Below are 128,135 nucleotides of genomic sequence, written 5' to 3'. Positions count from 1 at the left end.
TGCGCGCACACGCTCGCGCCCGGCCTTAAAGGGCCAATGCGCGCATATGGTTAACATCACTAATTAGCCCATGATCGCCCTGGAATTAAGTAGGGCTCCGCCCTTTTGTTGATTGCCTGAGCGTTGTTCGTATTCCTCTGTTAGTCTTGCAAATGGTCACTTTGGCCAGCTGCCATGCCGCTACGGCGGTGCGGCCCAGTGGGTTCACACACCCACAGATCGTGACAACGTGGCAGACTCCACAAACACATGGAAGAAGGTTCTCTGGTCAGATGAGACGAAAATTAACATTTTTTTGGTCATCACGGGAAAACCAACCCTTCCCATTACCCCAAGAACGCCATTCCCACAGTGAAGCGTGGGGGCAGCATCATGATGTGGGGGCAATGATGGACGGCAGTAAATACAGGGCAATTCTTGAAGTAAACCTGCTTCAGTCTGCCAGAGATTTGAGACTAGGACGGAGGTTCACCTTCCGGCAGGACAATGACCCTAAACATACTGATAAAGCTATGCTGGAGGGGGTTTAAAGGGGTTGTCCCAAAATTAAATGTAATCCCCTAACCATAGGATAGGTGATAACATGCTGATTGGTGGGGCTCCGACCGCTGGGACCCCCACCGGTCAGGAGAACGGGGGTCCCATTCCTCTGAATGAATGGAGCGGGAGCATGCGCACTGCCTCTCTATTCGCTGTCTATGGGACTACCAGAGATAGCCGAATATATTAGAATAAAAAAAGATAAAATTTTTCCTGAACCCACAAGAGTAATTGTTTCCTTTCTCTGGGCCACAATAGTTTTATACATTCTTTTTAGTACAATAAAATTCCCTTCATGCGGCATGCAATATAATTTGCCATTTTGTTATTGGGGTACCATTTGGCATTATTTGGGCACTGCATGACGCTGTTATTTTGACTGTATCGGGTTGTTATTTGGGTTAGGTTCATGTAGGGCATTATATCTCACTGTTATTTTGACAATATATGAGGGGTTATTTTTGGGCACTGTAGGGCCCATTTATTCGGGCAGTGATATAGGGTGGCAGGCAATTCTTTCTAGACCCATCTAGATTCTCATGAAGCAGTATAAAAAATAACATGTATGCCTCAAATAGAAGGGGAAAAATGCAAGTCCCATGTACAACTGCATGCAACTGTTTTACCGCCACAAGTACCGAAAGTCACTGCCTAGTTTCAGCCTCATGAGTTATTGCCGAATTATAACATGCGAGTTTTTTTCTCTGTTTTTGTTTTAGACAACCCCTTTCCACATACTCTATTAGGGCATATGGATGTAATAGAGGTGGGTCCCCTTATTAGGACCGAAGAACAGCTTATACTTTAAAAGTGGTTTTCCTACTACAACTGATGACATGGTCAGCCATTTTGGACTCTGCGGAGAGCTTTTTTAAGTCACCCAGTCACCCACCTGCCTACTCCTCTATGACAGTAAATCTCATATTTGCCAACACATTTGGATAGTCCAGGAGTCTCCATAAAAATGATTATTCACCACTGACTAGGCAGGCAGGTCTCCAATAGGGTCAGCAGTCTAAATAGAACAGTGCCTCAAACTTTCTGCGGGGACATTTCTACACCTTAGGCCTCATGCACACGACCGTAGACATTGTGCACGGCCGTGATTTCCGGGTCGGCCGGCCACGGAGTGACAGCCGCGAGCCGCCCGTAAATCGCGGGCTGTGCTCATGGCCGCGGCCATTATTTTCAATGAGCCCGGACCGCAGAACACGGCCGTAATAAGGGTAGTCCAGCAAAGTGTGATCAGTGAGGTTCTGAAAACTAGGACCACCTCTGATCGGCAGAATGAACTTAACGGGGTTGTCCTACAAAATTCATTTACCACCTACCCATAGGTGCAATCAATCTTGTGTATATTGCACCCATATCTACTCCTCCGTCCACCCCTGAGACGCAGCCCTACAAGAATTTTTTTTTAACAAATATTTTTTTTATAAAATAGTGAATTTCGACTAATTATATAAATAGAATTTTGAAGAAATCAAGTATCGAAATTGTAATGATTTCAGTCGTGGCTGACACTTGTTGATGGTCCTAAATGTCTCAACCCCTTGTTATCCATAAGGCCAAGAACATCGTTTCTTATCATTGTGTTTTTTGGCGCAGACGTGAATTTTTCCTTTTAGAGGAAAATGTAATGAACGTGAAGAAATGTGATGTACGGGACTCGTTCTGTTACCGCAGCAACAGAGAATATGGGGATTTCTGCTCAGACGTCGTGTGAACAAACCGAATGCTGTAAATCCTATCAAGTCAGAGAGACCGTTCTAGACATTTCACAGGGCGATCATCATAACATGGGTCTAGGGTCATCAGTCAGGTTCTGGCAAGGACCTAAAAGGAACTAGAACTGAAATCCCAAAACGACCTGGTCCATTCCTAGCTGCACGACCAGGAGACCAGGACTTGATCTCGCCTTACGACATGCTGCAAAAAAAGAGCAGGCGTTCAAGGGGTTGTCTTATAAAGACAATCCCTGTCCATATGCCCTATTAGGATAAATGGACATCATAGAGAGTGTCCCCCATTCCAGCCCACCCCTCTATAAGCCAGAGCAGAAAGCCACTCACAAAGAGCGTCCCTTACTCTGGTGGCCCCGTATCGCCCATGTGTTACGTGGTCAGCTATGAATGGCCGGCATGTAATGCTACATATTCCCTGCAGCGGCTGCAATGTCTGACCAGGCGTGGTGTAGGGGGCTCCAGAAATGTTAACTTCGGTTAAAAAAAAGGTATTATGTTCATGAGCAAACCCTATTTAATACCTTTTATGACCTAATCCTACTTATACAGCTGAGGGTTTGTTACAATGCATCAATAACAGCATTTCTCTGTAAACTAAAAACATCAGCAACCCACATGTCTCTCCAGAATTACATACAATGATACATTGCAACAAGCCTAGCAGCTGCGTAAGGATCTGTTCACACCTGCGTTGTGCTACTCCGTTGTTCTGCTTCGTCAAGGGAGCAGAGCAAGCAAATAACGGAACCAACGAAACCCATTGACTAATAGGTTTAATGTGATTTTACCGGACACCAAAGCATTGTCTCCAGTAAACCCTGCCGGATCTGCGACGGAGGCCCCTAACAGAGCCTCCGACGCAGATGTGAACATAGCCTGAGGGCCTGTTCACATCACCGTTCATTTCCGTTCCGGGGTTCCGTCTGAGGTTTCCGCCGGGTGAACCCAGCAACGGAAAGTGAAAGCACCGCTTCCGTTTCAGCCACCATTGATCTCAATGGTGACGGAAACATCGCTAATGGTTTCCGTTCGTCTCCATTCTGGCAGGTTTCCGGTTTTCCGACGGAATCAATAGCGGAGTCGACTCCGCTATTGATTCCGTCGGAAAACCGGAAACCTGCCGGAATGGTGACGAACGGAAACCATTAGCGATGTTTCCGTCACCATTGCTATCAATGGTTGAAACGGAAGCTGTGGTTTCAGTTTCACTTTCCGTTGCTGGGTTCACCCGGCGGAAACCTCCGACGGAAACCCCGGAACGGAAATGAACGGTGATGTGAACAGGCCCTAAGCTGTACATGGTCGTTTTTTCAGCCTCTGAATGCTTCTATTCACTGAAAGCAAGCAACGATGTTGCAAATGGTAAGAAATTGAAAAACAAAGTATATCAGAAACTTCCACAACTTTACATTACACAGTGAATACAGCCATTTTATGTAATTACAGGTAAATTGCTGTATAAATGAAAAGTTCTACAACTTTCTAATATACTTTGTGTTTTAATTCTTCACCATTTTCAAGACATTTGTTTGCTGTCAATGAATGAGAACACTTATTCAGAGGCGGAAAACTGTACATACCTAGTCCTGCTCTCTGCTGAGAAGTGAATACTATTGTATCCAGTCTAGGTAATGTTCTGTGAGCTAAATAGTCTGGACTCCGGACTGATACATTGTAGCAAACTATCAGTGAGAATTGTGCAGCTGCTGATGATTTATTTGGCTGCATTCACACATCGTGTATTTGTTGCAGATTTTTGTGCAGATTTTTGAGCAACAAATACGCGGTGTGAATCCAGCCTTTAGCTCACAGAGTATTGTCTAGACTGGAGACCTTTCTTCTCACTTCTCATTGGAGAGCAGGACTGGATATGTACAGGTTTACTCCCTCTGAATGTAAACATGAGAGTTCTCATTCACTGACAGCAAACAAATATCTTGAAAATGGTGAGGAAATAAAATGCAAAGTATATTAGAACGTTGTAGAACTTTTCCTTTACATAGAGATAACACTACATAAAAACGGAAAACTTTTCCTAAGGCATCATGCACACGACCGTTTCCGTTTTGGGGGCCGCAAAACACGGATCCTAGTGGCTGTCTATTTTTTGGCGGACCTGCACACCGGAATGGGCGAGACGGACTCCAAATATGGACAAGAATAGGGCCTGTAGCACCAAGTGGGACCCTGTGGATATGTCATAAATGTCCCACGTGGGAAAACCCCTTTAATAAGGCAATGTCTGATCTGCTCAATGATTATTCTTGAAAGGCCACAGACCCCTTTAAGTCCACAAGCCAGTGGATGCAGCCGCTGAACGGCCGTGAAGTATTTAAGAGCTCCTGCACACGACCGAGTGCCACTTGGGCTGTTTTTCACGGTATTCGAGTGGCACCCGATAATTTTCACAGACCCATTCACTTCAGTGGGTGAATTGGGTCCATGAAAACAGACCTGACTCTCCGATCCGTGGAAAGATCGAACATGTCCTATCTTTCCCCGGATCACAGATGGGACTCGGGTGGCACAGACGGGACTCGGGTGGCACACACAGTCGTGTGCAAGAGCCCTTAGGGGAAGTGGATGCAGCCACATGGTCATTTAGATAAGCAGGATGGCCAATTACTATAGATGGGGCACTTTCTAGTTGGAGTTTGGTTCTCAGTGGGTGCAGTGGTACCAGTTGGCTTGTTTGACTTAGGGCATCTCCTAAATTAAAGGGGTCTGTCCCATTTTTCTAACTCTAGTGGGGTTTTAAACGACATCACTGGCTAAATATTTTTGCCTTGGACCCCCCTACCCACTCCCTAAACCTCATATATGTAAACAACATGGCTGCGGGTGACGTCACATAAGATAGTCACATGACCACGGCTTCTAGTTCATGGAGCGCTACAATAATTGGATGGTGTTAAAATTAGAGCATTTTCTAATACATATGGTTTAAGCTATAAGTGTTTTTTGATCCAAGGCAAAAAAAATTAGGACTATAGGGGAACCTTTATGTTTTTTTGAACAGCAAAGAATATACCTTCTGTAAACCCCAGTGTAAACGTGCAAATTTAAGCAGTGTCAATAAAGACTATTTGCGCCATGTTTCTGCATTGCTGCATGTTGTATATGACCTTGTGCGCACTAAACAATGATTTTAGATGCCAAATGCTGAATTACTATGCCATTAATGGTGTTCTGGAGCCATCTAGTGGTACATGTGTGCTATTACATCACTATCAGCCAGAAAAAGATTGGGCCTAAGCAGCTGTGTGATCCTCACCACGGTCGCATTTCATAACCTACATCACATAACACGATTTTCGCAAGCTTATATTTACATGAATTTCCCCCTTAAGCCACGCTTAAAGGTAAAAAAATAAAAGTTGGCATATCTAATCCGATTACATTCTTATAATAATCGTGGCTGTTGAGCCCTGGCCTAGTCGTGGAGGTGGGACGCTCATGTTACTGCTGTTGTCTCCATTCACTTCTACCATTCATTACTGTTCCGAGTCGTATCAGACTTGCAGTTGACTGTGGCATGACTTGGTGCTGTGCCCGCAGCCACAGTCAATCATCTGTGAACTACGCAACTTGGACTCCAGGATGATAAATTTTACCTGCACCGATACATTGTAGCAAACTATCAGGACAGGGGAGAGACCAGGGCTAGATTGCATAGAAGGTTTGTGCCCCAGGGCCTGCACCACCTTGTATACCTAGATGGCCTACACCACCCACAAAGTGTGGCACTATTATTTGTGACACAAACTGGTTTTCCAGTCATCAGAAATAGATAGCCTATCCTCAGGATAGGCCATCAATACCTGATCGGTGGGGGTCCGACTACCGACACCCCAGCCGATCATCTGTTTTGAAGGAGCCGCCGCGCTCGTTTGAGTGCTGCTTCCCCTTCATTGCTTATCTGCTAGTACTGTGGACACATTTGCAGCGGCAGTTCAAGTTAATGGGAGAAGGCTGTAATACTGTGAACCGCCGCTACAAGTGTTTCGGCAATTCTCAGGACGAGCAGTGACAGTATTTAAGGGGAAGCAGCACTCATACGAGCGTGGCAATTCCTTCAAAACAGCTGATTGGTGGGGTGCCAGTAGTCGGAACCCCACCGATCATATATTGATGGCCTATCCTGAGGATGTATGGGAATATTGAACGACAATAACGACTAACATCATCTGAAATGTGTACAGGGATGTCATCTTAACGAATAATCATCAGACGTACGATTATTCCAACATCGCCCTACTGCTTTTTAATGTATATGGCCAGCTTTAATCACTGGGTAGCAAGGGCATATGTACTATAGAGGCAGTCCAAAAGGCTGCAATAGTGCCCTTCGAGAAAAGGGGCCCAGCTGTAGTTGATCCCATCCCTTTTGCCATATCTCCCAACTCTCAAGTATCACAAAGACGGACAACTGATGCGGCGCGTGCTCACATAGTGTCTCCCACACAGTATAATACCAAATAGCTGCCCCCACACAGTATAATGCCCCCATAGCTACCACCATACAGTATAATTAGCTGCCACCATACAGTATAATGCCCCCATAGCTGTCACCATACAGTATAATGCCCCCATAGCTGCCACCATACAGTATAATTCCCACACAGATGCCCCCATACAGTATAATGCCCACACAGATTCTCCCATGCAGTATAATGTCCATATAGATACCCCATGCAGTACAATACCCAAACAAATTCCCTCATACAGCATAATGCCTCATAGCTGCCCCATACAGTATAATGCCCCCATATAGTATAATGCTCACACAGATGCCCTTATACAGTATGCCTCCATAGGTGCCCAATACAGTATAATTCCCCATAGCTGCCCCCATACAGCCTAATGCCCCCAAAGCTGCCCATACAGCATAATGTCCCCATAGCTGCCTCAATACTGTATAATGCCCCCTATCTGCCCTTATACAGTATAATGCACTCTTAGCTGCCCCTAGTGCCAGTGCCCTTGTAGATAGTGACACAGTGCCCCTGTAGATATCGCTGCTACCCCCTGTAGATAGCTCCATTGGGACTGTCCCCGCTGAATGCAGGACGGTTGGGAGGTATGCCCTTTGCTATTGGATGGCTAGAACCTATACAGGACTCCCTTCTACAGAGGCACTGCATTGGGGGGAGAAATTGGCTCAAGGGTTATAGAAAGAGTGTGGAGAGGGAAACTAACAAGAGGCCCTGCTGTCTTGGGTGTTAAATCCTAGCACCATAATGAGTCATTTATGGCATTCTTAGCACATTCAATTTTCTAGATCTACACTCGTACACCCGTGCCTGGGCTCTCAATCTACTTCATCCATTTCTCGGTACCCATATACAGTATATTCATTACTGATAGTAAAGGTCAGCGATCAGCAGATGAACGAGCAAACACTAAATCATCTGCTGATCGTATCGTTTTAAAAAAGTTAAATATAAACGTTGTTGGCAGCGCATGTGTAAACAGGGAGACGCGCTGCCGACATGATGATAACGTACGGGGTCGAGCAATCGGAGTAACGACCGATCGTCCCCATCCATAGCTCCGTGTTACAGAAGCAAACGAGCGCCGATCAACCATGTCTCGGTGTCGGCCGGTGTAAAATGGCCTTTAGTGGTTCAACTTCCAGGATCTCAGTTATCTCTGATACCAGGCCGTTACAGTGAGGTATCGGCTGTAACATACAGCCGACACCCACTGGGTAAGGAGTGGGCCCCATACTTCTCTTTCTATGATGTACAGTTATGTCAAATGTTGGGAACGGGTTAAAGGGTTTCTCCCCCAATTAAGTTATGTGACGTATCAATTTTATATGCCAAAAAATAATCAGTGGTGGTCCGAGGGGCACTCACGGTGGAGAGCTACCCATAGAAATAAATGTGGGATATGGAAACAACAAATCACAAAGTAATAATCTGCACTAAAGAGGCTCTGTCACCAGATTTTGCAGCCCCTATCTGCTATTGCAGCAGATCGGCGCTGCAATGTAGATTACAGTAACGTTTTTATTTTTAAAAAACGAGCATTTTTGGCCAAGTTATGACCATTTTTGTAGTTATGCAAATGAGGCTTGCAAAAGTCCAAGTGGGTGTGTTTAATGTAAAAGTACAAGTGGGCGTGTTTAAAAGTAAAAGTACAAGTGGGCGTGTATTATGTGTGTACATCGGGGCGTTTTTACTACTTTTACTAGCTGGCCGTTCTGATGAGAAGTATCATCCACTTCTCTTCAGAACGCCCAGCTTCTGGCAGTGCAGACACAGCGTGTTCTCGAGAGATCACACTGTGACGTCACTCACAGGTCCTGCATCGTGTCGGCCACATCGGCACCAGAGGCTACAGATGATTCTGCAGCAGCATCGGCGTTTGCAGGTAAGTAGCTACATCGACTTACCTGCTAACGCCGATGCTGCTGCAGAATCAACTGAAGCCTCTGGTGCCGATGTGTCCGACACGATGCAGGACCTGTGAGTGACGTCACAGATCTGCACTGTCAGAAGCTGGGCGTTCTGAAGAGAAGTGGATGATACTTCTCATCAGAGCGCCCAGCTAGTAAAAGTAGTAAACACGCCCCGATGTACGCACATAATACACGCCCACTTGTACTTTTACTTTTAAACACACCCACTTGGACTTTTGCAAGCCTCATTTGCATAATTACAAAAATGGTCATAACTTGGCCAAAAATGCTCGTTTTTTAAAAATAAAAACGTTACTGTAATCTACATTGCAGCGCCGATCTGCTGCAATAGCAGATAGGGGCTGCAAAATCTGGTGACAGAGCCTCTTAAAGCTGGCTCATTTGGGATCCGGAGGGACAGTCCTTAAAAATTGGCGATTGGCTCATAAATGGGCTCCTAAAAAATACACTTTCATGTCAAATGAGAAAGGAAAAAAGTGATATGTTTGCTTGAAGTTACAGGCCCAAAGCCTGAGGCTGCATTACTACTACTACTCTTCTGTTTTCTGTCAGGGGCCGTGTCGTCATGGAGACCATGTGTGGATCTAAATCACAAAATACAACAATAACTACTTCTTACCTGGCCTCTGGCAGTTATGTGTGTGTATGTGAGGGGCATTGATGTACTTGCTGATTTAAATCCACAAAATCTCCATGACAACACTGTACCTGATAGAAATCAGAAGGGGACATGTTGTCAGCAGCATTTCTCAGTAGTACAGCCTAAGGGTATGTGCACACGTAGTGACCAAAAACGTCTGAAAATCCAGAGCTGTTTTCAAGGGAAAACAGACCCTGCTTTTCAGACGTTTTTTGACCAACTCGCATTTTTCGCGGCGTTTTTTACGTCCGTTTTTGGAGCTGTTTTCATTGGAGTCTATGAGAAAACAGCTCCAAAAACGTCCAAATAAGTGTCCTGCACTTCTTTTGACGAGGCTGTATTTTTACGCGTCGTCGTTTGACAGCTGTCAAACGACGACGCGTAAATAACAGGTCGTCTGCACAGTACGTCGGCAAACCCATTCAAATGAATGGGCAGATGTTTGCCGACGTATTGGAGCCGTATTTTCAGACGTAAAACGAGGCATAATACGCCTCGTATACGTCTGAAATTTGGCCGTGTGAACATACCCTAAGGCTTTGGGCCTGTAACTTAAAGCGATCATATCTCAGCACAGATCTGCAACTGCATCTTAATATTTTTTTTCTAAAATAATTGTGAAAGGTTAATGTAAATTAAAATAAGATCGGTCCGGGTACTACCACTGGGTGAGCACATGGGTGTTCCTATATCTCCCATTGACTTTAATGGAAACTAGCCAGGTTTGTGCTCCCACTTCAGGGACCAGGCACCCCCATGGTTGGGATTGGTGGGGAAGAGTCGTAGCTGGGTCTTCCTTCCCCCGGAGGGGAAAGATTTTGTTTCCTTCCCTTGGCCCTGTATGTAAATACCCTGATAAAGGCAGAGTGACTTATTGGTGCCCACCCTGACACCGGGGCACATGCCACTCCAGCCTTCCTCTAGCTTTGTTGCTGGATGGGGGTCCCAGTAGACATACCTCCCGAATCTAACTTTTATGCCACTCTTCGCAGATAAGCCATAAACGTCTAGTGGGAGCGTCATGAAGTGTGATTAATATACGATGATAGCATACATCTGAAGGGGGAGGTATACTTTTTTTTTGCAGTACTGTATATATTTTTTGCCGCAGCAAGTCTCTGCAATTTTAAAATATTTGGAAATGTTTGTATCACGTTATATACAAATTATCACACTATGAGATATCTCAAGTTCTGTCAAAGTATGGTATAAACTTAAAGAGGCTCTGTCGCCACATTATAAGTGCCCTATCTCCTACATAAGGAGATTGGCGCTATAATGTAGGTGACAGCAGTGTTTTTTATTTAAAAAAAACGATCTATTTGTACCACTTTATTTATGCTAATGGTTGCTTAATGTCCAAGTGGGCGTATTTTTACTTTAGACCAAGTGGGCGTTGTACAGAGGAGTGTATGACGCTGACCAATCAGTGACCAATCAGCATCATGCACTCCTCTCCATTCATTTACACAGCGCATAGGGATCCTGCTAGATCCTTATGTGCTGTCTTATACTAACACATTAACAATACTGAAGTGTTTAGACAGTGAATAGACATTCCACGAGATATATATTCACAATCTCTGCACTTCGTTACTCTGTCTGTGGTAGTTACAGCAGAGGAAGCGTGATCTCGCGAGATCTCGCTGTAGATGACAGGTTACAACGAGATTACGCTTCCTCTGCTGGAACTACCGCAGACAGAGTAACAAAGTGCAGGGATTGTGAATAGACATCCCGTGGAATGTCTATTCACTGTCTAAACACTTCAGTATTGTTAATGTGTTAGTTTAAGACAGCACATAAGGATCTAGCAGGATCCCTATGCGCTGAATAAATGAATGGAGAGGAGTGCATGACACTGATTGGTCACTGATTGGTCAGCGTCATGCACTCCACTGTACAACGCCCACTTGGTCTAAAGTAAAAATACGCCCACTTGGGCATTAAGCAACTCATTAGCATAAATCTAAGATCGCTAATAAAGTGTTAAAAATAGATCGTTTTGTTTTTTTTTTATAAAAAGCACTGCTGTCACCTACATTATAGCAAAGATCTCCTTATGTAGGAGACAGGGCACTTATAATGGGGTGACAGAACCTCTTTAAGAAAGATATTTAGTCTTTATGTAAGACATAGTGTATATTAAATCTTATGACTTTGACCTTTATATAGTCTTATTTGTAGCAGAGATTTACCAGAGCGGGAAGCTGGTGAATATGGGACCATGGGCAGGGACCCACCACATTGTGCCTTTGCACCCAGATGTAGCCCAGAGCAAATGCATCAGCTCCAATGCATCTAAAATAAAAAATGCAGCAACTTTGCAGATAGTGTTGATTAAAAATATAAATGTGTATACAGCTTCTATACAGACCTACGTATCACCATGGTTACAGACTACAAACAAAGCCTGTGTAGTCTGATCCTATAGTGATGTGTAACTTCACTCCCTTTGCCCCCTCTTCCTGCTAGTAGAATAGGGGGAATGGAAAGTCACATGATAATCCAGAATATCTGACAATCTAGTACTGATCAGAAAAACTTGGCAAATAGCACGAGTTTGAGATCTGAAATTTAGCCATACACATGAAAAACTTTGCACACCACAGACCACTCAGCCCAAAGTCCAGACAGTGGAGTATTCAATGCATTTATTTTGGCTTTTGCAGTTTGTTCTGCAGAACAGAATATATCGCGCAGCAGGAACGTTCGGTCACCGCAGAAGTCTGAGCACACGGAGGAAGAGGAGGAGCAAGACCTAGGAGGAGGAGTCACAGGAGACCGGGCATGTCTAATAAATGCCCTTATATCCAGGCACAAAATTCTCCCCAGAGCAACTTCTATTACCCTGTGTACATATAGATATACGTATGGATGAGTATATACATATAGCCATCGTTGAAATTTGCATCGATTCATACCTATGTGTTTATGTGCATGTATGTAGCCAAATGCATATATATATATATATATATATATATATATATATATACACACATAGTCACACACACATATATATATATACATAGTCACACACACACATACAGTGAAGGAAATAAGTATTTGATCCCTTGCTGATTTTGTAAGTTTGCCCACTGTCAAAGACATGAACAGTCTACAATTTTTAGGCTAGGTTAATTTTACCAGTGAGAGATAGATTGTATAAAAAAAAAAAAAAGAAAATCACATTGTCAAAATTATATATATTTATTTGCATTGTGCACAGAGAAATAAGTATTTGATCCCTTTGGCAAACAAGACTTAATACTTGGTGGCAAAACCCTTGTTGGCAAGCACAGCAGTCAGACGTTTTTAGTAGTTGATGATGAGGTTTGCACACATGTTAGATGGAATTTTGGCCCACTCCTCTTTGCAGATCATCTGTAAATCATTAAGATTTCGAGGCTGTCGCTTGGCAACTCGGATCTTCAGCTCCCTCCATAAGTTTTCGATGGGATTAAGGTCTGGAGACTGGCTAGGCCACTCCATGACCTTAATGTGCTTCTTTTTGAGCCACTCCTTTGTTGCCTTGGCTGTATGTTTCGGGTCATTGTCGTGCTGGAAGACCCAGCCACGAGCCATTTTTAATGTCCTGGTGGAGGGAAGGAGGTTGTCACTCAGGATTTGACGGTACATGGCTCCATCCATTCTCCCATTGATGCGGTGAAGTAGTCCTGTGCCCTTAGCAGAGAAACACCCCCAAAACATAATGTTTCCACCTCCATGCTTGACAGTGGGGACGGTGTTCTTTGGGTCATAGGCAGCATTTCTCTTCCTCCAAACACGGCGAGTTGAGTTAATGCCAAAGAGCTCAATTCTAGTCTCATCTGACCACAGCACCTTCTCCCAATCACTCTCAGAATCATCCAGATGTTCATTTGCAAACTTCAGACGGGCCTGTACATGTGTCTTCTTGAGCAGGGGGACCTTGCGGGCACTGCAGGATTTTAATCCATTACGGCGTAATGTGTTACCAATGGTTTTCTTGGTGACTGTGGTCCCAGCTGCCTTGAGATCATTAACGAGGTCCCGCCGTGTAGTTTTCGGCTGAGCTCTCACCTTCCTCAGGATCAAGGATACCCCACGAGGTGAGATTTTGCATGGAGCCCCAGATCGATGTCGATTGACAGTCATTTTGTATGTCTTCCATTTTCTTACTATTGCACCAACAGTTGTCTCCTTCTCACCCAGCGTCTTACTTATGGTTTTGCAGCCCATTCCAGCCTTGTGCAGGTCTATGATCTTGTCCCGGACATCCTTAGAAAGCTCTTTGGTCTTGCCCATGTTGTAGAGGTTAGAGTCAGACTGATTAATTGAGTCTGTGGACAGGAGTCTTTTATACAGGTGACCATGTAAGAGCTGTCTATAATGCGGGCACCAAGTTGATTTGGAGCGTGTAACTGGTCTGGAGGAGGCTGAACTCTTAATGGTTGGTAGGGGATCAAATACTTATTTCTCTGTGCACAATGCAAATAAATATATATAATTTTGACAATGTGATTTTCTTTTTTTTTTTTTATATAATCTATCTCTCACTGGTAAAATTAACCTAGCCTAAAAATTCTAGACTGTTCATGTCTTTGACAGTGGGCAAACTTACAAAATCAGCAAGGGATCAAATACTTATTTCCTTCACTGTATATACACATATATATACATAGTCACACACATATATGCATACATTGCTAAGAGCCAAGTTCATCTTAAGCATTGACCAGCCTAGAGGAACATGGCACAATTATGTGCCAACCATACACTGACCACTTCTTACAATGATTGTTTTTAACCCATAAATATCTGATAACCCCCACAACTTTCTGTTAACAGCTTCATGTGGATAATAAATACAGCCAACCCCCAACCCCCCCCCCCCCCCCCCATAACTGCTTTGTCTAAGTCAGTGGTCTCCAACCTGCACAGGCTGTCATGGCATGCTGGGAGTTGTAATTCCGCCACAAGTTGGAGACCACTGGTCTAACCTATCTAAATGTGGCACTATGAAGTAACATATGCTCTTGTATGTACACAGGTAGCTATTATTTATAGGTTTTTTTGCATTTTATGAGACCCTGTACACATATCGTATGCCCACTTTAACACATTAACACTTGGGAAATATATCTACCCAACCTTTGTCATAATAAGAATACATTTTATGTATACAGTTATATCTGTTTAGTTAATATTTATACTTATTAAAGAGGAAGCATCAGTTTTGGGGTAAAAAAAAATATTCAGAATTCCCTAATAGGTTATATGGAAAAAGGTTAATTTTGTATTCTAGCTTTAGATAACTGTTGTATACTGTTGTATTTATCTTGCAATAGCCATATTAATATAATACATTCAGAACGAAAACAAGAAAACAATACCCCATGAAATCTGGGGTCAGAATTGAGAAATTCGGACAAAGGTCAATGCATCAAAAGTTCAATATTATTCATGAAAATTCTAGAATATTGCACACAGATTATTAAACATGGCTGAGATGTCTGGTGAAAACATGGACGCTGAAAAAAAATGATACTTCCCCTTTAACAGACCAGTCTTGGCATAAAAATGGCCGCCACAGCTTGGTAATCATGAGAAAGGTTTTGAGTGTTTAATACCAGATTTTTGGGGGGATTTTGCAAGAGAGGTACCTTATTACATTGTTCTGCTATGGCAACAAAGATGGTATATAGAATAGAAGACTGGATTTTTTTTCTTAACATACCCTTGAAATTCTGCTTTTACCCTGTAGGAGGCATCACAGCTAATGGGAACTAAGTGTTACTGAAAACACATTACAATCGCATTGTCTTAATAATCAAATGAAATATCTCACTAGTTATTTTCCCCATTGAGAAAAATCCCTCCCAACACCACTTGTTTCCCATGGGTGGGCAGCAGTCCAGAGAGGCGCATGCTTTTGGCAAGTAATAACGAGAATTGCGGCAAGGTGTCACTGTCATCTCATCTGGGTGGGACAAGCCCAGAGAGTGGAAGGCACTTAGTTCAATTCTCAGTATGGCTGACGAAGGTTGGTAGAGGCGGAGGCATGAGATGGGTCTTAAGAGAACTTATATTTCCTAAGTCCAGTGTCTGTGCAACTCGCCAGAGGTAATCTACCTGGAGGAGGTCGGACACCTCCATCAAGAGTAATTATAGACATGATGCTAAAAGAGATAATGCTGCCACCATATAGCGAATTGGTGGATGTGCCCTCAACATTGGATCCTTGACCTTACTAGCCAACCATGTCTACTGAGTACAGTATAAAGTATTACCCCACCACTTAAGAGAAGGGGTGTCTTGTAACCTAACTCTCTCCTATACTAAACCATATTACCCACCATACGGAGACAGTGTAAAATGTACTCAGGACACAGAGGTCCACCAGCTCTAGAAGAATTTAAGAGCCATCTATTTCGATATCCATTGGAAGTCACATCACCATAAGACTGAGTTGTGGAATGATGCAGTGGCTCTTGTTATAGGATGAATAGGTCCATGATCTGGCACAGTGCAGAGCATATGTGCTCTATTGGGCGGCCATCGGTCTCGTTCATCACTGGTGGCCCTACATGCTTTATATGGTCCTTTTCCACTCCATGAGCCTCACCGTGCTCCTCCATCTCGGCCTCTGTCTTCTGTCTTGTCCCGCTTGCGTCCTGTCTCCCCACCTCCTGTTTCCGCCGCCGCCGCTTTGCCTCCTGTCACAAGGCTGCTAATTTCATCTGTAGGCGACCTTCCAATGCTCCCATCAACTTGAACCCGGATGTCAGGAGATATAGACAATTGATGGTGGGGCACTAGGCCGCCATTGTCTGTGCATTTTGGGTAGAGGTACGTTTTCATCTGTCCTTTGCCCTTGACATTGACAGTCCCTCTGTAGTCAAAGTCGTAGCCCATTTTTACTAACACCCTATAGCTTTCCTCACTTGCCTGGATACGGCACTCCACACCTGTTGTGTCCATTCTACTGGCTATATTCACCGTGTCCCCCCAGATGTCATAAAGCAGCTTTGTGGTCCCAATAACACCCGCTGTCAGTGGACCATGGTTAAACCCAATGCGGAGCTTAAAATTAAACCACAGCATGTTGTTGTTAAAGTCATCCACCACACTCATCATTTCCTTGGCAAACTCAAACAGCGTCTGCAGGTGGCGGTGGGGTTGGCTGCTGTCTTGGCACTGAGATGGGTTAAGTCCAGAAGCAGCCATGTATGTAGCGCCAATGGTCTTGATCTTCTCAATGCAGGAGTAATGCGGCTTGCTAAGAAGTTCATCAAAGTCTCCAATCAGTTCATTGAGGACACGGTAGCATTCTTTACCTCCTTCATAGTTCTCTTCATAGAACTCACTGAAGTTGACTATGCTTGCGAATATGACACCAGCATCATCGTGATTTTTGGAGTAGCTCTGGGAGACCTTGAGTTGTTCAGCCACATGATAGGGGATGATGTTACGGAGAAGCCAGTCTGCCTGATCTCTCATACTCTGGATTTTAGTACGGTGAAGGTCTGCCTCGACGTCACCATGGTAGTGCAAGCGGTAGCTGACCTCAAACTCCCGATTCAGGAACCAAACCAAAAGGAGGAGGAGGAAGTAAGCCACAGTAAGCTCCTGCCCAAGCTGTGATGATGGCTTAGTGGTATTGCTGATGCCCAAGTTATCATAGGGTGGAGGGGAAAAGCTGATGACAAAAGAAAACATACATGATTGGTGAAATTATGTATTGTTGTTGCCTTCATTTTATAATATATCATGATAATCTAACATTTAGTTGGCATTACTGGACAGAAGATATCTCACCATATGGGGAACAACATGGCGTGACTACTGCCAAGCTGCTTTTTAACCATTCTCTGTTGTCAGCTAAGTGGCAGTTCAGCTTCGAGCTGAGCAGTAGACTCATTTGGGAAAGCCTGGTTGCCATGGACACACTGCCTAAAAATGACAGTCTTCTTAATGTGGTTGTCAGGCAGTACATCAATAGCAACCAGGCTGTCCCAAATGTTGAAATTGAAATGTAATACACAAATTAAAGGTCCAGTCTGGGCAAAACTGACACATGTTATGCCATTTGCAGGGCGTGAGGGGGCGGAGCATGACACAAGGATTCAAATCGAGAATCCCAGTGCCATGCCCCTCCCCTAAGGGTCTGTTTACAAATATTGCCCAGAGTTTCATTAAGCCGTATAATGCCTCATGCACACGGCCATGTGTGCCGGCCGCATCCCGTCAGTGATCCGTGGAAAGATAGGACATGCCCCGCTAAAGTAAATGGGTCCGTGGAAACTATCGGGTGCCACTCGGATGCCCTGAAAAACGTCCCGAGTGGCCCTCGATCGTCTGTAACGGGCATAATATTCCAATTGCACTTTGTCGCCTTCAACAACTCCTTTCACTATATTGTCCCAGGATCTCAGAAGAGCCCAAAATCACAGGCAAAAAATTTCCACCATTTTAGAAAATGTAAGTGCTGTGAACATAATCTTTCCCATTTCTCACAGAAAAAGAGAAGGTTGGCGTTTACTGAGGAGCCCGAGAACTGGCAAATGCCTCACAAAGTGTCCATGTTGGTAAGACATCTGCCTGTCTTCCACGTTCCAAAGCTACGTTTTGATTTCTGGTGACCTGATCCTAAAATTGCCGACTACCATGTTTTTTGTAGCCATGCCATGCTTAGGTTTTTTTGGATAAAAAAAATATCAACGGTTGTATTTAGTCCCTGGTATTTGTATAAACAGATGGATGGGGCAGGTGGGGGTTTGGGACTATGGAGCTCGGAGACAATGGGACTGTGAAAAGAGTTTGTAAAAATGGCCTGTGGTGCAGGATTTGTTTGGCTCGAAGGCGGACAACTGGAGAAGATGTGGCAGCTGGAAAATGGCCCCTACACCCGGACTCAAATTAATCATTCTCAGGGCAACGAGTACAAAGAAAGTTTAGAGAGTGGGGCAGGAAGTCACCGACCCCAGTTTGTTTAACTCCCCCAAATTATTTCTTAGTATTTAACTGAGGAGATTTTTTTCCTTATATTTTTTCTTATTAATTAAAGTGGAATTTTGCCTTTTCAATTTATGAATTAACGGTGAAGTTCACTTTTAATACTTAGGGCCCTTTAAAATGGGCACCTGGGCAAAACGTAAATGTTTCTTCTATTAGGAACTGTAAATTCGGTGCTGAGAGCAGATCTCGTGGACCATGCCGGCATTATATGTTTACTGTCATGTCCCTGTATGTGGCCCTATACATACAGACCAATGTACACAGCTAGTCTTTGAAACCGACCTACTCAGCCCCAGTTCCTGCACTCGACTCTTGATGACTAAATTCAGAGTTTAATATGAGAAACTTTTAAAACTTCAGGTGGCCAGCGTAATGGGTCTTTAGTATTAAAAATGAATTTCCTCTTTAAAACTGGCCATAGGTATTCGTCTTTGGGGGCCTGACTGCTACTAATGGGGAAACAAGGATTCAACAGGGTGGATTTAACCTGCTTGACCCTTTGTTTCCCAAGAGATAAGTGGCAACATATGTATATGGCAGCCCCTTGTCACTGAGGGAGGAGTCAGGGGTGATAACTGATGGGAGATAGAAGATTGTTTTGTCTTGACAGCTGTCAAATGTCCATGGCCAACTTCATTGTCTTCTTATAAAATAAAAAATCAAACAGTACTCATCTGTTAAATCCCCCACCAATCCAGCGCCGATTCTCTGGTGGTCCTCGTCGGCCTTTGTTTATTTTCTAGCAACGATGATTTGCCGTATATACTAAACTCACCGCTAAGGCCAGTGATTGGCTACAGCGATCACGTGGATGTACCGCTCATCAACGCTGCAGGAAAATAAACATTGGCCGGCGGTGATCATGTGAGGATCGGCGCTGGATTGGCGGTGGGTTTTTACAGGTGAGTGCTGTTTGATTTTTTATTTTGTAACAATTCCTGCTGCCAGATTAATTTATTACACTCTCGGACATCCACTTTATCCTATATTAAACTTCTTACCTGAAATTTGCTTCTGTGTCTAAATCCGGTGTCACTGGGGGCCTGGTAAAAACATAAGATCATATAATAATACAAAATTAATAATAAAGAGAAGAAAATCTGTTGTGTATTCCTTTAACACGTTGGCATTGACTTACTCGTCTGGAAATAGCGGCACATATAGCAGAATCAACAGGGTCGCCCCTGCCAGGGTGGCAAGAGAGGATCGTAGCCAGGAGCTGAGCTGACAGAAGTTGCAGTACTGGACGATGGGGATCAGGAGAGCGGAGCACAGGAACATGGTGTACTGTAGGAAGTGCAGAGACGGTTAATGACCACCAGAGGGCAACACTACAACAACTATTACTTTATTATGCATCGCTGTACCCCTAGGCCTGTTTCCATAGACAATTACTTTTAGCAATAACAGTCAATATGAACAGGGCCGTGGGACACTATGGGGCAAAATTCATCCCAATTGAAGCTGTAATTGTTTTTTAGGGTTAAAAAATCCTAAATGTATCTTGCACATTAAAATGTTTAGCCATGGCATAGCTATACTGAGTGCAGAGGAAGCAGGGCACCCATGTGGCATCTAATAAAAGGGCAGTATAGTGGATAGGCAAGAAGAAGTATGTTATAATATGTCAATAGCTGCTATATAGTGTGAAGTCATTGCATAAGACCAGTGGCGTACATAGATAGCAAAGATAAAAATGAGGCCCCTTTAAGGACTGCCTGACACCACCACACACCTAGTCGCCCAGGACAGGAGGCTCTGGTGCACCCATTCCATTTTTTTCCTAACAACGCAGCAACTGAGGAGTACAAATCCCTATGCAGGTTCTCATCTTCCATTAAAATAGGGGCACAACAAAACTGGAATGCCCCCCGCCCTCTCCACGGACTTGTAGAAGAGTTTAAAGGGGGTTGTCTCATCAAGACAACCACTTTCTGTATGTTCTATTAAGGCATATAGTCATATGAAGGGGGGTCCTCCACTCAGGATCCCCCTCTCAAGGACGGACATACCATTAGTGCCACCTGTGCAGCTGCAGGGACCAGTAGGTAAGTGGGCTCACTGCCAGCTTATAAGCATCTTGCAGCTTCCTACTGACTATAGCTGACAATTACAGGTGGATTTTTAGAGAAACATAAAGGGGTGCTCTATGGTGAGCTATTAGGGAGCAATGGGCCCACATACTGTTCTTGCAAAGGTGCCCTCTGCTGTCTGTGTCCGCCCCTCCCCCATTATTAGCCAGGGCGGAGAGCCGCTGCAAACAGCGATTCTCCCTCTGGCAGACATGGCTTGCCCATGCATTAAATGAATGGCCGGCTTGTAATACTACATTTCCCCTGCAGTGGCTGCTGTATGGGCAACCCAAGCTCCCCTGGACTTACCGAAGCCGAACTGCGGAGATCAGTTCATTGGCAGGTCAACGTCAATATAATAAGGGATGTCATGATGAGATAAACCGTCTAAGCGGGCCAAAAACACTGCAGCTGTTTTGGCCCAATGTGACAATTGGACCAGTGATGGCATTGCCCTACCCATCAGTCACTACTGGCGGCCAGAAGTGCTAGACTTAACATATACGTTAATTTCATGACATATCGGAAATTCTCTTTGAAACGATGCAAAAAACGGGAGAAGGGAAAGGTCGGCTCCGCTGAGGATATGGACTGGGGTTTACCACCATTCTAATCTAATTGCCCTTTGTTCCTGATCTGGTGAATATCTATCATGTATGATCCTGTGACGGAGAACCACAAACTTCTACATTTCTCAGCACTTCATTTCATTATACATTTATTTTTTTTGCTGCATTTAAATGGTTGTGCTCAATGAATATTAATGAAAAAGACTTAGGAAACATGAACTGATGCTAGGAAATTAATCTGATGGAACAGACTGATCTTTTTGTGTAGTTCTGTTGATATAAGAACATTTCCAGAACAATTTCCAATTATTAAATCTGGCATTGACCCTTGAGATTTGGGAAGTTGGCAGCAATGTGTGTCCTCATGGACCTTGTGAGCGTATGATGTCCACAAAGCGCGGAAAATACAAAATATTACTTTTTAGTCGTGAATATATATGAGAGAAATGAGGTATCTATCTATCTATCTATCTATCTATCTATCTATCTATCTATCTATCTATCTATCTATCTATCTATCTATCTATCATCAATCTATCTATCTATCTATCTATCTATCTATCTATCTATCTATCTATCTATCTATCTATCTATCTATCTATCTATCTATCTATCTATCTATCTATCTATCTATCTATCTGTCTATCTATCTCATATCTATCTATCTATCATCAATCTATCTATCTATCTATCTATCTATCTATCTATCTATCTATCTATCTATCTATCTATCTATCTATCTATCTATCTATCTATCTATCTATCTATCTATCTATCTATCTATCTATCTCTAATCTTATTGAATAGCTATCAATTTATCTATCGAATATCTACATATCTCTCCCCCAGTGGCGTAGCTATAGGTGTCCCAACAGTGGCAGTTGCGACCGGGCCCCTAAGCCTGGGGCGCCCAAAAGTCCCCCCTTGCCAAACAGCGCTGACCGCGCTGGTCCTGCTTCCAAGTGTATCTGCGTCCTCAGGACGCAGATACAGGTCAATGCTGGAGCCTTGCTCCAGCATTCACTGTGCCGTGGGCGGCTCGGCGCAGGCAGGTGCGATGTAGTGACGTCATCGCGCCTATCTGCGCCGAGTCACTCACAGCACAGTGCAGAGGAGGAGAAGGCTCTCCTCCACCCGTCGTGGGATAGGTAAGTAATTATGTTATTTTTCTATTAGGCACAAATGGGGGAATTATACTGGGTATGGGAGAAGGGCTGATATGGTAACTGCTGAGGGTGCATTATACTGTATGGGGAAGCTATGGGGGGCATTATACTGTATGGGGTATCTATGGGGGCATTATATTGTGTGGTGGCATTATACTGTGGGGGCAGCTATGGGGGGCATTATACTGTGGAGGCAGCTATGGGGGGCATTATACTGTGTGGGGGCATCTATGGGGGGCATTATACTGTGTGGGGCAGCTATAGGGAACATTATACTGTGGGGGCAGCTATGGGGGACATTATATTGTGTGGGAGCAGCTATGGGGGGCATTATACTGTGTGGAGGTCATAATTTTGCATCTAATTCGTATACTTACAGAGGCCTAATATTCATGTTTACCTTTTTTTCTTGAATTAATATCCACTGAAGTTTTTTTGGTGCCTATTGCAAGTATACTATAGGTGCTGCCATTATGAATACATCATTGGTGGGCAAGCTCTGCAGAAGCAGCACCTGGCCTGCCCAGCTTCTTCTCTAGCGCACTTCTACTCAATGTAGACAGGATAATAATGCAAGATAGTGTAAATCATGTAAATTAATTCGCTTCATAAGCTAAAGCCGAGAGTAGTAGTAGAGTTTTTTTTTTACTTTCAGCAAACTCTTATGCTATATTTTACTCATTGAGGTTACAACTTGTGTAATATCCAAGAGCATAGATAATACAGGCAGCCCATGCTGCTGCTATGGGGCCACTGGAGAGAGAGGGCCCAGTCAAGGTTGGTCCCATCCCCTTTGCTGTTGGGTGTTAAGAACCTGTGAAGGACTCTCTTCAACATTGGCACTGGGAATAGGGAATGGGCACAAGGATCACGGAAAGATGATGGGAAGGAAAAAAATTAACCATGCCCATCTGTCCTGGTTGGCATTATTCAGCATCATAACGAGGAAGGGAAGGTGGGGGGATTTGGTTCCTTGCCATGGGACCAACTTTCTCATATGTAATATCAGTAAGTTCATGTACTATTTTGTGTTCGAGTTTTGGACTTTATAGTTTAAGAGACAATATTCATACATGTGCGTTGGTGTAGAAGTCCTGGGTCAGGTAGGAGAAAACTGCAGCTGCAGGGAGAGACACGAGCACCGTGCCAATGAGATGACGCGGAAGCCAACCAGAGATCACCTCCAAGAGCCGTCTTGTACACAGGAACATGTCCTCTAGATAAAATGCCATCCTACAATGGGTGTACAAAAAGAAAGGGATTGCAAACAACATCAATTTGGCCCTTCACCATGACACATTTCAATGACTTGGAGGAGTAAGTTGTTGACCTCTTGGCTCACCTGATGGAAACAAACAAGGAGAGAAATCCCAGGAGGCCACAGACAGCGAGCACCACAATCGCTGGTGTTGGAGGAGATACAGGAACTGTACCTGGCTTCAGGAAACAGGTGATGGAAAGGAGGATGAACATGAAGAAAGAAAGGAAGACATCAAGCAAGGAGCTGAATGTGGCACTGGCAAAGGTCTTCACCGGAGCCATGCGCATCACCTGGAGGAAAAACAATAAGAACATGATGAAAAAAATGATACAATAAAAAATGCACATATACATTATTGCCAACTGTGCATATTACTTGGATCAGGTGTGTAAATTTTAGCCAAAAACTTTGACTAGTAGTTATTTTATGTCTATGGCCAGCATTGGGCCATCTATGGGTGTGGAGAACAGGGTTATCTGGTGGTGATCTACACATCTGGTTTACCAATCATAGTGGGTGTACGGTGACATAGGCAGACAAATGCCAAAGTCATTATGTGTATTTATAGAGTATTGATGTCTGTTGCAGTAAACAAGAGTAGGAAGAAATTTCAATTGGAGACTCACATGCGATGACATCATAACTATGAAAAATAGCCATTTTTTTTATCTTAAGATTGCACAGACTACTACCTCCTCCTGATAGCTGGCTCGATATGAGGTTTCCAGCTCCTTGTCTTGAAAGTTCAGGCTCAGGCGGTTAATGGGCGGCTTGAAGAAGTAATCCTTCATTAAGCTGGACGAAAGAGATAGGTCAAAGTGAGATGTGTTTGATGTGTCAGGAGAATATCTCTAGTCTTGGCTACTATAACACTCACCACTTTTTTTCAAATATTTTACCTCTTTATTCTTGAGTTATTTTAGGTTGTTTTTATCTCAAACATTATGTACTTATATCCCCCTACTTAAAACGCTAGGATACTTTATTATCTTTTACAGTTAGCCATTCAAAGACATATGCAGCATCCAGCCTCCACAATGATGTATCCCTGGTCTTTAAAGCGTACCTGAAGTAAAACATAAAAACTTCACATTGCTCTTAGATCCTCATGTACAGTCCCTTTGTGGAGACTTTTCCTTCAAAGCTTAGTCGTTTGTGCTGTGAGCTCTGCTTCCTCCTAATACACTAACAGGAAGTTTTTATTACTGTTTGTCATGTTACAGATAGAATGGAGTTGCAGCCCGGTCCTGGTCACTGCTTCTACAAGCCTATTACACTTGCCATTCCTCCCACCTCCCCTAACCCCACTCACACTACCGAGACTGCTTGCATGAATTAGTGCCAAGGCTGCTGTAAGTACAGGACTTTATTAACTGGCAAGTTACCTACACAGACAGATTGGAATTCCATGTGTGTTAAGATATTCAAGGTATTCTAGTTCTATCTATCTATCTATCTATCTATCTATCTATCTATCTATCTATCTATCTATCTATCTATCTATCTATCTATCTATCTATCTATCTATCTATCTATCTATCTATCTATCTATCTATCTATCTATCGTCTCTCTCTATCAGCAGGGGGAAAGTACAGGACTTCAGTAATTCATGTGTTCTCCTCCTCTGCCCCATATTTAAATGAATGGAGTGTGCAGCCGGAAAGTGAATGAAGCTAGATGTGAAAACTGAATTCATGCAGTGAGCTGCATAACTTAAAGTCTATGTACACCTTTGAAATATATATATATATATATATATATATATATATATATATATATATATATATATATATATATATATATTTAATAAAAATGTTCATTAGTGTGTTTGATGCAACTTCCTGAATTATTTTTATTAAAAATTATTTTTACTTTTTGAGACACGGCTGCTTTGTATCCTGTATACAGAGCAGCTGTATCTAGCGCTGAATCCATTAGGTCTGCGGGACTGACGGTTTCAGTGACATGCAGGATCCACCTGTTATCGATCACATCTAAGTTATGAACTTAAATGTGATCAATAACAGCTCGATCCTGCAAGTCAGAGACATGAAAGACCCGCTGATACTGAAACCGTCAGTTCGGCTGACCCGACGGATACAGGATTCAGCGCTAGATACAGCTGCTCTGTATACAGGATACAAAGCAGCTGCATATATAAAAAAGTTAAAACTATTACTAAGTATTTAGAAACTTACACCAAGGACACTGATACACATTTTTATTATAAAAACAAAAAACAAAACCCTTTTTCAAAGGTGTACATAGCTTTTTATTAATTGATCACTAGAGGTAAGATGAGTTTACCTGTCTTCTTTAATAACTTCCACAAAGTGAGCGTCTGTCTTCTCTCTGATATTTTTGAAGCGGAGAGGGAGGAGAGCAGACTGGTCCATACTGACCCCACACCAGCGACCCTTTTCTTGAAGCATCTCGTACAAGGAAGCCTGGCTGTTGTTCAAGGTGTCTTCAGGTGGTGGGCTTAGAAGTCCATTCTGGGTTTTTAAATGACGTCCAATGGCTGTGGGCTGTGACAGAGAAAAGGGGGTATATCATTGTTAGCAGGGTAACAAAATCCAATACAGTGGTACAGATTTACCTTTATCTTCATATGGAGGGTTCACCCATATTCATTCTCATCTTCCTCCTTTCCTTCTAGTTATAACTCCTGTCTATCATTGCATTGTATTGTATTGTTCTGTAACAATTAAAGTCTAATGCCACTCAAAACCCGAAAACTCAGTTAACCCTATATAACAGTGACCCATATCACACGTTCTGAGGAATTCAGGAAGCGGAGCTATAAGGAGCTGTATGGTGGGGTCTTCACATTATAGAGAATCGTCGCAAACCAACCTGTCTGTCATGGCTACTATTAATAGAATTATATAAGAATATTTTGATACATGTCCCTAATACATTAGTGTAGGTTCAGCGGCACTCTCTAAGATCACCCGTACATTGCACTTACCCGACTGCCCCCTCCTTTCCATTCTTCTGGTGTACCATTTACAGCTGACACTGCTTCCTCCACGCCATCTCGCACTCCATTGTCTGCACACGAAGGACAGCTCTGCCAATAAACAGTAAAATACACTAAACATGAAAATATAAATCATAGTCTCCCATAGCACGACTCAGAATGGGCCCCAACTCTACTGAGAGCACCGACAATTTTTGGTCTGTCACCAGATTATAAGTGCCCTGTCTCCTACATAATCTGATCGGCGCAGTAATGTAGATAACAAGAGTGGTTTTTATTTTGAAAAACGATGAAATAATTATTAAGCAAGTTATGAACACTTTAAGATTTATGCTAATTTGTTTCTTAATAGACAACTTGGTGTTTTTTACCTTTTTACCAACTGGGCGTTGTAAAGAGAAGTGTATGACGCTGACCAATCAGTGACCAATCAGCGTCATACACTTCTCTCCATTCATTTTTAGCTGTAATCGCAGCACATTGTGATCTCGCGAGATCACGCTGTGTTGTCACATACTCCAACATTAACTTTACCGAATAGTCTTGAGAGTGAATAGACATTGCTTCCAGCCAGGATGGGATGTCTATTTACACTCCCGACACTTTGGTAAAGTTTCTGTGGGACTTAATCACAGCACAGCGTGATCTTGCGAGATGGGCCCCCTTCATAATAGACCAAGATAAATACAGACGCCCTAAACTAATACAGACCCAAGATCAACTAAACAAATACAGACCCCAGACCTTCTAAATTAATACAGACCACAGATCATACCCCCTAAATTAATACACACCCCAGACCCCTATAGACCCACTAAATAAATACAGACCTCAGACCCCCTAAATAAACACAGACCCCACACCAAACCCCCTAAATACAAACCCTCTATTTAAATACAGACCTCAGACCAAACCCCTAAATACAAACACCAAACTACCTAAATAAATACAGACCCCCAAACCAGAGCCCCAAATAAAGACCCCTGACCCCTTAAAGTAACCGACCTCAGACCAGACATTCACCTCTCCTTATTTTAGCTTTTCTCTTCACACCCAGGTACTGAAGACAAGGTCCTGACGCCAGCATTGGCACCGGGACGTTGCCTGCAGCCCTGGAGCTGAAGATAATTACAACAACGAGAAGATGTAGGTATATTTTAGAGGACGCAAGGCACCCAATAGATGTGCCAGCTTTTCCGGGAGGTCTACCCTTTTTCGGGAAAGTTGGCAAGTACTGTACTGAATAAAGAAACCCCAGCCCCTTCTGTTCTAGAATAGTTTTGTCATGTGAACGTGCACCAGAAAGCAGGTCATGTTTTGCTTTCTGCGGTGGAACCCTATTCTATGTTCATTTCTGGTCAGGTGAGCAGTGTTCTGCACTTAAAAATGGGGAGGGTTTCAGTGAAAAACCCCAAAAAGTCCTACATTTTTGGGTCCACCAAGGGTTCCTCATTTTCTATAAAAACAGGTCTGGTTTAAGGTCCTCGCCCATGTTGTGATGTTTCTGTAGATCGAAGAAAAGCAGTCCGAGGTTGAGGCAGGTATGACTTACTCATGGTGGAAAATGTAGTAAAAAAAATCACCCTCTATTTCTGGCCACTTAGGAGCCTTCGCTGAAGCAGCCACTTGGCTAGATGTTCCAGGAGGTCGCATTTCATCGGATTTGGCTGTCCATGTATAAGACTAAATCCGGCATTTATCCTGTTGCTCAACCCACTTTGTTTTTTTCCATTCGGCGTTCCTGCTACTATTATACCCCATAATAAAAGTGTCAATTAGTGTCATTGTGATAAATGAAGTGGATTGTGCAATTTGTGACACTGCACACTACTCAGTTGTTTGCTTATGTTACGCAGCGCTCTGCAGGAGGCCTGAGGACATTAATAGATTGGGATTCAATGTGAGCCTCATTAAGGCTTCTCTCCCTCCACACACCCATTGGGAGAAGGACCCGGGGGTGCTATAATTAATTGCCGCTAATGAGGACAAAGGGTGGCAGGGGATTGTTCCAGGGGACAATCTCTTAGCATCCCACAGAGATCAAACCATTAACACTTTTCTAGCAGCCACAGAATTTAGATATGACATTTGCGTACTTAACCCTACATGTACAGGGTTCACTTTCTTTTTTTTATAACCATCCCCCACACCTTGCAATATTTCTATGATTCATGCACTGCATAGATAGATGATTACTCACCTTGTGTTTTTCCAGGTGGGAGCAGTGAAGTAGAGAGTCACTGGCACTGCCATGGGGTGTCTGTGAGCCGCTGCCGGGGTCTGATCCCTCCTGTATTGGTAGCAAGGTCTGGGAGCAACTGCAGCTGGGGACACGTGGCCTGCGCCCCGAGATCAGAAAAGTCTTCAGGCCTGTAGAAAACAAGGTGATATTATCTCCATCATCAATAATCGACAAGCCATTCATAGTCATATCAAATATCACAGGGAGGTAACCCATCACTGCCCTAGACCACCAGGGATGCTGTTATTCACGCATTTACTACTCTAATCCACAATTAACCCCTTATTTGCCTTGACCGATCGGGGATGTTATCGTTAACCCCATCACTGCCCTAGATCACCAGGGATAAAATCATAAACCCCCTTCACAACCTTCGATCATAAGGGATAAGCTGTACTCGGCTGTTTCCATCATTCCCATAGACAGTGAATGGAGCGGTGGAGATAGATAGATAGAGATAGATAGATAGATAGATAGATAGATAGATAGATAGATAGATAGATAGATAGATAGATAGATAGATAGATAGATAGATAGATAGATAGATATGGGATAGATAGATAGATAGATAGATAGATAGATATGAGACATTGCGAGCTTTGTAATTCAGAACAGCTGCAGTGAAATACAGTCTTAGCTTTGAGTGTGCGTGAGAATGTAAGGCACAAAAATGCACATACAGTAAACTGTGGTACAGCAGCTGTGCAAGGGGCGATCGCTGGTGTACACTGCACTCTATGGACAGCAGGTGGCAGCACACACACAGGTACTTTTATATTCCTGCTGGGATCCAGGGATGGTGCATTGTCTAGTGCAGTATTTGCTGTCATAGAATCTGTTTTCACGGTTTCCTGATTGTCAGATATTCAGACCCTCTGAAAACTTCCACACTTGACTGCAGTGGCTCGGCCCAATCCCTGTAGTGTGCATACCCCAGCCACATAAGTCCAATGGCCCCATTAGTAGCAAGAAGGAGGGAAGGGGTAACATGTAGTATGCCTTGCAGTACTGGAGTCCTTGGGTCGAACCTGGCCAAGGGCAACATCTGCATGGAATTGATATGTTCTGCCTGTGTTTCCGTTACTTCCCTCCACGTTCTGTGCTGTTATCTTCCCACTTTCCAAAAACAAACAGAGCCTGTAAGAACTGGGTACGATTCAGTACCCGACCATCTGTAGTGAGGGAGGGGCACTGGTGCGGCCGCAGGCAGGTATTATTAGTCTGGGAAAGCCCAAAAACCGTGGGCACTGCCACCTTGGTAACGCTAGCCTGCTGCTACTATGTTGTATCTGGCTGGTTCTGAAAAATTGTTGGGACCCCAGAGACAACACAGCAGCAGCAGGCTAGCATTACCAAGGTGGCAATGATCACTGGTTTTGGGCTTTCCCAGCCTAATAATACCAGCCTGCGGCCGCGCCAATACCCCTCCCTCACTACAGATGGTCGGGTACTGGATAGTACCTGGCTCTTCCCGGTACTCCTGGTGGTGGTGGGTACCGGGACGACATGATGCGGGAAGACATCAAGACCTCTGCGGCGCTCGGGAACAAGGAGGGTAAGTATATTATTATTACTATAGTGACAGGGGATCGTGTTTATTACATAGGCCCCAGTTACTATAGTAATGATTTAGAGGCGGGGGGCTGCGTGCCCCCCTGGCTTCGGGGCCCGGTTGCAATAGCGACCGCTATAGCAAATGTGGCAGTCATCCGGGGCATCGGGCCAAAAGTCCGTGGCTTGGGCACCCGAAAGACCGGTGCTGGCGATGCTACTGCAAAAAACAATACAGTATACAAAAATATAAAAATAAAATTCCCCTTTAAGGCCAGTCTTCCCAACTGATGTACTGTAGCCTTTATTCTGGCCCACCCTCTTTCCCGAAAGCTTTATAGATTATAATAGATGACATCATGTTTTCAAGGGTATTCATCCCTCGATGACATACTCATAACTGAAACGCAGCCGGCACTATGGAAAAACCTGGACAACACTGCCCGCGAGTGCCAATATCTCTAAATACATCTCTGTATTATATCACAGGAGCACTCAGTCCTTCCCATTTCTGCAGTTTGTATCTGATATAACTCGCCAACCACCGCTCCAGTCTTAAAGGGAAACGCAGGTAAAGACAGATTATTTAACACTCTATAATGAATCATTCTCCAGCCGTGCTGTTTACTATGCAGTCCAAATACGTTCTGGCCGCTGCTCAGAAAGAGCGGATGCAGCCAGAACAGAACATCACGCTCTAGTGTCATGTCATGGATGGATGGGCACCAGGATCATTGATTAACAGGGCAGGGGCAAGGGCATACATACCATAGAGGGAGCCCGCAATGCTATAGAGCCCTTGGAGGGAGGGGGCCCAGGCTTGGTTGGTCCCATACCCTTTGCTATTGGGTGGTGAGCACCTGTGCAGGACTCCCCTCTACAGAAGAACTGCATTGTAAGCCAACAATGGGATAAGGAATTAGCCCAAACCCGCTACCTGGTCCAGTTTTATTTTCCTTTAAAGGGGCTATCCAGTCATATAAATAAAGCTTAAAGGGGTTGTCCCAAGATTTAATGGTATCCCCTAAACACCGGATAGGTGATAAAATGCTGATCGGTGGAGGTCCAACCATTCTCGTGATTGGTATCAGCATGTTATCACCGATCCTGTGGTTAGGGGATAACATATTATCTTGGGATGACCTCTTTAATCATCTTATAATAAGATCTGCAACTTTCCAATATAATTTGTGTTTCAATTCCTCATCATCTTCGAGATCTCTGCTTGCTTTCGGTGAATGGAAATATTCTTGTTTACCTCCAGGGTCTTCTCACACCTGAAGGTATTCTGCAATATATCAGAGTAGACAATCCTCTGTGAACTAAACACTTCAGCCGCCAAAAATCTCTTTCCTGTTTTGATAGGGTGCTATAATGTATCAGCACATGTAAAATGTATTAGTCTGAAGTGTAGACCGTTTACCTCTCTGAAAATACCTAGAGTGGATACAATTGCAGCGAACCTTCAGCTGTGATATGTATTAGGGCTGTAGAGGTTTTGAACTTCTAGATTTGAACAGGAATGTTCAAATTCCTTAACAGCAAACAGAGATCTTAAAGACCCAAAACTTAAAGTTGCAGAAATTTTCATTATATGGTTAAACTTTATTAACATATGTCTGACAAGTTGTCAGGAGGCCATATTTTTGGAGCCTTTTCATTGGCTGAGTCTCGTCTGCAAACAGGTAACATCCTTGTCTTATATCTTGCACTAAACAAGCAGGATTATGTAATATAAATCATGAGCAGTGAGCAGAGCTGGAACCTCATGTGTTCAAGAGACTTTCCTTGTCATTGACCTAAATTTAGGGACTGAGTTGGCTCATAACAATGCGGGGGGCAGAGGTAGCAGTCACACCCAGACACTGGTGCCTGAGATGGCCTAAGGGCATCTCTGCCACATAAAAAGACACCAGTATTATAAATGGCACATGGTAGATGGAAGAGGTGCCACGAGATCTGGAGTGCAGAAGATACAGTGTTTGCTGCTTACATTGCATTACTTATCTTGTACTGATCCTGAGTTACAACCTGTACTATAGTCAAGAGCTGCTTTCACAGTTTTGCAGGCTTCAGAGCTGAAATCGCCCATTATTCTTGCAAAGAGCTTGATATTCTGGGAAGTATATTATTTTCACCAGGCAGTAATTATCTGATACAGAAAAAACTAACTGCATTATAGGAGTTTAGCTAAGCTGTTAGGGGGCGCCAGGCTGTTTCCAATAAAAACCAGCAGCATCAGAAATGCAACTCTGGAGTACACAGATTGTAACTCAGGATCGGTACAGGATAAGTAATGTAATGTATGTACACAGTGACTACACCAGCAGAATAGTGAGTGCAGCTCTGGAGTATAATACAGGATGTAACTCGGGATCAGTACAGGATAAGTAATGTAATGTATGTACACAGTGACTCCACCAGCAGAATAGTGAGTGCAGCTCTGGAGTATAATACAGGATGTAACTCGGGATCAGTACAGGATAAGTAATGCAATGTATGTACACAGTGACTCCACCAGCAGAATAGTGAGTGCAGCTCTGGAGTATAATACAGGATGTAACTCAGGATCAGTACAGGATAAGTAATGTAATGTATGTACACAGTGACCCCACCAGCAGAATAGTGAGTGCAGCTCTGGAGTATAATACAGGATGTAACTCAGGATCAGTACAGGATAAGTAATGTAATGTATGTACACAGTGACTCCACCAGCAGAATAGTGAGTGCAGCTCTGAAGTATAATACAGGATGTAACTCGGGATCAGTACAGGATAAGTCATGTAATTTATTTAGAGAGTTGACACAAGTTTTTCAATGTGAAATATCGCAGCATGTATGGTCAGCTGTAAGAACTTGGAAGCTGTTATATCGACTATCTATACATTACATGAACTTTACTATGGGGTGGTTTATGAATTCCCTCACTGTGTTATCAGCTCAGTCCTTCCTATAAAGTAGGATGTGAGTTATCTCTGTGTCCCAAAGCACGTTACAGAGTGGCAGACCAAAGATACACAACAACACAGCGTATTTATATATCGTGTCTATGGAGCCCTTTCATGTTAAGGAACGCACAGTCCTGCCTAATCCCACTGAGATTAACAGACAATATTATATAAACTCAATAACACGGGGCAATTTGTGTTTGCTGCACGTAAACTAGCAACTAAACACGTCATGTTACCTACAAAACTGTTCTATTATAATGTACAAGTGTTCTGTATCTGGGACTGAGCCAAACAACTCCTAAATAATAACTCATGAAGTAACACTTAAAGTGACACTCCACCTTTAATAAACCTTTGCTACAGGGGCCACTTTCTCTGGAGATAATGGCCGATCACGGAGTCTAGCAATGTAATCCAATGTGATCGTCTAGTGATTGGGGGCCCTTTTAACAAAAAGTGGGTTGTCCAAACCTGGACAAATTGGGCCTCACGTATTAAAAGTATCTCCATAGATCCATTATCTCCATAGCAACCATTCAGACTTCAGCTTTCACTTTCTAAACCCCACTGGAAAATTTAAATATGTTTTCTGATAGGTTGCCATGGGTAACCTGGCTACTTTTGTTCTAAGCACGTAATTAAGTATATAAGGGGATGTTAATTAAGCAATTTTCTTGTAAAGTAGCTCCAAAGATGGACTATCACTTTAACTTAAAGGGGTTGTCCGGTTTTATCAAAGTAATATTATTTCTTGTGTAATATTATTTTTTTTGACAGTTTTCCAATATACTTTGTGTATTAATTTCTCACAGTTATCAAGATCTCTGCTTGTTGTTATTCAGTAGGATCTTTCATTGTTTACTTCCAGTAGATTCTGTCCATGATCATGTGATGGACACACAGATGCACGGCTCATTACAGTTAGGCCTAGTTCACACAGAGTTGTTTGCAGGCAGAAAAAAATCTGCCTCAATATTTCCTTCAGGAATTTTTAGGCAGATCTTGAACTGCCAGCATAGTTTGAACGCTTTTTTTAGACTTTTTTTTTTTTGCTGCGTTTCGTTTGCTCGCAGCCGTTGACGCTAATGCAAGGATTGTGGGCAAAAAACGCCGCCAAACAATGCTCAGAAGCGCTAAAAAAAAAAAGCATGCCGGTTTTTTCTTCTGCGAGCAGCCAAAAGCTACCAGGGGGAAAAAAAAGGCCTCTACCGCAGATTGAAATCAGTGGGGGGCTTTTGGATTCCCGTCAAAATCAACGCCCAAAAACTGTGTGAACTGATTTTTATAGTATGCGGCGATACCATATATATGTATTTTTACCTTTTTTTTTTTTTTTTTACACTTTGACCAAATAAAACCACTTTTTATGGAAAAAATGGTTTTAATATATTTTTATTGTTCACAGTTTGTGAATTAATTTTATTTGACATTTATTATTTTTTTAGTCCCACTAGGAGACTTTACAATGCGATGATTGATTGCTTATATAATGCATTGGTATACTTAGTTTACCAAAGCATTACTGCCTGTCGGTGTAAAACTGACAGGCAGTCTATTAGGCCGTGCCTCTGGCACGACCTTATAGGCATACAGCCATGGCAGGCCTGGGGGCCTTTGCTAGGCCCCGGCTGCCATGGCAACCCATCGGCAGCTTGCAATTGCATTTGCGGCCACTGATGGGTGACAGAGGGAGCCCACTCCCTCTGTAAACCACTTGGATGACGCAGTCGCGATTGACCGCGGCATATAAGGGGTTAAACGGCTGCGATCGGAGCAAGGGCCCGGCTGTCACCAGCTAAGCACCAGCCGAGCACCCGCTTCTCCTGGCACAGGACACCTGGTGTCAGGCTTATTCCGATGCGCCGTTAAAAGGCTGATGCATCGGACCAAGGCCCCTTAGTGACCGCCGTGAAAAAGGCCTATTGGTGGTCACTAAGAGGTTAAAGGAGAAAAGTCTTTTTAAAGATTATATTATGATGTTTTTAAAAATATATCAAACTACATCTAGATTTTTGAGTGTTGCTTTACCGTGTATTACTACATCTATCATGGGTCTTCATATCTCTGCGGTGTATACATCGTGCCGTGCATGTGCTTCTATTACTCAGGCGGCATATACCGTGTCAGATCTGCATTTAATGCATTCTGTCAGCTGAGCGTTCGCTGGATAGACAGAGGTGACAGCTGAGAGCAGGCGAGGGCCTTGTGTCACTGAGACCTGTCGGTGTGAAAGGGACACTTGTGTCTTCATGTATATTTCACAAAGCTTAAGCGTTCAGCGGATACATGAGTAATGAGGAGGGAGGGAATGGCACGGAGCCAAGGAGAAGCGGGCGAGGGGGATGAGACCGGCAGAATGAGAGAAAGAAGTAGATAAGGAATGAGCCGAGAACAGACCAGTTGTTTGGGAAACACAAGGGGTTAAAATTATATAGCAATATACAGCGGTGAATGGCCATAGCGATGCGACTCACCAATGCCATGAGTCGAAGTTAGGGTTTCCTTCACCCGGGCAAAGATTCAGTTTAATGCCCTAGCCCTGTATCTAAATACCCTTGTCATGGCAAAGTATCTTGTTAGCACCCGCACCCCTTTACTATGCCCCTGTATGAAACTCAGCACTTCCCTCAAGCACCAAAATTTGCCCCTGCTGGGTGTTCCAGCATGATGCCCAGTCTTGCCTCTATCTGAACATCTGCCTGGCTATGTAACCCTTGCAGCACTGCCTATGTTGGGTGGTGAGCTAGAGGAGCTGTATACATCAAGCCAAGGGAACGTATGTTGGTGGGTTGGGGATTGTTTCGGTGTTACGTTGCCAATCGAAGGCCGACACCGAGTCAATTTAGCTTTTTCTCCTATCCCTTCAGTACATCCTCTTGTCCATACGTAACATGGACTTAGGAAATATAGGAACGTCGTAGAATGCGATATTGAACAAAGGATAGTAGAGTGTAAGCTCTGCAGACTAGCGCTCAAAAGGAGAGTTCCAATCCCGCCAGTTTAGTCCGGACTTGCCTACTGAATTGTCTTTGACTCGTTACCCAGCTGCCAATGTCAGGCCGGAAGCCAAAACACATAGACAGAAAAGCCGCAGAAATGGGTGTGTGAAGGGCAGCGGGGGAGGCATACGGTACATCAGGGCAGAATCATTTATTCTGCATAGCTCCGCAAGCCCACATCTGATAGATTGTAGACCACAGTTCATCAGCATCCTGGGATTGGCACCCTCATAAATGCTTTGCTCACCTGACTCTTCCGATTCTATTACAGTTTATTAAAAAAGAATCGTCCTGAAAAAGTTGCAGAAAAAATGTTCATGGCAGAATGGAAAATAAGATAAGAAGTGGTCAACACAATCTCCCCGACTCCCCATAACCATGCATTTTTGGCTTAAGAAAAAGCGCATGTTATTTCAATAAGGGGAAAGGAGATAAGCGACTGCGAGGCATCTATCTCCAAGGCTAACAAAGTTTTGGATAGGTTGAAATCTAACCTGTCCATCCCTTGTTTACCGCAATTCGTTAAAGGGTAACTAAACGTTCAAAAAACTTCGGACATGTCATAGTGACATGTCAGAAGTTTTGATCGGTGGGGGTCTGAGCACTGAGACCCCCACCGATCGCTAAAACGAAGCGGCAGAAGAGCTCGGGTGAGCGATGAGCCGCTGTGTCTCTGATCGGCTTTTCTCGGATAGCTGAGCAATGGGTCTATGAGCCCATACACCAACTGCTCGGTTTTCCGACAATAGTGGATCAGAAACTATGCAGCTCAGCACTTCTGCGTCTTCATTTTAGCGATCAGTGGGGGAGCCCACCGATCAAAACTTCTGACATGTCGCTATGACATGTCAGAATTTTTTGAGCATTTAGTTACCCTTTAACAGATTCAGTTGAAATGTGTATGACCGGACCAGCTACAATATAATGCATATCCTGTATAGACCAAAAGAAGTGGCTGGCGTGGGGGGCAGGGCCAGTCTTATATTGGATTGTGCCCTGTGCCGTAACTGCTGTTGGTGCCCGCCATATGGTGTACTGTCATACAGTGTACAAATAACCATACCATACAGTGCCTAATTATAAGCGCCATACAGTAAGGTGTCTTAATAACAGTGCCATATTTTGGACAAATAACACTTCCATATATAGTTGCCTAAATATCAATGCTATAAAGTGCCATCACCACCTTATACTGCATAAATAATATACTGTAAAGTGCCTAGCTAAACACCACCATACATGCCTTAAAGGGGTTTTCCCCCAAACACGTGTCCCCAATTAACAGGATAGGAATAGATGTGTGATTGCTGGGGTCTGACCGCTGGTACCCCGGGCGCCGAGGAGAACTGAAAGTCCACCAAAGTGCTCCATTGGAATGGAGCACTAGTGCGCATACCCAGCCAGTGCTCTATTTATTTCTATGGGACTTCCCAGACCGCTGTCTCGGGCAGCTCCATAGAAATTAATGGAGCGCTGGTCGAGTATACGCACCAGCGCACCATTTTCAAAGAACATTTCGGGGGACTTTCGTTTTCTTCGACGTTGGGGTCTCAGCGGTCAGACACTCAGTGATCACACATGTATCCCCTATAGGGGATACATGTGTTTGCGGGAAAACTCCTTTAAATAATATCATCATACAGTAATGCCCCTAAAACCCTTTTGTGGTCCAGTTCGCAGTATAGTCTGGTTAGTGGGATTGTTCCGCCATCAGGACTATTGGCAAGTATAGTCAGTAGAATCTAGGTGTCAATGATTTATGTTTCTCCATTATTCTTCCTATTTAGGGTGAAAACACAGGTTTATAAATGTGAATATGCCGGGAGATATATATAGATGTGTGCTAAATGCATTGTGTATTTTATTTTTTACTAAACACCTACACTGAAAAACTGCAGAATAACGAAATCAATACTGATAAATAACGTATTACTCGCTTTTAACCGTTCTACTGCTAGATGGGAAGATAAGGGAAAAAAATCATGGCCGTGCAGCAAGAAAGCTCATAGAAAACCCTGCATGACAGCTTCCAGCCTGCAGCCATTTCATGACCAGCCGAGAGAGCGGGCCGCGTGTGTGAGGTCAGGTGGCTGCCTGGCAGAGGTGTCACTGCAGACCTTGGCCGCTAAACAAGACACAGAATCTTCCCAGTCACGTTTCCGAGAATCCCTTTTTTTTTTATAGTGATGAATGGATTTTTTTCTAGCAGAAAGGAAGACATGGGACTGGGATGGACAGAGATTAAAGGGCCATTATACACAGGAATTTTATATGAGCCATTAACGATGTTTTTATTACACTTTTACCGTGCAGTAAATCTGTAACAGAGCCCCCTACATACCATGTGCCCTTTATAATACAGTTTCTTATGTGGCAGAGGGGTCTTTGGGCCACCTTAGTTACCAGGGCCGGGTTCGATTGCTACCTCTGCATCCTCCATAGCTACGCCCCGGATATAGAAGCTACTACCCACAAGCAACCATTTATATGTTACAATTAAATGATACCAGGCAAACGAGGATAATAATATTTGAGAATGAACCATAAATGAAATGAATCATGACCGGCATATGGATGTCATATAAAAGGGCCCCTGCTCAGGACCACCCTCTATAAGTCAGCGCATAGAGGCGCTAAGTAAAAGCAGCTCCTGCTCTGGCGGACTGTTTTACATGGTCATCCATTTAATTAGAATGTGCACCATGTAATACTACATCTGCAGTGTAAATATGAGGCAATTGTTGATAGCTTCTTCCTGTCAGCCATATTGGCTATCATGGTGCTGTTTTTTCTGTCACCCGGTCACCCAGAGGGTCCTCTTTCTTCCTCTCCGTTAATTACAGTGAGAGAACCCTATTCCATAATTGTATTTCTTAACAAGTAGAATGATAAGGAAAGCTGGGAAGTTTATTACAATGGTGACATCAGTGAAGGAGGAAGTAACTAGCTTCTCCCCCGATTTGTTTTCAACATATGTGGCATACTAAAAAAATAACTGCTTGAAAAGAAAGATTAGACATGGGGTTTTTGACAAACAGATTGATCAGTTTTTTTGTCTGCTCTGAGACACAGACTTTGTTTCGGGGTGACTTTGTGGCACATCGCCAGCCTCACGGACACAGAGATGTAATTACTACAGCCCTTGCTCAGTGGCCTATTGTTTTTGCCTCAGCAAGCGCACGTTCCTCTCAACCTCCTCCCTGGCAGAACCTGACACATTTTGGCTCACTATGAAAGCATTTAGCGATACAACCCTCTCCCCTGCACTCTCTGTTCTGCCGTTGAACACATTGGAAGTTGCTTCTCAGGATACCAACAAACAACAACCATCATTCTATATCATCGACGACGGCCTCATATATAAAAAACAATGAAGACAAAGAGTTAAACAGTTTCCCAAAGCGATCCCTCTGATTGGTTAATATGGGCATATGGACTCCTTATACATTATATTAAAATCATCCATAAGAGGAGATCAGATAAAGTTTGTCTCGGTACAAACATTTATGGTATACCCCTATGATATCTTATCAATGTCCGATTGGTGGGTACCACTGCTACAATCACCACCGATTAGTAGGATGAAGTGGTCGAGACTGTAGGAAAGCGCTGTACCACTTTGTCTCTTTTTCCGAGGCCAAACAGTCGATCATTGACCTCCCCCAGATCAGACATTGATGGCACATCTCATCAATGTTTGTACTGAGACAACGCCTTTAAAAAAAAACAGCCCCATAAGTGTAGAATGGGGGTCAAAATGGTAGCACACGTTACATGCAAATGGCGCATACTGCTTCCCAGTGATCTATTATGATCGACAATGAGAAGACGGACATGGATCCCATCGCCTTCCAGCTACAGAGATACCTTCTATGCAGGGTGCCCTCAAGGTGCTTCTTATTGACAGAGAGGAGTCACTGAGAAATATCGAGCACTACTTCGATATAGCTTATGTGCTCTTTACGAAAAAAATAACTAATAACCTAGAAATGCACAATCCAGCACTGTGTCATAGTCACAATCTTCCTTCCCCTGGCAGCCATGGATTACCATCTAGGGTCGTAGCTATAGGGGGTGCAGAGGTAGCAGTCACCTCCGATCCCTGGTGCTTGATGGGGAACAAAGGCCCCTCTGCCACATTAGAAGACATCTGTATTATAAATGCCACATGGTACTGTAGGTGGGGGTCCAGTTACAGATTTGTAATGGAGGCCTATCCCAGGAACAGTTACCCTTCTGTTACCATCCCTTCTACTCACTGTGAGTAGGATCACCAGATCTCCGGGAGGACCTGGAGATCCAGTGTTGTCACCCGATGGCAGTATGTTCCGTTACTAAGCAACATCCTGAATATATCTCGGCCAGTGAGTTAAAGGGATCTGTCTCGATGACAGCAGCAGAGTGTTACTTACGCCCCATCTATATTTCACTTTCTTGTGGAAAATATATTGAAGTGATTGGCTTTTGTGTGGGAACAGTGAATTCCATCTGACTCTCTGCCTAATGACAAATACTGTGCAGACAACAAGCAAGAATAAAATATTGGGGCTTTGAGGTCTGACAGACTGTCTGCCAAAAATCCATTAGAAAAGGTTTGCATGCTTGCTGCTGTAATCAAATCCGTTTTTTTTAGTAATATGACTGCTTGCAGCACATGGTGTGAACTACACAGATTTTGTTTATGTGTTCTGCGTATGTGTGTGCAGACTGTGTTAGTCTAAATAAAAAAAATATATGGCTTGCTTGGTTAAAGGGGTATCCGCATTACACTTAAAGGGGTATTCCATCTTCCTGTAAAATTGTATATGCGTCTGGGGATAAAATTGGATCATTTTCACAGGATCCTGACTGATGATGGTAGAGTCCAATGCACTGGGATCGCAAAATGGCAATTCAACCAATAATGACCTGTGGTTACCACCTATGGAAATCTATTCCACAGCAATTCCCACAATCACATTCATGCCCGATTGTACCAATTTTTTTAAAACATTAATCTTTGTAAATACAACTAATTGATATAAATTAGTGGATATCACCCCCTTAATACCCTATTCTATTGGATTGTTGTTACCATATTGTCCTGAGTTACAATATTTCGGTATAGCGGGTCTCTTCCTTTCTCTGTGCAGTAGATCTCTCTCCCTCTCTCTGCATGGATCTTATAGTTTGAAAAAATATTCGATTTTGGGACAACCCTTTAAAGTGAATGCCCACCTTTTCATTACGTCCTTTTTAGGTCTAAAATTCTGTGCTGATTAATTTCTTAATATATCTTTATAGCGGTTGAAGCTTCATTTTATAATACAGAGCTTCAAATGCATAAACATAAAGTTAAATGATAAAATTCTAGGGATTTGCAGCCACCACTAGGGGGGGACTTAGAGCTTGCTGCATACTACTTTATTATTTAGTTCATATATATAAACAGTATGCAGTAAACTGATAAGCTCCCCCCTAGTGTTGGCGGCAGGCAGCCAGAATTGTCTGATCTCAGGGGCCCCCACCGATTGCGAGAATGGGGGTGTCAAACCCCTCGTGTCTCTTCACTGCTCGAGGCAGTGAGGAGGACATTGAATGGAGCAGCAGTTGAGCCTGCGTCTTGCCGCTCCATTCAAAGTCTGTGGGAATAAAGGACACAACAGAGTAAAGCGCTCAGCTGTTTGCATCAGTTCCATACCCATTGAATGGCGCGGCTGGCTAATGCTCAACCGCCACTCCATTCAAGCTCCTCCTCACTGCTGTCGAAACGCCTGATGCTCTTGAAAACAGCTCCCAATTTTACAGCCGTTTTTTGTTTGCCGTGTGAACATATCCTTAGAGACAATGTATGGTTTTATGGTATTTGTTAACAGTGCCCCATACCCGTGTATTGTATTCTTCCATATTGGCAGATGACAAAGAATAACAGATTGCCGTTGCATATACTGTTCATAAACATACATACATACTATATATATATATATATAGTAAACGGGTTAATTTTTATTTTTTTATAAATCTCCGTTAAAGTTCGTTCTTTGTTTTGCTTCGTAAGAGTTAATTTTTGCACATGCCCATTCAACCCATAAGAACTCCCCATATTGGGAATCTGCTCACCAGCTGCAGGAAAGTATCATCGCTGCCTTTTATGGCCCAAGATGTCAAGGTGAGAGGAGGAAACGCAGAGTTTGTGGCGGTCCTCCACATTTTTTTTTTATTAAACGCCCTTCAATTCTTGTCTGTGTAATGTTAAAGCAGTAGATATTCCTCTGTTCTGCATCAGGAGTGTGCGGGGTTAATAAAGGAACGATGCTCTGCACACTGCGAAGGGCAGGATATATAGGGGCCATTAATGAGATGCACTGCAGATATAATAGGATCATTGGAGAAGCCTTTACTGAACATTAATCTGTCCTCAAGAAATATGGCATCAGTATTAGCCAAATCCTTTCCTTACATGAAATCAATAGGTTGATGATCTAGAGACATGACGGTGTCATTACAGCAATGCTCTGCGGAGATTAGATTAATGCTCTGCAGAGCACCATGGGCATTGCCAGTTTCATCGCACATACGGTATCATCCTCTCCCAACAAGTGTGTAGACCTGGGCCATATTGGAAGGGAATGAAGGATCCACTACTAGGCCGAAGCCTCATCCCCAGTACTGCCATGCAGTGCAGTGCGTTATATACCTTCAAGGTGTACGGCCCAAAGCAAGCCGGGAATTGTGGGTAAGAACATATACATACTGATTTATAAATGTGCGCACTAAAGAATGTACACATGAATTCCTATCCAAATATGTACCCAGACACTCGCTACCATTGTATACCTAATTTATGGTTATGGGGAGAACCAGGCCTCAATGGAATTTGTATCCCTGGTATATACTAATACATAGCCGTCAAGGGAATAGTGTAAATATAATATATACTTATTCATCCCTGCCAGAGAACCATTTATGTATATAAACTATGCATGAGGCGTATTTCTAGAAAACATCTACCAGACTACCAAGAATGTAAGAAGCTCAAGGATTATCCCCCATTAAAGAGGAACATTTAAAGTGAAGCTCTACTTTTATGAGCTTTACAGGAATTATACTGTTAATAGCTCCCATAAGCTAATTACGTTAGCTATATTAGCTATATTAAGCCGTAATATGGCACTTATAGAAGTCTACGGGGCCCTACTGTATCACCATATGCCTCCAATTCCATATAGTGGCATAGAGGTTGTGGCATGCTCAATAGAATTACATATTATGGAAGTACTCTACCCTAGAGGGGCGTACGGGGGCTCTGTGTGTCTCCGTACAGGCTCCACGCCAAACCGGTAAGGAGTACTGGCTGCATGGAGCTCTATAACAAAGCTCCAGTGAAAACGTTGGGGTTTCCCCTCCTTCATCCTCCAAGTAATTTGAGTTGCCTCCATCACTAGTGCTGTGGTTGAATTTTAATGACTTTCACTACATGTCCCAGCATGCTCTGCAGCACAGCTCAGTATTGCGGTCACCTGTAGGGCATGGGGACAATAGGGATTAACAGACGGTCATTTCCCTCCTGCCAACTGCAGCCAGAAATAATGGACCATGATGCTTTATAGAAAAATGTTAAATCGTGGACTGGATCGTTTAGCGTGGACTGGTCTTCCACAGGGTAGAAAGACCTCCGAAACCCCTCCCTGCTGTAAAGGGAGGCAACAACTGTTGAAAATGGCAGTCTGAGGGGGTTGTCACTTTTCTATCCCACAGATTATAATCCACAACATTGGTATTATTCATACTGCATAATCTGAACCAACACATGGTGCTGATCATGCAATGTGAATTTAATATTGGGATTGGACTGTTCCTTAAAGGGATTCTATACAGTGTATGAATAAAGTGTAGAAGATATAGGGTTTAATGTAAGCATCTCTTATCCATAGCCGTACCAATGTGGTGCCATTTGGGAAGCCCCAATTTCTGTGATAACATCTTGGGGGCCACATTTCCATTGCTACACATAATGCATTATAAAGTGTGACCACATCCTATGTTCTCTTCAATAAACTTTATTAACATCATGATTATTTTGCAATGGCAAATGTGCATAAACTAAGGGTACGGTCGCACGTGGCTTCGTCCGCATCTGTCCGAAACACTGCTCCCTTGAAGTAAACCGATGGTTGCACGATTTTGCCAGGTATTGTGGGGCCATTGGCCACTGCAAATGAACAGGGTTTTCGGCCGCATGTGGATGCTACCACATGAAACCGTGCCCTTAGGCTTCCTCCGGACTTTTTTTTTTACGGCAAAAAAAACGCATCTCTTTTTTTTTGTAAAATGCTGTTTTTCACATTGCAAGTCATGTGATTCAAAGGTCATGTGATACAAAGATTCCTCTTTGCAACACAAGATTTAGTCTGAAAAAAACACCAACAATTTTCGTTAAAAAATGCAACACACATTGATCATTTAGAGCAGAAAAAAAAACCTATGAAGGTCTATGCCACGAAGAAAGACGCCACCAACGGCTGAAAAAAACGCCAAACTAATCCCTGCTGTGAGTTTGAAAAATGCCACTGACAAAGAAAAAACACCACCGATAAAAAAACGCAGTTTTGCGTTTTATTTTTCAGCATTGACTTCCGGCTAACGTCCGGCGGCGGCTTTTTTCCTGCAAAAATGCAACCAAAAAAAAACACAAAAAAGTTTTTCTTAAAAACGCTGTGTGTGAAGCCCCCCTGATATATTTATAGGTTGGTAAACTGTTCACTTTAATCACAGCTCAATTTACCAGCGCAGACGTGTACTCTCCCTCATTCTCCAAAATCTGCCTTTCAACAGCCTCCAATGTCAACAATCAGTCAGTAAATCTCCTGTGAAGCTGCCAGGCAATACCCGCTACAAATTAGGACTGTCTGAAACACTAGAGTATTGAGGAAGTTCCACAGCAGGAATGCAAAACCTTAGACTGCTCACTAAGATTCATGGGACACGCAGTTCAGCAAAATTCAGAGGTTCAAAGAAAAGCTAAAACGCTTAAGTAAGCACGTAACATTGAGGGTATGTTCACACGGCCAAATTTCAGACGTATACGAGGCGTATTATGCCTCGTTTTACGTCTGAAAATACGGCTCCAATACGTCGGCAAACATCTGCCCATTCATTTGAATGGGTTTGCCGACGTACTGTGCAGACGACCTGTTATTTACGCGTCGTCGTTTGACAGCTGTCAAACGACGACGCGTAAAAATACAGCCTCGTCAAAAGAAGTGCAGGACACTTCTTTGGACGTTTTTGGAGCTGTTTTCTCATAGACTCCAATGAAAACAGCTCCAAAAACGGACGTAAAAAACGGCGCGAAAACGCCGCGAAAAATGCGAGTTGGTAAAAAAACGTCTGAAAAGCAGGGTCTGTTTTCCCTTGAAAACAGCTCTGGATTTTCAGACGTTTTTGTTGACTACGTGTGAACATACCCTCATGAAACATTGAGGCAGGAATAGTTGAATTTAAAGAGCACCTGTCACCTCTCCTGATTATTTTAGTAAATACTTGTATTCTCCATTTAATAACAATTCTGGAACATCTTTCCTTAGAACTTTAAGTTGTGCCGTTCCTCTGTTATTCCTCCTAGAAATTTATGAATAAATTGAAAACTGGGTGTCCGAAAAATGTCCAATCACTGCTGACTGTCTCAGACTGTATGGGGACACACCTCTTTGACAAGGGGAATGGTAACACCCAGTTGTTAATTTATTCATAAATTTGTAGGCGGAATTACAGAGGAACAGCACAGTGTAAAGTTCTAAGAAAAGATGTTTCATAATTGTTATTTAATGGGGATAACAAGTATGTACTAAAATAGACACGTCAGGAGAGGTGACTGGTTCTCTTAAAAAACAATCATAATCTGACTGTCGCCATGGGTAACACCGCCTTTTTTGAATTTTAACATGTGGTTTAAATAACAAATTTCTAAGATACTTAAGGTGTTTCCATTCATCACCATTTTCAATACATATGCTTGCTGTCCATGAACTTAAACATTCTTGATTAAAAGATGAAATTGAAAACCATATATACATCTCACAGATGAGGTTTTGTTACAATGTATCCAGTCTAGACAATTCTATGCAAGCTAATCAGCCTTGACCCTAATCTGATACATTTTACATGTATTTTACATTTACATAATAGTGATACATTGTAGCAAACCCTCAGGATAGAGATTTGTGCCGATGAGGTATTTAGTTCACAGGGGATTGTGAAGACTAGATACATTGTAGCAAAGCCTCAGCCCTGAGTAGTATTAGGCTTGTATGGATTTTCAGCAACATTGGGAAGGACATTGTATTTCTACGTAAAACAGGCAATAGCATAATTCACAAAGCCATAGATCTAAAGAGGGCCGCTCCGCTCTTCTGACATGTCTGTTTTAGCAAATAGTTGTATTCTCCATATAATAACATTTCTGAAACATTTTTTCTTAGAACTCCGTGTTGTGCCGTTCCTCTGTTATTCCACCTGGAAATGTATAAATACATTGACAACTGGCTATTACCATTCTCCTTGTCAAATGGGTGTGTCCCTACAGTCCAACTGTCCAATCAGTGCTAACAGTATCAGACGTTGTAGGATCACAACCTTTTGACAAGTGGGATGGTAACACCCAATTGTAAATAAATTCATACATCTCCAGGAAGAATAACAGAGGGTCATCACTAGCAGAGTTCTAAGGAAAGGTGCTCCAGCCTTGTTATATGGGGATAAAGACATGTACGGTGAACGGACAGGGCCTTAATAAATACAATTATGTCTGCCTGCAGCCGCCACTAGGGGGAGCTCACTGCATACATACTTATAGAGCTCCCGTTGAAGTCCATAGGTGTAGTATGAATACATATAAAGCAAGCTCTCCCTAGTGGTGTCTGTCAGTAAATGTTTTGGGAAACGCCTGCTCTGCCAAGAGTCCAGGAGATCTCTCTTTCGGAAGACTCGTAGATAGGAATATATGTTAGGACCATAAAAATAGGCACCATTGTCCCTTAGGATGGAGGATCATCTTGTGTAGAGTGTAATGGAATATGTAAGCACTATGTAATAAAGGGATTAGGATAAAATTATATATGTTACAAATACTTGTGAAGTAAATGTGTCTGAAGAAAATCTAGGTCATTAAAACATGCATGTGTACATAGAGCCGGATTTCCCATTGGCACAGCAAACTTGTTCCTGGGGGTAATGCCCGCGAGTCCTCACAGCGCAAACAACTGGTGAATTGCTTCAGTGTTATGGAAGCCGGGAATCATGGCGATGAGATCAGTTCTATCCTGTTCAGAAAGATCCCAAAATTTCACACTGCGTTAAGTTACCATCAGTAAGATTTTATTTTAGATCCTGCTGAAGGGTAATGGGAATACTCGGTTTTAACTTGTGCAATACGAGAAGAATATAAGCGTATATTCGGATGCTCCATAGAGGTGTAGTACAACCGAATCAGTAGGCCTGGATCACACGCAGTTTCGATGCCGTTTTTGGCGCAGTTTATGGCTCCATTTTTTGAGCCAAAGCCAGAAGTAAATTCAAAAGTTTGGAAAATATTAAAAGGGTTTTCCCATAATCATTATTTATCACTTATCCGCAATAGCTGATTGTGGGGGTCCGACCGCTTAGACCCCCATCTATCATGAGAACAGGCTTCCTAGGAGTCCCATAGGAATGGAGCAGTAGTGCGCATGCTCGACCGCCGCTCCATTCATTTCTATGGGGCTACCGAGCGCTATATTGTGTAATTTTTATATTTCTGTGCAGAATTTTGCCGCTACAGAAATATTTTAGTGTTTTCTATATATGTTGCGGATTTTGGATGCAGAATTTTATTATAGACTTCAGTGCTGTGTGAAGTTTCGCACTGAAATATGCAAGACAAATATGCAGAAAAATCGCCACAATATCCACAAAAGTAATACCGCTGCGGAATTACTGTTGTGTGTTTTTTGGTGGATTTTTCCACCACTTGTGGCTGCACCCTAAAAGTAACAGCAGGAAACACAGCTGGTGAAAGTGGTGGCTACGGTTGCCTAGTGTAACGATCCCGAAAGTCTCTCCTGCAAAGATTTTATACAGTAGAGACTGCGTCTCTGCAACTTGACTGCCTGCTCTGCCGTCACGTATAAACTTTTGTAATTGATAGGACTGAACTGCAATACCGGACACCTCCCATAGATAGATGTGGCGCTATTTGTAGAAAATTAGCACATCCTTTTTTCCAATCCTGGACAACCCCTTTTAGATAATAGGGTAAAAACACTACATAAATGGCACACAAAAAAAAATAAATCACATTTATTACTATGTAAAAGCTTTCCATTGCTATTTTTCATACAAAACTGTCTGTAAGAATAGTGGCCATGTTCTGGGGGCCCGGAGCAACACATTTAGTTGGGTCTAGCATCTAATTGCCACTGCTGCCACTTGCCGCTGTATAAGATGTAGGATCTCTATACACAAACAAGCAAAGTGTTATTTTTATTTTATAGCTCTGTCTATTGTATAATACAAGAGGACCAGTTATAACAATGCTGGAGCATCTTTTTTTTTAGAGGCAAGGTGCAGTTCCTCTGCTATTCCTCCTGGAATAAATGGACAACTGGGTGTTACCATTGCTCTTGTCAATGGGGTGTGACAGTGTGAGACTGTATAGACACACCCTATTCACAAAGTTGATGGTAACAATCATTGCCAATTTATTTATACATTTCCAGGAGGAATAACTAAGGGACGGTACAATGTAGAGTTCTAAGAACAGATGCTCCACAATTGTTATTTCATGGGGAATACAAGTATTTACAAAAAACAACTAGGCCGCTTTATGTCTGCATTGCTTTCCATATCATGAGGCTCAAGGTCAGAATGTATATTCAGAAAATGTAACAAAGGTGAATAAAAAGATATCAGGCCTCGAGTGCCCATATTGGGCCACATTGATCAAAACTGTCCATAGCAACCAATCACAGTGCAGCTTTCATTTTTACTGAGCTCTGATTGGTTGTTATGGGCAACAAGGCGCATGTTTCCTTTATCCAGTGCAGTATAAAAAATGAAAGCACATTTCTGATTGGTTGCTATGGGTAGCCAGACAGCTTTGAATTAAGATACATGAGGCCAGTACAGACGAGATGTTGACCACAGCATCCAATCCGATTCTAGCTATCATTTTCCTTATATAGGTTAGAAAATATAAGCAGTAATCTGATTGGCTGTTATGGGCAGCATCTGTTTTGTATTTTGGTTTATTTCTGGCTTCATATCCGTGTCTATTATTATTTAACACTTAATACAAATTAATATGTAACTTCCGGATTGTTCATTACATACCTAACCACTGCAATCACAGAGGTGCAATGATGTGCATTGTAGTTAATCTTTCCCAGCCCGCCTTCTTTATACGGAAAACAATGGGGAATTGTATTATGTCTGTGCAAGTTTTCAGCTTCTGGATGAAAACGAGAATATTCACATTCACGGACAGAAATCAGATCTTCATTTATACACTCTGCAAACTGTAGCATGAAAATGCGCTTTTTATTACATTATAATTCCTGTAATCTGACATTGTCGTCACCTCAGAGTACAGATGATCAAATTTTACATATGAAAGGGGTTTCCCGTTTTTAAATAAAGTAAATAATCGTGTAACGAAAAGTTCTGCAGCTTGTTAATATATTTTTTATTTTAATTCCTCACCATTTTCAAGACACCTGCTTTATGTCAGTGAGTGAACTACTTTCTTGTTTACATCCAGACTGAAGACTGTACAAAGTTTAGGGTATGTTCACATGTCTAAGGCAAATCCGCAGTGGAGTTTTCCGAAAATCTGCGGCCGAAAACCTAGGTTAAAACTCAGATGTGCCAGCGGATCCACACTTAGATTAGCCCCATTGTAATTCAATAGAGCTAATCCAGCGCTTTCCAATACGGAATCTGCGCCTCTAATGAAAAAGCTGCAGTTTAAAAAAAAAACATTTACTTGCATTGGATGTGGAATGTCACCGGATTTCATGAGGATTTAGGTGTGGAATCCGTCTCTAGGGGTCCATTCACACAATGCATTTGAGGTGCGGTTAGAACAGCATCAAAAATATTGCATCCGAAAACCATATGTGTTTTTACCCCTAATTGGTGCATTTTACCGCTATTTGGATAGCAACCGCAACAAAAACCGCACTAAAAATATAAAACGTGTACTGTTTTTGGAATGCAGTTTTTTTTCATGCAGGTCTAAACCACAACGTGTGGATGGACCCTAAATCCTTATCAAATCCTCAACGTGTAAACATGGCCTAATACTTCTGGCATCTGAGGGTTTGGTACAATTGTATCCAGTATAGGCAATCCTCTGAAAAACCCCTGACCTGCCTAAGTAGAGTCGTGTGTTAGTGCACCTTCCCTTATCCCTACCAATCCCTTCACCCCCACCTTTAGGAAAAAGACACGTGACACCGAGGTTGGATGTGAAATGGCCACAGCAGCCGTTTTATTAATTTCACAGTTTTAAAACCAAATTAAATCCGAAACATTCGGATAACTAATTAGGAATCCACCAGAGAATTCCTCCTAATAATTCACATGACCCAACATGGGTCAGAATCATAAATAACAATTTAACGTTAACATTAGACCGAGCAGGGGCAGTCCTTGAAGCCATTTTAGATATTCCTTTTTTACACACCTCGAGTTAGCCATCTGCAAACCACCAATTACCTCCAGCCGTAAACCAGCTCGGAGGCACCACTGACCTCTGCAGATGGCTCCAACCACCAGAAGTCCACTTCAAGGGGATAACACCCGATGAAGCCTTCAAGTGCTATACCGACCACTAGAAGTCCACTTCAAAGGGATAACACCCGATGAAGCCTTCGAGTGATATACCTTCCACCAGAAGACCACTTCAAAGGGATAACACCCGATGAAGTCTTCAACCATGTACCTTTTTTGGGGGACGCATACCCCCGATGCGACCCCCCCACCAATTTTGTACTGACTGGCCTCAAGGACTCCCCCCGCCAGCTGCCATGACACCAGGACCTACTCCGAATGAAAAGAAAAAAAAAAAAAAAACATGTTAAATAAGCACACAATAAAATTGCCACACTCATAAACAGAATTAATAAAGACCACAAGGGATAACACCAAATGGGAGGGAGGGTGGGAGCTTACTTGTGTGAGTGTTACTTCTCCCGCTGCTTCCGGCTCACTGCCGAAAAACAGCGGGAAGCTCCGTAACGGCCCCCTAACTCCTCCCTGTCCCTCCTCCACCTCTAACTTTCCCTACGAAGTTAACCCTTTCCCTCCTAGGGCTGTCATGGAGGCTTCCCTCCTAAGCCCTGCAGGCTGCGTCCAGCCTCGTCTTGACCTGCCTAAGTAGAGTCGTGTGTTAGTGCACCTTCCCTTATCCCTACCAATCCCTTCACCCCCACCTTTAGGAAAAAGACACGTGACACCGAGGTTGGATGTGAAATGGCCACAGCAGCCGTTTTATTAATTTCACAGTTTTAAAACCAAATTAAATCCGAAACATTCGGATAACTAATTAGGAATCCACCAGAGAATTCCTCCTAATAATTCACATGACCCAACATGGGTCAGAATCATAAATAACAATTTAACGTTAACATTAGACCGAGCAGGGGCAGTCCTTGAAGCCATTTTAGATATTCCTTTTTTACACACCTCGAGTTAGCCATCTGCAAACCACCAATTACCTCCAGCCGTAAACCAGCTCGGAGGCACCACTGACCTCTGCAGATGGCTCCAACCACCAGAAGTCCACTTCAAGGGGATAACACCCGATGAAGCCTTCAAGTGCTATACCGACCACTAGAAGTCCACTTCAAAGGGATAACACCCGATGAAGCCTTCGAGTGATATACCTTCCACCAGAAGACCACTTCAAAGGGATAACACCCGATGAAGTCTTCAACCATGTACCTTTTTTGGGGGACGCATACCCCCGATGCGACCCCCCCACCAATTTTGTACTGACTGGCCTCAAGGACTCCCCCCGCCACAGCGAAACAGGCCTTGACCACCTTAAGCCTGTGAGTTCCGCCACACCACCACCGCCCTTTCAATTCCTTCTGCTATTGCCAAGCTCCACAGATCAATCCCAACCTCGGTCAAATGAACCCCATCGCTCCTCCAGTAGTTCCCCACTCCTGACTCCAAGTCCCTGTGCCGAACACAAATGCCCCCGTTTTTGGCTACAAATCGGGACACCGCGCGATTAACCTTAATGCGAGCCTTATTGACTCTTTCCACTGACCTAGCCAGCCGCCAATGTTTTCTTGGGACAATGTCCGACCACACAATTACCAACCTGGGATAAGAAACCCACAAACACAACATATCGTGTTTAATATCCCGCACCAACTCACGAAAAGGGCGGACACCCAAATCGTTCCCACCCACGTGCAAGACCAAGATCTCCGGGACCCTATCAAGCCGGGCATATGTCTGGAATTCCGCTAACACCCTACTCCACGACATACCTCTAAATCCCAGCCAATGCAAAACCGCATCCTGTCGCGGAATGCGCAACTGGCGACCGTCCGGGCGGACGTCCGCCCTCAAAGCCCCCCAATGCACGTAAGAGTGGCCCAGCAACCACACCAAACACGGAGGCGGATCTGAAACGGAAAAGCAAGTTAAATACCACCACACAAAACATTCTTATAAGTGCAAACGGCAAAACTCATAACAGATGGGGGCGGACATAAGACCTAAATCTGTTGGACTCCCAACGACCGATGCGCCGCACCCCCTCATCATCCAACCCCCAGCGCCCTGCTTCCGTTGCTGCGCCAATCCTGAAGGAATGAGATGAGTACGCGTCCGCCGCAACACCGACCGCCGCCAAGCATTTTTTGAATACAGCTCTAAATTGAAATCTAGACAAAAATAACCCGTCCTCGTGACATAGCAATGGCAACTCCGGAGACCCCACTTGTGGCTTAAAACCCTGCCTGCACGCCACCGGGCACATAGCCGAACCCGGGAGAGCGAACAACACTATCAGCTTCCCCTTTCCTAATTGGTCAGTCTTTGACCGACGCAACCATACCTCCAACCGATCTGTATATAGGCTCACGTCTCTCAGTCTCAACCCCCCAGCTTGCTTGGTACTCGGCGAAACCAACTCGCCGATTCTAAATGCCCCAAAGAACGCCAAAGAAAAAGCTAACCGAAACAACCTCATCTCGGCCGAAGAACGACAGACCGATGCTAATGATCCGCCCAAAGAGCTCAGCAGAGAAAACGACACAGGCCTTCTACGATCCGCCTCGACCCTACCTCGGCGCAAACCCTTCAAAGCCTGCCCCACTAAGAATTCCTTAGACACATCCCTAAAGCCCCGTAACTTGAAACCAAACGCCACCGCCGACATGAAACGGTTAACCTTTGCCAATGAAAACCCCGCCTCCCAGGCGTCCCCTAACCAGTACAAAAGTGCCACCAACCTGTCTCTATCCGTGTTGACATCACCCAACTCTCTTACCCACTCCTCCCACTGCCTCCAGCAAGCAGAATAAGCACTCCACGTTGAGCGCGCCAAAGACCTTTTCACCAATCGTTCTACGGGACCGAGACCAGATCCCAAAGATGTTCCGGGCAGACCAAACCGAGACGTTCCGCTCCCGGTGCCAATTGCCGAAACCGGTCCCACTGCGAGCGAGAAAGAGCATCAGCGATACAATTCCGTACCCCCGGCACGTGCACCGCCACCACCCACGCGTTCAATGACAAGCACACCAACACTAAATGTCGCAACAACTGAATTACCGGAGGAGAGGACGCCGTGATGTTGTTAATGGCCAGCACCACCCCCATGTTGTCGCAGTAAAAACGAACCTTCTTATCCCTGAGCCTGTCCCCCCAGATGGTCGCCGCAACCACGATGGGGAACAGCTCGAGCAGGGCCAGATTCCGCGTGAGTCCACTGGACACCCAGCTAGCCGGCCATTGACCCGCGCACCACGGACCCCCCCCATAAGCTCCAAAACCGCCCGCTCCAGCTGCATCCGTAAAAATATTCAAATCACTCGTATCCTGCGCTGGAGCCATCCATAGCGACCGACCGTTATACTGGCCCAAGAAGTCATCCCATACCTGCAAATCAGCCCGATGCTCCTCCTTGAGCCGTACGAAGTGATGTGCCGCACGCACTCCCGCCGTAGCCGCCGCCAACCGTCTACCGAACACCCTCCCCATTGGCATAATCCGGCAGGCGAAATTCAACTTCCCCAGCAACGACTGAATCTCCCGCAGCGTAATTTTCTTTAACTTGCAAGCCCGACGTACCTCCTGACTCAAAGCCCCCAACTTATCCATCGGAAGACGACACTCCATAGCCACCGAATCTATCTCAATTCCCAAAAAACAAATCGTCGTTACCGGGCCCTCAGTCTTTTCTGGCGCCAAAGGGATCCCAAAATCCCTCGCAACCTTCTGCAGTGCGTGAAGCAGATTACCGCAAACGGGCAAACCCCCCGGGCCGACGCACAAGAAATCGTCTAAGTAATGTATCAACGAATCGACCCCGGCTACACCCTTCGTCACCCACTCCACGAAGCTACTAAAAGCCTCGAAGTACGCGCAAGAAAGGGAACACCCCATCGGAAGGCACCGATCCACGTAAAAAGCCCCATTCCAAAAACAACCCAACAGCCGTTGGCTTTCTGGATGAACTGGCAACAACCTGAACGCCGCCTCGATGTCGGTTTTTGCGAGCAGCGCGCCTGGACCCGCAGCACGAACTAACCCCACCGCTTTATCGAATGAGGTATACACTACGGAGCACAACTCATGATCAATCCCGTCATTTACCGACAAACCCTTGGGAAACGATAAGTGCTGAATCAACCGGAATTTTTGGGGCTCGCGCTTTGGAACAATACCCAATGGGGACACGACTAAATCCTTTATTGGCGGATCAATAAAAGGCCCCGCCATGCGGCCTAACGAAACTTCTTTAAACAACTTTTTTGACACGACCTCAGCATGCAAGTAGGCCGATTTAAGGTTCCTCCGCGTAACCGGGACCTCATAAGGAGGCGGAGGAATAATAAAACCAACACTAAACCCTTCGTAAAGCAACTTCGCCGCAGCCCTATCCGGATACTCATTTAGATAGGGGGCCATCCTTTCCACCCTCACCGGTGACAACCCCTTGACCAGCCGAGGAGGACTGGTTCCCTGACCTCTTTTTTCGCATACATTTTGCCGCCCCATGGGATGCACCATTACACTCCGAACACACGTGCTTGAACTTGCACGTGGCCCCAAACTTACACTGGCCATCGTTGAATTGCCAGCAGAATCCCAACTTTGCCCCACCGCCCTGTCCGACCTGACTGGACTGGCCCCCTTGGCCAACGCTCCCGGGAAAGGGCTGCCTAACCGGAGCCGTGACCCTTAACCAGAGAGCAATATCCTTCTGGTCCCACTGAATCGCCGGCCGAACCGCTTTTCGCTGACGGAATTGCTCATCGTATCTGAGCCAAGCCTGCCCCCCGTACACCCGATGAGCCTCCCCAATGGCGTCAAAATAACAAAACAACGCCGAACAATTTTCCGGCGCCTTTTCTCCTATTACACTGGCTAAGATGGCGAACGCCTGCGACCAATTAACGAACGTCTGCGGGATAAGCCTATACCGCCGACGCTCCTCCTCGTCCTTCTTGCTCTCATCCCGCTTGCTCCTATCCAAATTGAATTTAGCAAGCGGCAGAAGAGAAAAAATCTCAACGTATTCGTCCTTCCAAATACGCTCACGCACCTCCTGCTTTAAGTGCGCCCCCAACGGACCTTCAAAGCAAACATACACCTCCCCGCGAGCACGATCATCAATACGCACCCGATCGCCGTCTTTTTGGGCCTCGGTCTGTACCGACACCGCGACCGCCTCCGTAGCCGCCATTACGGGACGCGCCTGTAACAGTCCCACTTCCCTGGGGCCTTCCCAAACTACCGCCGGGGACACCTCCGTAACTACTGGCGCCGCCGCCCTATCTAGACGCCCGACCAGCTCCCGCAAGCAACCCACCAAGTCCGCTAGACCCGCGCCGTCGCGCCCGCCCGCGCCACTACCGGCCACCGATGCGACGCTAGCAGCCCCCCTGCCGACACCCGACATAAAAATCGCTGGATACGACAAAGATGGAGTTATGCACTCACCGGGCTGCACAGGCGCTGTGTTCCCGTCAGCCGGACCATCCTGCCCTCGCCGATACACGTCTATTTCACCGTCTTCCAGCTCCTCTCTCGCCGACGACTGGCCATCCCACCGACATCTCCGAACCGGGGATGATGACGCGCTGGCAGATGGGCCGGCAACCTGCCGCCCGACCGCTGGGATCCAAACTTCCGACCGGACCTGTTGCCTCGACGTCGCTGCAGGTCTAGGCGTCCGTCTCGACGATCCTGATGAAGCCTGCCCCCTGGCCGGAGCATCACCAGGCGGGGCGGCCGTAACCAGTCTTCCCGATCTTGCATCTGATGGGGGGGGGGTGACAGGGAGCCCGGCCTGCGACTCCCTGAGAACCGCCGGACCCCGTCGCGGCCTGGGATTCCTGCCAGGACGCAGGGCCTGGGAAGGGACGGTCCTCCCAGCTGCCTGGCCTGCAGCGTCCATATTAGGGCTCCCCCTGCGACGCCGTGTCCGCGGGACCACCTCAGGGCTGAGGCGTTCTGGAGGTCGGGACCGCCGGGAGCGACGGGCAGACCCGGCCTGAGTCGCCGTCACCCCCGGCGACGCTCTCTGCCTCCTCTGAGCAGGAGCGGGTGTTGTAGACTCCCCCCCCGCCGCCATATTACTGCCAGGAAGGGGGCCGGGGGAGGGGAGCCTGTCCCCCACTGCAACAGACCTCATATGCCGTGCCTGACGTGGCGAATCGGCGTCGGGGATCATTGTAAGTGCAGCCACGGTCTCCTCCAACCAACCGGGACCGTGGTGCACAGCAGCGGCACGCAGCCGCGCAAGAATCTCAGCCTCAGACATGCAGTACAGAGCGGGGCAACGGGAGCTTACTTGTGTGAGTGTTACTTCTCCCGCTGCTTCCGGCTCACTGCCGAAAAACAGCGGGAAGCTCCGTAACGGCCCCCTAACTCCTCCCTGTCCCTCCTCCACCTCTAACTTTCCCTACGAAGTTAACCCTTTCCCTCCTAGGGCTGTCATGGAGGCTTCCCTCCTAAGCCCTGCAGGCTGCGTCCAGCCTCGTCTTTCAACTCCTTGAAGACCATGTCAATTTTGTCCTTGAGGATATGGACAATTGTTTGATTTTGTCTATTTGTACGGTCATAACTTTTGTATTTTTTGTTCGACGGATGGACCCTGGGCTGTTTGCCTATACAATGTATGGACCCTGATGGCGTCACAGGGAATCAAAGGTGGGTCCCCCCTTAGCCACTCGCTTTCATGCCACAATCAGCGTTGATCACAGCATTCAGTTAAACAACAGAGATCAGAGGCATCTCTGATCTCCGTCATTAGAGCGTGGCTGCGGCTGTGTCTTACAGCCATTGACCCGCTCCTGATCGAATGTGCAAAGTGGCAGTACCCGCTCAATCAGCATGACAATGTGGATACTGCCTGCCGTTCATGATGAGCATACTCGTCAAGGATCTGCAACCGGTTGAAGGGGTTGTCTCATGAAGAGCTGTCCCAGTGATCAATATCTGTCCCAGTGATCAACTGATCGCCAAGGGTCAAGCTCCTGGAGCCCTCGGGGATTACCTGTTATCTTCATGGGAAACTTTGTTTGGCCATATGTTTCCCCTGCAGCGGCCAACCATTATTGGTCAAACATGTAAAACGTAGACGGAACGTTTGTTGTACAACTTTGTTGCATATTTTCCCATTGTAGCTTATCAGCAAAGCAAAGTATGAAATATAATCACTCTCCTAGTATTACCGTTTCATTAGAAATATCTTCATAAGCGTCTGAAATGTTTGCACATATATGTGGCCCTGTTCACACAGAGTTTTTTTTGCAGGCTCTTTCCTTCAGGAATTTTGAGGCAGATTTTGACCTGCCTGCAGAAAACTTGCCACGTTTTTTGGCACGAATTTCGGCTGAGGCCATTGAGCGCCGTGGTCAAAAAACGCAGCGAAAACCACTTTCTCTGCCTCTTATTGATGTCAATGGGAGATCAGAGCCGGAAACGCCTGAAGAAAGGGCATGACGCTTCTTTTTCCTGCGAGCGTTTTTTTCCGCTCACGGGAAAAAACGCCTCCACTTCTCATTGAAATAAATGAGAGGCATTTTCAGCCGGTTTTTGGCGCAGTTTCCGCATCAAAAACCGCTCCAAAAAACTCTGTGTGAACTAGGCCTAAAGCCTACTCACTTTATAAATTAAACAAAATTCCCACTAAGCTAAAAATAGAATTTGGCTCATATAAGAGAATGACTAATAACTAATTGCAGCTTTTCAGAACTTAAATTATTTCAGATTGTAAATGGAGATATTTTCCTCCATATAGAAGACTTCCTGCCTTGTAATCGGATTAACGGAAGCTGCCGCAGGCCTCGCTCGGGTTTAAAATGGATGATAGAAGCACAGCAAGGCCTCATTAACATCGGTGTCGGAGCCTCCGTTAGGGGCCTCCGTCGCAGTTCCGGACGAAAATACCGGAAAAAAAAATAGCACAGCATTCTACGCTATATTTTCTGTTAACATCATGGACATTTTATGGAAACTCAATGGGTTTTTCCAGCTGCCGGTGGTGTCCTTCATACAACAGACCCAGCGATACCGGTATTTCCGTTCTTCTGCTCCTTTGACGGGGCAGAGTAACGGAAACACAAATGCAGGTGTGAACCCAGCCTAATAGTAAAATGAATATGTATAAGATATTGCTTTGCAAAATAGGCCACAAACAGAGGATGAGAATTTACAGGGTGTGGGTACTGACTCACAAATCGATGCCTTTTACCAACTTATATCTCCTTAAATACACTGTGCTGCTGGGATACCATACTTAGTCCACCTCCGGCTCCATTCCCCTCCTCACACTCCTTGCCACATGCGTTCCTACACTGGGTGAGAATGGAAAAGTTATGGGGAAATGTCTGGAAATTTTACAAAAATTGTCAATGAATCACTGTGATAATAGAGTTTTAGGGCTGATGACGAATTACTAATATTATAAATGATAGTATGCGTTATATAAAAACAAAATATTGGAGGTTTTCCTTTAATCGAATCAAAGCAAAGCCAGTTTGCGCGTAAATTTCTTATTTCATACTAGATAAATATTGTATTCATCTTCCAGACAATATGTCAGACAGATTTATCGTGACTGTCCCACGATGAAACATAATACTGCAAAACACTATACAGAAAGGACAATATTCAGATATATATTTATATACGATGAAAGAGCAGGGGATTAACCGAGAGGAGACTGTATAAACATAGAAATGTAGCAGAGCTGAGTTGAGTTGATAGCTCAAATAAAAGTCATAGTCAAATCACAATGTGTTAGTAAACATACTACAATATTTTTAAGTCATGATTCACAAATGATATAACCCCCAAGAGTTAAATGAGAAATTCAGCTCTGCTACATCTCTACATTGTTTAGACATATCACAGAGGAGAAGCTTGTATAAAGTTAGATACATCTACGGAGTGAGGCCCAGATCTGGACAAATGAGACGCAAATAAACAAAAAAATAAAATAGAAGACTACATTTTACAGCAGTGAAGAAGTTAAAGATTCTCGTGGGAATCATTACAGTCATGGACTGGCCTCCCAGGCTCTGCAGGATGGGTTCCAAACTCTGAAGGTCCTGTCTCCCACGGGGAGTGGGCAAAGTTTTCTAAATATACCCCAGGAATGTGGTATTCCAGCCTACAGAGAAGACTACGGAGGGGGGCGATTTAAGGAACTCCCCTATTGACTCATCACAGTTCTTACCCGTAGAACAATTTGCATTTAAACACATCTCCCTGGTCAGGTTCCCAGACTAACACTTGATTACATCCAAAAATAATGAAAAAAAATCACCAATAAATATAAGTCCTTGTGTTATATGTGAAAGCTGGGTGACAACCAATGGCTACCTTTATAACTCCCATAATGGTTGTTACCCAGAGTCCGGATTGTCCGCTGCGGAAAACTGCAGCACATAGCAGGCCGGCCTCTTGCGATAACGGTTCATCCCAGGAGACCGCTGAAGCCTGTGATTGGCTGCAGCGACGGTCACATGGGATGAAGCGTGATCCCCGGAGGCCGCCCTTTGACGTCATGCAGGCTGGCCACCTGGGATGATGTTTCCTCCCATGTGACCGCCACTACAGCCTGTGATTGGCTGCAGCGGTCTCCTGGGATGAAGGCCGGATTCAGACTAAGGGTATGTGCACACACACTAATTACGTCCGTAATTGACGGACGTATTTCGGCCGCAAGTCCCGGACCGAACACAGTGCAGGGAGCCGGGCTCCTAGCATCATAGTTATGTACGATGCTAGGAGCCCCTGCCTCTCCGTGGAACTACTGTCCCGTACTGAAAACATGATTACAGTACGGGACAGTTGTCCTGCAGAGAGGCAGGGACTCCTAGCATCGTACATAACCATGATGCTAGGAGCCCGGCTCCTTGCACTATGTTCGGTCCGGTACTTGCGGCCGAAATACGTCCGTAAATTACGGACGTAATTAGTGTGTGTGCACATACCCTAACATGTTTTGCGTCCGTGCCGGCCGTGTGGTTTTCACGTGGCTCGCGCGGACCAATACAAGTCTATGGGGCAGTGCAGACAGTCTGTGAGTTTTGCGCAGCGTTAGTCCGCTGCGTAAAACTCGCGACATGTTCCATTTTTTTGGGCGTTTTTCGCGCATCACGCACCCATTGAAGTCAATGGGTGCGTGAAAATCACGCATGCCCCACGGAAGCACTTCCGTGGGACAAGCGTTATTCGCGCAATAACAGTAAAAGAATGAATGTAAGCAGAAAAGCACCACGTGCTTTTCTGTTTACAAACATCCAAACGGAGTGTCATAAAGATGGCGGCTGCGCGAAAAGCCCGCAGCCGCGCATCCATATGGACAGGGCACACGGAGCAGTCAAGTGCCTTTTGCGCACGTAAAACGCCGCGGTTTTTGCATGCGCAAAACGCACACGCTCGTCTGAATCTGGCTGAAATGTCATCCCAGGAGGCCGCGCTGGAGGGAGGAACACAGAATTCTGGGTAAGTATGATATTTTTTTTTCCTGAATTGGGTTCTTTGCGGCGGAATCGCTGCGAACCCGCCACAAAAAAAACGCAACAACTTCTATTTGTTTGTGGGATTTACCTCCCATTGCATTCAATGGGGAAATCCCGCAACAAATAAGCATCGATTACGCAAATACAATTGATATGCTGCGGAATAAGATTCCGCACCGCAGGTCAAATTCTGAGCGTTTTTTCCGCTCAGTATTGACGCAGCGTGTGGATGAGATTTGTTTTATCTCATCCAATTTGCTGCTACTGTATTTGCTGCAGATTTTCCGCAAACCGCAGTATTTGCGCAACGTGTGAACTGACCCTTACAGAAAGACGACTAAAAAACATATTTAATGATGATCTTCTGTTATGTTCTTTGTCCCTCCGGCTCCCATCTGTTTTACTTGGAAGGTATGCTGCCTGGCCATTGACTGTAATTACAGGGCCCCCCCAGAGCATTTAGCTTGGGGGAGTCGGGAACACATGGTTGCACGGCCCCCGTATTCATTTAATTTATGTGGTTAATTTTATAGGAGCATATTTGGTGTTTGTTCTCTGTTTCGTGCTCCCCCCCCTCTTTCTTCTTATTTTTATGTAGTGGTACTTACCATGGTGGCGTCCCCTATGTTAGCTGTGCAGTTGGCATGAGCTGGTTCTAGATTCTTCTATATCCAGGCAGAAATCTCCCCTGGCAACAGATGATTGGTGGTTGTATTTCCAAAGGCGGGAAAATGGAATATAAATAGAACCAACATCGTCATGGTCAAGCAGTTTGAACAAGACGCGGACCTGCGCCCCCAATCCCTCCCAATTTGAATAATTTTTCCTCTTTAGTCACGATGTTTACTAGAGGGGTTTGTTCTGCTGGGCGGACTTGGTCTACTATTTGGTCAATCCTGATATTTTATTGGTTTTGATGATTTCAGTAAGTTTTTGGTAGTTATTAATTCAAGTTTTAATTATTATTATTATTATCATCATTGTTCCTCCTAATAAACATTGTGGCCTTATTCATCCAATTTAAGTGTGTGTGTTTTTTTATTATTTGTTTGACGAGTGTGGGGCCTGTGCTACCATGGACCGGCAGCGATCCTCCTGAGGAAAGCTGACGGTAAGCGCTGGAATCGTGATGGCATTTCTGGCTGGTGTAGACCTGACAGGAGTGACGGACCATAAATAAGGCCAAAATCTCCTCATACTGGCGCAGACTACACAGAAATAGAACGCCCCCCCCAGCAGCGAGATCGGGGGTGCCATTGGTTGGCATGGCAGCCTGGGGGCCTGATGAAGGCCCCAGGTCCGCCATCTTTGTACTCCTATGAAACCCTGCCTGGGCTTTATAGGGGCCTGTCAGAATCACGATATACTGCAATACATTAGTGCAACGAGTAAAATAAACCTTTTTTTAATAAATAAAAAAATGAAAATTTAAAAAGAAAACCTCCTTCCCATTTTCCCTCAAGCACAACGTAAAAAAATGAAAACTAACATAACTGGTATCGACGCGTTCGTAAAAGTTTGAACTATTACAATATATCATTATTTAGTCACGGTGAACGCCGTAAAAAATAAAAAATGTCAGAATTGCTGTTTTGTGGTCACTTCATCTCCCACAAAAAATGAAACAAAAAGGGATCAAAAAGTCTCATGTACCCCAAAATGCTACCAATATAAACTACAGCTCACCCCGCAAAAAATAAGCCCTCATACCGCTAAATCGATGGAAAAAGAAAAAAGTTCTGGCTCTCAGAATGTGGCGACAAAATTCTAATTTTATTTTTAACAATCAGTTTTTTCCTTGTAAAACTAGTAAAACATAAAAAAAACTATATAAATGTGGTATCGCTGTAATCTTACTGACCCGCAGAATAAAGTTAACATTGCCACACCCCTATGGAAACACCATTTACAGAATACACACTGCTGTAAATGATGCCTGTATTCTGTTGATGCTTCCCGCAGTGATTCCAATACTAATATATAAGGTCACTATAAAACGGCAGTATTTGGGTCAGTATTTTGCAGTATTTGTCAGGCCCCATGCACACGACGGTGAGCGTAATCGCGGTCCATGATTACAGGCACGGCCGGCCGCCGACGGCTGCGGACAGTCATCCGCATTTGCGGACTGCGCTCCCATTATAAAGTCTGGGAGTACGGTCCGTAGAATAAAAAAAATAGGACATGTTCTATTTTTTACGGAAGGTTTCTATGGCACGGACACCTTCCCGTAAATATACAGGAAGGTGTCCGTCGTCCATAGAAAGAAATGGGTCCGTAATTACGGACTGAAATTACGGATGAATATACGGTCATGTGCATGTGGCCTAAGCAAAAACTAGTAGTAGGTCCAAAACACGAAATTGGTACAAATCTTTTCATTATACTTTTTTTTTTTTTATGTTGCACTCCTCGTTTTGGCTTCCAAATACTGATGTAAAATACTGACCTAAATACCGGCGTGTGAAAATGGCCTAACGGAATTACCCATCATGCAATTCCCTTCCATAGAGTGTTTCCATAGGGAGAGTTGCACTTTAAAGCAAAAATGTCCTGATTATAATGTTATTCTTGAGCCACTGATAACCGTGTTAATAACTTACGTGGCTAGTAGGAATTTCACATATCCCCGTCACGTTCGTCAGCTACAGTCTGTCAATAGTAAGCTATTCGGGTAACATTACCTTACTGAGAATTGCTATTTACACAATCCATATTATATTCCAGCATATGTCTAGCACTGAAAACTATTTTACCGTTCAAGTTGAATCACTGTAAATACATTGCATTACTTATGTTGTACATCTTGTATTATACTCCAGAGCTGCATTCACAATTCTGCTGGTTTTATTAGAAACAGTCAACCAGCCTGTTGACAGACACGCCCCTAACAATTTATCTCAGCCTTAGTACCTCTACACTGGCCATACACATCAAGTAAATGTTGAAGGTGAGTTCTTCCAGCAATTTGATATGTATGGGAGCAGCGCAACTGTCCCCTGACGACAGACAAGTAAGGATCGGGCACATTGGACTTCTACACCAAGTAGGATTTTAGAAGAGAAAAATGTGTTTAATTAAAAGATTTCCTACAATCCAACTAATTTAAAACATTACCAGTTTGCACAGTGCACCTCTCCAGGATTTGAAGCACTTTATGGAGATGCCAAGTATGCATGAAGCGCACATCAAGGACTATAGAGATGCAGTCAAGCAAAACGTCTACATTATGTGACGTCAATGAGATTTTAAAGGAGCACTCTAGACACGTTGGGGCAGATTTACAAAAAATTTAGGCAGAATTCTGGCATACATGCACCCTATTTATTAATTGTTTTAGACACCGTTGTGCAACGCTCGGCAAGGGGTGTGACTTAGTGGGAAAGCGGTCATGGTCCAGTGGAAACGGCGTGGCTTACAATTCAACACCATGCGCCAAAATGTGGAAACGTTTTTGCAAAAAAAACTGACTTAAACGAAGACAACTAATAGGTGGTATAAAGAAGAGGAAAGTGTCTAGAGAGATGCACAAAATTTGTCATACAGCATGCCCCATTTTGATAAATTTGGCGCCTTTTCTGATTGCCGGTAAAAAACGCTTGCGGTAAAAAGAAGCGACATGCCCTATCTTCAGGTGTTTATGCCTCTGACCTACCATTGACATCAATGGGAGGCAGAGAAAGCGTATTTCGATGCGTTTTTGCCCGTGGCACTCAATGGGCACGAGCGGAAAATGCTGCGAAAAACGCCGCAAAAAATGCAGCGAAAAACACGGCAAACGGCGTGCCTGCAAAAAACTCTGTGTGAACTCAGCCTAAGTTTACGCTGTCTAAAACGTAGAAAGTATTAGTAAATCTGCCGTAGTGTGTTATGCCAAGCGCTGGGACTGAGGGCGACAACCTAAGAGAGAACTCAAGCTCTGCCACCAAAATGGCTTCCACCACTTGGAGACGTTACAAAAGCTACCGATAATTCTCCTATAAATCAGGGCATTACATACAGGAAAACATTGTAGGGGGACACTGGTATTTTGTCTTGTATTTTGTGACACTGATATTGAGTAAGGGTCACAACTGTGAAAAAGTGAAGGTGATAAACACTTTATTGAAGACTCAGCATAAAGCTGGCGCCACGTCAGTCCTGATCAGCACATTTCTGCCATAAAAAAAGGCATTTTCTCATCTCAGACATCTATTCACATCCACAGGATATGCCATAAATGTGTTGTAGGTACCGATCCTCTGACCCCCCCCCTCCCAACTGGTGAGGTGGCTGCCGGTGACCGCATCCAGGCGGAGAATGGGAGTCATGTTAATAAAGCTAAATCATGTATAATGAGAATTTCTACATCTTTCTAATATCATTTTTTCAAAAATTCCTTGCTGTCAGTGAATGGATGCACAATAGAGAAGTTAGGTGCGGAATCAGCGGCGCTCCTCCGAGACCATTTTAGGAATGAACAATGTCTTTGCCGGCTGCCACCCACTGCAGTCCCTCGGTGGATGAATCCTTCTTACCGGGGGCAATCGTGTAATGAAAAGTTGAGTACAAAAAGGACAGTATCGTATGTGGTAACGGCGCCAGGCACAGAGGAAGAAGTACGAGTTGTCTGAGGTATTTTTCAATGGTACTCTTTAATAGAACGACAACGCGTTTCTGGACCGAACCAGTCCCTTCGTCAGGTCTGTAACACTGTTACAAACCTGACTAAGGGACTGGTTCGGTCCAGAAACGCGTTGTCGTTCTATTAAAGAGTGTCAGTGAATGGAAACATCTTTATTTACATCCAGTGGCTGAAAACCTGTTGGGGTTTATACACACACAGCAAAGCCATGGACACTCTGTATGTCGCCGTATGGCACCGTATCCCCCCCCCCCCCCCCTCCCAAATCAAATCTGCAGCTAGTCTATTATGTTACTGATCTAACATTCGCAGAACTTGGGATATGAATATTTTCATTCACTGACAATAAGCAGGAGTCTTAAAAATGGTAAAGTGAATTAAAACACAAAGTATATAAGAAAGTTGCCAAACTTTTTATTATAAAATATCTTACAGTTACATTCCGACTTTATTCTTGCATCCCGACACACGTGTACATCCTAGTGACTGCATGGGCACAGTAGCCGTGCCCACACAATCACCAATGGAAGTCTGGATTGGAAAAAATTGGAACCTGACGATTTAACTTCCAGGACGTCGTTTTGTAGGCCTCCATCTTTACGACTGACGTGTGATAGAGTGTCCTGGCACTGACTGCAGTGCACGCGATGTGTGTTACGGAAGCACTTGTGCTAATAGATATATAACTGGCAGCTCTTCATCTATCATAATAGTCCAGACATACAGATCACACTTGTCGGCGTATATATATATCTTCAGTCACCACCCATTAAGGTGCAGCCAGCCAAGGAACAGCCTTTGATAAACAACTCAACACTCAGATTCTTTAAACAGCCCGAAGAGAGCCAAAGAATAAAAGGATGTCTGCTCTTCCAAGTGAAAGTGAAGAGAGTCGAGCGCGTCAATCAAATGTCATTGGGAATCACTGCTGCGTTCATCAGAAAACTACAAGCTGAGAGTCTACATCTAACCCCCCAATACCATCCAGTCATATGTATGTCAATATAAAGTGAAATTCCTTTAATCCGCTATCGGATAATCAGGAAAGCGTGATAATCTGGCACCAGTTTCCAGCAATCGCACCAGGGCCCTGTTATCTGGCACATGATATGCCTCTGGCCTGCAACCTTACACCTCATGCACACGACCGTGTGCGCCGTCTGAGTCCCATCAGTGATGCGAGGAAAGATAGGACATGTTCTATGTTTCCTCGGATCGGAGACTCGGACCATTTTTCACGGACCCGATTCACCCGCTAAAGTGAATGGGTCCGTGAAGACTATCGGGTGCCACGCGGATGCCGTCAAAAACGGTCGTGTGCATGAGGCATTGGTTGTTACACCCTTTAGGGAAAACCAGTTCAGGGGTAACACGATTAATTTCTGCTACAAGGATCGAGGGGATGAAACAAGCACTTGGTCCTACTGTCATGGCATGGGTTGTATGAGACAGGAAAGTGGCTCCATTTTTGCAACAGGGCCATCTTTAAAGCTATTTCGATGTTCCGGACACATAAAAAAACAAAATATTTTCCTACTTTACAAAGATTTTCTCAGTGAAATTCCGCCATTGAGCTATCGCAACCTCCGTACGTTTCAAGCATCGTCTTTCAGTAGGGATCATCAATCATCAATCATATTGGCCAGGCTTAAAGATGACAGATTTCAGATACCGATTTAGCCTGGAGCTTGTTTGTCGAAAATGACAGTCATATGCTCTGTCCCTGGTATCATTATTACAACACCTATAATAATGGCTGCCGTATATGAAAAGGTCCTTTGTAGCGATCGCATGTCTGACAAGCTTAAAATATATAAGATGAATGTATTTTATTCAGGGAGGTTATTTCATGCTCGTTTTTTTCAACCTTTTCCTTGCGATATTCCTTGAAGACCTAAAACAATGTAGTCATAATAGACAGATTACAATGAATACATGACAGGGCTGGAAAATCCAGCTATGACTATGAGGCGACACCAGCGATCACTTTCTTGTGCACTATTGTTATCCTTCACATATATGTAAATGTTACTGGAGGTTCTCAGAACTAGAGGTAATCATTGGGGGAAAGTGATTTTTCTAGACTTTCTGTCAGTCATCCTCTTGAAGGAAAGTACACCCAGACTGAAGTGGACAACCCCATTTCATGTGCCCTATTAGAGAGAGGTCTCCCGCTCAGGACCACTCTCTAAAATGCCAGAGCGGAGAGCCTTTAAAAATACTTTGCTTTACTGTATTTGTACCAATCTTCGATTATTTTATGGTGCTTTTTCCATTCGTACATTCAACTACTTTCAAAGTTTTTCTGGTTGCCCTTGGAAACAGACAACAGTTAACCCCACACTACTGTCAGGTATGTGCCCTAATAGTTTATCTCTGTGTCATCTGAGCTCTCATAATGCACTGCTCCCACCTCCCTAGTCAAAGAAAACCAGCAGAATTAAGATTTAGACAAGAATGGAGAAGAAAATAGTTTGTAACTCTAATCAGTAAGTAAAGCAAAGGATTTAGAAAGTTAAGGCCTTATTATACCGGCCAATTTTGGCCAGTGCCTCGAGCGCCGATCAACGAGACAGCTTGTTGATCGGCGCTCGCTTGCTCCTGTCACACTGAGCTATGCATGCAGACGACCGCACGTTACTCCGATCGCTCATCCCCATACATTATTATCATGTCGGCAGCACGTCTCCCTGTTTACAGTGCTGCTGACATAGATAATAATTCAGTTTTTTAAAACGATACGATCAGCAGATGATTGGGCGTTTGCTCGTTCATCTGCTGATCGCTGCCCTGTTTACGCAGGGCAATTATCGTCAACGAGCGTTAGGGCAGATACAGACGGACGTTGCGTTTTTGCGCGCGCAAACAACGCGGCGTTTTGCGCGCGCAAAAACCATTTGACAGCTGCGTGTGTCATCCGTGTATGATGCGCGGCTGCGTGATTTTCGCGCAGCCATCATCATAGAGATGAGGCTAGTCGACGCCCGTCACTGTCCAAGGTGCTGAAAGAGCTAACTGATCGGCAGTAACTCTTTCAGCACCCTCGACAGTGAATGCCGAACACAATATAGAGCAACCTGTCAAAAAAAAAGAAAAAGTTCGTACTTACCGAGATCTGCCCTCCCGGCCGCTGCCTTGGTGACGCGTCCTTGGTGACGCGCCTCTCTTGACATCGGGCCCCACCTCCCTGGATGACGCGGCAGTCCATGTGACCGCTGCAGCCTGTGCTTGGCCTGTGATTGGCTGCAGCTGTCACTTGGACTGAATTGTCATCCCGGGAGGTCAGACTGGAGGAAGAAGCCGGGAGTTATCGGTAAGTCAGAACTTCGTTTTTTTTTACAGGTTCATGTTTTTTGGGATCGGTAGTCACTGTCCATGGTGCTGAAACAGTTTAACTCTTTCAGCACCCTGGACAGTGACTATGTCCTGACGTCGCGTACCGGACATTTTTTCGCCGGGTTCGGCCAAAACGAGTTCGGCCGAACCCGGTGAAGTTCGGTTCGCTTGTCCGGGTTCGCTCATCTCAAAGACACCACTTCAATGGGTGCGTGATGCGCGAAATACGCAGAGTTATTGAACCTGTCGCGTTTTGTACGCAGCGAACAAACGCTGCGCAAAAAGCACGGACTGTCTGTACTGCCCCATAGACTTGTATTGGTCGATGCGTGGCGCGTGAAAACCACGCGGCCCGCACGGACCGAATACACGCTCGCGTGAATCCCCCCTTATATGAAGCCTTGTCTGCTCGATAATCGCCCAGTATAAAAGGGCCCTTACTCAGCCTTTGATGTAGATTGTAATTATGGAAAGTTACGAATTTTTCATCAGTAGTGGAGTTTTCCTTTAAGTATGGTAACCTCGATGACCAGGGTTATACATATCTGATTGCTCTATTGTATTTATGTACAGTATAGTGACTCGAAGTGTACAGATCGATGTCTAGGAATTTACCTTCCAGTTGAAGATAATATAATTTATCTTAAACATACAAGATAGTGTGCAGGTAATATGTGTATAATAAAGGGAATGTGAGAGGTTATCGGGCACATGTGATAAGAGGGTAATTAATACATATAACTCCAGTGGCCTATAGGTTTTACACTGGGTGATTATTGGGCGGACAAGGGTTCATATAATGCTCGTTGCCGATAATTGCCCTGTGTAAACAGCGCAGTGATCAGCAGATGAAGGAGAAAACGCTCGATCATCTGCTGGTCGTATCGTTTGAAAAAAGTAAAATATTATTGTTGTCTGCACCACATCTCCCTGTGCCGCGCTGCCGATATGATAATAATGTATGGGGACGAGCGATCTGAGTACCGGCCACTCGTCCCCATCCTTAGCTCCGTGTGACAGAAGCAAACGAGAGCCGATCAACGATGTCTCGTTGATCGGCGCTCGCTGCATCGGCCGAATATTGGCAGGTGTAAAAGGCCCTTTAGGCTTCGTTCACATCTGAGCCAGGGTCCCATTCCCACGTTCCGTATGAGTTTTCCATCGGAACGGGACCCTGACTGATACAAACAGAAACCATAGGTTTCCGTGTCCATCACCATTGATTTCAATGGTGATAGATCCGGTGCCATTGGTTTCCATTTGTCTCCCTTGTGCAAGGGTTCTGTCGTTTTGATGGAATCAATAGCGTAGTTTCCAAAATTATGTATGAATACAGAAATAAAATGTAAAATACATTATGGGAAATCTATCAAAACCAGTCAAAGGAAAAAGTCAGGCAGTTGCCCATTGCAACCAATCAGATTCCAGCTCTCATTTTTCAAAGGCCCTTCGAAAAATGAAAGCCGCAACTTGATTGGTTGCTATGGGCAACTGTTTCACTTTCCCTTTGCACTGGTTTTGAAAGAGTGGCATGGCTTCTTTGTAATAACCAGGGCCGGCCTTAGGGGTGTGCGGCCCGTGTGGTTTCACAGGGCACATCACCTGTGATTACAGAAAGGGGCGCTATGCACCTGAATCTTGCATCACCAATCTCACCATTTTTGCCTGAACCTACAAAAAGGCTGCTGCACAGGATGCCACTTCATTCCCTAGTTTATCGATTGGGCAGTGTTATTTGTACACTGTAGAATTATATTATATGGGCACCTTATGGCACACTATAGGGTGGTGTCAAAAGAAGTTACTGCACATGGCACCGTTCATCCCTGGTCTTAGCGATTTGTGGTGGTCCCAGCTTTTGGACCCCTGCCAATCAAATATATATTTATTTAAAAATTACAGTCAAGGAGGTCATTGGCTTCTATAAAGAGCAGATGCCATAGCAAACGCACCTCCGCCAGACATCCATGAGAAGGCAAAGGTTTCCGCAGAAACCAAGCCCTGATACATGCGGGGAATCCCAACCACCCCCTTTTGCCCCAGAAGGGGACACTGCTACTAAAATTTGCAAGTGGGTCCTGTAAAAGTTTTTGCATTGGGGCCCAGTTACCCCTCTGTCTATGGTGCATAATGAAGGTTGGTTGCGGCAGCTTCCCATGGGAAACCTACTTGACAACAAATACAGAGGGAATAAAACAACCCACGGAGACTTCTTGCTGACCCTGCCTGTGTGTACAGCAATAACAGAGATCAGGATTGATCCACCAAACCGCCCCCTCCACCACCGTCATACAGAATAGAGAAATTAACCCGTCCAGCCATGAATGTATCCGGACAAAGGGTCACAAAGACATATTGTATCTTTGCAGAGAACAATATCAAGGCCTATCATCAAAGGTGAACTCACCCTTTAAGCTCACATGACGGCCCCTGGGATAGGTTTAGATAATAGAAATGTTTGGACAGGGAAAAGGTAAGCATGTATTCACAGTTACGACATTGGGCAAGAGATATTATGTGACCTCAACTCTCAAAGTAAACAAAAACAGACAGTATTGTTTTACCCCAATTACCTCTTGCAAAAACATTTACTTATCTATTTGTCACCATAAATACTTGGAACAGGAGGAAACTGGGAGAGATGTAACAGTATACAAAATAATACTATATACATAACACATCAATGTTAAAGGGTAACTGAACTTTCAGAAAACCTCGGGCATGTCAAGTTTTGATCGGTGGGGGTCCGAGCACTGAGACCCCCACCGATCGCTAAAATGAAAAGGCAGAAGCGCTCGGGTGAATGCTAAGCCGCTTCGTTTCTGATTGGCTATTTTATCGAAAAGCCGATGTAACGGTGTACGGGCCCATAGACTTTATATTGAATCCGTACACGTCACATTGGCTTTCCGAGAAAAGCCGATCAGAGACGAAGCGGCTCATCGCTCACCCGAGCGCTTCTGCCGCTTAGTTTTAGCAATTGGTGGGGGTCTCAGTGCTCGGACACCCACCGATCAAAACTTCTGACATGTCACTTTGACATGTCAGAAGTTTTTTGAACATTTAGTTACCCTTTAATTTATTATTGACATCAAATTTCCATAATCAATACATGGTGATTTCAGTTTATACCGAGATAAGCGTCATTATATAGGCGCTGCTTATCTCTGCCTGCATACGTTTTTTTCTCAGAACGCTTTTGCGAGTTTCTTCTTCTGTGTCAGCCACTGATTGACTGATATGAAGTGATCTCTCTCTCTCTCTCTCTCTCTCTCTTTAAAAAGAGGTTCTGCAGCCTGTATCATATAGTTCTCTGACCTAGTTGTTGCAGAACGTTATATTATACACCTCGGATGGGCATTTCATGATCAAACAATGCTGGACAAGAAGCTCTATTCTTATAATATAAACTAGGGGTGCATTATCCTATATATTACAGACTCCATTATCCTATAGCTATCCTATATATTAACGAAGAGAAAGTTGCTATGAGCAAACAAAAATCATAATAGATACAGGAGCTAAAAGCCATAGATGAGAATTGTGCAGCTTTCTCTTGGAATCTGTCACACCTGGATCGATACCCCACTGGCCGGACAAAGGTTGTACATTGTCTACAAAACATTTTGTTTTCCCCTAAATACTAGAAAATCAAGAAAAATAAAGTGTGTGGGAGAAGGTCATGGGACAGCTGTTGGTTCAAGGGTAAAAATCGGGAAAAACACTTTATTTTGAATGGCCAGCTCTTTTCAACTAATATGATTTTTACATTAATTGGGCATTACCCCCCTAAAATAAAACAAAATGATCAATAAATAAACTTCTTTGTATTGTCTTTTTCTGTAAAATCCTACTCAGCCATTTCTTAGTTACTGGGTGACTACCAATAGTATCACCGTTAAAGTTTCTAAACAGGTTGTCACCTGTTTTTCCTAGGAAATCCCTTCAATTTGGAGCAGTGTACTACGCACCATACTCTATGATTAAAGGGTTGTGAATAGTTACAAAAACATGGCTGCTTTCCTCTAGAAACAGTGCCACACTTGTCCATGGCTTGTGTCTGGTATTGCCACGTAGCCCCATTGAAATTAATAGGGCGGATCAGCAATACCACATACAACCTGTGGACAAGTGTGGCACTGTTTTTGGAAGACGATGGTTAAAGGTTTTTTTTGGGGACTTTGACATTGATGGCTTTATCCTTGATCAGTCAGCTAAGAAGGTGTACATTTTGCTGTGCCTGGTGCTGTAGCTCTCAGCAGCAGCTCAGTCCTAATCAAGTGAATGGGACTGAGCTGCAATACCAGAAACAGCCACTATTAAATGTATGGCGCTGTGCCTGGTAAACAATGAAGAGGACCCAGTACTGCGGCCGCTTCATTGATCTGATCGTGGGGGTGTTGGGAATCAGACCCCCACTAATCTGATATTTATGACCTATCCTAAGGATAGGCCATCAATATCAAAGTCCCCGCAAAACCCCTCATTGTTGCTATGTGTATGTTAGCAAAATCTTGCAGATATCTTTCAGTGTATGCCCCTTTAATGACTTTGGACGATCCCTTTCTGTTAGAAGGAACCCCTAGCAATTATCTGTAATCTGGGGGGAACACGGCAGCAAGTGTTCAATTCCCTTGCAGCACCTCCTCAGGGGAAGTTAACCATTACATAAATCCTATTTAAATCAATGAGCTATCCATATAATGCACGGATGTGCCGGGTCCTCCAGAGAGAGACGCTCTTTGTATCCGCTCTCCGCCGTGGCTAATTGATGGGGGTTACAAATGAGGGACCGCTTTCATAATAGGATATTCAGAATTTCATAATAGGATATATTTGAAAAAGGGTTTTTATAAACCAGACGTCCCCTTTAAGATATAATAATTTAAGAAATTACCAATTTTGATTTCAAATATACAGACAATAGTACCAAAAGCGCGTTACTGAACATCTAGATCAACTCGACGTTACAAGGTCACTGACTTCAATGTTTTTCTCCTCAGACATCACTTGAGGTAGATTTTTTTAGTGTCACGTGTTGGGTAAACAGACTGATTTTTTATAACCTTATTTGTTCATGAGACCGCTGCTTGCAATGTGTTTTCTAAACCAGCGCAGCAATTATGTAAATCATTTCCGTGTTTTGCTATCACTTTGAAACAAAAAAAAATAAAAACCTTGGCAGAGGCGAAAAGTTGAACGAACCGGGTCAGAACTTACCCAAGATGGCCGCTCCATGAAATAAAATGCTAGAAAGTCCTGATTTGCATACATAAAATTCCTCCTGCAATTTTTTTCTGGCCAGTAACATAGTAAAACCAAGAAACAATCAAGTGTGGAAAATACCAGGAACTAGAAATATTAACTAATATCTTGACCTGATATAGTCGATGGCTTCCGTTCATCGGTTCCGTTCGACCTTTCCGTCGGAGGAACCGATGAACGGAAAGTCAAACGAAAACCATACCTTCCGTTTGCATTACCATTGATTTCAATGGTAATGCTTCCGTTACAGTTAGTTTCCATTTATTTCCCTTTCGTAAAGTTTCCGTTGTTTTTTTTTTTTTTTTGCGGAAACAATAACGAAGTCGACAGTACTTTTGTTTCTGCGAAAAAAACGGAAACTTTACAAACGGAAACCAACTACAACAGAAGCATTACCATTGAAATCAATGGTAATGCATACGGAAGCTATGGCTTCCGTTTGACTTTCCGTTCATCGGTTCCTCCGACGGAAACGTCGTTCGGAACCGATCAACAATAGCCCGATGCTGATGTGAACAGGTCCTAATATAACATAAAAGTTTCATTTTTAATTGCTTTTATCACCAATTTTTGTGCTAAACAATAAAAAAAATACTATAAAGATGCTAATCCCAGCCGAATAGTAAAATATTAAGCACGTGATATAACCACAAGTAAATGGATTCTAACAGCTGAGATCATATGAGCTAAGTATATAGCACGTGGGCGTAAATGGTCTTTAATGCGGGAAATTTAACCCTTTCCATCATAACACCGTAACCTGCACAGCTTGAGCCAATGCTCTAAAATTACCGTACAAGATTTTATCGGTACATAATATTTTATACATTGGTATGGTATTCCATCTGCCATAGGAACTAACCAAAAATCCCCAAATGGTTAGTGTACATATTTTAATATAATAATATAGAGTAGCATGCTGGATAGGGCTATATATGGGCATTAAGGGGCAATTGCTCCAAGGGCCTCCACCATTTAATATACCCTCTATACTCAATTCACTCTAGACTTCCACTCAATCATCTCAATCTTGACTCAATATGTGGTATTATTTGGGCACTGTTTGGCAGCACTATGAGGGCACTATGTATGGTAGTATTACTCAGGCATTGCACGGTGGTATTACTTACCTTCACACTCCCAGGGCAGCATGTATTGTGCAATTCCTTATCAAAATGCATCAGTTATGCCATTTAGTAGAGTTTGTGTAGCACTGTGAATCCTGGCATAGACTGCCAAATTGGACGTGGACTGAGAAAGCAATGCTCTATCTATAGCCAGTGAATGCTACAAATCATCATGGCTAAATTATAGCCCCATACCATAGACAAGCCTGGATACATGAACGTCGGCTCATCAGAATATTTGTAAAATTATATTTAAAAAGTTTTTTAGAGTATAGGTGGCCAAACACCTCAGATAGCTGTCGGCCGAACAACCCCCTCATACACAGACCTCCTATTCCCCCTGACCCCCTCCATACACAGGCACTCTCGGCGTGCATGTGGACTCAATGGACAGAGGGGAGTAAGATGATGCCAGACGCCTTTGGAGGCGGCTTATCTCCCGTGAGAAGAAAAGATCGGGCATGTTGAAATCCAAAATGTCTGATCCTTCTTTACCCTAACCTCTGCCATCGGGAGTAGTCAGGACACCCCCTTACACAAAATTGGCAGGTTCAGCCAACGTTCATCTAATATGTTCTTTAATATTATTTCATTCAATGTGGTCTTTGTCCGATATTTAAAAAGGAAACTGTGGGCACAGTGGTTAGTTGTTATTTCATAGGCCTTGGGCTATGAGTTCAAGTCCAAACACAGCGACAACTACTTGGTGTTGCATGCTATTTTCATGTTATATGGGTTCCCTTGTGGTGACCAGATTCATTCACAGTCTATAGTAGTGACGTCCGTACCACCACGTTTTTTCATGGAGCTTTCACCACTGGGTGGCGCTGTCCAATCCTGAGTACTTTTTTTTGTAGCTCATCGTATCCAAAGAAGGTGTTCTGCAGGTCCAATTTAAACAAACACATATGTGTGTGTATATATATATAAAATTTATGTTTCCAAACCATAATGATGAAAGACTAACCATTGTTTTTGTTTAGTCTAAAAGATGTATTTAGACGTGGTTTTTTTTTTGCAAAAGAGGGCGGTCCCTGACTTGGGAAATCGCCTTCCAAATTAGATATTCATTGAAAAAGGGCTTGCCTGAATATGCTCCTTCTCCCCTTTTTAATCACCCCAATGGAGAATTTGCTTTAGGTCAGTTTTTGGTAGAACAGAATCAGTCCGTAAGGACTTATAGAAGCAATATTGGTTTTGTTTGTTGCTAATACAGTCTGCATAACAATAGTTTACCACAATTTTACACAGATTTACCTGATATCTTATCAGTGACCCCAGCATCAGAAGTAGTACCCCCAAATACAGCGCCTGCAACAGGACTCCTATAACAGCGACAGCAGGAAGACCCTCATAACAGTGACAGCAACATGACCTCTTAAATACAGTGCCAGGCCAGCCACCGGTCACTCATAACAGTGCCAGCCACCGGTCACTCATAACAGTGCCAGCCACCGGTCACTCATAACAGTGCCAGCCACCGGTCACTCATAACAGTGCCAGCCACCGGTCATTCATAATAGTGCCAGCCACCGGTCACTCATAACAGTGCCAGCCACCTGTCACTCATAACAGTGCCAGCCATCGGTCACTCATAACAGTGCCAGCCACCGGTCACTCATAACAGTGCCGGCCATATAACCCTTATAACAGTACCAGCTACAAACCCGGCCACCTGACAATGCAGCACGTGCCAGGGGAATTTTCAAGTGTGCCACTTTTGGCAAACGTGCCTTGGGTTCACCACCCGTGTACTATGACATCATAACTGCTAATACATTGTGATATTCCCCCAGTGGATTATGAATCAGCATCGATCAGTAATTGCAGATTAGTGATCGATGCTGATTTATCAGGCAGGATCGCTCATTTCATAATATAGAAAGCTCCAGACTATAGATTATCAAGCAGGATCATCCATTTCTAGGATTTCGTATAACATGTATTGATCTCTAGTTTGTAGATTATCTGTCAACACCACTAATTTTTAGGATCCATATATATATACACAGATAAACAAAATCAGTCATTTTCTGAATTTTATATCATGGATAGTGTCTAACAAACTGTAAATAATTAGGCAGTACAAGATAATATATAGTAATCTCTGACTGTAGATTATGAAGCAGGATAAGGGAGTTTTAGGAATCTATAGAATATATAGTGTTATCTGAATGTGAATTATTGGGCAGTATCATCGACTTCTAGAAATCTGTATAATATATAGTGATCTCCTGGATCTATGTACATTTGAATACTGTGGATTAGCAGGCAGTACTACCCTTCCCCCCACCTAATGCCTGTGAATCATGACTAATGCATCCCCAGAAAAGCGCATAAAATTGCCCTAATATGTCTTGCCCCTAAAATTATGCCCGCCACAGTGCCAGCAAAAGGACCTTCTTTATCGGTCCAAGCTACAGTGCCCCTATATCAGTGATAGCCACAGTGCTCACTATAAAACTGCTAGCCCCAGTGCACTCAATATAATTGCAAGTAAAAGTGCTCCCTATATTAGTGCCAGAAAAACGGCCCCATATATCAGTACCAGCCACATTGCCCCTATATCAGTGACAGCCACAGTGATCACTATATAACTGCTAGCCCCAGTGCACCCTATATCAGTGCCAGGAAAAGTGCCCCTTATATTAGTGCCAGACAAATGCTCCCATATATCAGTACCAGCCACTGTGCCCCTTATATTAGTGCCAGCCACAGTGCCCCTTCTCTTATCTGGAATGTCGTCATGATGTTATCGGTGGTCCATTGATGGCAGCAGGGAGCAGCATTATATGTGCAACTAAACAATAATATCTTTACTGGTAATCCGGGAGAATAGTCTTCTCCTCCGGGAGTATGGGAGGTCTCCCGGACATTCGGGTGGATGCGGGGAATATGTATGGATGAATCATTGCTAGTGAATAAAACAATGACGGGAATTTACATGACATATAGTGATTTCCTGGCTGCAGATTATCAAAATAGGATTACACAGTACTTTTATAATGATCTCCTCATAGCAGATTATCAGGACGGGATTAGGCAGTGCTGAATAATATGTAATATTTAATGACTACAAATGAACAGGACAGGAAGTACTAGATAGAAATCTAATCCTTGGTGACCTCCTCATAGCAAATTATGAGCATAACACTCAAAAGTGTCAGCGTTCAAAGGGAGTACTTATCTTCATTAAATAACACCACAATAGCTCCCGGCAGTATTCGCCAACACTAAAGGAAGTTTGTCTAAGATCTAGGCCATAAAAAATAATCCTTGGTAATTCAATTATGATTGTGGTCGTTTTGGCTTCCTCATATTAAAATGTCAGGTCACGTGGTGTCAGTTTTATTCTATAATCACGTCGCTGTAAAAAAAGTTATTGTTTCTGAGCATAAGATTAGGATATAGGCCTAATAGCATGTGCTATAAAATATATGGATCTTACCTTTCAGCTGATCGGCTGCTACAATCTGCCCAACGCGTTCCACCACCAAACTGTCTTCCATCAAGTAGCGATCATCCAAATATTTCGCCGTTTTTTCAGAAATGTGCACTTTGCCGGCAACTCCAAGCTGCTCCATAAGATTTGCAAGGTTGACGTCATTTGACCACACATCAAACTTAAACCTCCGCATGCCAAGGATACCACATAGCACTGTACCAGTATGTACGCCAACACGCATGTTGACCATCTCCTTCTTTTCCTGGCAGAACTGCTCAATGGCCTCAATCATTCCAAGGCCCATCTCAATGCAGCAATAGGCATGATCTGCCCGTGGTTCTGGACATCCTGCCACACAGTAGTAGCAGTCACCCAAGGTGCTGATCTTCTCACATTTTGTCTCCTCACAGAGCCGGTCAAATCGGCCAAACAAGTCATTGAGAAGTCCCACAAGAGCATGGGCAGACTTGTTGGCGCTCATCTTGGTGAATCCTACAATATCTGCAAATAGTATGCTTACTTGTTCTATTCTTTGCATCTTGAAGGGTCTGAAGACAATTGGTGTCTTTTGGATAGAGGACTTCTTTTTGCGACTCTTAGGGCTTGACGCAGAATGACGCTTTACTGAATTCTCACTCTCATCGTCACCCTGCTTCATTAGGTCATCAGCAATAATCCTCGGCATGACCGAGTGAATCATCCTTTCTTTAAGGGCCTTCTCCACTTCCAGATCTTTGCCATGCATGATAGACTGGCCAACCTTTAAGAAAGTGCTACGTGATCGGACCTCAGACATTATGAAGAGGTGCACTCCCATAGCATGAATACAAACATGCAATAGTGCCTTGCTTAATAGTTCCCAGTGAGCCATCCTATCTGCCAAAGGAGCAAAGCACCCTTCGTCTCGAAAGTGGTATCCAAATGTCTCAAAAAGTATAGAGTAGACTACCCCAAGACAGACACTGAGGTACAAGGGCAAGTGCATGACTGTGTAGAGAAGAACCAAAACCTCCACACAAATGGAGAAACTGCCAACTTGGGACATGCAAGAAGTTGAACTAGGAGTCAGGAGGGTAGTAAGGTTTGATAAGTCATTGTAAGCAATTTTAGGGGTCAAAACTTGGAACTGAGAGGCCAAAGTCAAGGCGAAGACCAGCAATGTGACAACTAAGGAGACTGCTGTGCAGTGCCGAGCATAAGATTTGGTGAAGGTGAAGCAGAAGAAGCCTAGGCACACCACAAGGAAGCACAAGGTTGGTACAAGGTAGCAAATGAGTTTGGCTTTCATATGGACACCAAAATAGATGCTCCACAGGAGCCCAGACACGGAGAGGTATAGTAGAGCGTAGCGAAACCTGCGCTGCGTCTGTGGGAAGCATCTCTCCACGCAGGCTTCCTCTAGGTTACTGGAATCAAATTTTGGGTTCCACCAGTTGGATGTGGACCTTTCAAAAAGCTGAGGGAGCTTCTTCTGTTTTCGAACACCTCCGGCACCTCCACCCTTTTTTAATCCAGACTCCCCCGAGCTGCAGCTGGATGATATACTGTATTTGCAACGTCTTGAAGGTGCTTGGTGATGTTGCCTATTAATTTTCACAGTTACACTAGTACTGTCCCCACTGCCATCACACCTCACCTCCGTATGATGCAGCAGCTGCTGGTTCACAGGAGAAGCCATATTGCCGATATATAATTTTCCTGAGACTTTTTTTTTTTTCTTTTTTCCACCTCACACCTCCTCCAACACCACCAATGACACCACCGCCCCCTCCTAACCTTCAGCTACAGACTAACAGAAGGGTTTTGACAGCTTCCAGCCTGCCTGAGGCAGCACTTACTTGCACCTCCATGCAAAGTAGCTTCTACAGTCTCCTAGTTCTGGCAGCTAAAGACAGTCATTCAGGAGAGAAGATATCTCCAGATGCAGACGGACCACACCAGAGTGGCAATGCAGTCCATACATTAATATGTAGCAAATCAGACACACCAAAAAAAACGGTGAAACCTGCAGCGGATCATCTCCCTCCTCCTTCCTTCTGTAAATATTTAGGAACTACTCACTCAGTACTGTAAACCCCGAGAGAGAAAATAATATATATTATATTCCATCCACACTGGGGGGGTGGCTCCATCTTTCATGGAAAAATAATCCAATATTCCCTGGATGACATGACTGGGTGAGTCAATGCAAAAAGACAAGAACAGAAGCAGCTGCCTGTAGATCCCACTTCTTTTTGGGTGCTTTTCCAATGCTGGATGTTAATTGCAGTCTCTTCTTTATTTAATTTTTTGATCCCTCTTCATGCAATGGCTTTGCAGTGGTGCCTGGTGACTAGCTGGCTTCTTGTCACTTGCTGTGTATGCAGCAGGTTGGGGTTCCCCTTTCCTGGTGGTCAGGGGTGCCCAGAGGAGGGATCGGAGGCTCCAGCTCTTTTTGGCCAGACATAAGGGGCCTCACACCAGTGCACAGACAGGCCGCTCTCTCTCTTCTCTCTTTCCTGGCTGCTTTTCCTATGCTGGGTTGAGCAGGGAGGAGGAGGAGGCGAGAGAATGGGGGCAGGCAATGAAGAGAGGGAGGGGAGTGATGGGAAAAGGGGTAGAGGCTGAGGATAGAGAACCACAGTTATGTGATTTCAAGGGGAAATATGCAAAAAAAAAAAAAAAGGTTGAATGAGGAGCGAAGTGATGCAGGAGATGGATTGCACAGTCCTTATGTCCCTCATATTATACAGTCAGTCCTGTCTGGGAGGAAGATTACGGTGGTCGTTCCCAAACCATAACTCCCATTCTCCTGAATTCAGGGCTCTATAATAAGCCTGCTTGTTTCTTATTTTCCAGCTTGTGCACAGCTTTGACATTCAAAATGAAGTGACGGTCGTTTCCGATTCCTTTTTTGTACCTTAGGTAACGTCAGCATCAACGCTTAACTCATTGTCACACGATAAAATGGTGTTTTATTGAAAAATGCCGAGGGGTGGGGGACGACGACAGATATTACACACTCTATTCAATGACTGGCGTAGATAAAACATGTTCACTAACTTCATCATCCATATAGCCGTTTTTGTGCAAAATGCCACTCCGGCACTCTGCTGCCGGTGTCGTGCATCGTCTGATGTTCGTGTTGCTCCTCCATGTGCGTTGGCATGACATCCATTGTGAGGACACCACCACAGGTGACCATTGCGGTCATTCACTAGCCATGGTGGTGACGTTCCTTCCATAGTGACATCATTGCTGTGGGCAGTGATTGGTGGCCGGAGTTCTACATTTGCCTATACATTTTTTTTAGCAAGAAGTATGCCGAAATAGTGTCCTTTCGCATACATATCTTTGTTTCAAGCATAGTCGACTACAGTGCGGTATACTTTTTTTTTTTTTTTTTTTAATGGGAGTCAATGGCAGATGTATGTAACTATATAAGCATATATTTTCATACATATGGGTCATACATTCGGCGGCAAGCTGACCAAGGAACGTAATCCCTTAAACGCTGTGTAAACCTAGCATAATTTTTATCCAAGTTCATGTTATTGTCATCTCAGTCAGATACCCCATTTTCTACATACCATGGGATCCCCCTCCATGAGCGAGAGCGGTGGGCTGCTAAGTATCAGTACAGCCGCAATATACTACTACATTGCTCCTATAGCCGTCGCTGCATATGGAAAAGTATGGCTGGCCGCAACTTCCCACGGCAATAACAGCTGATCGCCAGTGATTTTGGAAGCCAGACCCTCCGATCATCTGGTCGTTCTTTTAATGTTGCAGTCTCTATGGCGGATAAAATGCATGTGACTTGCAAAAATCTCCAAAATGTGTGAATTTTCTGCGCTATTGGTCTATTGCGGAAATCCATGGTCTTGTATGAATTGTGATGTTACAATGTGATTTTTTTTTATTGGCGGTATTCTAATTGGATAATTAAGTAACTTAAACAGGAAGTCCACCTTAAACATTTTCCGTCATTTTAGGCGTTACATTGTTATTGCATGAGTCAGATCTTGTCTATTTGGCGTTGTATTCAATTTTCCGTCTAGTTGTTGCACCCCATATACCTGGGTACGTTATTATCTGTCATTGGGACCACACCTTTAATTTTCCTCAAAATCTGCTCGCTGTCTGAGCCTGTCCTCACAATGGGATAGTCACACCGCAGAAGCCTGTTTTTTCTTTTTCTTTTTTTAAAATAATTTTCTATAGCCTAAAGAGATCTCCCTGCACTTACATACCAGAAAATGGCATGAATAGCAATTCCATATTATGCATCTATTATCTAAACTACTACCATTAAAAGGTTTTTACAAACATAATGAAAAGCGCAACAAAAACGACTCATTTATATAGACCCTAAAAGGGGTTGTTTCATGAAAACAACCCCTCTCGATTTTCCCTATTATTCCCCCACTCAGGATCTCCCATCTATGAGCTGGAACTGGCGGATTCGAGCCATCCATGTATTATATTTGAATACTACCGATACTACCGAAAGCTTCACGGATTACCCCTGCAAAATCAGCTTCCCGAAATGTGACAAGTGCTGTACCCGTGCCAATCAGATTTTTTTTTAATATAGTATTTAATATACTATACTATATTTACTATAGACGTTTTTAAAAAATAATCTATTGCTGGCTGGAAACCATCAGCAAGTAGGCAGAAACAGTTCTGGAATTGTGAACTTCTATAAAACAAGCAGACACTAAAATAGCTACATTTACATTTTCATTTTATTTCGATATTTTTCTTTGAACGTCCAATAATCCAGAATATTTGATAATCCAGCATCTGTCACATCTCGTTTGTACAGGTTAGAGGAATGTTACTGTCCTTGTTACTGTACTCTGCCTATTAGTCAGGTAATGATTATAGGAAGATAAACACATATTACAAGTAGTGAAGGTGATTCTGCCACTGGTCGTTTTTATTGGTGTAATAAAGTTTGCAATTACAGGCGATTCCGCCCTGCGCCAATTATCTATTTAACCCAAACATGTAGTACACATTGAACAGATGCCCTTAATCAAATATGGCGCAGCGTTAAATGATCACATGGTCCCTCACACTTCCTATAGATCCAGAGCATGTAATTAGAATACGTGCTATGCTCATGGACTAAGGCCCCATGCATAGTCGTCCCCATTTGCGGGCCATGCTCCCATTATAAAGTCTGGGAGCACGGTCCGTAAAATAAAAAAATAGGACATGTCCTATTTTTACGGGAGGTTTCTACGGCACGGACACCTTTCCGTAAATAGACAGAAAGGTGTCCGTCGGCCATAGAAATGAATGGGTCCATAATTACAAACCGTAATTACAGTCCGCAATTGCAGACTATTTTACGGTCATGTGCATGGGGCCTAAAGCTGGCCACAGACATAACAATCGTTTGACTGAAAGCTATCTCCTCAAATTCCCTTATTATATGGGGAGATAAGCGGCTACCAGACATAGCCGGTGACGCTTATCCCATTAAAAAACATTTATTCAATGGGTTGCGATCAAGCCTGTCTAGTCCTTGCTTTCAGTGACGGAGCAATATTAAGGTACAGACATAAGACAATGGTGTAATTCTCTGGGGCTTCACTAAAAATGAAAGTATGTGCATCCCTATAGGGATGTAGTACGTCAGATATACAGCAAATTATATTTTTGGCAAATTTTTGGGCAGCAAAGGATTATGCTATTTGGGATTTTATTACTTATTACCCCAATGTTTTACCATCTCTATTTTTTTTGTAATGAACAATTTATTTTTCTTTTTTAGAATGACAATAAAATCCCTGTAGACCGCGTCACGTGCTTCAATTGTGCGCTGCGTTAATAAGAAATACTTTATCTGCAGTAGTGTCTGGATAGATCAATGCTGCCCCCTGGTGGAGACGATACTGAACTTCATGTTTATAAAAGTGTAATATGAGCTTGTCTTGGATTGTCTATTAGAAATCAAACATGGTATTTGGCTAAACATACAATAAATATTTTGCTGAGCTTATAATATAGGAGACACCATTGCTTGCAATGTAAAGACACACTGCTATAGGCCCAGAGCTCCACAGTGACTGTTTTTTTCAGTGGTGCATGGTATACAAAGTTACTAGTTGGTTAAACCTATAGAAATGCATTGAATGCATTAATGTATAAAATCCCACGCAATGGGAACTGTCGCAAATTTCATGCAAATGTTGCGCAATAGTCTCGCATCTTAGAAGTGGAAATTGACAAACTCACGCCATAGTTGTGCATCAGTAGCGAAAATTTCCATTGGCTTCTCAGTCTCATCATGTAACTGGAGTTCGTGGCCAGAGTCCTGAGTCTGCTACCGTTCCAAAAACAGCTCCACTCTTGTCCATGGGCTTTGTCTAGTATTACAGCGCAAGTAAATGTAGCAGAGCTGCAGTACCAGACACAGCCTATGGTCAAGAGTGGCACTGCTTATCCAGGACGACTACTTTAATTCCATACTGTGAGAGTTCTCCTGTCCATCTCTGTGAGGTGTGATAACCTGTCACAAGTTGCCAACAAGATTATCATAACGCAAAGGGATATATACGAGAAATCATTGGTTATAGGTTATTGATATCATTGAGGGTCTGATGAGTCATGAAGTATTGAGGTCCATTTATACAAATATTCAACAAAATCCAGCCATTAAGGTGTTAATATCGCCATAGACATGATGATCTGTCATTACTGTTGTTATACCTATGGGATTACAATGAACAATTCTAATCCAGGAAAACATTAAAAAATAGTAGGATTCTGTTCTTCAAAGGGATTTCCACTTTTTATTATCATGACGTTTTTAGGTCCAATATTCTGTTCTGATTCATTTCTTAATATATCTTTACAGCGATCGGTGCTTTGTTTTTCTTATACAGAGCTACAAATCTATATAGATTATATAAATGTAAAACGCTACATGCTGGCTACCTGTAGCCACCACTAGAGGGAGCTTACTGCATACTGTCTAATTATTTAATTCAATGGATAGCTCGTATACTCCCTCTAGTGGCAGCTACAGGTATCCAGCATCTACGCAGGGAATTTGGAGATCTGTATAAAAAAACAAATGCTTTGACTTCTATAAAGATATATTAAGAAATTAATCAGCACAGAATTTTGAACCTATTTAGATATTAGGTATTTAAAGTTGGGCATTCACTTTTTTTTAATTGTAGACTAAAAGAACATTTTTCATTGATCATATAACAAGAAATTCTATTTTCAACCTCTGAGAATTTAAGGAGGGATTGTTTCCACGCCTTTGCTATTACCTGATAGGTAGTAAGACAGATACCAATCACCCAATGGCCCCATTGGCTTATAGTGGGGTCCTTAAGGTTCTATCATAGAGTCTATCGTTTTGGCAGGAAGAATAGCGTGGCATGCAGCGCTATTCTACCCGTCAAATCTGACCGAATCTGCAACGAAGGCTCCAATTAGTGAGCAGGAGACTCTGATGTAAACAGAGCCTAAAAGGAACCAAAATACTTGAACCATGTATACGATGAGTCCCAGGTAGGTTCCGCACTCATATCCAGCACGTATAGCACCAGTAGCAAAACTTTCCATTAACTTCTGAGGGGATAAAAAAATGTAGGGTCTCAAATTGCTTTAAAAGTCCCACCATGTATAAGCTCAGATTCATTCTCGCCGTGACTACTGTAACTCATTACTTATGGGTCTTCCTCTCACTAAACTCTCTCCTCCAATCTGTTCTAAATTATGCAGCCACACTCATCTTTCTGGCCAACCGCTATACCAATGTCTCTACCCTGTGCCAATCACTGCACTGGACCGCTTCCCCGATCCCTCCACCCTGTGTCAGTCACAGCATTGGACCGCTACACCAATGCCTTTCCCCTGTGCCAGTCACTGCACTGGCCACCCATTCACTTTAGAATACAATTTAAACTTATTACTCACACCCACAAAGCTCTGCACAGTGCTGCACCTCCTTACATTGCCTCTCTCATCTCTGACTACAACCCTACAAGTGCTCTACCGTCTGCCAATGATCTAAGACTAACATCCTCCATAATCCAAACCTCCTACTTTTGTCTCCAATACTTCTCTCGTGCTGCACCAGTTCTCTGGAATGCGCTACCACAGACAATCAGATTAATTCCCAACATCTGAATTGTAAAGGGCCACGAAATATGTTGACGCTTTATAAACAACAATTCTTAGTATTATCATGTTACTAGAGTCTGTGGCCAGAGGCATAACCTGAAGCTCCGGGGCCCCAATTCAAAATCTGGCACCACGTGCCATTTATAATACTGGTGTCTTCTTATGTGGCAGAGGGGCCTTTGGGCCCCAGGGCCCATGTGCGACTACTACCTCTGTCCTCTCCTTTATAGCTACTCCCCGTAGACACATGAGGATGTAAAACCTGTAGGCCTTCCTCTACCCTTTCTCATATTGAAACCCATGGATACCAAAAGTGATGCAGAAACCTTGTACAGGATGCGTCCTAAAGGGGTTTTCCTCAATCGGACAACTGATGACCTAGCCACCGGATAGGTCATCAGTATATGATCGGTGCGGGTCAGACACCCGGACTCCGCACCGATCAGCTGCTCCGGCTGCCTCCGGGCATCGGACGTCCATGCCAGAAGCAGATGTCTCCGGTCACGGAATAGCGGTCGAGCTGCAGTACTGCGGTATTCAACTGAATAGGAGCCGAGCTGTAGTTCTGCAGAATGGTCGCTATGTAGTGGTCGGAGCCATCAGCTTCCGGCTCCAACTACTTCATACTGTTCAAAACATCCAGTGCCCGAAGACAGCCGGAGTGGCTGATTGGTGCGGGGTCCAGGTGACGGACCTGCACCAATCATATACTGATGACCTATCCGATGGGTAGGTCATCAGTTGTCCATACATGGAAAACCCCTTTAAGTATCTTTATTGGATTCAGGGTGGACATCATATACAAAAGGAATAAATATCCTATCCTCCCCCTAGCCCACAATTCTGGATATAATCCTTGTAATATTCCCAGATTATCCTCTGTACTTTACAAAATAAGATTAAGGATTTAGAAGCTCATTTATGGTAATTGACAGAGCGTTTTATATTGTCCGGGGGAGACAATTCGCTACATTATACGCTGGTTTTCTCTTTCATGTAAAACGTCTTCATGGCGTCTTAGGGCTGTCCACGCACCAGACAGAAGGATATATTTCCTTTATCCATCTATGACCTTAGTGTTCATGGCCTAGATTCCTAAATTCTTCTCATTACAGAACGAGATAAGAATTACTGCAGGATCTTAGACGTGGCCTCCATAAAGCTGAATATTCCTTCTGTGTTCTCTTAGCCATCTGTTGCCCAGACGGAAGCTGCCCCCTGCACGGATTCTTATTTTAGAACTTTGAAGTAGAAAAGGTTTATTTACTAAGGAGGAGCCTGGTAACAGCTGTACAGTATGGTAGCGGAGCCTCGTCTTATTATTAGAAGATGGGGAGTCAAGAGCGATTCCTCCCCGAATGTATTTATACATGCATGCAATGGATATCTATAGCATTATACATCATTTGTGGGGGGAAAAAGGCAATGTCTTTAAGTTTGCTCAACCTGGGTAGAAGGTCCTCCCGTGAAAGGAGAAGTTTGGATTCAACCCCGTGTCACAAAGCATCCTGAATTTGAAGACATTGAAGTGTTGATTCTATTTAGAGGGGTGCAGTGTTGGACTGGCGTGGTGGGCCCATCAGAGGAAAGGGTTCTAAAGGCCTACCGTCTTTCTATACAGAACATCTATATCCAAAATGGTCAAATCATTAAAAGGGTATTCTCTACATGGACACAGGTCTCTCCTTTCTGTTTTATGGGAATTACAGATTTAGCAGAGCAAGTGGGCTTGGCAGTTTCTGTAATTCTAATAGATATTAATGGAGAGAGCTGGGTACACCACGACATCCGCTTCATTCATTCACCGCCTGGGTGCGGCCAGGCAGGACAGGGGTCGGGCGATTCCCCTTCTGTAGACTGGTGCATAACTCAACTGGAACCCGCATCTTTCAGACATTTATGGCATATCCCATGGAATACGTTGGGAATACCCCTTTGGAAATTCGAAGTTATTTGTGTTGTATTTTGCTGGACCTTTGAGGTCAATTATTGAGTCAGAGCCTAGGCCCACTGGAAGATCCTCTGGAACTCTGGTGGGCCAGTCCAAATTGAAGAGTATTTCCATCTAAATGAAAACATCACCAGGAAATACATTCTTGAGTCTTTCTCTTTAGTCAGTAGAAATTCATCTATTTCTTGGTCTGGTTTTTATATTTTTCACAGTGACCTTCAACAACGGCTGCCATTACAGCTAGGCAGGATAATAATCCTAAGGAACGATTCTTCATGCTTCCTTCCAGTAAAATATGGGTGTTTATCTTGGAAGATACCTGGGACACCACATTGGACACTGGCACAAGGAAGGACATAGGTTCAAGCGAATACTGGTGCCAGTTGACCTGGTTCACTGGACACATAGGGCACATTCCCCCTGTTCCCAGTGCTAATGATTTGCTGTTTAACCTAAAGTTCCATGCGATTTGAGGCTTCACACATTAATTCCTTACTATTCAGCAATTTATTGAATTCATGAGTATGTGTTTTGGAAGACAAGAAGCCAGCCACTCGGCTTGTCCGATTCCAGACACAATTGAATGCCATAAATTGCAATTACTTTAGGTCTTAGGGTTTAATAATTCATATGTGGAAAACGACAAAGCTGGTGTTTTCTGAGATGTTTTATTTCTGGCACATTGGCACCTCATGTGACCCGACCGATACTCAAGTAGGCTATTAAGTAAGACTATAACGTGTCAGCTTGACGTGTGATCTGGCAAAGTCTGACACGGTGCTCTAAGACTGTGGAAATATCTTGGTTGGTTGGTTTTCTAACCTTACTAAGATGGTTCTTCTTTAGCAAGAGATATCGTCAGTGGAAGAGTAAGCTGGTAGGCATGGTGGTGTTCAGACGAGGTTGGACAGTCAAGTAACATAAAATTGGTTCCTTGGTTTTAGCTAATGGTGGACCCACTTCTATTTTCGAAAAAGACCCTCATAGATCAGAGAGAGAAAATTAGGATTTGGAACAGATTCTCCTTGCTGCTTACATAGATGTTACCATGATGCGTCTGTTCCTGACCATTCAGATACCCCATGAGCACATCAATTGGACAAGGAACAAAATAGATAGTTTGTCTCTCAGTACATGCAAGAAAACACGTATTCATGACTTTCTGTCAAACTTTTTGCAACTATATTGGCAAGCCTTACAAAGTGCGCTTTTAGAAAAACTCCACTTCAATTTGATCGATAGTTTCCCCTGAAACAAGAAGTGGCCATAGTTTATTTTGCCGGAAAACAAAACCAGCATTGTCTGATAAGCGAAGGAGATCACAGTGAGTCTGTTGTCGACAAGCACAAACATTTTTATTGTACGTCAAGAGGAGAGTCCGTGTAGAGGACGGTAATAACAGACTGAAAGGAGGGCTTGTGATAGAAAATAAAATAACTATATTATTTGGACCAAGGAAAAGGCACCTGCTGTTTAAGCCAACTGCAAATATATGTCTACTTTCTATTAACCGCTTGGGAGCAGAAAGTTCAAACATGTGCATGGTTCATTTATGGAGGCCATTAGCTCAATATCCAGGTTTATATCATGAATATGATATAGTAAAGCCTAGTGGGTACATAGAATCCCACCAAAACCTTCCTGCTAGTAATAAGATTACCTTCCATGTTTTATATCCTGAAACTGCTTGACTTCTTGTGCTGTGTTTTTACACTTCCTACTGCCTTAAAAAGAGGAGACCAAACAAGTCTGTGTAGCACAGAGAGGCAGTATATTGTACAGCAGATAGAACTTCCTGTTACCACTTCAGAACATGGAAGTACATGTACTAAGATGATGGTCACCTAGACCGGAAGTTAAATGGATGCTACAACCTGCACAATACTTTCAGGAAGAAAATGTAGTACTATTAATTAAAATAGGTGTATACCCTTATTGTTGTGGGGTCATGCTTTAGATTCACTATATACTGCAGTGTAATAAAGCTTCCATACTGACTACAAACTCCATTAATATCTTTACTTTTGGTTACATCACTGAGATTCGTGAGGCTATCCTTTACCTGGGGGACAAGATTTAGTTTGTGGCTGTCACAAAGGGTCTGTGGACCCACTGGGCCGTACCGCCTTGGCGGTAAGGCAGCTGGCCAACAGGGAGCAGGTGAGAGTCTATAGTTCTGTAGGTACCTGTGGCAGCTCAGACAGCAGCAGGGCAGGCTCGGCTGGGACTAGGTAGCAGGTAGACGTCAGGCGAGGTGAAGCAGGTCAGACGTGGATGCAGCACGGCACGACTTTGGCACAGCTCAGTGCTAGACCAGGAATGTATGGAAAGCTAGGAACAAGAACTGGAACAGGTATAGGTACAGGGACTGGAACAGGGAACACACTAGGAGGCCATCACATAGACAAACTAGGGAACACAATAACGCTCAGGCATCGAACTAGGGGGCTGGACCCCTCTTATAGTCCAGGGTACTCACGGGTCAAAGTTCATCCACAATGTCCGGTGCGCGCGCTGCCCCTTTAAGAGCGGGCACGAGCGTGCGCGCGCACCATACGGGATCCGGCTGAGGTGAGTGGACGCGAGCGCTGGCGTCTCCTGAGGAGGAGGCTGGGGCCAGGTCTTTCCGACTCGTGGCTGCGGCTGTCAGGGGAAGGTTGGAGTCACGGACATTACAGTGGCCATAGACCTGTATCCTAATATCCTGGCTATGGTAGGGAGGTTCATTGGTGCTCATCCTGGCCCGCATGCCCAACCAGCCCCTTCCGCAGCCACGCATATGCTTATAATGTATTCTTTAAAGATCTAATATTTCTGAAGCATTCTGGCTCAATGTGAATTTATTTAATACAGTGAAGGAAATAAGTATTTGATCCCTTGCTGATTTTGTAAGTTTGCCCACTGTCAAAGACATGAACAGTCTAGAATTTTTAGGCTAGGTTAATTTTACCAGTGAGAGATAGATTATATTTAAAAAAAACCTGAAAATCACATTGTCAAAATTATATATATTTATTTGCATTGTGCACAGAGAAATAAGTATTTGATCCCTTTGGCAAACAAGACTTAATACTTGGTGGCAAAACCCTTGTTGGCAAGCACAGCAGTCAGACGTTTTTAGTAGTTGATGATGAGGTTTGCACACATGTTAGATGGAATTTTGGCCCACTCCTCTTTGCAGATCATCTGTAAATCATTAAGATTTCAAGGCTGTCGCTTGGCAACTCGGATCTTCAGCTCCCTCCATGAGTTTTCCATGGGATTAAGGTCTGGAGACTGGCTAGGCCACTCCATGACCTTAATGTGCTTCTTTTTGAGCCACTCCTTTGTTGCCTTGGCTGTATGTTTTGGGTCATTGTCGTGCTGGAAGACCCAGCCACGAGCCATTTTTAATGTCCTGGTGGAGGGAAGGAGGTTGTCACTCAGGATTTGACGGTACATGGCTCCATCCATTCTCCCATTGATGCGGTGAAGTAGTCCTGTGCCCTTAGCAGAGAAACACACCCAAAACATAATGTTTCCACCTCCATGCTTGACAGTGGGGACGGTGTTCTTTGGGTCATAGGCAGCATTTCTCTTCCTCCAAACACGGCGAGTTGAGTTAATGCCAAAGAGCTCAATTTTAGTCTCATCTGACCACAGCACCTTCTCCCAATCACTCTCAGAATCATCCAGATGTTCATTTGCAAACTTCAGACGAGCCTGTACATGTGCCTTCTTGAGCAGGGGGACCTTGCGGGCACTGCAGGATTTTAATCCATTACGGCGTAATGTGTTACCAATGGTTTTCTTGGTGACTGTGGTCCCAGCTGCATTGAGATCATTAACAAGTTCCCCCCGTGTAGTTTTCGGCTGAGCTCTCACCTTCCTCAGGATCAAGGATACCCCACGATGTGAGATTTTGCATGGAGCCCCAGATCGATGTCGATTGACAGTCATTTTGTATGTCTTCCATTTTCTTACTATTGCACCAACAGTTGTCTACTTCTCACCCAGCGTCTTACTTATGGTTTTGTAGCCCATTCCAGCCTTGTGCTGGTCTATGATCTTGTCCCTGACATCCTTAGAAAGCTCTTTGGTCTTGCCCATGTTGAAGAGGTTAGAGTCAGACTGATTCATTGAGTCTGTGGACAGGAGACTTTTATACAGGTGACCATGTAAGAGCTGTCTTTAATGCAGGCACCAAGTTGATTTGGAGCGTGTAACTGGTCTGGAGGAGGCTGAACTCTTAATGGTTGGTAGGGGATCAAATACTTATTTCTCTGTGTACAATGCAAATAAATATATATAATTTTGACTATGTGATTTTCTTTTTTTTTTTTATATATAATCTATCTCTCACTGGTAAAATTAACCTAGCCTAAAAATTCTAGACTGTTCATGTCTTTGACAGTGGGCAAACTTACAAAATCAGCAAGGGATCAAATACTTATTTCCTCCACTGTATGTTCTCTTGTATATTGGTTTAGCACGCAAAATGGTTTCTTCTTGTAAGTAGCAGACAGGTCCTACTTCACTACACTTTTCCATTACCTTTCTGTTTTCTTTCGGTCTCGCTTAGGGCCTCCTGGTATTTGACACTGGAATTCTGCACATCTATATGTTTATTTTCTCAGAAAACTGACTCCTGGTGCATCCGGATTGGCAGAGCTGATTTAACGAAATACCTGACTCGACACGTAAGTGGAAGCAGATGATGACAACCACATATGGAGAAACCCCTTACTTTATCAGTCATTTTCAGATATCAGGCCAGCATACAGAATCACAAAGACTGGACTTTATGAGATCTGCACCAATTCACGCTAATAAATAAAGTCAACATTGTCTTGATGTTTTATTGAATTCTTGATAAATATAATATAGACTGGCGTGTAACCAGATTGGTAAATGTAAAATATTTATCAAATACTATACAATGGTAAAACCAAGACTTTCCTATAGTTAAATTCTGCAAATATTTCAAAGAATATTCAAGACAATATAAAATAAGTATTTGCCATCATTTTAGATGTTGCCATGATTAACGTAATACAATATTTAGGAATACTTTTGGCTACCACTTTGTTATGATCCCTACATCTTGTCTGCCTTTAGGACTGGGTGAGGAGAGTGTTTGGAATTTGTATTCCTGAATAAATATCTGATTATAATGGATTCTAAACATAACAGAAGGAACATAGGTTGAGCCTCTCCATCAATGGTAACGTCCACTTTTTGGACAACGGTTAGATGATGCCAGTGCTATGTAGCCCTTACAAGGTGGAGCACTAGACATTGCCACCAATATCACATGCAATGGACTGATGGTCCAACCACTATGGTCTTGGCTGTGAGGGTGGATGGAGTTCACTAGCTCAATAAGAGCGTACACTATAAGGTACCTCATCCGATACAACTACCTAGACAAGATATAACATGGTTACTACCTCACCACTTTACAAGACAAATAATTATTACACACAATGCATAGGAGAGGTTGCAGTGAACTGAAATTCCTTGTAGACCTCATTCATTGGCGAACAATGAGGTCTCTTCCGTCTTCTCTAGGACCATGAAGTAGTTGGAGAAGAGAAAGATTCTTGTAGAGTAAGATAGAACAAGGGTGGAAGAGCAGTTCTCTGCAATATTATCTCAAAAAAATCTTATCAATTATATGGGAAGGCACCATTAGCTGTCTCACACATTTTCGCCCTCCTTCAGCACCAGAGTAACCAGCAATCTGTTGGTCCCTCTAGGACAGAAGGATTGTTTTGAGTATCATCTCCGTGACACACCTTGACAACATACTGTAAGTAGGATAGCTTGCAAGGTTTTCATAAGCAGGCTATATCCAGCACCAAAAGATCTCAAGACCTTTTATACGGTGTTGATACACTGTTTTTATTTTACTTTTTATTAAATATGACAAGGGGTTAGGCTGGAGATAAGTTAATTTTTTTTATAACGGTTCTTTGGTGCTTCTCCACAACCGGTCACATCACAGTTGAGACCTGAAGGCTTTTTACTGATGCTGCTGAGGAGATCTGGAAGCTCATGTGTTATGGCTCTCTCAATCTTCTCAAGGAAGCAGCCACCTATGTAGGAGCATTGTTGGGTCAGAAGCTTGAAGCTTGTAATGGGGTTTACTCCAAAGAAATCTTTGTAGGCCTCACGGTTGGGTAGGTCAAATTTACTAACATTGGTTTTAGCTAAGATAGACTTGAAGATAAAGAATTTATCAGGGTCCTCTAGTATATCCTTGAACACAAGTTCTCCATCACTAAAGAATGTCATCTTGTCCTTGTAGGTCTGAAGGTATCGGTCAACCAACAAAGCATGGATGCGGACTCTGATAGCATGTTGACGAATAAAGGCTATCTTGTTTTCAAGTCTGTTCTCAATGACTTGGGTAAGATCTTCTAGGAGGGAAATCTCTTCTTTAAGGAATAACTCCTTGTGTGTTTCTGGATGATAGTCTTCTGGCCAGAAAGAGCTGACATAGACTCTAGGTGGCTCAGTAACATTGATTAGAGGTGCCAGACTCCAGAAGAGAGCACCATACACCCTCATAAGTTCTTGGGTGGCCAAGCTATCAGCCTTGTTTAGGATGATACGAATTTGAGACTCGCGTCCTTTCAGCTGTCTGAAGAGCATCTCCAACTCCAGACCCACATCCAGTTTGGTTGGGTCAAATACTACAAAAATTAGATCAGCTCTGTCAATAAACCATTGGCACACATCATTGAATGGATAACCTATGAAAGAAAATTAAAAAATTAAAAGCATATAATAATTTTCATAAAATCAACAGCACCAAAGGTATTCATTCTTACATTTCTTGCTTTTATTTTATCATATATACCTCTTTCTTGCTGTTTTCGGTTCTCAATGATACCAGGGGTATCCACAAATGTAACTCTTTCTAGCAGTTTATGGGGAATCTCAATGCCAATAAGCTTCTCCAAAAAGTTTTGCCCAAATTTCTCCAGGGGAGAGAAGGAACGAGCACTGTCAGCAGCCATCACAATGCCCTCAATGGTCTTCAGCTTTGGCCCATGCATGAGGACGGTAAATTCAGAAGTTGTGGGTTCAGCACCTAGAAAAAATTTAGTAAGAAGAGCGTATTGTTTATATTGGACAGACGCACTGAAAGTTCATGTCCATTATCAAGATGACTCCATCGTTACCTGTGTATAGTTGATGAGGTGTTTCATCTAACCCCAAGAGGTAGTTGATCATGGTGGACTTGCCAACACTCCACGGTCCCAAAAACAACACCATTGGTTTAGAAGTGATTTCTCCATCTAGGGGGGAAAATAAGTATAATAATAATTATGATTTATTATGGATTTTTTAAATAATAAGAACATGAAAAAGAAGAAGGAAGGAAAAAGAAGACGTAGAATAAGAAGAAGTAAGTAATTGGCAAATAAAGCCAATTATTCACATATATGCATTCGATTTTAGGTGACACTACCAAAAAGCACACACATTAAGGAGGTTTATGAAAAATGTCGATTATCTAGCCATATTGCCTCTTGGGTTGATTGCAAATTTAATCTCAGTAATAATATTAACAAGTTTCCTTACCAAAGGCAAAATCTACAAGACATGACAGAGGTTCTCTGCTTTGGGCAGTTCCATTTTATTAGAATGATCCACCTTTATAAGCTGATCTCAGAGTTTCCTGCTGCTTAGACACCCATCAATCAGCTGTAATCGTTGCTGGATCCTGGCAGTAAGTGTTCAATTTCCCTGCAGCGCCACCACCGGAAAAATGAAGCATTACACAATTCCTGTTGAAATTGATGGGCTGTCCATGTAATTCACTGATGCATTGGGTCCTCCAGAGAGATGATTTTTGGGAATTTAAAAATAGGTTTTCTAAACCAGACAACCTCTTTCATTTTAATACATCCGGAAAAATGAAAGACCCAGAACCAACTTCTCATCAGATAAAACTAATGTCTGTTTTTTTGAGTGTTGAAAGGAACCTATTTGGTAATCATTTTATTCTTGTCCCAAAATCTTCAGAAAAAATAGATGTGAAAGAAAAAAAAATATTTATTACTCTAAACCACAAGGTAGGTTGCCCCACTGCCAACCATGCTGCCATTGCGCTCCAGGGGAACAATAGAGGGAGGGAAAGGATTCATTTTATAACGTGCGTGGCCAGATTTGGATCCCATCTCCTCATCTATTCATGGAGTGCTGCTTCTCCTTATATGACAGACCCATTTAGTAGTAAGTAATAACTCCTGCTCGGCTGTTATTTGCATTAAGTGATATATTAGCCACTTATTAGTAGTGTGGTGGTCATACATTACACAGCTCCTCCGAAGGCAGCAAGCTATAGCTAGCAGGTGAGTATGCATGGCTGTCAAATGGTATACATTCAGACCTGTGTTATAGGAAGCAGACACGCAAGCTGAAAAGGCCAGGCAGGAAACAGGCACCTTAGGCAGTTCTACCCACCTGCGGCCGAGTCAGCAAGGCTACGTCCATGATAAGCTGTTAGCAGATGGGAGGGAAACGATATGTCAACATTTAATCACAAGACAAGGGAAAGCTGTGCCCTATAACAGATGCAAGTAGGGACAGGGGAGGCATGTTTCAGTGCTATCATCTAGATGCCAAATGCATTACTTCCTTATGAATGTTATTCTTATTTTAAGTGTACATGAGAATCAGTGGAGTTGTGTGCGAAATACCATGTTATGAAATCATTGACCAGGAATAAAGTGGTTTATGCTTATGGCCTTGTTGAATAATAGGAATAATAGAATTCTGCTTACCTGTTTCACCACTAGAGGGAGGTATGGAGCTTAATGCATACTGTTTATACATAGATCTCTATAATAAAATAGTATGCCGTAATCTCCTAAGCTCCCCCTAGTGGAGACTTCTAATAAAATTTTATTATTTAACCGTGTCTATGCAAAGGATTTGGATCACTCTCCAAAAAATTAGAACTGTTTGCTGTAAAAATATATTAAGAAATGAAGGGCTCACTAAAAACCGCAGCATCTTTCTTCTGGGAACGGGTAGGGGGTCTCAGCTCACAGACTAACACCAATGTTATTTTCTACTAGCCTCTCTGACGTTTCGGAAGGTAATAACAGGGAGGATTTCCCTTATATAAAAAAATGAACAGTGTAATTTCATGCAGAGGCATAACTTAAAACTCAGGGACCCCAATGCAAAATCTGTGACAGGGCCCCACATCTACTATGTGCTATTTATAATCTTTGTGTCTCTTTATGTAGCAGAGGGGTCTTTGGGTCTACCCATGCACCAGGGCCCAGGTTCTGCACCTTCTAAAGCTACATCTCATGCCATCATAAACATGTCAGTATGCAGGGGGCAGTGTGTGACCATGCAGACATGCAAACTTGGGATGCCGGGTGTTTAGAGGGGATAAAAGTAAGGTGTGGATCTGCTTCTTCATTCCTTATCTGAGCTGTTCAGTGACAGGAAACACAGGTATGGTCGCCATGAATCCCACTCATTGTACATGGCTCTTGGTTTGTCCGGCACCCCCATCCCTGCTATGTGCATCTGTATATGGTTTCTGTCATTGCATGTTGTTAAACTATAAATTAGTAAAAAAAATTTAGTGCCTTATATTGTTAGTTAGATCAATGAAAGTCAAGTTAAATTCCTAATTACAAACTGGATAATTAAATATTAGGTTGTTGCTAATAGGATTTTTTTTTTTTTATAACTTACCCATTTTATAAGTTATCAACTTACAGGCCCAGTCTAAGCATTGTGTCTTCTCCAGTGTTAGTTCAGTGTTGTCATGGGGACATTTTGTGGATTCATAGCATGGCGATATACTGACTGTCACTATGCGAGTCAGTTAAATAGTTTTCTGGTAGTAGCGTGTTTAAATTAAACACATAATTACATATGGACTTATATTAAAAATTGTGCCCCAGGCCCCTGCTTGCAGATCCCTGTTGTGTTGTGTAAACAGTACGGCACAGCGTGATTCATAGTGACATCACGTCCAGCAGTAATATGACTACAGGGATGGAAGCATCGTCATTAGGACTCGGGAGCAGATGCAGTTCTCCTTTAAAGGGGTTGTCCTCAGGTTGTGTCTGGTAATGCAGTTCAGCTCTAATGAAGTGAATATGGCTGGGCTGCAATACCACACACAACCTCTGGACAGGTGTGGCACTATTTTTGAAATAAAGCAACCATGTATTTCTAATCTTTTACATACAACCCCTTTAAATGATCTTGGTTCATAGTTTTCAAAAGACTTAAAGGGGTTTTCCAGTCCGTGGCCGATCAGCTCGTATGGGCACTGCTTCCCCTTTTTTCCGGTCCGTGCTCGTACTGTGATTCGCCGACACAAATATAGTAGTAACGATTCACAGTATTGCGGCCATCAATTCTTAGGGACTGGAAAACCCCTTTAAATGTATTTTTGGGGAGTTCCGCCATTTACTCTGGAGCTTCCAATCTATCTACTGTCTACAAATATTCATGGCAAACTAAATATGAATCTGCTCACCTGTGATCTCATACTGTCTCAGCTCGTTGTATTTGGAAGACAGTTCCAGGGGTTTGATAGCAGAGTGGTAAATTTTCCTCAGTCTTTGCAGTGCCGCTGGGATCGAGGAGATACGGAGAAGTGAGAACCCATGTAAAGCAAGTCCCTCATTTATACAAATTATTATAGACCAAATGCAATAAATTATCAGCGATAACATATCACCTCTACACTAGTAAATAACTTATATACACAGATGCATATACACTTTGTACTTGAATACTGTCATACAATGCCAAATACTTCCATGCAATGTCTACGTAATAGAGCCACTCAGTACGCAAATAATGCCGCCGTCTAGGTAATTCCTCCATACATTATCCATATAATACTACCATTTAGTGCCAACATAATATTGGCATATATTTTCCACACAAAATACCATTCTATGCCCAAATAAAACTGTCATTCAGTGTCTAAATAGTGATGGTTAATGGTAAATCTAGGTGCTCTCGGTCAGTGAAGGTTTAATGGAGAAGTCCCTAATGCTCCAGGATGGTGAAGGGGTTAATGGTAAAACCCTGATGCTGTAGGGCAGTGAAGGGGTTAATGGTAAGGTCCCTCGTGCTCTGAGGCAGTAATGGAGCTAATGGAAATATCCCTGGTGGTCTAGGACAGTGATGGAGTTAAAAGTAAAGTGCCTGATGGTCTAAGGTAGTGGTGTAGCTAATTCCAAAGTCCCTGGTGGTCTAGGGCAGTGATGGAGCTAATAGTAAAGTTCCTGTTGGTCTAGGGCAGTGAGAAACTAATGGCAAAGTCCCTGGTGCTCTAGGGCAGTGATGGTAAAGTCCCTGGTGCTCTTCGGCAGTGATGGTAAAGTTCCTGGTGCTCTTGGACAGTGATGGAGCAAATAGTAAAGTCGCTGGTGGCCTTGGGCAATCATGGAACTAATGGTAAAGTCCCTGGTGATCTAGGGTAGTGATGGAGCTAATGGTAAAGTCCTTGGTGGCCTTGGGCAATCATGGAAATAATGGTAAAGTTCCTGGTGATCTAGGGTAGTAATGGAGCTAATGGTAAAGTCCCTGGTGATCTAGGGTAGTGATGGAGCTAATGGTAAAGTCCCTGGTGGCCTTGGGCAATCATGGAACTAATGGTAAAGTTCCTGGTGATCTAGGGTAGTAATGGAGCTAATGGTAAAGTCCCTGGTGATCTAGGGTAGTGATGGAGCTAATGGTAAAGTCCCTGGTGGCCTTGGGCAATCATGGAACTAATGGTAAAGTTCCTGGTGATCTAGGGTAGTAATGGAGGTAATGGTAAAGTTCCTGGTGATCTAGGACAGGGATGGAGCTAATTGTAAAGTCCCTGATGGTCTAGTCAGTAAAGGGTTTAGTTGGTACTCTCCTCTCATGGCTCCAGCAATGTCCTGCTGTAACAATGTCCTGCTGCAACCTGTCCATCTTCCGCTTCTTATACTGATTAATATAGATCAGTGCAGAGCAGAAGACGTGGAGGACTGTCTGGCTGTTATTTAATAACTATAAAGTTCTCTGTAATATTTGAGTCTGTTGAAAAGGGAATCTTACATTTATGCATCTCTCAGATGCCCCATTAATAATGCTGAAGAAGATGGTTCTCTCACTCCTATTAAATGGCGCCAAAGTGCCAATCACATGACACACTCCCCTGAACTCTAAATCTTGAGAAACATGAAGAGTCCTGACAAGGGGTTCCCTGCCTCCGGTCCCCCATGATAAACATAAGGACCACTTATCGGGCGCAGCTTTGTTAGGACATTGTATTCTAAAGGGAGATTGTGTTGGTGACCAGTTGCTGATCCTTCATTGTTATTATCTGCCAATATATATATATATATATATATATATATATATATATATATATATATAATGCAATATAAGCTAATACCGATAAACACCAAATGTAGCTACCTGCATAATCATCTGCCGGCTTCTCTTCAGTGAGCTTCAAGGTGTTGTCTATGTGGCCTCTATCCCTCCTGGGGAATTCTTCCACATCTTCGATATCATCTGTAAGAAATAAATTAATAGTCAAGTCAATAGGACCCAACAATATATCAGGATATGCAATAAAATGTTGCAGTACCAATATTGTGATATGAGTCATAATAGGATATGCTTATCTTTGTAGAAGCAGGCAGGTAGCAATGCATACCCATAAGTCAAGCAAAATATCACAGGGATATATGGTGATTCGAGAAGGATAGGGGTTGCCAGAAGGGGGTACCAACCAACTACTCTGCCTTTACCAGGGTATGCACAATCAGAGTTAGGACAATGAAATTTGAACGTGGTATCCAACCTGTGGCACTCCGGCTGTTGCAAAACTAGAAATCCTAGCATTGCCTAGTTTTCAGGACATGCTTGGAGGTGTAGTTCCCTAACAGCTGTAGTCCCTATGAACAATATATGGATGATCCGATGGATATACATATGAGAGGTGTTTATTGCTTTAGGCATAACACTGCGAGGTCAAAAAACCAAAAGAAAATAACAAAAACTAAGCACACGTCCGATCCATTATATCTTCTCAAAAAGTAATAATGGTGATTAACTCTTAGCTGGAGATACTTAAAGGGGAGTCTACTTAAGAAAAACCCATTTTCATATACCCTATTAGGGAATTCTGAGTTAATGGAAGGGGGTCTCCCTTATCTCCTTGGCCAGAGTGGAGGACCTGTCCTGTCCTTCATTACAAAGACAGCCCATTGATTTAAATGGACACTGTGTAATCCTTAGTTTCCCCTGTGGTGGCGCTGCAGGGAAACTGTATACTTACTGCCAGGTTTCCCCACAGACCACAGCTGATCGCTGAGGGTCCCAGCAGGGTCACATTGTGTTTAATTTACTGTCAAGGGATTCTTATAACAAGTAGGGGTTGTCCATTGTGAACAACCCATTTATTCACATGTAACAATCATCCCAGTGATGATCTTTATATCCCATAAACTACATAAACCACACAGGTTGGACTGGCCCAGAGTCTGATAGAACAATGGGGCCCTGTTGTTACGGGGGTTTATGAGATCAACAGAAAACTAAACAAGACTTTAGAGAAAGTCATTTGCCATTGAAGTCTGTCGTTTTTGGGCATACATCACAGATAACTACACGGCACTTTTCTGTATAATTATAGAATATTAGGGCCCTCACCATAATTTTTTCTGGTATACCAAATACTATACACAATATCAGATATTCTTAAAACTCCCAGAAGATGTACATTAAAACCCTGTTACCTTGTTTTAAAGCGGATCTGTCAGCTGAATATGCTGTTCTAGCAGGGGCGGTCATACTATATGTGCGACCTGTGTAGCTGCACAGGGGCCCAGAAGGTAATGGGGCCCTCTGTCACCTAAAAGTAGCTAGTAGCACCCTACTGTCGATTAGATTACATGTAAGGTACTGAGCTAATAAATTTCATAGCCTACAATTACTGGTGGACTGTTGGAGTGACATAGGGGAAATACTCTATAATAAGGGACATGCTCTGTGGCTGGAGAGCCAGGGGCCCATATTCTGTTTTTACACATGGGCCCTAAGCTGTCTATATCTGCCACTGTGTCCCTGGTAAGGGCAAGATATTACAAGGCCAAGTCTGTTCACCTTTTAGCCGTGGGGTAGGCCGGAGGAGCGCTCTGCTCATGATTTATAACAAGGAGTCCAGTAGTCAATTCATATGAAGAGCACTCCCCGGTCCACATCATGAATGATGGATGGCTGCTGCTTTATATCTGCATACACAGGCCTATTGTCCCTATGATAACATTTTTATCTATTTAAAAAACTTTATTGATGTGTATGGTAGAAAATACGTTTCATGTGATCTATTACAAGCTGTAATATTTTAATTTACTTAGATATCTCAAAGGCTTAAACCATTCATGGAAAGAAGTGGGAGCGAAATGTCTGAAATATAATTTTTTGTGAAGGTCCATTAAGATTTTTGGAATGTCTACCTTTTAATCTCCTTGGCCTTGACCTAGAAGCCTGTTTCCGGGGTCTCTTAGAAGATGACTTTGCTGTTTGTTTCCCAAGAAATCTTTTCTCTTCACCGATCTGCTGTCCAACAGAAACCTGATCCTCGCTAATTGGTTTTAAAGATGAATTCTCAACTTGTTCGGCAGAGTCTTTAAATTCCTCTGTACTCTGTATATTCTCTGTATCATCTACATCAACTTTATCTCCTGGAGTCCTTTCTTTTATATTAGCCTCTGTATCTGATATTTTTCCTTGCGTCTGATCTGATATATTTTCTTTGTTCTTATCAACATCTGTGTCTTCTTTTCCATCTTGCTCCTCTTCTGAAGGTTCTCCCCCATCTATATCAGAATCTAATTCTGGGTCTTCAGCCTCTTCTTGCTCTTCTTCTGAAGACTCACCTTCATGTGTATCAGTCTCTGCATCTAGATCTGGGTCTTCAGCCTCTTCTTGCTCTTCTTCTGAAGACTCACCTTCATGTGTATCAGACTCAGCATCTAGATCTGATTTTTCAGCCTCTTCTTGCTCTTTTTCTGAAGACTCATCCCCCTTTGTATCAGTCTCAGCATCTAGCTCTGGTTCTCCAGCCTCTTCTTGTTCTTCTTCAGAAGTATTGTCCTCACTTGTCTCAGTCTCAGCATCTAGCTCTGGTTCTCCAGCCTCTTCTTGCTCTTCTTCTGAAGACTCACCTTCATGTGTATCAGTCTCAGCATCTAGATCTGATTCTTTAGCCTCTTCTTGCTCTTCTTTTGAAGACTCACCTTCATGTGTATCAGTCTCAGCATCTGGCTCTGGTTCTCCAACCTCTTCTTGCTTTACTTCTGAAGAAACGTCCTCATTTGTCTCAGTCTCAGCATCTAGCTCTGATTCTTCAGCCTCTTCTTGCTCTTCCTCTGAAGACTCAATCCCATTGGTATCAGTCTCAGCATCTGACTCTGATTCTTCAGCCTCTTCTTGCTCTTCTTCTGAAGACTCACCTTCATGCGTATCAGTCTCAGCATCTAGCTCCGGTTCTTCAGCCTCTTCTTGCTCTTCTTCTGAAGTATTGTCCTCATTTGTCTCAGTCTCAGCATCTAGCTCTGATTCTTCAGACTCTTCTTGCTCTTCCTCTGAAGACTCACCCCCATTTGTATCAGTCTCAGCATTCAATTCTGGTTCTTCATCCTCTTCTTGCTCGCCTTTGAAAGACTCACCCCCATTTGCATCAGTCTCAGCATTTAGCTCGGATTCTTTAGCCTTTTCTTCAGAAGATTCACCCCCATTTGTATAAGGCTCAACATCCAACTCTGGTTCCTCTGCTACTTCTGGCTCTTCATCTAAAGACTCTGTCCCATTTATGCCAGTATCATCATGTAATTCTTTTGACTCTTCTTCAAAGGATTTTACTGTGTTTATGTCATCTAAACTTGGTCTTCCATATTCTCTTTGTTCTTCTGTTCCTTCATGTTCCTCTCCTCCATTTGTGTCCTCTGTTTCTAAATTTGTTGCATCCCCTTCTTTCTCTGTTGTATGTAACCTGCCCTCCATTACATCATCTTCAGATTCTCCTTCTACCTCTTCCTTAACTTCTAGTACTAAGTCTTCTTTAGTTTTAATTTGTTTGCTTTCAACCTCTTCACTAATGTCCTGGTCATCATTTCCAGCATCATCAGAAACGACTCCTTCAGGTTCTTTATCTATGGTCACATCTTGGCCTTGTTCTTCATCAGGTTCCTTTCCTGCATCACCTTCTTCCATCTCGATATCTACAGATTTACAGAGAGAAGCACCTGGAGTGATATTTTGCTTTTCTTGTCTCTCTCTAGCCACTGGTCCACAGTCATGTTGCTTTATGTCATGTGTTTCTGGCTCAAGGTCTTCTTTATAAGAGAATAATAGATTCTTCTCTGTAAGAATTTGATCAGCATAAAGAGACTTCTCATCCAAGCTGGTGTCCACTGCACCTGTCTCTCCATCATCAAAGGCTCCAACATCCTCAGGGACATCAGGTGAAGAGACTTGAAGTTCTAAACAGAAGACGATCAGTCAGTGTCATCGGAACGCTGGGTTCGGGAGGTGCAATACAATTATAACAGCTGTAAAGTGGCGTGTAGGAGGTTAAGCGTTTTCTTTAGTCAGTTAGTTTGGCAATCCCGTGTCATCTTAATCTTTTGAATTTACAAATTTCTCAGTATAGATACATTTTACAAAACCATCTTATTCCCAACTTGGTATTTACCTACCTCTAAGGCCCGCTTCACACGACTGTAGATTTCATCCGTAATTATGGACCGTAATTACGGACCCATTAATTTCTATGGCCCAAAGGACACCTTCCCGTATATTTACAGGAAGGTGTCCGTGCCATAGAAACCTTCTGTAAAAAATAGGACATGTCCTATTTTTTTATTTTACAGACCGTTCTCCCATACTTATAATGGGAGCACGGTCCGCAAATGCGGATGGCTGTCTGCAGCCGGCCGTGCCCGTAATCACAGACCGTAATTATGGGCATGGTCGTGTGCATGGGGCCTAAGACATGGCCTCTCAGACTTTTATTTTATTGAGGCCTCACCTGGTGACACTTGGGCCTCACCATCTGTGTCAAAAATCATGCCAAATTTTTTTTTTTAAAAATGGCTCTTTTTAACTTTAAATTGTCTCCTGAATTCTGTATAGCATTAAAATAAGCACAAATTGAATAAATTATGTTTATAAACCAGAGATTGCTGAAGTCAGAGCAAGGCCTGTGCAGCTTGTGATCACTTCTGGGAAAACTGCCTACTCAGCGATAACTAAGGGGCGCCTCACAATTTTGGAAGCACTGATCTAAGAAATCAATTTCATCAAAGGGGTTATCCGGGTGTTGATTAATCGCTACAACGCTGTGAAAAACTATATACTTGTGAATTAAATGTCAATCACTGCGTTGCTGTGAACCTTTTTCCACACCCGATTCTTACTGCATATGGGGCTTATTTTCATTGTGGACTTACAGTTTAGGGGCATGTATTGAGCCGGAAACTACAATTCCCAGATTGCCGTGCGGATCACACAACGTTCCTACCAATGTAGGTGTCATCAGCACTGACATCACGTACATGAGTAGGCTTAAAGCGCTGTTCTTACAGCGCATGTGTGGCACATACACTATGCATATGCGCTGTGAGCGATTGCACTTGCACCTGCCCATGTACGTTGCCGACGACACATACACCGGGGAAGGAAACAAGCAGGCCTAGTTTACGTGAAGGATGTACAGCACGTGATCTGGCACGTCAGCGGAAGAGGGGAGATTGGGTCACGTGACCACTATCGGGAATAGCGGATCTGTGAATATATTAAAAAGATAGTCAATTACAAACTCGTAAAAAAAAGATAAGTCTTGGAAAACCCCTTTAAAGATAATACATTTCTACTTCTTCACTGCAACATGAAACTTCAGATTGGATGGATGGGTATATGGATGAATAGATACGTAATGGTCTCCCTCAATTTACCGTGTCCTCTCAGCCAATCAGCAGTAACCCCCCTTCCCGTAGCAGGATAGCAGGAAGTAATACATGTCATGTGAGCCCCTTTGGCGCTACTGAAGTATTAAGTTCAATTACTAAGGATAACACACCTACTATGCATATTAATTAATATATGTGGTGTGCCTCAGATACCCCCCCCCCCAACGAACCACTCATTACCATCTTGCACTCATTGTTTTATCATTAATAGGATATTTTACATCTAAATGTGTTTAATATGAGGCTAAAGAACAATTGAAGCCATGTTATCTTTAGTTTCCTATTAAAAAGAAAGTGCAGGGAATTCATAATTTAACACCGCTGCATTAATTTTACAATTTCCGGTGTTGTGTAAATATTTTCTTGATCTCTTCTTTCCCAAACTAATATTAAAGGGTTTATACTCTGACAAAATGTCTTTCAGACACATTGCCTCTTTCACGTGTGATTAGCTCGAATACTTTAGTCATTGGTAGGATTACAGCATGCGGGCCGTGTTTATTAAAGAGCATTTCCGTCTAGAATATAAAAAAAAAAATCACCTATAGAGTTCTGCATTATCCTCTCTCATTTAACGCTGGCTAACTCAACTTGCCCGTCATGTTGGTTGTCAGTCAGCCTTTCTAGGGTCCTGAACGATATAGCGGCCTACTTTTGCAGCCACCTCAGTTGCCACCCAGACAACTGGACATCCACTTTACCCAGATACTCAAGACACAAGTGTAAGGGTATGTTCACACGGCCTATTTACGGACGTAATTCGGGCGTTTTAACCCCCGAATTACGTCCGAAAATTCGGCTCGTTAGCGTTGGCAAACATCTGCCCATTCATTAGAATGGGTCTTACGATGTTCTGTGCACACGGTCATTTTTTTACGCGCCGCTGTCAAAAGTCGGCGCGTACAAAATACGCCCGCGTCAAAGAAGTGCCTGTCACTTTTTCAGACGTAATTGGAGCCGTTTTCCATTGACTCGATGGAAAAGCAGCTCCAATTACGTCGGTAATGGACGCAGCGAAAAAGCGCCTCAACATGCCATGACGGCTTAAATTATGGAGCTGTTTTCTCCTGAAAACAGCCCCGTAATTTCAGCCGTTACGGACGCTGCCGTGTGAACATACCCTAACCAGGAAAAGGCAGCATAAAACTCTTACCAAGGAGAAAGACTCTAGTATGTGGAGCTGAAACATGGCAGCAGGGCTAATAAAGTAGCCCTTTTTTAACACCTATGTTTGGAGTGCTGCCTATTTTTGAATATTTTGTATAGAGAAGGGACTAAGGTCGGGTCCCTGGGGCGTGCACCCGCTTTTTCTTAATCACTGGTGCTGCTGTACTGTGGAAGATAGATAGATAGATAGATAGATAGATAGATAGATAGATAGATAGATAGATAGATAGATAGATAGATAGATAGATAGATAGATAGATAGATAGATAGATAGATAGATAGATAGATAGATAGATAGATAGATAGATAGATAGATAGACCTCTGCCCTGGTTCCACCTTCTCCTTCAGTCAGAGAATGCCAACATTATTCATTCATGCATACAAATTCGGGAAGTGGCCAAAACACACGGGAAGAAAGAACAAAGTGCATATTATGTCCATGAAGGTTGCGCATTGTGTGCTCATTTTCAACTAGTACGAAGGATCCCAGTTACAGTATTTGTCTATGAATCATTCACCATATGGAGAATGGAAATAATGGCAGCCTTCCATGGACAGGGGTGAACTGCCCACGATCAAAGATCCAATGTTATCCCTTAATGGTGCTGATAAATGATCTCCCCTAATATCCCCTGATGTTATCACTCCGCACTGATATCTGAGCTGTCAGCACTGGTATTTGTGATTTTTATTATATAGTTGCAGATTTTATTTGAGTTAATTTACTTCTTTTAGACGTAACCGGAGCCAATGACTGCATCGATTCACTAAAGTTAGACTACAGCACCGAGAATCCAGCAAAGAAGTATCTGCCCTTTACTGAGGTAAAAATACATCTGAAATGTGCTACGTTGTCGAGAGTTTGCCCCGTGTGCAATGTGTGAGGTGCCAGGAATTTCCGTGGGGACAGCAGTGAGAATAATCTATGCAGCTATTTCCGAAGAGATCCTGACCTGTCCTTATTGTCTCTAATCATTAGATGTCACAATGTTTCTGCCGGCCTTACCCTATAGCCTCTCAAAGGGAGACTAAACTTACAGCACATGTTACAGTGATCTATCTATCTATCTATCTATCTATCTATCTATCTATCCATCTATCTATCTATCTATCTATCTATCTATCTATCCCACAAACTGGCATATTGCACCTGGATTTAACTGTCCGTAATATGGAAGTAACAACCATTACCCCCCACTGCACTCGTGGCTCTACTGCACCAAACTTAGAATACCATAGAACTCCATGTTGATCTACATTCAATTCAGTAGATACCACTTGGGGTGTCATCCCCATTATGAAGTGTTACATCCATAATAAGGACATATATATATAGGTGCCCCCTCTCTGTAAGTGTCCTCTCTCTCAGTCTGGCCAATCACTCTAAAGTTGGCCGAACACGACAATTGAGCCAAGAATTAGGCCGTGAAGGGGAAGCTATTGAACTTCTCTCAGTACTCAATATTACACAAATAAACTTTACAACATATTGGAAAATCAATTACAAATGTTGCAGCCCCTCCACTTTCAGTTAGAAAAGTCAAGGACTGGAGCCCATTATTCCCATGCCGACATGAGAAAAATGGGTTTTAGAGTACCATGTCGGTGTGTGGTTGGCTCGACACTGCTCATCATCAGATATCATATTTTACAATAATGAACAGTATGGCCGAGCATTGCCAGGTGTAAATTTGACATAAAAAAGGTAATGGGTATTGGGTCGGTCAGGTTGGGTGTTGGCATGTTCTTTCGATACAAAATAACTAGCGGTTCCAGACCCAGAATTTTTTTTGAAAGTCTACGGCCGTGGTTATGGAAGTAGTTGACATGAAGAAGAGATGGGAGAGTACGAAACCTTTGTGGCCAATGCTTGAGGAGATCCAAAAACAAGACTGGTCTACTAGTGTAGATGATGTGTTCTTGTCCTTTAGAGCAAAGGTGTTAACTGTACTGCTGATAAGACACATGGAGCCCAGCGACATAATCCACATGATATAGTCACTAAAGCTCTCAGCCACCCATAGGATCCCTCTTGTGTCATTGATACTTGGCCTCCAGGCCCAAGAGGGTTGTGGGACAAATATGTCTCTTGGGTCGATGCTGACACAGCATAAGTGGCATATCTCACATACTCAGCCAACTAGAGGGAGAAGGGCACAGGCAGATGGATATAATTGTCCCAGCTCTTCTCAACAAATTGCCCTTGCGAGATTGACATCATGATTGAGCCCACAAAGGGACGTGGCACATCCTGCTAATATCTTTAACAGCTTGCACAATTATATACAGTAGTCGCTGTGACTCCGGTGACACAGCCCTAAAAATGACAAGGGGTCATGTACATTTAAATACTTAGCCACCCCGGTCAGTGTCAGGTGGTCATTTTTGCAGACGTTGCCCAATGTACATCCAGGGAGGGTTACAAAGGCAAACGGTTTATCCAGACCATGATGAATTAGAACAAATTTCATATTTTATTTCTTAAAGGGATTGTCCAGTTTGTTGTTTATAAAGTTTATTGAAACAAGCTCTATGGTTCTTGTAGTCACAAGCACGGAAATTTCCTGTAAGGGAACAAATCGGTACAAACAGTATAGTACAAAGTAGAAACACATAGTGAGCTTGTTTCAACAAACTTTATTTATAATAAACAGTCATTATGAAAATTGTGATTTTAATATTGAAGACTATTTTGTTCATGTCTCAGGCCCCATGCATGCACACGACCGTAAAACTCCCGTAATTACGGGCCCATAGACTTCTATTGGCCACGGGTACCTTCCCGTTTGCGTACGGGAAGGTGCCCGGGCCGTTGAAAAATATAGAACATGTCCTATTTCAGGCCGTAATTACGGCATGGGCAGGCCCATAGAAGTCTATGGGGCTCCCGTAATTACAGGAGCGTTGCTAGGCGACGTCAGGGGATTTCAATTTTTGAATAAAGAGAAGCAGAGAAAATGGCGTCTGAGCGATCATGTGTCCCATTTAAGGGGTTTGGACATGATTGTGACATCATTTCCAGCCCCCCTTTTTTTACGGGTCCGTAAATACGGGTTAAATATGGGTTAAAAACGTGTGACAAAGGACCCGTATTTATGGGCAGTATTTACAGGAGGAAAAACATACGGTCATGTGCATGGGGCCTTATACCATTTTCTGACCACAGCATCCAGAAGTTTATTCTCATATATTCCAAGTACAGTAGTTATCAAGCAAAAATCATAGTTACAATGGAGCTCAACTAGGAATACCCATAAGGGCTATGCTGACGAGTGTTAACAGGGTTTTCCGGGACTTAAATACTTAGGCTGGGTTCACACGAGCACATTAACGTCCGTAATGGACGGACGTATTTCGGCCGGAAGTCCCAGACCGAACTCAGTGCAGGGAGCCGGGCTCCTAGCATCATAGTTATGTACGATGCTAGGAGTCCCTGCCTTTCTGCAGGACAACTGTCCCGTACTGTAAACATGTTTTCAGTACGGTACAGTAGTTCCACGCAGAGGCAGGGACTCCTAGCATCGTACATAACTATGATGCTAGGAGCCCGGCTCCCTGCACTGAGTTCGGTCTGGGACTTCCGGCCGAAATACGTCCGTCCATTACGGACGTTAATGTGCTCGTGTGAACCCAGCCTTATTCTATCAATGTTTGATCATGGGGGTCTGACCTATCAGACCAATCAGCAAATATTGTTGCAACCACTTTATTGCTTACATAGGCACAGCGACTCATCTGTTCAGGTGTCTGTGCCCGGTACTGCAGCTCAGTTCTATACAAGTGAATAGGACTAAGCTGCAATACCAGGCTCAGCCACACCTGTATGTGCGGCGCTGTGCCTATAGACCAATCATTCCTATTCCGGTTTACATACTGTGATCATAAGAGGGACTGTTTGATTATATATTAGAATGTACAATTAATTTCAATTACCATAGAAGTGATTGTGACCAATTTAAAACTATCATTTTCGGGTCATTTATATGCAATTATCAACACATGTTTTTGGTATTAATTAAATTGTGTAGCACGGCGAGCTACACTGTTTCCGTAACTTTCGACCACCTCGTCAGACAGTGGCCTGGGAGCAGTGGGAGCCAGATAAGGATGGGAGTCAGGGGGCCATGTTTCAGAGATAGGTGTGGGTCCCAGAGGTGGGACCCACATCTATCAGACATTTATGGCATATCCTACGTATATGCTATAAATGTCCAAGATGGGAAAACCCCTTTAATTTTCCAAAAAATAAGTATTTTCCTGTTAAGAGGCTCCCCGATCTGTGCAGGACTCAAAAATATTGCATTATTAGCAAACTAAAGAGTGGAGAACTGTCCGAAGGGATAACGAAAGGGGATGGAGTGGGAAACAATCACAAGACCCTTCAGTCTTGAATGGAAAAACCTGTCACCATAATGGGGGGGTATTTTGATATGTGTTGTGGGGCGCCACTGGTCGGTACATTGCATGATTGTGGGCCTACCGCCTTAGAATTGTGTTAAATCTTTGTGCAAATGGGTGCAATGAAATGTAAATGTGATTCGATCAGGTGCTTTTATGGCTAGGAAAACCTGAAATTGGCCTTGCCATGTATTGGATGTGATAACATAAAAGCTATCGTCCATGTTGATCTGCATTCTGTTAGTTAATCTACAAATATAAACTTGAATTAGATGACAGATCCTATTTAAAATACGTCCTCCTAGTTTTGGACAAGACATATTGGGGACAGGGTATCTAGAGCACTGAACTTCTACCAGAGGGTAATACCACATAGGAGTAGCGTTATCTTGGGTGCTTAAGTTCACGCAGTCCTTGCTCAGCAATTGGCCGAATACAGATGCTGCGTTGTGTAACCTCACTGCTTAACATAGATTTTCCAATTTGGGATTACCTCAACTAATAGGAAGTCATGATATACAGCCAGACTACCAAGAGCCACACAGGTCACTTACAAAAGGCATTGTAAATGTACCTAATGGTCGTCCCTTATAAATAAACTTTGTATAGTTTATCACTTTATACACTTTTATCACTATCGTTACCATCATGCATAATTACCACATTTTAAACCCCGTCAAGGAACGCATCAAAAGGGCACAGGGACTGCCCCTTTTGGGCAAATTACCATAATCAAATATTTTTTGGGCTCTGGTTCCCTGTAGGCATGTGTGCATCATATGCCACCACACACCAGACCATATAAGAGCTGCATACAATATGTGTTATTAAAGGGGTTGTCCACGCACGGACAACTGATGACCTATCCACAGGATAGCTCATCAGTATATGATCGGTGAAGGTCTGACATCCGGACCCCGCATCGATCAGCTGCTCCCTACTGCCTCCAGGCACCAGAAGACCATGCCGGAAGCAGATGGCTCCGGTCACGGAATAGCAGCCGAGCTGCAGTACTGCTGCTCTAGTCCTATTTAAAGGGGTTTTTCAGATTCTGACAACTGATGACCTATCCACCGGATAGGTAATCAGTACATGAGCTGTGGGGGTCCGACACCCGGGCCCCGCATGGATCAGCTGCTCCGGTGCCTCTGTGCACCGGACGAACATGCCAGAAACAGATGGCTCCGGTGACAGAAAAGCGGCCGAGCTGCAGTACTGCAGCTCTGCTCCTATTCAAGTGTATGGGAGCAGACCTGCAGTTCGGCAGCACAGCTGCTATGCTATGTACGGAGCCAACTGCTTCCGGGCTCCGTCCATAGCATTATGCACCACAACATCCGGTGCCCGCAGGCCACCGGATCGGCTTATCGGTGCAACGTCCGGGTGTCGGACCCACACCAATGACATACTGATGACCTATCTGGTGGATAGGTCATCAGTTGTCAGAAGCTGGACAACCCCTTTAAGTAAATAGGAGCAGAGCTGTAGTTCTGCAGCATGGGCGCTATGCAGTGGTCGGAGCCATCTGCTTCCGGCTCTGAATACTGCATACCGTTCATAACATCCGGCACCAGGAGGCAGCCAGAGCAGCTGATCGGTGCGGGGTCTGGATGTCGGAATCCAATCGGTCATATACTGATGACTTATCCTGTGTATAGGTCATCAGTTGTCCGTGCGTGGACAACCCCATTAAGTTAAGACCCAGGGTTACTTGGGCCCACTGCAGGAAATAATTGTAAGGACCAACCCTCTGTCCTTAAGAAAATAAACCCTAGTGGCAAGTGATTGTCTCCAAAGTCATCTACAAATAGGTTTGACTTTTGTTGGACCTTTGTGGCCCTGTAGATACGGTTCATTATTGCCAGGACCATCGGAGGATCGTCTGGTTCTCTGGTGGGCCAGTCCGGCCTTGTATAACATACACAAACTAGCTATAAAGAAAAAAGTAAATTAGCGTTCTACTAGAAAACCGAATAAACAACCGATGTGCCTGTTAGTTTTGAGAATGTAATGAAGATGTGTCCAACGGGTTTCCCCAACTCACCCGTAGACGATCACAAGAACCATCTCCAGACACAAGGGAATGCCCTTTCTTGAACAAGTCCAAGAAATGCCAGACTGTGATCTCCTGTCATTTCCAAGGGATATTCCTCATATCAGGTTTCATTATTACTGTTATTAAAGCAGATGCTGATATTCAGATATGAGATTCCCCTACGCCTGCAGCCTCGGTGTGTGTGTGAAGTCATAAAAAGTAGCTGCCCAGACAAAGTACATCAGCTCTGACATCAAAGGGTTAATATAGATAGAGCCAAAGTTTTTCCTTTAGCAGAGTTTTTTATGTGGTCAAATGGAAAACGAATGCTTGGGCTCTAGAACAATAGAACATTGAGGCATGAAATCATTAATACGGGTCCTAAAACAATGGGACACTGATGATTGGAGTCCTAGAACAATGGGACACTGATGATTGGAGTCCTAGAACAATGGGACACTGATGATTGGAGTCCTAGAACAATGGGACACTGATGATTGGAGTCCTAGAACAATGGGACACTGATGATTGGAGTCCTAGAACAATGGGACACTGATGATTGGAGTCCTAGAACAATGGGACACTGATGATTGGAGTCCTAGAACAATGGGACACTGATGATTGGAGTCCTAAAACAATGGGACAATGATGATTGTAGTCCTAAAACAATGGGACAATGATGATTGTAGTCCTAGAACATTAGAACACTAAATAAAGGCCCTTTTATACTGGGCAATTATCGGGCTCACAATAGTTCATAGAACGCTCGTTGCCGATATTTGCCCTGTGTAAACAGGGCAGCGATCAGCAGATGAACGAGCAAACGCTTGATCATCTGCTGATTGTATCATTTTAAAAAAGTTAAATATTATTGAAGTCGGCAGCACATCTCCCGATGTAAACAGGGAGACGCGCTGCCGACATGATAATAATGTATGGGGACGAACGATCCTAGTAACGAGCCCTCGTTCCCATACATAGCTCCTTGTGACAGGAGCAAACGAACGCCGATCAACGAGCATTGATCTCGTTGATCGGCGCTCGTTGTGCCGGCCAAAATTGGTTACACCAGCCTTAAGGCCTGATGCCCTAGATTTATGGAGCATTAATCCTAACAACAATGGAAGAAAACAAACAGATTTTTTTTTACATTTTACAACTGCTCGACCCTCCTGCCTTCATAGAATTAAACTGACCGAAATGTATCCCATGTCTATGGCTAGATTTAGGGCTCATTCAGACGAGCGTGTATCATGTCCGTGTCACACATGTATTTCAATGGGGCCGTTCACCCGTCGTTTCAACGGAGCGTGTGAAGGGTCCGTGAAAAAATAGGACATGCCCTATTTTACTGTGTGTCACGCATCCCTACATAGACTCTAGTCTATGGGGGATCCGTGACAACGCGCCCCGCACGGGTGCACCTTGGACCTGAAAAACTTTAGTTTTTCACGTCCGAGTTTGCCGACGCTTGTCAGAATGTAGCGTTAGTATCCTAGAATAATGACACACGGGCACTCGGGGTTCCAGAACAATGGCACAGTGAACATTCGTCCAGGACTATATTCCCATGAGCGCTATTCTCACATTCTAGTATAAGTAAATTCATGACTAGTAAACCCTGTATATGTCAATACGTGTCGATCCTATACAACATTTAGGCTAAAAAAAAAATTAGAGACCACCCGAATAAGACCCTTATAGCAATCATCTCAAGCTTATGAGATGTTAATGTTATGTAATGGCTTCATTGACCCAAATCCCACAAACTGCGTGTCATCAATATGACGAAATCTCACTTCTTGGCTGCCTTGCCAAAATAGTGCCATGTGATAGGGGCCTCTTATAACCCCACTGTCCCTGGTCAAATTGCAGTAGTAGCGTGTAGATGTGAGGTCAGGTCATTCATATCGACCATTAATCACCCATATCCAGAATCTATTTTACTTACAAAGCTGGAAATGCAAGTCAGTTAGAATTGAGTACATCCTCCATGATGATATACAGGATGAGTATAATGTGAGGAAATATCCCAATCATAAGTATACTATTACTTTCAATTTACTATTATGTCGCAAAACTACAACTCCCAGTATGCCCTTAATGCTGAGAGTTCTAGTTTTGCAACAGCTGAAGAGCTACAGGTTGCAAACCACTGCTTTATATAATTCAGTACACAGATACATCTATACAGTACAGTCCCCTAAAATCTCAGTTGAGGCCCAGGATAGACACAGAGGGTATACTGTATCAGAAAGTTTCAGTAATGATAAAGCCCAATTCCTCGGTGCCCAAGAAAGTCTTTAGACTGTCAAAATAGGTACACAAAATCGACCCATTATGGTGGTACATGCCCATGTCCCTGTAAGATAATACATCATTTACAAATATTGGCATATGGCAAGTCAAGAACAATGATGTTTCAGAAACCTTAAAGGAGTTGTTCACTTTGAATAATCACTTTTTGTTAGAAGAGTCCTTTGACAATAAGCTGATCACAGGGTGTCCCACTGCTGGATGACCTGGCGATCAGCTGTAATGTGTGGGAGAACCTAGCAGAAAGTGTTTGATTCCCCTGCAGCACCAACGCAGGGGAAACAAAGTATTACACTGGTCTTAGTGAACTCAATGGGTTGTACATGTAATGCATAGATGAGCTGGGTCCTCCTGGGAAAGAGACATTATTTGTAGCTGCTCCCTGCTCTGGTCAATAGATATGGCATTGGAATGGAGAATCCCCCAATTTAGCCCTTCCAAGGGTAATCTAACTGGTCTTCCTAGTAGACACGTCTGTATTTGCCTGGGCATCGCTATATTCCCATATTAATACAACCTAGGGAGACCAGTTAGTTGAACTTTCGCCATGTATCTGGGGGTTCTCAGAATTGGGACACATAACATTAAATAGTCATCATGGTGGAAGGGAATTTTCTAAACTTCCAGTCAGTCATTCCATTGAAGAACGCTACAGTCGGCCTCTCCCAAGCTGGAAATGGCAGATAAAAGGGAGCAATAGATTTCGTTAAATAGCATGACAAATGTAGACAGTATAAACTTTACATTTAGTGTCCCTTTAAGTACAATGGTTCACAGAAAAGCTCAACATCTCCAGAATAAGCCCCAGTTGGTTCCCAGCTGACGGAGTCAGGGCTGAGAGTCAAATCTAACCTTAAAAGGATAGAGCCACCGTCTGCAACTGTGCTGTGTGACAGTGCAAGGACTGAGCAGCTGCGGGCAAGTTTGACAGAGCAATGGGAGGGGGTAAAGACAAGTTTACCATGCAGGGACAGTATAGGGCAGAAGAGACGCTAGAAACAGAGAATAGGGATCTGGCACTTCTGAGCCAGTTGGTGTCCAGTTACAGCCGTGTTTCCATACTTAGCATGCTGACTAGAATCATTAGCTACGCACACTGAGCCTGGGGGAACGGATAGCATCCTAAATTTACCCAAGGACGAGCAAGGGTATAGTCAAGCCTACTCGTGAGGGAAGCCATTGAAATATTACAGGCTTCCCCCGTGCTTTGTTCAGAATCCATTTCAATTAAGTCCCGTATGTTCAAAACCATTTTTGGCTGTTCCCCTTACACCGAGGGTTGTCATGAGGCCAAATATATTATACGACCAGCTGATATTGTATATAACATGACATAACACTGTCAGGAACCAATTATCTGTTGTCTATTATGTCACTTTGTCAATGAGCTCAAGCGTCCGATTTGCAAATTTCTGGGCTAAATGTAATACTAATATACAATATTCCTGAAATACAGTCCGAAAGATTGAGAATATAAAATGGATTAAAGATGGCTCCACAGTAAGAGAGTAGAATTGGCTCCTACTACTCTGGCTCATAAAAGTTGTTTATTGGCATTCCCCGTAGGGATGCCCAGGATGTAAAGGGAAATCCCATAGCTAGTTGGCACTGCCGCCATAGTGGTGACCATTTTATGAGCACACAGTCTAGGCAGTATGAGGTACACCTGTCCAAGTAGCTCACAAGATGTTGTTTTTGTAGCTCTGCTATGTCTAGTACCCAGTACAAAAGAATTGTGCCTAGGAATGCAATTTAACATTCAAACTCTGCTATGCGGCTACTATGACAATGGTTTTATCTAGTAGCAGCAAGAGAAACTTCTGGCGGCACCTCCACCTGGTCTACTAGTGTAGACCATATGGTCTACAACGTTATGATATGGATACTACATTAGCATCACGGGGTTCACAGACTCTCCGATACGGCATATATAGGTTCCAAACAATAGCAGGGTTACGGTTCACAGACCCTGACCAATGTGATCTTCGGACATGTCTCAATGACCTCTCAGAAGAATGGAAAACCCCTTTAAGGATATTGGACAGATCCATGACGAAAGGAGCATCAAGACCATTGATCGCTCTTTTTAATCATATACTATTTTTTTATGAAAAATGAAACAGTGCCAAAAAGATGACCAGTAGGTGGCGCTCTTCAGTGTACTTTTTAAAATTCTTGAAAAATGCAGAGTAAGACTTTGTAATAGACTATGTAAATTTCGGTTTAAGGTTTCTATTTAAAGTTTCTGCCACCCCCATACGCTTAACGTTTTTGGCAGACTTCTGGTCATTCTAGATGATTTGGACAGTCTGGGCTCTTACGACCCAACAGGGAATCCCAATATCACTAGAGACAGTCGGCACCAAACACTTTATACCTTTCTGTAATTCTAGATCCACAGACATTTAGCACAGTCGTATTGTAAATTAGATGAACACATGGCGGTCTCATAAGCCAATGACTGTCAGTGTTTGACTTGTTCTGAAGAACGTGGCACAACACTTTTATATGTGGCGCATCTCCAAATTGTTATTCTACAGGACCCTGATCTGTAATATTCACATTCTGTGCCTGGAACCAAAGACAGATCCTCCAGAACTATATAATACGTGTATAAATAACTGGGCACCAGTGGTCGACTCAAGAGCTGATCTCGGGATTGTGGCTGCAGAGACGGGGGTTGGTGGGTGGTTTTCAGTGTTTGTTTACATGAACTTATGTTCTTGGAAAACCCATTAATATTCTAAAATTATACTTTTTGTTTTAATACAGAAAGGCGTTGTCCAGGATTAGAAAAAAGGTCCACTTTTGTACATGGACTGTATCTAGTATTGCAACTCAGCCCCATTAAGTGAATACAGAAATACCAGACAAAGCCCATGGACAAATGTGCCACCGTTTCTGTATAAAAAACAGAGACAAACCTTTTTTGAAACCTGGACAATTCCTTTAAGTACAATCACTATTTTACAAGCCATTTTTTTTGCTTTAAAGGTGTTGTCCGGTTTCAGCAAATTACTGTTATTTCTTTTATAATTAAAATGTATCAAAAAAATTCCAATATACTTTCTGTAATAATTCCTTGGTTTTCAAGATCTCTGCTTGTTGTTATCCAGTAGGAACATTCATATTTTACTTACAATGGATACAACTCTGTCCATGGTCATGTGATGGGCACACAGGTGATTGGCTTGTTACAGTAGGTGTATCGGAGAGGTGTCTTCTAACATTCCCAGCACCTGTGTGTCCATCACATGACCATGGACAGAGTTGTATTCTTTGTAAGTAAACTATGAATGTTCCTACTGGATAACAACAAGCAGAGATCTTCAAAATCATGAGGAATTATTACGGAAAGTATATTGGAAAATAGTACTTTTCATTATGCAAAACATAAATTTGCTGAAACCAGACAATCCCTTTAACTACTTCTCAACATCACTACTAGATATAACCATAATACAATTCTGTTATACTCTATACATAGAATACTACAACTCCCAACATGACCTGACCACTGGAAATGACCATAATACAATTCTATTATACTCTATACATAGAACACTACAACCCCAAACATTTCCTGACCACATGACCGTAATACTATTGTATTAGACTCTGTACATAGAACACTACACCTCCCAACATGACCCGACCACTGGAAGTGACCATTATACAATTCTATTTTACTCTATAAACAGGACACTACAACTACCAACATGATCCGACCACTGGACATAACCATAATACAATCCTATTATACTCTATACATAGAACACTACAACCCCCAACATGTCCTGACTATTAGACATGATAACTTTGAGTAGTACAGTATGTATTATGTAACAAAAGGAGAAAGTTTTTTTCCATTTTAGGATTTTCACATGTCCCTTAGACCCTAACAAGGCCTGACAAAAAAGACTCTGAGGACCCGGCTGGACCCCTTTGGCTCTGACTGTGGCAGGCTTCCAGGTATCTCTAAATGCAAAAGGCCACGCATAAAAACCCATCAACTCCAATGTATGATGTTCATGACTTCTTTCGAAAGCAGGCGGAGAAACCAAAGGAGACGTGTCAGTCAGTATCAAAAGGGATCTGGACATCCAGTTACTACCAGGACTTGTCTGTTTGGGTCCAAGACCCCTCCCCCACCAATTCAATCTTCGGGAATATATAAATGACTTGTCAGAAAAATCCTAAATTTAGGGGATTCCAGTAAATATTTTAATTCTGGTTTGTCCTGCTAGTACAATTTTTTTTATTCTTAGTCCATCTTTGTCATTAAAAGGGATTATGTGGGGACCAAAACTCATTATCAGTGTAGTCCCTGCAGTATGTGATACACTCGCTAATAAACATTCCGGTCCCCCATCGCGCTGATTATGAGATTGTAATAGACTTTTATAGCGCTGCCGGGGACCGGAAGTCTTCCTTCATGACGACACGACTCTTTGTCATGTCACCGCCTCCGCTATTCTCTATGTGGAAGTAGGAGCTGTAGTACATGGAGTACGGCGGGGCCGGTCACATGACGAAGAGTCATGAAGGAACACTATCTATTAAAATCTCATAATCAGCGCGACGGAGGACCGGAATGTATATTAGCGAGTGTATCACATACTGCAGGGACTACACTGATAATAATTTTCGGTCCCCATATAACCCCTTTAAGCACATCACTCCATAGCTGGTGACTGTGATGGTATTTCCAGTACTCACAGTACGACCTGCAGTGTGATTTCACACAAATTGCATCAGAGATATGTACAGTATGCCAGCTGTTGGAGATGCCACCACATGATATCACAGAGCAGCTCCGTGCTGACAAACCCCTACAATCCCACCGACCATTATGTACCGTGGAAGAACATATTCACAGGACAAGCCTCATGTCATTTTGAGATAATGGGATGATCCATGATATTGCATTGAGTAGCACAAAGAATCAAAAACTTTAAAGGAGAACTCCAGACAAAGTGATCTTCAGATATGTCATAGATACATGAGACAATCATATTGGTGGAGTCTGGGATCTCGGACCCCCACTGACTTCCAGGACTCTATAGAGCGATCAAACCCCTTTGGCACTACCTAGAGATTTTGGTTACTAGAAATCTGACACAGTATAGCTCAGCACGCTATCATTGAACATGGAGTCACATTTCCTGCTATGGAAACCTCTGTGTAGTGCCAAAGGGGTTTGATCTTTCTATAGAGTCCAGGAAATCAGTGGGGTCTGAGATCACAGACTTCACCCATGAATTTTTTTTTTGGACTGGACTCCCCCTTTAAATTTTTATAAAAATAATAACTTGTCTCACGCATACCCAGAAACATCCCAGAACGAAATATAGGTATATAATCCTATCCTATGGGATGTTGAAGGGCAACCACATATCCCAAGAGTCAAACTAAAATAATTATAATAAATAATGATCAGGATAAAAACATTTATGTGACGAACTTCATTATTAACCTTTCTTGTATCAGAAGGTACAGTAATTTCCCATATTCTCCCCCTTCCCCCGCACGATATCCCTCTACTCTGCATGCCTCCTGTCACTCTCGTAACACCAGCTGCCACTTTGTACCCCAGAGACACCTCATATTTCCTCAGCCATCAGCTGTTCAGCTTGCCTTGCATAGAAGTCACTTAGATAGTGCTGTTTAGACAGTTTCCAAAATTTCAAGTCATCAAAGACACATAAATGATTAAAAAAAAGTACAAAAAATTAAAGGGGCAATGCAGTTTTATTCAAAAATTGACATTTGATCCGTACGAATATTATTTCAGATGGCGAATATCTCTTTTGGGGAATTTACTTTATTGAAGCAGGTCCCAGTACTGCAACAGCAGTAACCCTTTGATCCATTTTTTTTTACTGCAATCGAGAAAATCCAACGCTGGACCTAAATGAGGGGCAAGCTCCGACATCAGTCGATCAGCACTTTTTTTTACTTTTTTACTTTTTATATAGGCGCTGTGTCAAATTTTATGACAGAAAAAGCGAAACAGTGCAGTATTAGGACATATTTCAATGAAGGAAATGATTTTGACGGGGTGAGAATTTTTGACATTTTAGGTGTCCCCTTTAAGATCAGTCCGGCGAAAGGTTTATATTAAAACAAATGTAATGTACATAACAAATGACAATATAGATAACAAATAACTGCATTCATGAAATTACCCCCACACCCCTTATCCATTAGATGTTTCATAAGAAATAAAATGCAAAAAGTGACAGAATTTTTTTTTTCCCATTATACAACGGCCCACTAAAACCCACCTCACCCGTTCACTTTAACAAGATCATAGAGTAAAATGACCGATCAAAAGTAGTCGCTGCCATGTTCAATGACCCCGTTGATATTGAATTTAAAATTTAAGTCAATTGGTTATTTAACACCTGTAGCTTGTTCCAAAAATGCTGGGGGTAAAATGGACCTCAGCATAATTGACATGGATATCATATTTTTTTTTCGTTTTTTTACTTTCTGTTTCTAACTATCAGGTATACAGTATTGCAATATTTGTCCACAATAAAACATTTAATAAAGTTTTTTTTAATTAATTTTTCTATGTTTATTACTATATTTTTTTGTTGGCTATTATGGTTTACTAAAAAATTGCAGCGGTATTTGAAAGGCAGCTCCGTCGTCCAATTTACTTGGGTTTAAAGAGTTAAACTACGTTCTGCTCAGCAGTAAAAAATAAGAATCACACAAGTCAGAAAATAATGCAATAAGCTATATGGCCCATGTTATAGAAGTAAAAGGAGGGGTGCCTACCTGCTCCCACAAATAGGAGAAGGGCCGCAAGGCAGCAGCAGAATAACCCTGGTCCTCTCATGGTATCAGCCAGGAAATCTGGGATGGTTGGCTCTTCTATATATACTGTCGCTGGCACTGGACACTCTCACACACACAAACGTCACTGCAGGCAGGACCACAGGTGGTCACAACCCATTGACCGTTCTGACCACTTGTGACCCTAATAAGGTATTTAGGGCAACCGTATCAGCAGTGACTGACTCACAAATATACCCGGCTTCTTATCTTAATACAAATCTTACCAGGTGGGAAGAAAAGACTCAAATAATAATTTGTATAATGATTATATATGGAAAATACCTGTATACTACGCCTCATGCACACGGCTTCGTTACGGATCCGCGTTGTTTGCTATGGGCCCATACTGTACCACCATGTGCCCCCAATTTTATAAACACAGAGGGGTTTTTTTTTCTTGTGGATTCCAGTACATGCCGTATTACAGAGGTATTCTGCCCCAGAAGCATTGCTTTTAAGGAAAGATATTGGGCCGCAGGCCAGACCGGAGTGCCTACAGGTGCCTATAACCGACCCATAGGGACTCTGCATGCTGATGTACAGGGTCTGTATACATGTCAATGCTGTGTGCATAGGGCTTCAGACACGAGTGATAGTGGTACAGTTAGAAACAATGACAATCACACATTTTTTACAAAAAGTTTTTGGATTATTTTTTTATTTTATCACCTAGTAATAAATAATAATAAATGCATTTTTATTTTTTTTAAACGGAGTAAAATTACATCCAAAAATAATTGCCTTCAGCTGCCACTAGGGGAAACTCACTGCAGATTGATTAATTCAATTGATTGTGAGGGGTATAAATATGTATGCAGTAAGCTCCCCCTAGTGGCAGCGGCTGATAAACAGAATTACATTATTTAAATTTATTTTACAGCATTAAACATGTATGAATTGATCACTTCATAATTTAGCATATGAACAAGTTCTGCCTTCTTACCAACTTTCTTCCTCTCTGTTTTCCCCATTGCCAAGTGACATTTTCTTGGTAAAAAAAATAATCTGCTTATCCATTTTCAGGAAAAACCCATCTAACGGAGTGCGTGACAGTAAAGACGTATTTCATCCAGTCATGTCAGCGTGCGCGTTCCCGCGACTCTTCCGAAGAACTCTCTGTTTGTACATACAACACTTTGGCAATTTCCGTCAGGCCTCGTCTCTTTGCTGACGTCATCTGCATTGGCAGAGGCACAGCGCTGGCTCAGGTTCCCAATGCAGCCGCATTGGATTTTGGGCAGTGAGGGCAACGGCGTCAATACTGCACGTACTGGCAGATGCCGAAAAGTGATCCCGCCCTACCTGCCATACGGTTTCCTTCTCTGAACCGCCATTGAAATCAATCAGAGGTCGAAAAAAACTGTGACGCTCATTCGAAGCATTCTTTGGTGCGGTTTTTCATCAAAACGCCTGCAGTTATTTAATTTGCTTCATTAAAAAAACAACTAAAAAAAAAATAAACGTATAAAAGGCGTCAAAAAAAGTTGGCATTTCAAAATCTGCCTAAAAAATCCTGAAGGGATTTTGAGGCAGATTTTTTCTGTCTGACATAAACCCTCCATGTGAACTGACCCCTGAGGCATCTGATATTCCAGAAAGTCTGATAATCTGGTACTTGTTTCCAGCACAGAACTGTAATATAATGATTTTGGATTCCCTCGCCGCTGTACATTATATGAAGTGAATTGGACACATAAATAACAAGTGCAGTCGCATTATCCGGACACACGACGACCGCTTTTATCTGTAGACCCTTAGTGCCAGTCTGGGAGTCAGCTGTCCCCTCTCTGACTTTCTGGTTATGTGGAATGCTGTTACCCATAGGGACCGGTTTAGGATTAATTCCTATGGTTTCCAAATCCGCCTGTCCCATCACAAACCTTAACCCCGTCATTGCCAGGGAATGGGCACTTGACATAATATACCATAGTACTGTCTTCCCTACATCTGCCTTTAGGCCGGCCAGCTGTATTCGCAGGCCGAGCTGACAGATATTTTCTCATGTTTCAAATAGACCGTTACATGTAAGTGAATGTGAAGTTAGGGCTGTGTTCACATCACCGTTGCGCGGTTCCGTCGGGTTAACCCCTCACTGGAAAGGCAAACGGAAACCTCAGCTTCCATTTACCTAGCTAATGGTTTCCGTCTGTCACCGTTGTGACAGGGGTCCGTTGTTTCGGACAGAATCTCCCCTCCCGTTGCGAAATTTTCCAGGGTTTTAGTGGGTGATTGTTGATTTTTCAGTATTATCTATTTGAACCCCTCTTCGGGATATGTACTACATAATACTTTGTTTCATATAATGTTAAATTGGAACATTTTCTTTGTTTTTTATTGTTACGTAGTATGGAATATAATACAACAATAATACAAAATTATATTATTTTAAAAAAAAGCCTCCTATGGGGGATAAGAGCGCCATTTTTACTGTGAAAAATATTAGACTGGGTACATAATTGTCAATTTGGATCCATTTCTAACTGATCTCCTGGCTTTTGTTAAACGGAAGCCTTGACGCTAGTGTGGACAAAGCCTTATCAGACCTGATCACAATTCTCTGACTATGGCTCCGTTCACATTATGCTATGTGAACAGGAAAGCTGCCGGTGCACACGCCGAATGCAGCCATAGGCCCCATTCACCCCACCTAGCCCGAGAGTGTCCTTTTGGCATTTGTCGCGGTGGTATGTAACGACAGCGCTTTCTTTTTTTTACGGTATAGAAAAGCGCAGTCTGCCACCAGAAAAAAAGTATTCACCACGGTATACGGTTTTTTTAACATTGTGGCAAATGGATGACTTAGGCCCTGTTCACACAGGGCAGATTTTGCAAGCATTTTCTAAACCAAAACGAGAATTAAATCCAGGAGAGCAGACCAATAAGGCTCCATGCACACGACCGTACTTTCCATCCGCAATTACGGACCCATTCATTTCTATGGGCATACGGAAACCTTTCCGTATTTTTAGATGAATGCCCGTAGGAATGAGCCGTAAAATATAGACCATGTCCTATTCTTGTCCGTAATTACGGCACGGACTCCCCATAGAAGTCTATAAGCGCTTCCATAATTACGGATGTGCACCTGTAGCTGTCCGTAAGTACGGAAGCGTTGCTAGGGTACGCCAGGTTTGCAGATGTTGCACATCATTTGTGGTTTTCTTCTTTTTGCGGATCCGTATGTACGGGTGCACCTCGGACTGTATTTGCGGATACCATTCCGTATACGCGGATGACTACGAATCCGTATTTACAAATGGATAAAAATATGGTCATGTACATGGAGTCTGAGGCCTTTCTTTACATATTTCTGCTGTTTATGTTCCATTTCCAGTTTTGGCTTAAAAAAAAAAAATACACGCAAAATCTGCACTGTGTGAACAAGGCCTTATAGACAAACGTCTTATGTGTTTAGGAGGGGGAAAAGTAACAGACAAATCGATGACCACTAGTGATCGTTAACAGCAATTATGCTATGGGCTACGACGCTGTTTTTGGTAGCCTGTTCACCAGTGTCATCAGCGGCAGCTCTCACGTTATGTGATTCTATATTATATATCATAGGAGAAAGGTCCAACATTCAAACCCCATTCTCCCCGGGGGAGAGAGAGCGAGAGAGGGGGAGAGAGAGAGAGCGAGAGAGGGGGAGAGAGCGAGAGAGGGGGAGAGAGAGAGAGCGAGAGAGGGGGAGAGAGAGAGAGCGAGCGAGAGGGGGAGAGAGAGGGGGGGAGAGAGCGAGCGAGAGGGGGAGAGAGAGGGGGGGAGAGCGAGGGGGGGAGAGCGAGAGGGGGAGAGCGAGCGGGAGAGCGAGCGAGGGGGGGGGAGAGCGAGGGGGGGGGAGAGCGAGGGGGGGGGAGAGAGCGAGGGGGGGGGGAGAGCGAGGGGGGGGGAGAGCGAGGGGGAGAGAGAGCGAGCGAGAGCGAGCGCAAGAGCGAGCGAGAGCGAGAGCGAGAGCGAGAGGGAGAGCGAGAGCGAGAGGGAGAGCGAGAGCGAGAGAGAGCGAGAGCGAGAGAGAGCGAGAGAGATAGCGAGAGAGAGAGCGAGAGAGAGAGCGAGAGAGAGAGAGAGCGAGAGAGCGAGAGAGAGAGCGAGAGAGAGAGA

At 43.4% G+C, this 128,135-nt stretch overlaps 1 protein-coding gene across 1 annotated transcript; it reads right to left on the bottom strand.

Moving 5' to 3' along the window:
• Nucleotides 1-14,932: 14,932 nt before the first annotated feature.
• On the bottom strand, nt 14,933-81,741 carry ADCY9 (adenylate cyclase 9). Its single transcript, XM_075830456.1, has 10 exons — nt 79,189-81,741; nt 28,605-28,774; nt 26,393-26,494; nt 25,729-25,949; nt 24,113-24,215; nt 23,502-23,710; nt 23,233-23,392; nt 19,491-19,639; nt 19,354-19,395; nt 14,933-17,033 (listed from the first exon to the last, which is right to left on the bottom strand). Exons 1-10 carry the CDS (start codon nt 80,861-80,863, stop codon nt 15,956-15,958), a joined length of 3,909 nt encoding a protein of 1,302 aa, XP_075686571.1. The 5' UTR covers nt 80,864-81,741; the 3' UTR covers nt 14,933-15,955.
• Nucleotides 81,742-128,135: the final 46,394 nt, after the last annotated feature.

This window comes from Rhinoderma darwinii, chromosome 6 (genome assembly GCF_050947455.1).
Source record: "Rhinoderma darwinii isolate aRhiDar2 chromosome 6, aRhiDar2.hap1, whole genome shotgun sequence".
Classification (NCBI taxonomy): domain Eukaryota; kingdom Metazoa; phylum Chordata; class Amphibia; order Anura; family Rhinodermatidae; genus Rhinoderma; species Rhinoderma darwinii.
This window is presented reverse-complemented; position numbering and strand designations above follow the sequence as displayed.

What these genes read in the sequence shown, in the direction of transcription:
- ADCY9 (XM_075830456.1), bottom strand. Translation starts at nt 80,863, where the DNA reads ATGGCTTCTCCTGTGAACCAGCAGCTGCTGCATCATACGGAGGTGAGG. An exon ending in GAGCCAGCTATCAGGAGGAG is followed by an intron (nt 23,711 to 24,112) that starts GTAGTAGTCTGT and finishes TTTTTCCTCCAG; the next exon opens with GTGATGCGCATGGCTCCGGT. An exon ending in TCCTTGTTTGTTTCCATCAG is followed by an intron (nt 23,393 to 23,501) that starts GTGAGCCAAGAG and finishes CACCCATTGTAG; the next exon opens with GATGGCATTTTATCTAGAGG.